Here is a 105,290-nt window from a genome sequence, read left to right on the forward strand (position 1 = left end):
TGCAATGGGAGATCAGAGCTCAAGAAAGTTTTCTAGTTTCTGTAAGTGTGGTATTGTACAGTTGAATCCACACGGGGGGGTATAAAAACTAGGGTTCTTAATCTGGGTCTATGAATCGCATAGAAGTGTCTGTGAAGCTCAGAAATTGCACGCTACGTTTTTGTCGGGGCCTCCATAGCGTTCATCAACTTTTTAAAGGGTCCAGACCCCAAAAAGTTAAAGTGCACTGGCAAAGAGAGAAAATCCGCATGTCCCTCCCTTTCTGCCCCAAGCCTGGAGTACAATACCTCCCATTTGGGGGTCTGGAGATTGGAGTGAAACTGGCCAGAATATTTCCTAATTCAGAGTTAAGAGCAGTTCAAGCTTGTTATGACATAACCTGGAGAAGATCTGGACGCCAGGAGGGGGCCCATCACGGCACAGGTTCTGGCAAAGGCGCCCAGGGTTTCGACACCTTCGCAGCGCTCCCAAGAGAGGTTGAAAAACACAACTCCTTTCTTCCTGCAACTGCGCAGGCGCTAGGACCGAAGTCCCGCCGCGCGCCTCCCGCGACGCCCCACCCCGCCCCGCCCCTGCGCGAGGCAGGACGGGAAAGCAAAGATGGAAGCATCCATTTGAACATCTCGCCTGAGTGGCTTCCCTGCACGCCTGCTTGTCGTTCGCAGTCGCGTCCGTAGCTGCTGCCCATTCTTCCTCCGGAATAGGGGAGGGAGAGGGAATGAGAAGTGGCAGCGGCCGAGGAGTCACCGTGACCGACCCCACTGCTGCCCTCGGGCCCCCTCGGCCCCCGCGCCTCCGGGGAGCAGCCGGGGCTCGCCGCGCCTGACGCGTCCCGAGTTACACAGGTGCGGGCTCGGGCCCGCAGCGTCCGGTGATTCACCACATGTCTTACGACCTCGCACCCGCCCCGAGGTTGACCTGCATCCGGTGACCGGAGGGCTGGGAGTCCAGGGGCAGGCCCTAGGCGCCCGTTTGCGCCAAGGGGTCCTCGGCCTGCGGGCTGGGCTTTCCGGGGTGCACCTCCCCGCTCCACTCCTCGTTGACTTCCTTCCTGAGCTGGACGCGGTGTCCCATGTGGGCCTCAGCTTCTCTACAGCTCCTTGCTTCTCGGACAGAATTTTCTGAGGCCCAAGGGCTTAGCTTTTTGGTTTCACCTAACCCTAAGGAGGCCGAGGAAGCGTTGCCTTTTTACGGAGACTCTACGCAAGATGCGTTTCCTGTGCATTTGGGTCTCCTCTTAAGGCAGTTTTGTGGTTACCTTTGGCAGGGTAGTTTTTGTTCCTAGTAACCAATGTTCATATCTTGATTTATCTTATTAATGTAACATAGTACTTTTATTTGTAGCTTTCTTTGTTGCTCTAATGAGTAAACGTAAAAATTTGGGGTACTTTAAAAGTATTAAAGATGTTGTTCTAATCGTACAAAAAGATATTGTACTGTTAAATTAATTCTGTAATAATGTAATTTTCTTGAAGATTTGATAGAATAACATTTTGAAATTGCACAACTGAAGTTGGACAAAGTCACAAGGTTAATGCTGGCCATCCTGTTGACTAGGAAATAGGAAGACCAGCTGAGTTTTGTTGTTTTCTTGTAAGTTTTGTAAGGCACGTTATTAGTAGTGTCCTAAGTTCAAGTGTTCTCAATTCTGAATTTTAGCAGGAGGAAATAAGTGCCACGATTGTGACATACAGTTATCTAAGGAATGTTGATTCACAGCAAAATAGCTTTGCAACTCTGCTGCATAGAAACTACAGAGGCTTTGAGATAGGGCAGCAATGAAAACTACTGATGCCAAAAAAACCTCAGATGAGAAATCTGTGTCAAATTTAATTGCATTCTTAATTGTGAGTGTTTTTCAGACGCTAAAGGTTATCTGTAGTGGTTTTCAGACGCTAAAGGTTATCTATACGTTTGTTCTGATTTCTGTGTTCAAGGATTGCAGTTTAAATGTGATGCTGCAAAACCTATTTCTAATGTAGGTGTTGTCTCAGAGACAAAACTGGCATCCACCTGATATACCACCTTATAGAATATTGGAATTTTATTAGTTGTCAATTACTGTATGTAGCAGTGTTTTGGAGGTAAAGGAGCGTTTTTCCATCTAGAGCTCATCTACATCTTTGCAGTAATGAGCTGTACTGTAATAGATTGTGTTAATTAAAAGCTAGCACTCTTAAATTTGCTATAAGCATGACTTTTCCATGGCCAGGGTTATTCATGCCTTGGTTATGGTTTCACCAAAAATTGGAATTGGTTGTAGTTATATGTTTAAGTGAATTGGCATGTCAAAACTGCTGATGACATTTGATTTGATAGTTTGTTAGGTCTTTTGTGGACTGGTCTACTAAAAGCCGTATTTCAACTTCTGATGAGTTAGAGGTAACGTGTTTTTGTTTGTTTCATTCCAATATGCCAGTGATCCTTTAGGTATGCCTTTCATGGAATCTGGAACACCCTTTGATATTATGATTACACGTACATCTATATAATATGATAGGATTAATGACTCTTTTGTTTACTTTTATGATCTTTATATTCTGGTTTTGACTCTAGAAGCTGACCAGAATGTGTTTGAATTCATGCAGAAATAATGTTGATATTTGGAACCCATGTCGAACTTCTATGAAGAAAGGGCAACAATGATTGCAGCCGGGGATTTGCAGGAATTTGTTCCTTTTGGTCGAGACCACTGCAAGCACCACCCTAATGCTTTGAACCTTCAGCTTCGCCAGCTGCAGCCAGCCTCTGAGTTATGGTCTTCTGATGGTGCTGCTGGCTTGGTGGGATCCCTTCAGGAGGTTACAATCCACGAGAAACAGAAGGTTCCATTAAGTTTCCCATTATATTTTTGAAATTAGAGTTATGTGATCTATTTATAATTTAAGGTTACTCAGATGCAACTGAGGAATGAAATAATGCTACTTGGGGGGTAGAGATTCAGATTTGGTAATTACAGTAAAAGCTAGAATAATTACATTATTGTATTATGGTGTCATAGCTGTTTAGACATGTATAACTCATGATTTCATAATGGAAGTCAAATTCAGTAGTATGGTTATGGTCTATTTTGTTTTTATTTTTTGTAAAGTTTATTTATTTATTTTGGGAGAGTGTGCCTGCCAGCGGGGTGGAGGTGGGGGTGGCAGAGGAGAGGGAGAGAAAGAGAGAGAGAGAGAGAGAGAGAGAAAGAGAAAGAGAGAGAAAGAGAATCCCAAGTGGAAATCCTGTGCTGTGCGGAGCCTGATGCTCAGTGCAGGGCTCGAACTCACAAACCATGAGATCATGACCTGAGCTGAAATCAAGAGTTGGATGCTCAACCGACTGAGCCACCAGGCTTGATTATGGTCTATTTTGAACCTCTTTCTCTTTGCTTAGTATGTGGAGACCAGATTTCATGTTATTTGATGAGTAGATGGTAGAGTTAGAAATGGTCCCTGCCGCAAAAGACCTGGGTGTTTCTTCTTTTTTTTAAATTAAGTTAAATTTAATTTAATTTAATTAGAGAGAGAGTGAGCAAGAGAGTGTGCACTTGAGTCGGGGAGAGGGGCAGAGGGAGAGAGGGAGAGAATCTTAAGCAGGCTCCATGTTCAGTGTGGAGCCTGACATGGGGCTAGATCCCATGACCCTGGGATCACAACCTGAGGCGACATCCAGGGTTGGATGCTCAGCTCACAGAGCCACCCAGGCACCCCAAAACCTGAACGTTTCTAGAGGAGGAAACAAATGCCATACAAATAGATAGTGTAGTAATTCTTAAATAGGGGAGTGAGATACAAGTGTATGTCAAAAAATCAGTCTTTCCTGCCTTCCATTTTCTTATCCCTTTGGGATAACAAAATCTCAGGGAGGGGAGGCTTATGTAGTTAGAAATCTAAACCTTTCTCACTCCCATTCATTTTGATGGGTCGGACAAGGGGAGGAAGGTGAGTGTATATGTTGTTGTGAAACTGGGAAATAAGCATTGTGTATAAATTCCACCAGTGATTCCCACGTGTACTTCACTGCTCCCTTGCATCACCCCCGTATATGCTTAATATACCTTTTTTGTGTCCTGAGTATGTCGGTTTCATTTTTGGATCTATAGATAAGGTATAAGGTTTGTTGATAAGGTGTAACATTTTTGGCAGAATAATATATTAGTATAAGGCAGTTAATAGAATTTTTGAGTACATTCTTGTTCATAAAATCCTGTAAGATTTACACACCCACTATGTTAATCGGTGGCATCAAACCTTCTAAGAGCTGGGTTTGGATTGTGTCTTACTCCAGAGAGAGAGTAAGAGACTTATATTTGGATGACCGTTTGATTTAATGTCTTGTCTACAATTGAGAAAGTGCTTTATTAACCTGTCTTACATGTATTGATTTTTAAGGAAAGCTGGCAGTTAAGGAAAGGTGTCAGCGAAATTGGAGAAGAAGTGGATTATGATGAGGAACTCTACGTGGCTGGAAATATGGTGATCTGGAGCAAAGGAAGTAAAAGCCAGGCATTAGCTGTTTATAAAGCATTTACAGTTGACAGTCCTGTTCAGCAGGTGAGTTGATTTGAATTTTAGCATTTGGTTATTTAACACTTAAATACAACAAACTTTCGTATTAAAATGTAACAGAAATGATGGGGTGCCTGGGTGGCTCAGTCGGTTAAGCGTCCAACTTCAGCTTAGGTCATGATCTCATGGTGTGTGAGTTCGAGTCCCGCTGTGCTGACAGCCCAGAGCCTGGAGCCTGCTTCATGTTCTATGTCTCCCTCTCTCTCTGCCCCTCCCCTGCTCATGCTGTCTCTCTCTGTCTCTCAAAAATAAATAAACATTAAAAAAAATTTTTTTTTTAATTTAACAGAAATGATAAAAACAGCATAACGATCCCAGCAACTGGATGTATATTTTAACATGTAGTAAAGATGATAGGAAAATAAAAATTTCATTTGTTTTCTATATCATCACCTTTTTTATGCTATCTTTTGTCAGTTTAAGGATAATCTTTAAACATTGTCCTTGATTAATTTGATTTATTGTAAGTAAAAACTTATAAGACATTCAGGATACAAAAATATTTTAACACATGATGACTATGATTGCAGAATATCGAATAAAAAAGATTGGGCTCATAGTAATACTAAAAGAGTAAGGGAAAGGAAATCCCTAGTTTGCTATCATTGTAGTTGGCTATTAAAACTAATTCTGTTCTGAAATTGGTAATTAAAAGGAAAGAATTAAACATTTGCCCTGCCTTTTTGGAAGACATGCAATTCATCTCCAATTAATGAAGGAAAACCCATATTTATAGTAGACCAGTGAATAAATAAGGGAATGGTAGAATTAGAAAATCACCATTTTTTTAAAATAAGAATTTTTTAATTTGTTTTTTAATTTACATCCAAGTTAGTTAGCACATAGTGGAACAATGATTTCAGGAGTAGATTCCTTAATGCCTTAAGACGTTTCTTTCTTTTTTTTTTAAACAATTTTTTTAATGTTTATTTTTGACAGAGAAAGAGAGACAGAGCATGAGTGGGGGTGGGGCAGAGAGAGAGGGAGACAACAGAATCTGAAGCAGGCTCCAGGCTCTGAGCTGTCAGCACAGAGCCCGACGTGGGGCTCGAACTCACAAACCGTGAGATCATGACCTGGGCCGAAGTCGGACGCTCAACCAACTGAGCCATACAGGCGCCCCAACCTTAAGACGTTTTCTAGTCCTTACCCTCAAAGATGGTTTTCAGAGGTAGGTAAAGATAGAGAAGGCTTACTTATCAATATGGGAAGGAAATAAATGGAAAAAAAACCCTGAATATATTCCTGGACAGAATCAAGATTCAAAATGAGTTTGACAGACTTGGATATAGAGTAAAACAAATGAAATAAGGCTTAGATATGGTTAGGATTAATAGAAAGGCCGGAAGCTGAATCAGAGATTGTTATAGTTGTAGAGATCCTGTTTTGAATTCAAAGAATTAATTGAATTAATTCAAATTGGAGAAGATGGCCTTTAATAGTTTCTCACATAGAAATTCTCTGAAAAAGTTTTAGTTGACTGCATGTCGCTATGAACTGTGGCCTTTGCTGGACAGACATAAAAGCAGCAAACAAATCCATTAATATTGGCTGGCCTGATCACACTTGGAACATGGGTCTACTCTTTTTTTTTTTTCTTTTTCTTTTAATTGACATCCAAATTAGTTAGCATATAGTGCAACAATGATTTCAGGAGTAGATTCCTTAATGCCCCTTACCCATTTAGCCCATCCCCCTTCCCACACCTCCTCCAGTAACCCTCTGTTTGTTCTCCATATTTAAGAGTCTCTTCTGTTTTGTCCCCTTCCGTGTTTTTATATTATTTTTGTTTCCCTTCCCTTATGTTCATCTGTTTTGTCTCTTAAAGTCCTCATGAGTGAAGTCATATGATATTTGTCTTTCTCTGACTAATTTCGTTTAGCATATTACCCTCCAGTTCCATCCACGTAGTTGCAAATCATTCTTTTTGATTGCCAAGTAATACTCCATTGTGTGTGTATATATATATATATATATATATATATATATATATACACACCACCTTTTCTTTATCCGTTCATCTGAAAATCACCATTTTTTAGCATCCAAGGTAATAACTGATTCAGACAAAGATCGTAAATGGACACTAACACTTTTGGGTAAAAGGATATGACCATGGCACCAAAGTGTTGCCCTCTGGATTGTTTGTAATGTGGAGGGACAATATATCTCTACTTTGGAGGTATCTGTTATTCTCCACCTCAACCAGATTGATTGAGTTTATCATCAATGATAGTGGGACAGAGGAGTGATACACGCCTCCAGCTGTAATGCAGCACGAGGTATGGTGATGTCAACCTACTACCTTTTCTTCTCAAATACTTAACTTGAATATCTAGACCTAATTTTTTTTTTTTTTAATTTTTTTTTTTTCAACGTTTATTTATTTTTGGGACAGAGAGAGACAGAGCATGAATGGGGGAGGGGCAGAGAGAGAGGGAGACACAGAATCGGAAACAGGCTCCAGGCTCCGAGCCATCAGCCCAGAGCCTGACGCGGGGCTCGAACTCGCGGACCGTGAGATCGTGACCTGGCTGAAGTCGGACGCTTAACCGACTGCGCCACCCAGGCGCCCCTAGACCTAATTTTCAATTATAGGAAATAATGGGGACTAGAGGATCAATTTGTAAACTATCATGAGATGAGAAGTGGGTTGGAGGTGTAGATGAAACAAGAATGGCCAAAGGTTGGTAATTATTGAAGCTGGCGGATGGGACTTATGTTACTCTGTTTACTTGATATATGTTTAAAATTTCCCATAATAGAAAATTTAAAGAAAAAACACCATGAGAAAACAATTGGGGGCACAGTCTAGATTCTGGTCTCTTTAGAAAGTCAGGGAGAAAGAAAAGAAGGTGGAGACTTGTCTAGATTAAAAGGAGACTAGGGGCGCCTGGGTGGCGCAGTCGGTTAAGCGTCCGACTTCAGCCAGGTCACGATCTCGCGGTCTGTGAGTTCGAGCCCCGCGTCGGGCTCTGGGCTGATGGCTCAGAGCCTGGAGCCTGTTTCTGATTCTGTGTCTCCCTCTCTCTCTGCCCCTCCCCCGTTCATGCTCTGTCTCTCTCTGTCCCAAAAATAAATAAACGTTGAAAAAAAAAAAAAAAATTTAAAAGGAGACTAAAGGGACATCACCAAATGCAATATTTTTTGAAACTTGTTAAATGAACTTTGAATCCTGGTTCTAGAAAATCAGCTAAAAAAGACAGTTTTGGGAAAATTTGAAAATTTGAAAAAGTTGCAAATGGAATGGATATTAAGTGATGTTCAAAAATCATTTTTTTCTTAGGATAATGGCTTTGTGGCTATATAGGAAACCATGTTTATTTATAGGAAGTGCATGATGAAGTGTTTAGGGGTAAAGTGTCATGATGTGTAATTCAAATAGTGTCCCCTCAATCCCACGTGAACACAAATGTATGTATATAAACAGATATGGCAAACTATTAATAACTTAGATTTAGGTGAGACAGATGTTCAGTGTAAAGAGAGTGATGGAAGAACATGACTTTGTCTAAATTCAGAATGGCTGTACTCAGGGTGTGGCCAAGGGTAGATGCTGGCAGGTATTGGATAGATCCGAACTTAAACTCGTATGTGAACCAAGGAATTTGTATTTTATTTTATTTTTTTTTTAATGTTTATTTATTTTTGAGACAGAGAGAGACAGAGCATGAACAGGGGAGGGGCAGAGAGAGAGGAAGACACAGAATCAGAAGCAGGCTCCAGGTTCTGAGCCATCAGCCCAGAGCCCTACGTGGGGCTCGAACTCACGGACCGTGAGATTGTGACTTGAGCTGAAGTCGGACGCTTAACCGACTGAGCCACCCAGGCGCCCCAGGAATTTGTATTTTAAACTGTATGCAGAAGGCAGCTTATCCCCTACTTTGCAAATGGAAAGTACATGATCAGTTTTGTATTTTGAGAAGTGATTAGTTTGGTGGGAGCATATAGGACTGACTGGAGAGACTGTTGCCTGGAATACTGTTTGGTGGTGGTTCAGGCGAAAGAGATCGGCGCCTGAAGGCAATGGGGAGATGGAGGCGAGAGACAAGGCTGAGGGAAATAGGTAGAGAGGGGGCAAGCGACTTCTTAGATATTAGGGGTAAAGGAGACTGAAGTATCTAGTTTTACAGCCTGGGAGGGTAGAGTTTCATAAGAGGAAGTTGAGACTGAGGTACAGTGCAGACTTTGGACATTTCAGATTGGAGTGCAGCTCTGGTGCCTGTTTTTCTCTGAACTTGTATTTGCTAAAATGTCATTAAAAACCCCTACAACTCAACAACAGCAGAGCAAGCAGTCCAATTAAAAAATGGGCACATGACTTAAGTAGACATTTCTCTAAAGATCTACAAATGGCCAATAAGCGCATGAAAAGACGCTCAACATCATTAGTTATCAGGCAAATGCAAATCAAAACCACGGTGAGATACCACTTCACACCTACTAGGATGATGATTATTAAAAAAACCAAAGATGACAAGTGTTGGTGAGGATGTTGAGAAATTGGAACGCTGTGCATTGCTGGTGGGAATGGAAAGTAACCACTGTGGAAAACAGTTTGGTGGTTCCTCCAAAAGGTAAATATAGGATTACCATACGATCTAGGAATTCCACTTGTAGGTATATCCTCAAAAGAGTTTAAAGCCGGGAGGGGAGGGGCGCCTGGGTGGCTCAGTTGTTTGTCTGACTCTTGATTTTGGTTCAGGTCATCCCGTGGTTAATGGGTTCGAGCCCTGTGTCGGATTCTGTGCTGACAGTGAAGACCCTGCTTGGGATATTCATTCTCTCTCTCTCTCTCTCTCTCTCTCTCACTCTCTCAAAATAAATAAATTAACTAAAAAGAATTGAAAGCAGGGACTCAGACCAATACTTGTATACCAATATTCATGGCAGTGCCCTTCACAGTAGCCGGGAGGTGGAACCAGTCCAGGTGTCCAAAAACAGATGAATGGATAAGCAATGTGTGCTGTATACATACAGAGGATTATTATTCAGCCTTAAAAAATGCAGGAAATTCTGATACTCCAACATGGCAAAACATTGAAAGTATGGTAAGGTAGACACAAAAGGACAAATCCTGTGTGATTCCAGTTTCATGAGGCTCTTAGAAGAGGCAAATTCATAGAGACAGAAAGTAGTATAAAGGTTACTAGGGGCAGGGAGGAGGGAGAAATGGGGAGTCAGTTTTTAATGGGTACTGTTTCTGATTGGGGTGATGAGAAAGTTCCAGAAGTAGATAGTGATGAGGTTGTACAACATTGTGAATGTGTTTAATGCCACTGAATTTGTACACTTACAGATGGTTAAAGTGGTAAATTTATATCTTACTACAATTACAAAAACATACAAAATGCCGTTAAACAATTTCAATAAGTGATTGTTAAGCATGCCAGTTGAAGTCTAATGGCTTTTCCTAGTTTGAATTTTACAAGCGAGGCCTTTAAGGAAAATGTTAATTTTTCTAAAGATTTTTTCTTTTCTTTTTTTTTTTTAATGTTTATTATTTATTCTTGAGAGAGACAGAGTGAGAGTGGGCAGGGGCGGAGAGAGGGAGACACAGAATCTGAAGCAGGCTCCAGGCTCTGAACTGTTGGCACAGAGCCTGACACAGGGCTCGAACCCACAAGCATGAGATCATGACCTGAGCTGCAGTTGGACGCTTAACCGACTGAGCCACCCAGGCGCCCCTAAAGATTTTTTCTAAAGTGAGTCTAGGACAGTCTAAGAATGATGAGATCATTATGTAAGTCTGGAGATTATAAAATAGCTTGGCAATTTTGAACTCTTATGATAACCTTTTGGCTTTGTATAGTAAGCTTTACTAATGTAATCACCTATAATAGAGGGTGGGCCATTATTGGAATTGACTTTTGCTGCAGGGCTTCTGTCCAGTAGGTTTTTGGATTTTCGTCTTCCCTTCTCTTTTCCTAAAACTTATTTGCAAACATAGTTTGTCTTTCCTTATAATATTTATCATTAATTAAGTCTAATTTTATCATCTTTTTTGTTCCCGTGGTGTATTATATTGAGCTGATGAGGAGGGACAGGTATGATGCAGGTGTCATTGCTATTAGTCAGATGCCATTAGTGAATAGGTTATCATTTAGATACAGTTTTCTCAGGTAAGCATTTTGTTTTGGTTTTAGGCATTGTGGTGTGACTTCATCATATCACAGGATAAATCTGAGAAGGCCTACAGTAAGTTTCTTTTTGAAATTTCATTTCATCTTACTCTAAATGTTTCTCTGCTTGTTTCTTTTGTTGCTGTTGTTGTTCAAAATATGTAGTCACTAATAATAGTGGTTCAACCTATGCATTTTTATATGGCACATTAAAGAATTTGTGCTGTTGGGAATTGGCAGTTTCTGATTGTTGGGATTTTTTTTTTTTTTAATGAATAAATCTTGTTGTACCCTTTTTTTTCAGGTAGTGATGAAGTAGAAAAATGCATATGTATATTGCAAAGCTCATGTATTAACATGCATAGCATAGAAGGAAAGGATTATATAGCTTCTTTACCTTTCCAGGTAAGTTGAGTGTTTCACTGTTTTTGTATTTTGTTGGAGACTATTCTTGAATTAATTGGTTGTAGAAGTATTGCTGTTCTTATATCTTGTAGTAATCAAGAATGTTATTTTTATTAATTTAAAGTAACCAAATTTTAATAGCTTTAATATTACTATTTTTCCATCCTTTGCACAAAAAAATAAATTATTTACTGAAGTAAATTGAATTATGGGTTTTTTCTCCTGAGAGATTTTTTCAGTTTAAATTTTAAAAAGAAATCATTTTGGAATATTAAAGCACATAAGCAATAGTAGTCTTTTTCCTGTTTCTCATCATCTTTTTCATACCTAGTGCTATTGTTAAAATTTTATCACATTGTCATTTTGGTACTAGTATTAGCCAGTGGCAGGGATTTCTGATTGAGCTCTTGCTTAGATTTGATTTTGTCTTGGACTTAAAAAAAAAAAAAAATGTATATATATATATATGTGTGTGTGTGTGTACACATATATATGTACACATATATACATATACGCACATATATATATATAGTTAATGATCATGTTTGGAAAAGCTTTTATTAAATTGGAAGAAAATCTAATGCTCTATAGTTTCTTAAGCACATGTTATGAAGAGTAGTTTCTTTTACTTCTGTTTTTTCCTATCCTTTTACCTGATAGGTTGCAAATGTTTGGCCCACCAAATATGGGTTGTTGTTTGAACGAAGCAGTTCTACACATGAGTTACCTCCAGGTCCACCCAGGTATTCAGCTTACTCAGTTCAGTATATTGTTCAGGCTTTTTTGATGTTTTGAGGTAAAATTTTTCACCTAAAAGTTTGGGATGATGATAATTTCCATGAGCTCTATTTCTGACTTGGCACTGAATTATTTCTGCTTTCTCCCATCCACTTCACCTCATAGTAAAATTAAACAACCACATACTATAGATAAAAAGACTCAGTTCTTAGAGCTGCCATTTTTTCATTGTGTTACTTTGGGCAGGTCATTAGAGCTTTCTTAGCTTTAGTTTCCTTAGCTGTTACAGAAGTACGATCATTTACTCTTAGGATTTATGCAAAGATTAAATGAGCTAATGTATGTAATCTTGAAATAGGACTTAGTACATATTAGGTGTGCAGTAAATGGTAGGTGCTTATTAGTGGCATCTTTACCTTGTCTCCCTAATAAATTGTGAGCTTACTGAAGGGCATGAGCATACAGTACCTGTCATAGCCTGGTACAAGTAGTGGACACTTGTATATATGTTTGTATGTAGTTTTAAATGTGTATTTTTGAGAGAGAGATGGACAGAGGATCTGAAGTAAGCTCTGTGCTAACAGCTTTAATCCTTACAGCGCAGAGCCTGACATGGGGCTTGAATCCACCAACTGTGAGATGATCATGAACTGAGCGGAAGTCGGATGCTTACCCAACTGAGCCACCCAGGCCTCCCCCCCCCACCCTTTTTTAAAAGTTTATTGACGGTTTTTAAAAAATTGCTTAAAGATTTTAATCTTGCTGTGTTTAGATAGGAGGTCTGTTTTTTTTTCTCTTCTTAAAAGTCACTCCTTAAAACAATGCCACCTTTTTATTTACTTGAAGTTTTCCTTCCCTTTTTGTTTTGTTTGTACTTCTTTGTAAGTTGGTATAAGACACTAAATTTCTTTCTTAGTTGTCAAAGACACACTGCCACTAAGAGAGGTTAAAAAAAAAAAGACCGCCTTATGCTTATTCATTACTCTGTTCTGTAATGTGATGACTGCTGTTTGGAGATATTCCCTGGGCTGTACCGATTTCCATGAGAGAGAGAGAGAGAGAGAGAGAGAGAAAGGGAGGGAGTGTGTGTGTGTGTATGCACAGAATTACCATGTATAAGAGGAGGGATTTCTAGGAATGAAATAGAAGATACTGGGAAAAGTTTAGAGGGTTGCTTTTTGAGGCGACAGGTTTCTAGTTGCTTGTGGAATCTGGATAAGGTACTTTTTTGCAGGCAAAGTGTAAAATTTGCATACAAATGGAATCATTTTGTGTTGGTGATTGATTTGTATCTGTTTATTACTAGAGAACCTTTACCCACTATGTTCAGCATGCTGCATCCACTAGATGAAATAACCCCACTTGTTTGTAAATCTGGAAGTAAGTGTATTTTTATAAGTTCTTTCATAGAGCTTTTTTTTTGAGTTTGGGGGATAGGAAATTGAAGGAACTTTATATGAAAATTGGGCTTGTTTTATAGAAATAATATAGTTTAAACATTTTTATTATGAAATTTATACTAAAGCAAGATCTTCTTGAATACCATGTTTTAACAGTTATTCTTTTATTAAAAATAGGACCTGTATGGGGCGCCTGGGTGGCTCAGTTGGTTAAGCGTCTGACTTTGGCACAGGTCATGATCTCATGTTTGTGGGTTTGAGCCTTGTGTTGGGCTCTGTGCTGACAGTTCAGAGCCTGGAGCCTGTTTCAGATTCTGTGTCTCCCTTTCTTTCTGACCCTCCCCCATTCGTGCTCTGTCTCTCTCTGTCTCAAAAATAAATAAACATTAAGAAAAAAAATAGGACCTGTAATCAATCAGGAATATTAATATACTTGCTAACCTACCTGTAGATGGCTCTGGACTCTGTTCCTCAGTAATTAATAAGTAAATAAATAATACTTTGATAAACTTAAGTTTTTTGTTGTTGTTGAGGAAAAAATTGTAGTTTATTCAGCCTGTATGTACTGTATAATTTTAGTGATTCACTTTCTCTGTGCATAATGAAATAATTTGCTGAGATGCAGAACTTTTAATACTTCTTACAGGTATTTCTAGATGCTTATTTTAATAATTTAAATGTGACCAAGTGTGATAAATAATTGTAAATAATGAGGACTTGAAAACTGAAACAATGTTTATATATGTATATTAAAAAAAATTTTTTTTAAACATTTTTCATTTATTTTCGAGAGACAGAGAGCACAAGCAGAGGAGGGGCAGAGAGAGAGGAAGGCACAGAATCTGAAGGAGGCTCCAGGCTCTGAGCTGTCAGCACGGAGCCTGACATGGGCCTCGAACTCACGAGCCGTGAGATCATGACCTGAGCTGAAGTCGGTGCTTAATTGACTGAGCCACTCAGGCACCCCAAAATGTTTATATTTTTTTTTAAATTTTTTTTTTTTTCAACGTTTATTTAATTTTTTTGGGACAGAGAGAGACAGAGCATGAACGGGCAAGGGGCAGAGAGAGAGGGAGACACAGAATCGGAAACAGGCTCCAGGCTCTGAGCCATCAGCCCAGAGCCTGACGCGGGGCTCGAACTCCCGGACCGTGAGATCGTGACCTGGCTGAAGTCGGACGCTTAACCGACTGCGCCACCCAGGCGCCCCTATATTTTTTGACCAATTTGGGACTTTATCCAAAGCACACAATATGAAATTTCATTGAAGTTTTAATCTTTATATCAGGGCTTGGCAGACTACAGCGCATGGGCTAAATCCAGCCAGTAGCTTGTTTTTGTAAGGCTTATGTTTTTATGTTTTTAAAGTTTTTATGTTTTTAAAGGGTTGTAGAAGAAAACATGCAGAAATCAGTATGGGTCCACAAAGCCTAAGCTATTTATTGTTTTTTGTTTTTTTTTTTTTTTTTTAGAGAAAAGCGTGTTAGTAATTCTATATTATATTGGTAACAGTTACAACCTAAATAAATATGTTAGAGTCTGTGACTGAATGGTGTGAAGCCATTGTTGATCATATTTTTGAATAATATTTAATGATTTCAGGAATTGCTTACTCATAATGTTAAATAGAATATAAAACTGAATACAGTATGATTCTAATTTTGTAAAAGCATAAAAAGTTGTTACATATATAGGAGAAAACATTAGGAGGAATACTCCCTAATATGTTAATAGTAGATATTTTGAGATGGTGAAATTATGAGTGGTTTTATTCATTTCTTTATGAAATACTTCTTATTTTTATAAAATAATTATTTAAAACTTAAAAAATATTTTAACTGAGAGGGAATCATTGAGGAAGCTGGCTAATAAGGTTATAGAAATCAATTCAGGCTACTATAGAAGTAAAAGCTAAACTCACTAGGAAAAACTTATTTTGCATATATACTCAGTGTGTGTATATATATATATATATATATATATATAAATTTTTTTTTTTTGCATATATACTCAGTAAATAGTAGTGTACTGTTCAACTCTGTTAGAATAGTTATTATAAAGGACAGATTTCATACAGAAGAAGAACAGTAAAGCAGTGAAACTTGGCAGAATATTTGATTGCAATTTTCAAATCAGTCAGCTGTTGAGTAGTCACAGACCTTCTACCTGTGGCTGATTTAATGGTGAGTAGGCACAGATTTTCATCATTGGATTGCATGTATGTGGAATTGAAACTGGTAACACTCTTATCTTTAATGTATTTTGAGGGAGTTGGTACCCAAAGTAAATTTATTAAAAATTCAGGGTGGTTATATAATTGTATATAATTATATACAAAATATATAATTATACGTAATAAATACATACAAATATATATTATATGTAAAATACATATAATTATAATCACGGATTTTGTGTCTTAACTGGCTTGGTTTCTCTTTAGGAGTTGCATGAAGTTTCTTCATAAAGAACTGTCTTATGAAATTCCTTGGTCATTTCTGTTTTATCTTTAAGGTCTTTTTGGTTCATCAAGAGTGCAATATGTTGTAGATCATGCAATGAAAATTGTTTTTCTCAACACTGACCCTTCCATTATAATGACCTATGACACTGTTCAAAGTTTGCATTCTGTGTGGGCTCTCCGGAGAGTCAAACCAGAGGTAAGGATAGAGGCAAGTCACTTGTTAATATGAAAGGATTTTAACACTGAGAACTTCCACATGTATTTGGAAGAATCATTTGTGAAATGGATTGAGCTTCTTAGGAAAAAAAAATATTGTGTCTTTAATAACTGGCTTCTACCCTGAATTCTCACCAGGAAATAACCCTTTTGATCTAATTATTGCCTTTTTTTTCCCCCCCTTCTCATCATTTTGACTTAAGGAAGAGAATGTTGTCTTAAAGTTCTCTGAACAGGGGGGAACCCCACAGAATGTGGCCACTAGTAGCTCCCTCACAGCACACCTCAGAAGCCTCTCCAAAGGAGATTCCCCCGTGGCTTCACCTTTCCAGAATTACTCCTCCATTCACAGTCAGAGTCGCTCGACCTCCTCACCCAGTCTCCACTCTCGTTCACCTTCTATTTCCAACATGGCAGCTCTAAGGTGGGAATTAAGTGTGGAAGTGTTTCCTTGTTTTAAACAAGATATCCCAAGAAAGAGATACTTTCTTCTCAAACTTTCTCTTAATGTTTTGAAGGATTTAAAATTTCTGTTGACAACTCTTGGGGTATTTTTTAGGGAAAATAGCTATTATCCCAGTTGTTTTACTTTTGCTAAGACATCTAGGTCTCCTGGCAGTTTTATAAAATAAGTCCTATTTAGAAGCTGCCTATTGTCATCAGATTGGTTGCCTCATTTCTTCCACTGAGTGACAGCAATTTGATGAATATTAGTTGCAAATATATGTATGTATTTTTTTGGTCTTAATTTGCATTAGCATTTTTGTTTTTGTTAATATCTATCTGGTAATAGAGGGGCATAGTTTTGTTGGTATGTACATGTCTGAATATATAGGAATGCAGTTTGGACCTTTTTTGAATAATATAAACAGTTCATTTTCTAAGACAGAAAATGAACTCAAGCTTCAGTTTTTAAAAGGATGAATTCTAACAAGAATTTTAAATCTTTAGAATATGTTAATGTGAACCATTTAATTATTCCCTTAAAAAAATGTTTTTCTGACTGGGATTAAGCCATGAATGCACTTGGTACATAGTTTTGGAAAGTATGATTGGAAACCGTGTTCTGTCAGCCTGCCTTATTAACTGTGATGCCCTCTCTCTGTTTATTTTGCAGTCGTGCTCATTCTCCTGCCTTAGGAGTGCACTCTTTTTCAGGGGTGCAGAGGTTCAACCTTTCAAGCCATAATCAGTCTCCAAAGAGACATAGTATTTCTCATTCTCCGAATAGTAATTCTAATGGCTCCTTCCTTGCACCAGAAACAGAGCCAATTGTTCCTGAACTTTGTATTGACCATTTATGGACAGAAACGATTACTAATATAAGGTTTGGAGTGTATATTTTTATATCCAAAGAAAATTGTTGATATAAGTCTTAGAAATTACTTGGTATTTTGCCTGAAGTTTCCTTTTAATTTTTTAATATAATCAGTTGTTAATATTTATAAAAATACAGAGATAAATGTAAAGGCTACATCAGTTTCAATAGAGGATATTAGTGATATTAAAGTGATTATAAAAATATTCTTTTATCATTTCCTGTTTCTTCCTTAGTAGTAATAATCTCTCAGATTTGAGGTGTTTGATGTTTTAGAGAGATTAATGATGTTTCTGTAGATTAAGAAACCTGGGATTTTATAGCACTTTTTTAAAAGTTTTCTCTTTATGTTGGTTGAGTGTCAGCTGTTGTTTTTGGGAAACACAACTCAGACCTCTGTTCTGTGTGGTCTCCTTTTATGTTCTCTTTAATCATTTATTAATTCAGCCCACTCCAGTGTGTGTGCTACTGGCTGTGGGTTCACAGGCAAATTGGTCACTGTCCCTGTTCAAAAAGAGACAGCTAAAGGATGGTGACACAGAGGCAAGTGCCTACTCTTTGGTAGGGCTTTGGGAAGATGAATAGGTATTTGCCAGGTGGGAAAGGGAAGAAGGGCACATAGGCAGGGGGATCAGAAGTTCAGAAGTATGAGTGTGTGGTATGTATAAATACTCTCGCTTTGCTTGTGCAGGAAGGAAGGGCAAGTGCTGAGAAAGGGGCGGCTTGAGAGAGAGAGAGATTACCCTTTACAGATAGTCTGTTTAATGAGGGCTGTTAAGGAGGTGCTTTATGTGTGGGTCATAAACTCAGGGGAAAGAGCAGAGCAATAAATGTGGAAGGAAGTTGTTGGCTTATAAGTGATGATTGAGGCAAGGAGGTGGATTGGAAGTTAAGGAGTGTGTGGAAGTTGGGTTCCTGGAGGGCCTGTGGATGAGCTTGCAGTTGCAGAGGTTCTGGAAGCTGGCATCATGCAGTAATCCTGTGCACATGTGTATAGGCCTCTTCCTAAGGAGAAGGTTTAAATACTCAGTATATGCTCATGAGGAGTCTCAGACTTCCAAATAGTTGATCAGGTGGTATAGAGTCAGAGGGCTAGGGACTGAAATGTTGGAAACTTAAGTTTTTGGAAGTGAAAAGAGAAAAGAGACAAAACTGCTACAGAGAGACAAAGTGGGAGAGCGCAGGTGGGAGAAGCAGCAGAGTTGTCACGGGAAATAAGAAGAGAGAGCCTTTCAGAAAGAAAGCTGCCAGTATTGTCAGGTGCTGGTGAGGTGTGGCACTAAGAGATGAGCTCAGAGAGGAGGTACCTGGATGGCAGAGAGTTCACTGGTGACCTTGGCCAGAGCCCTTGGAGAGGGATTGTGGAGTGGAATGCAGTGGAAGAAGTAAATATGGACTGGGGGAGTGAACGTTGACATACAGATTATTTTAAGGATTGCCTTTGAATGGGGATGAGGAAGCAAAAGAGGGAGTGTCAGGGTCAAGGGAGAATTTTGTTGTTGCTGAATCACATTAGAGAAAATTAGTCTTCGTGACTAAATATCTCTCTGCATATCCCTAAAATGTAAGGACATCTTACCTAACCACAGTGCCATTTTTATACCCAACCAATTAACAGTCCTTTATATGATTTAATATTCAGTCCATCCTCATGTTTCAAGATTTTTATCTTAATGTGAAAGAGTAGGCTGTAAGGAATATACCCAAAGTAGGGAAAGCATTAAAAAAATACAGGAGAGAGGAAATGATGAATGGAACGAGGAACCAGAAAGGAGCACAAGTGGAGAGATTAGGCTTTAGGGGGGGTGTTGGGGGGAGGTGGGCGGGTAGAGATGAAAGATGGGGATGGTTATCAGATACATAGGGCAGGAGATTGGGCTCAAGCCTTACAGCCGCATCTTCTCTGTGAAACAGAAGGCAAATGCATTTTCTTAGGGGTTAGGGAATGGGTATAGCTGGAGAAAGGTAAGGCTGTGAATACAATGTTGAAGTAGCTTCTCTGTTTTTGTTTCTTACAAATAAAAATTTCCTACATTTAAAAATCATTGTCTTTACATATCTATTGGCAAATTGAAAATATTGCAGATCCTTATTTTACAGAATTATGGTTTTCTGTACCACTCCAGAAAGAAATCATTGGGAATTAGAGGTATGGTTTTAAAAAGAGGGATGAAGTAGAGCCTAATCTGAGAGGAAGAAAGGATAGATAGGAGAGGTCATGTTATAAGAAGTCTGACCCCTTATACCTTACAAGGGATAGGAATTCAAGGTTGCAATGCTTAGCAGTAGATAACTTTAATAATATGGAATTTAAAAGGTCACTGATAATGATTAAATTTATTATAATTTATTCCCCAAAAAAGCTGTGGAATGGACTCAGAATCAGAGAGCTGAAAAGAATCCTAGAGATCATGAAGTTCTAATCTTAGAAGTGTTTTTTGGGTCTTCAGTGTAACTGCTTGGCCCGAGTGGTTTTAAGATTTCTTGCAGAATATTTTCATTAATAGTTACCATGATAGATTTTGGAACCAGCGTTGACAGTCACTTTATTACCATATCTACTACAGAGAGAAAAATTCACAGGCCTCAAAAGTGTTTATTACGTCTGACCTATGTGGGCAGAAGTTCTTGTGCTTTTTAGTGGAGTCCGAGCTCCAGTTACGGTAAGTGCGTAGATTTCCCATTGATTCTGTGTAAGTAAACTTAGGGCTGCTTTTTCTTCTTTTCTTGTTTTTGACTTAAGTAGCTTTACTGAAATATTTTACATACCAAAAGAATTAACATGTTTTAAGTGTACAGTTCAGAGATTTTTAGTAAACGTACAGGGCTAACGTAGCCATCACTGTAATCCAGTTTTATAACATTTCTTTTTTTTTTTTTTTTTTTTTTTTATGAAATTTATTGACAAATTGGTTTCCATACAACACCCAGTGCTCATCCCAAAAGGTGCCCTCCTCAATACCCATCACCCACCCTCCCCTCCCTCCCACCCCCCATCAACCCTCAGTTTGTTCTCAGTTTTTAACAGTCTCTTATGCTTTGGCTCTCTCCCACTCTAACCTCTTTTTTTTTTTTTTTTTTTTTTCCATTTCTGTCCCCTTAAAAATATCCCTTGTGTTTGATTTGCAGTCTGCTCACTCCCAACCTCAAATAACCACTTTATAGGCTTTCTGTCTAGTAGATCTGCCTTTTCTGGAGATTTTATAGAATCATACAAAATGTATTTTTTTTGTGGCTGACTTCTTTCACTTAGCATAATGATTTTTAGGATCTACCATGTTGTAACATGTATGAGTTCTTTATTCCTCTTGCTGTGCAGTAGTCCTTTTTGTAGATATACCACATTATGTTTATCCATTCATTGGTTGATGGACATTTGGTTTGTTTCCACTTTTTGACCATTGTGAATTATGCCCCGATGAACATTGGAGCAGAAATCTTTGTGTGGACATCTGTGATTTCTTTTTTCTTGAAAAAGGAGTGAAATTGTTGGGTTGAATAGTAAATTCATGTTAACTTTTTAAGATACTGCCAAACTGCTTTCCAAATAGGCTGTGCCCTTTTGTATTCCCACCGGCAATCTATGAGAGTTCCAGTCTCTTTATTGTGGACAACATCAGATATTGTCAGTCTCTTTGTAGCCATTCTAGTGGGTGTGAGTGTTTTTAATTTGTATTTCCCTAATGACTTATGATGTTGAGCATCTTCTCATGTGCTTATTAGCCATTCATTTATCTTCTTAGGTAAAATGTGTATTCAGATCTTTTGTCCACTTATTTACCTTTTTATTTTGAAATAATTATAAAACATAGGCAGTTGTAAAATAGTAGGGGGCGTCCTGCATACCCTGCAGTCTATTCGCCAAAGGTAACCTCTTCTATAACTATAGTACAATATCAAAACAAGGAAATTGACATTAGTACAATCCGCAGACCTTATTGTAAACCTTGTCAGTTTTACATGTACTCATTTGTGTGTGTTTGTATGATTCCATGAAGTTTTCCCACATGTTGGTTTGTGCAAACACCATAGTGAAAATACAGAGCTTTTTTATTACTTCAAAGATGTCCCTCATGCTGCTCTTTTATAGTCCCATACAGCATACCCACCCACCCCCGTCCCTGACCCCTGGTGACCACTAATCTGTTCTCCACCTCTATAATTTTGTCATTTGAAAATGTTACATAAATGGAATGATACAATATGTAACCATTAGAAATTGGCTTTTTCCAGTCATTAGAATACCTTTGAGCTTGGTGCAGCTTGTTGCACATATCAGTAGTTTGTTTCTCTTTTTATTTTAATATTTAGCTGTGTAAAGTTTCAAGAGAGTAATGATAAAACTCAGCTCATCTTTGGCTCCATCACCAACATACACGCGAAGGATGCAGCTCCAGTGGAGGTAAATGCAGGCACATTTCTTGAGAAGTTGAAAATCTTTATGTTTTATAATTGCACAGATTGGAAAATAAAATTTTTGTCTTTTTTTTTTTTTTTTTTTTTTTTTTTTTTTTTTTTGCAGAAGATAGATACCATGCTGGTCCTTGAAGGCAGCGGAAACCTGGTGCTGTACACAGGAGTGGTTCGGGTAAGTAATATAGCATTTCATCCTTTTGTAGGACAACCTCCTTGATTATTATTTTTTAATGTTCATTTGTTTAATATTTAATATGAGTTACCCCCTGGCTGTAGGATTTGGCAGAAGATTTTTCTAAGAGTTGAAAACATGGTCTCCAGTTTAGGTTGGTTCTAGTTTGGAGGCCTAGGACTCACTGCCATTAGATGGATTGGTGCTATGAACCTGGCATAGATGGGGAACCTTTAATGAGTATAGATGGATTATTAAAAAAAAAAAGTTAACCTGAAGTTTATAAAGGATGTAGTTCTGAGGGGGTGCCTGGGTAGCTCATTTGGTTAAGCGTCCGACTTCAGCTCAGGTCATGATCTTGCAGTCAGTGAGTTCGAGCCCTGCATCGGGCCCTGTGCTGACAGCTCGGAGCCTGGAGCCTGCTTCGGATTCTGTGTTTCCCTCTCTCTCTGCTCGTCCCCTGCTCATGCTCTGTCTCTCTCACTCTCAAAAATGAATAAATGTTATAAGAGACTCTTAAAAACTGAGAACAAACTAAGGGTTGATGGGGGGTGGGAGGGAGGGAAGGGTGGGTGATGGGTATTGAGGAGGGCACCTTTTGGGATGAGCACTGGGTGTTGTATGGAAACCAATTTGACAATAAATTTCATATATTGAAAGAAAAAAAATGAATAAATGTTAAAAAAAAAGAATGTAGTTTTGAAACTGATGTATGGGTAGCTTTGTTAAGTCTCAAAGTTTTTGTAAAGTTTCATTAAATGTATAATATGTTGGCCATATATATATTTTTTAACAGTTGTGACATTTACATACAGAATAATGTAAATTTCACAAATTTAAATTATGAAATTTAAACACGTGTATATAATTTGAAGAATAATGAAGTGACCCTTCATGTAACCACTACCGGGTTAAGAACTAGAATGCTGCCAGTATCTTTATAGTCTGCAGGGTGTTCCCTGCCTCCCTCTGGACAGACACCATCCAGGCTTTTGTAATAAATCAGTTCCTTATTTTTATTACTAGCTTTTTTGCAATTATCTACATGCCACTAAGGAGTAAGTTGTTTAGTTTTCCTTAAATTGGAATTTTTATATAAAGGAAATCATACCATACATGACTTCATTCTTTTGTTCAACATTATTATAATTTTTAGGTTTATCTATGTCGATGTGTAGCTGTTTACTCATTCACTGTTACATAGTAGTGCTTTGGTTTTACCAAAACTTTTACCATTTTACCGGCACTAGTATTTGTGTTACTTTGGTTGTTTCCTCTAATAATGCTTTAAAAAAAATTCTTACACACATCTCTTAACCTTCTGAGTCTATGCGTATTCATCTTGGCCATGTGGTGCCAAATTGTCATCCGAGGTTTAAGTTGTACCGGTTGTACTGGTCTACAACGTCTCCCTTTACTCCTTGCCTCCAGTGGTGTGTGAGTGTTCTGAACGCTGCTTTATATTCTTGTGAATCCGTAGTTCTGTTTGTATTTTTTCTTCTTCTTTTTTTAAATTTGTCTCCAAATTTGTGCCTTGTTACAGCTGGTTAGAATGGAAGTCTAGGTACCCTTCTTGGCCATTGCTGACAGGGATGAGAGGTGGGGCACAGTTTTTCCCATGGTGTTTGTCTGGAGTAGGTTGGTTATTGTCTAAAAGTTTTCGATCTTGTTAGGCTACTTCTTTCCTGATTCTTGGGCCAGGGAGAGCAGTATTTCTGGGGCCTGTATTTTTTTCTTTTGTCAGTTGTCTTAATGAGATTGTGGTCAGCACCAACTTCTGTGCTACCCAGAGGACAGCCTGAGAACTGAATGGTGTTACAGATCAGTGTTTAGTTCTCACATCTTTTACGGTCTCATTGTTGGTCAGTTTCACACATGGCTCACTCAGAGGCCTGCACAGGATTTCATACACATATTTAAGAAATCCTTTTCTCTGATTCTTTCCTTTCCATTTTTCCTCTCACTTCCTAGTTGGGACAGAGAGGAGTTACTGCCGTGTTATTGCAGGGTGGGGATGGAACATAGTGCCTCACCCACAATTTCTGTGGACGATGGAAGGGGAGAGGTATGCTGCCTTATTATTGTAGAATAAGGATGAAAGCCAGTGCTCCTCCCCCTTCATAGCTTTTGCACACCTTGGGGAGGTGCAGACGGGCTGCCTCTTGGCAGTGAAAGCAGCACTGTGTCCACAGTCTCTGCCCCTACAGTTCTGATGAGGAGGGGAGGAGATACCACCTAGTTATGCAGGCAGCCATGCAAGATAGGCTTGGCTCACTGTCCCTATGCTGGGGGAGGAACGCCACCTGCAGAGAGAACAGTAGAACTCTGCTCTTAGTCTCCAGACCACAGCTGCTGATAAGGAGGAGCCTGAGGGCCATGGTTTTTTTTCCTAGTGTTTTCCTGGAGTGGGGCAGGCATGGTGAAGATGTTTCTGTCTTGCTTGGTCACTGTTTTCTTGACACTTTGTCTAAAAAGAGCAAGGTTTACCTGGGGCCTCTTGGTTTGCACCTGTGGCCATTTCTGGGTTGCAGGCCACTTGAGAGCTTAAGACCTGCTTATGCAAAGAGTGAAAGAAACAAAAATGCCTAGGGAATCATCCTAGGTTTTTCCTGTTTCTTTGGCTCCTAGCCAATGTATTCCATTGTGTTAACAATTTTGTGCAGATTCTGTTGTAACTAGTGGGAGGAATAGCATGGAAGGTGCTTACTCCGTATTTTCATTAACGTGAGGTCTCATAACATTTTAAAAGTTTTCTTAAAAATGTTTATTTATTTTAAGAGAGAGAGAGCGTGAGCAGGGGAGGGGCAGAGAGGGAGAGAGAGTGAGAATCCCAAGCAGGCTCTGCACTGTCAGCTTGGAGCCCAAAGTGGGGCTCAAACCCACAAACCTCGAGATCATGACCTGAGCCAAAATCAAGAGCTATAGGCTCAACCGACTGAGCCACCTAGGCGTGCCCCCTGCCCCCATAGCTTTTTAAAAACTTTATATATACTGGTTCTCACTCTCATTTTGGTTTTTAATCCTGGAGATTTTGCTTGGGTGATGTTTATAATTTTATTAGCTTTTGAGTAGGATATTGACATATATGGATATTGTTAGAATTTCACTTAAATTCTGAATATTTCCTTTGAGGCTTGTTGGGAATTTTCAGCCTGTGTGGATGTGAATTTCTGTTGTGTTTTTCCTGAGAACCCCATGGATAGCTAAGATAAAGTTTTTTGAAGAAGAAATATTTGAGAGTTTATGAAGGAAGGCACATTATGAGCTCGAGAGCACAGTTTGGATTATGTTAGATTTAATTTCTGGAGCAACACTCAGCCCACTTTTTTAGCCCCTTGAAAGTAATTGATGTCCATTCTCTGCCTGGAGATTTAGTTAACAAGATTACTGCTTATAGTCTCTGAAAGCTTCTGTCCCTGCTGTCTCTACCACCAATATGGTAGGAAAATGCATAGTATATGGAATTTTGTACAACGTTGTGACTGTATTAGCATTCACCTTCCTTCCTGCCAGAAGGAAGTCATCAGTAATGAAGAGAAGGAATCAGACCAAGAGAAATGATACCAAGATATTTGTAGTTGGATGGTGGAATCTAATACATTACTAAAATTTTAATTCTTTTTGTTTTCTAGTCGTGTTTGGTGTGTAAAATTTGGTATGTCAAAAGAAATATATACTTGTGTGCCATAACACTTTGTTTAAGGGTATGATACCTTAAAGCCAGTATTTTTGTCCACATCTTTTCATTGCTTACAGGTGGGAAAGGTTTTCATTCCGGGGCTCCCAGCTCCTTCCCTGACCATGTCTAACACAATGCCTCGGCCCAGCACTCCACTTGACAGTGTCAGTACTCCTAAGCCTCTCAGTAAACTACTTGGATCCTTGGATGAGGTAAGTAACGAACTAGGTATCGTCAAAAATTAATAGTATTTTATTTTATTTTATTTTATTTTATTTTATTTTATTTTATTTTATTGTTTTTAATTTATTTTTAACGTTTTTATTAATTTTCAAGAGACAGGGAGTGAGCAGGGGAGGAGCAGAGAGAGAGGGAGACACAGAGTCCGAAGCAGGCTCCAGGCTCTGAGCTGTCAGCACGGATCAAACTTGCGAATTGCCAGATCATAAACGGAGCTGATGTCAGATGCTTAACTGACTGAGCTGTCAAGGTGCACCCCCCCAAATTGTGTTTTAAGGAAGTTTGGTCAGGGGCGCCTGGGTGGCTCAGTCGGTTAAGTGTCCGACTTCGGCTCGGGTCATGATCTCACAGTCTGTGAGTTTGAGCCCCGCGTCGGGCTTTGTACTGACAGCTCAGAGCCTGGAGCCTGCTTTAGATTTTATGTCTCCCCCTGTCTCTGCCCCTCCCCCACTCATGCTCTGTCTCGGTGTCTCTCAAAACTAAATAAATGTTTATTTTTTTTTAATTTTTTTTTTTTGGTTTTTAATTCATAAACTTTATATTTTTTTAATTTTTTTTATTACATGAAATTTATTGTCAAATTAGTTTCCATACAACACCCAGTGCTCCTCCCAAAAGATGCCCTCTTCAGTGCCCATCACCTACCCTCCCCTCCCTCCCACCCCCCATCAGCCCTCAGTTTGTTCTCAGTTTTTAAGAGTCTCTTATGCTTTGGCTCTCTCCCACTCTAACCTCTTTTTTTTTTTTTTTCCCCTTCCCCTCCCCCATGGGTTTCTGTTAAGTTTCTCAGGATCCACATAAGAGTGAAACCATATGGTATCTGTCTTTCTCTGTATGGCTTATTTCACTTAGCATAACACTCTCCAGTTCCATCCATTTTGCTACAAAGGGCCATATTTCATTCTTTCTCATTGCCACGTAGTATTCCATTGTGTATGTAAACCACAATTTTTCTTTATCCATTCATCAGGTGATAGACATTTAGGCTCTTTCCATCATTTGGCTATTGTTGAAAGTGCTGCTATAAACATTGGGGTACAAGTGCCCCTATGCATCAGTACTCCTGTATCCCTTGGGTAAATTCCTAGCAGTGCTACTGCTGGGTTATAGGGTAGATCTATTTACTAAATAAATGTTTAAAGAAAATAAAGAAGTTTGGTCAAAAATATTAGTTCTTCCCATGGTTTTTTTCTGTTTTAAAAATGACAGAATTGGAAGTTTAGCTAATACTTGTAGAATATATATGTTTTCAAACACAGATTGTTCAATACACATATTGACCTCCTTTGTGATGTGGAAGGTACTACAGAGATGAAAATAATACATTCTTTTTCATCTAGGAACCTCATAAATTGATTTGGGTGGAACAGACGTACTGTCTGCATGAAAAATGATAATTTAAGGTAGAGTATTGAGACGTACAAATGAGGAAGAGAGAGTAGCACAGCAGGTTTGCCGATAGGGAGTTATATCCTGATGGGTTGATGTGGCAGAACCAGAGGCTTCTATCTGAGAGGTGTGTCTGACTTGGTTTGGACCTTGAGGATAAGTAGGATATCTGTAGATGGAAAGGGGTATTTGGGGTAAAGAGGAATCATATAGGCATGGGTGTGGAGGCAGGTAAGTGCTGAACATTTTTTATGCATATGCATATTTCTTTTTTTTTTTTCATATTCATATTTCTGTCTTGTAGCATGCAAGACTCAAGTCTGTGGAATGAATGAATGCTTATAAAAGTACAAGTAGCCTGGGTGGCTCAGTCGGTTAAACATCTGACTCTTGATTTTGTGAGTTTGAGCGCCGCATTGGGCTCTGTGTTGTCAGTGCAGAGCTTGCTTTGGCTCCCTTGTCTCCCTCTGTCTCTGCCCCTCCCCCACTCTCACTCTCCCTCTCTCAAAAATAGTTTATTTTATTATTATTATTTTTTTAATGTTTATTTTTGAGAGAGAGAGAGAAGAGCCGAAGCAGGCTCTGTGCTGACAGCAGATAGCTTGATGTGGGGCTTGAACCCACGAACTGTGAGATCATGACCTTAGCCGAAGTCGGACACTTAACCGACTGAGCCACCCAGGCACCCCATAAACAGTTCATTTATAAAACAAAAACAAAAAAACAAAAACATACAAGTAGCCTGTTGGGTGGGGTAGGGTAGGGAGTGGGTAATAATAACTTGTTTTTGAGTCTATGTGCTAGGCACTGTTCTAAGTGTTTTTTATGTATAAACTCATTTAATCCCTCAGAATGGGTTTGTTGGGAAGATACTGGTCCCCATTTTACAAATGGGTACATAGAGGGATAAGAAGGTTACATGTCCAAACTCATATAGCTAGTAAATGTTAGAGCTTGATTTATACTCTTACTAACACGCTCTTAAAGGCAGAGAGGATGAAAAGGTTTTTATTCTGAATGCTGTCACCAGAAGATTTTTTGAGGTTTTGAGGATGGAATTATAAATGTTAGGATCTGTGTTTAATTTAATTTAGTTAATTAATTAATTGGATGTTTGTTTATTTTTGAGAGAGGGCGTGCACAAGAGAGTTCCGGGGGGACAGAGGATCCAAAGCGGCCTCTGTGCTGACTGCAGAGTGCCAGTGTGGGGCTCGAACTCACAAACCATGAGATCATGACCTGTGCTGAAGTTGGACGCTTAACCGACTGAGTCACCCAGGCACCCCAGGATCTGTGTTTTAGATGTTTGTCTTTGAACTGAAGATAGACCGGTGAAATTCTGAGTGTTTTCTGTGTTCATTCAGGAGGTGGGAAGAGGGTTGGAGTTATGGCAGCATATTGGAAAGGAGGAGAGTGACATAAGAGATCTGGAGAAGTGGAAATGGCAGAGTCTGTCAGAGATTGCTTTTGTGCTGTGCTGGGGAGACGTGCTGGGGAACAAGGGTCAGAGTTCTCTGAGCAAGCTAGGTGGATACCCATGCTTAACTAGAAGCCTGGAGAAAGGAGGTCTGTATTTGAGAGACATTTGGGTGCAGATGTGTAGGGGAAGTTCAAAATGAAGTGTGGTACCAGCAGTTAATTGTGTCAGTTAATGTCCAGGTCCTGGTTTTATTTTCTAAATATGTGTAGTGTGGAGCTTTTTCCCTTTAAGCCAGGACATTTGTGGAACATTCAAAAGGGAGCAGGAGAAGTGTCAGAGTTTTGTGTGATTTGGAAGAATTTTTGTCTTTTATAATGTAAAATTGTTCCCAATTTTCTTAGAATTCCATTAAGCTGTGATGGTTAGTGTCTTTGTGGTAGCCATGAGGTGACAAGATCACAGTATTACACATTGGCCAATGGCTTTCCACATCTCTGGTTGACTGTGCACCAGACTTAGATTCAGGACCAACAGAACTCAGTTTTTGTGGCAGCTGTGGGAGTAGAAGCTTGTATTTTAAATATACTTGATTGGCTGTCAGTGTTGACAAGATATTCACTTAGAGATATCCTGTAATTTGAATTATAGGGACATAGAAAGGGTCAGTAGTTAGGACTGCATGTAATGAGTAACTAAGATCAATTAAGTTTTTTGTTTGAATATCTACAATCGAGCAAGTAAATGTTCTCATATTTTCAGAACAAATATTTGTCTGTAGAGGAAATAACACTTTGTACCTGTCTTGTTTCTTTGCTTTCTCATTGTTCTCCTTTCTCTCTGGGATCTTAGATCCTCAAGTCCTCTCTGTCTTGGCTTCCCAAGTTACAGTCTACGTGTCTAGCCCTGTAAGATTGTCACAAGTGCTGCTGCCTTCTCTTCCTCTTAGCGGTGCCCTTCAGTGCACACTCAACATATCCATACTCCCTACCAAATCCTCGCTAGATACTGCAAATGCCAAGACCGGGAAGAGCAGTGTATATATAAGAGCAGTGTAAGAATTTCGGGCTACCTCCCTGTGACTCGCTTCTTTCTCTCCTTCATCTTGGCCCCTCAGGTCTGGGTTGTTTCCATAGCTCCCCAGTCCTGTTGATCAGATGTTTTGCTATTTTGCTGACTTTTTCTAGTTGCTTTGGGTGAGGATCTTTGCCAGCTGAGAGGCACTTCATCGTATCTAGAGCAGAATGATTTTAAATCATTACGCAAAATTGTTGGGTAGACCATGTGTAAAAAAAGGTTTCTTTATCTTTAATTCCTACAAAAATACTTCATATGTGTTGTATTTATGACTTTTTACAGGTTGTTCTATTCTCCCCAGTTGCAGAACTGAGGGATTCTTCCAAACTTCATGACTCTCTCTATAATGAGGATTGTACTTTCCAGCAGCTTGGAACTTACATTCATTCTATAAGAGACCCTGTCCGTAACAGAGTAACTCTGGTAAGTATATTTGTATTAAAAAGATTAGGTAGCTCTTTAAGAAATATGACTATCCCTTGTGGAGAAAAGGGAACCCTCTTGCACTTTTGGCGGGAATGCAAACTGGTGCATCCGCTCTGGAAAACAGTGTGGAGGTTACTCAAAAAATTAAAAATAGACCTAGTCTATGACCCAGCAATAGCACTGTTAGGAATTTACTCAAGGGATACAGGAGTACTGATGCATAGGGGCACTTGTACCCCAATGTTTATAGCAGCACTCTCAACAATAGCCAAATCATGGAAAGAGCCTAAATGTCCATCAACTGAGGAATGGATAAAGAAGATGTGGTTTATATATACAATGGAATACTACTTGACAATGAGAAAGAATGAAATCCTGCCATTTGCAACAGCGTGGATCAAACTGGAGAGTATTATGCTAAGTGAAATAAGTCTGTCAAAGAAAGACAGATATCATATGTTTTCACTCATATGTGGATCTTGAGAAACTTAACAGTCCATGGGGGAAGGGAAGGGGAAAAAAATAGTTACAAACGGAGGGAGGCAAACCACAAGAGACTCTTAAAGAGGGTGGATGGGGCGTGGGGGAGAGGGGAAAATGGGTGATGGGCATTGAAGAGGGCACTTGTTGGGATGAGGACTGGGTGTTGTATGTCAGCCAATTTGACAATAAATTATATTTAAAAAATTAAAAAGAAATACGACTTTCCTTTCAAATTTGTCAGAATGCAGAATTTTATCTGAAAAATGAAAGCATTTTTTATGATTTTTAAAATCTCTTGCAGTGTGTTATTTTTTGTACCTTTTTACTTTAAATTCTCAGTTTTTCTAAAGTTTCATTATTAAAAAATTATTGAAAATGGATCTTGTTCAAACAGTTGAATTTTCTATTGACTTTTGTCTTTTCATTAAAAATTAATTTGCAGTGATAGTGACTCTTAGCGTATAAAAATTAGACATTTCATTAAAACAAGAACTTTTGGAAATGTTTTTAAGTTTTTTTTTTTTTTTTTTTTTTGAGAGGTGGGGGGAGGGAGAGAGAGGGGGACAGAGGATCTGAAGCGGGCTCTGTGCTGACAGCAGCGAGCCCTATGTAATAGGGCTGAAACTCATGAACTGAGAGATTGTGACCTGAGCTGAAGTCAGAAGCTCAACCAACTGAGCCACCCAGGAGCCCTGGAAATATTTTTTAAATAAGCACATTTATAGTTTTTGAAATTTGGAAGTATTCAGTTCTGTTTGAAAAATATTTGTTTTTCTTTTTTTTCGAAAAATATTGTTTTTCATTTATTCTTTGAATTTTGTTTTGATAGGCAAACAGTCTTACAAAGCATAGCATTTTTAAGACATTCAAAGACTTAGAATGCACAAGTTCTATTTACTTGCTCCTGTTTATTTCCATTTTTCCCCTTAGGAATTGAGTAACGGCTCCATGGTTAGGATTACTATTCCTGAAATTGCCACCTCTGAATTAGGTATGTTTGAGGTCAGACCTCACTTCCATGTATTCTCAGTTTGGTGAGATTTGTAGTATTTGCTGATTTATAATAGTAATTGGGATTTAAAAAATTTTGCTGTTTTTGAAATTATGGGATTGAATTTTTCACTTTGCAGAGAAGCTGTGAAGAGCTGGGGAGCATTTTTCAGTGTCCACTCTGGGGTACACTGGTTCTTTTTCTCTTGAGATTTTTAGGTGGAAGAATGCCATGCAGTGAGATTATAATATATGGGCGTGCCTGTTGCAAGAAAATCTGAGAAACAGGGAAACCTAAGCAACTAAAATAGTTTTTGTCCTATGTGATGGCTTTTAATCATAAAATAAATCTCTCAGTTGTCACATAAATTGATAAATTAACGTAATTGCCTTAATTGAATAAGACTTAATGTTGTCAAAATACAGTCAGACATATTTTAATAAAATTGGAGTCTGCCTAAATTATTACTGAAATACAATCTGGAAAATACTAGGTGGAGAATATTTCTGAAGATAGAATAGTAAAGAAAACCTCAGGATTGAAAGGATTTGTCAATAATTGTAAGTTAAGAAAAGAATGTATAAGAAAATTCACAACATCTATTGGTTTCAAAACCTAAGTGCCAAAGCAAAGCATTGGCAGATTGTGTGTGATTTCTGGAATTTGGTAAGTAGGTTAGAATGACTTTTTCATTTTAGGAAATATCTGTCATTGGTGTGGTAAAATGATACTATGAATAGGTGTAGAGATACCTTGCTTTTCTAACAGGTATTTAGCCAGTAATTTCAAGGTTATGTGCCTTGGAAGTATAAGCGTAAACAAAGTATATAAAAACAAATAACAGATTAAATAAAATAAATGAAAACAGAGTAAAATCTTACTCTTATAGCCAAGCAGAAGTCAATAAGTTTCTGTACTTTTAAGTGTCCTCAGCTCCTCAGGCAGTATCTGGTTTACACTTACTTTGGATTCAACCATGACAAACGTGGTTATTTGGTTTTCTAACATTTATTCTGTTTGACTCTAATTTTTGCTGTATGTATACACACATAGTAAATTGATGAGAAAAAGGATATGCTGCTGAGGATGGGCCTGGTGACAATGGGAAAGGAAGAAAACGGTCCTCTTTTGATGTGAGAATGCAAAAACATTGTAGTTTGGGGGCACTTGGTACGAAAAGCAGACCCAGGTCTCTTCACAGCAGTAGTAGGACAGCAGAGCACTGTAACTGATATTTATCCAATGGTGTGGAGTCCATAAGAAAGGTAGAAATTATGTAGTATTAACTGATCTATTTAAGACAAAAACATGTAGAATGTTTATAAATTGAATGGTGTCAGAAATAATTAAAAGTTACGAAGTTTTGGTTAACAGGAATGTTAACTCATGCAGAACACTTTAACGGTAGGTAAGCATTGCTATTTGAGGTGGCATATATTGAATATTACATATTTATTGAAGTATTTAAGCAGTATTTTATATGAACTTATTCATGTAGAAATTGTGTTTTTGATAGAATGATCTTTATTGTCCAAACTAGAATATATTTTTTATTTTTATTTTTATTTATTTATTTAAAAAAAATTTTTTTTTTTTTCAACGTTTATTTATTTTTGGGACAGAGAGAGACAGAGCATGAATGGGGGAGGGGCAGAGAGAGAGGGAGAGACAGAATCGGAAACAGGCTCCAGGCTCTGAGCCATCAGCCCAGAGCCCGACGCGGGGCTCGAACTCACGGACCGCGAGATCGTGACCTGGCTGAAGTCGGACGCCTAACCGACTGCGCCACCCAGGCGCCCCCTAGAATATATTTTTTAAAAAATTTATGTATTATTTTTGAGAGAGAGAGAGAGACAGCACGAGTGAGCATGAGTGGGGGAGGGGCAGAGAGAGGGGGAGATTGAGGATCCAAAGAGAGCACTGTGCTGACAGCCGAGAGCTTGATGCAGGGCTCGAACTCATGAACCCTAAGATCATGACCTGGGCAAAATTTGGGACGCTTAACTGATTGAGCCACCAAGGTGCCCCAAACTGGAATCTTTTGAGATCAAAATGGGGAGCCATTAATAATTGCCCGGGCAGTGAATATAAATCAGTTTGTCTCAGGTAAGCTGGACTGTTGGTTTTCTATTTCTGGTCCACAATTAGCAAGCGGAAAGGTGCCCTGAGACCTCTTGGAAGTCCTGTTGAATTTAGTAGTTGTTTTAAATTTCAGATGATCGGCAAGGTAATGTTTGCTCCCTCTTGGTCTTTAGTGACAGTTCCCTTTTCAGAGTAATTGGCCCTTACACAGAAGTAGTTAGAAAACTTTCTTACTCAAAGGGAAAAAGAAATGCCCGCATGGGAAGCATACTAAAATTATTCTTTACTTTTAATAGTGCAAACATGTTTGCAAGCAATTAAGTTCATCCTGCCAAAAGAAATAGCTGTTCAGATGCTTGTCAAGTGGTACAGTGTCCACAGTGCTCCGGGAGGACCCAGTTATCACTCCGAGTGGAATTTATTTGTGACTTGTCTCATGAACATGATGGGTTATAACACAGACCGCTTAGCATGGACCCGAAACGTAAGTATACATAATTGTTTTTTTTCCCTGAGTTATTCTGTTATTACTAATGTAATTTTTGCATAATTGGTAATACAATATTTAGAGTACATAGATCAATTTACTAATAGGTATACTTTAACAAAACGGAATACTACTAACGCTTATCGTGTCTACTACATGGTAAATCAAATGTCATTTAATATCTAATGATAACATTTTACTAGTAATTATAATTATTGAGTTTTTATAACATGGTAAAGCATGTTTGACTATAATTTTTCATTTCATCTTTATAAAACGACTACAAGTTATGCTAGGATTAGTAGTAATCATCTTGGCTTTATTAATGTAGAAACTGAATCACAAAGAAATCACAGACTTGTGATTTGCTCAAAACTGGGTCTAGACTGTGTCTTCTGATTTGTGGCTTATTTTTGTTCTCTGTAGCCCAGATTGTTTTCACACACAAATTGCTTGGTCTGTGGGGCAGGTTTGATTTGAGGGCAAGTTAGAGGGCTGTAGCCCAAGTATCTATTCTCTTTCATTATGCAAAATTAGTTTCCATAGTTGGTGAAACTGATTTCTAAATTCTTTAAGTTGACCAGTTGACAATGATACATTTATATGAATTTGCTTCTCTTTTGGGGTTATCTTTCAGTTTGACTTTGAAGGATCACTTTCCCCAGTCATTGCACCCAAAAAAGCAAGGCCTTCTGAGACAGGATCTGATGATGTAAGCATTATTATTATTATTTGCTAATAAAAATTAATTTGTGGGTATTTGTACTATAGTCTGTAGAAGTGGTATTCTTATTGATTTACATTTCTCACACCTTTTGCTTTATTTTAATACTGAATAACATTTATTTTGAAGGGCAGGATATGTTCTGTTTTCTGTGGTTATTCATTTACTTTTGTCATTAATGATCATCTAAAAATTACTGAGCATGCATAATGGTCCATAATTTGAGTTTGCATTTGTAGATGTTTTACTGCTCATTAATCCTCTAATTTAGGTTCTCAGTCATATTAGATTCCATGTATTCTTAGTGGTTCAAAAAAATTTTTTTAATTGAGGTATAATGTACATAAACGAAATGCTCAGATCTTATTACAGTTTGATCAACTTTGACAAATGCGTACTCATGTAACCCACTCCCCTTTCAAAACTTAAAACATTTCCATTATTCCATAAAGTTTCCATGGGCCATTTTTAATCATTCCCTTACTCTAGAAACAACCACTGATTTGAATTCCAGTATATGCTATTTTTGCCTGTTCTAGAACTTGATATAAGTGAAATAATGTGGTACATAATCTTTGGTAAAAGATTTCTTTCATTCAGCATGGTGTTTTTGAGATTCGTTCCTGTTGTTGCAGAGCTCAGCAGTTTGTGCCTTTTTATTGCTGAATAGCATGCACATACTGTAGCTTGTTTATCTGTTCTCCTGCTGATGGGTACCTAGGCTATTTCCGTGATTTGACTATTACGAATAAAACTGCCACCAGCATTCAGTGACAAGTGTTTGTGGACACATATTTTCATTTCTTATGGATGAATACCATAGTGAAATTGTTGGGTCATTGCTGGTTCCCAAATTCATTGTCCTACGTTCCTACATTCCTACATATGAGAGTTCCTCTTGTTCTTTATCTTGGCCAACATTTGTAGTTGTCTTTTTAATTTTAACCATTTGATTGTATATAAAGTTGTTTCTCTTAGGTTTTAATTTTTGCCTTTTCTTGATGACTAATGATGTTAAACACTTCTTTTTAATTTTTTTAAAAAAATATTTATTTCTGAGAGACAGAGCATGAGTGGGGGAGGGGCAGAGAGAGAGGGGACACAGAATCTGAAGCAGGCTCCAGGCTCTTAGCTGTCAGCACAGAGCCTGACGTGGGGCTCAAACTCAACAGACCGCGAAATCATGACCTGAGCTGAAGTCGGACACTCAACTGACTGAGCCACCCAGGCGCCCCTTAAACACTTCTTTATGTGCTTATTAGTGACCACCACCTCTCTTTGCCAAGTTTCTGCTCAAATCTATTATATATTTTTAATTGGATTTTTAAAAATATTTATTGAGTTATAGAAGTTCTTTATATATTCTGGATATGAGTTATTTGTTGTGTACGTTTGGGGAATATTTTCTCTGAATTTGTGGCTTAATAATGTCTTTGGATAAGCAGATTTTAAAAAATTTTAGTTACTCATTTTATCAATTTTTTTACTTTAAAAAAATGTTTTTTCTTTAATGTTTGTTTATTTTTGAAAGAGCTTGAGTTGGGGGGTGGGGGCAGAGAGAAAGAGAGGGAGATGCAGAATCCAAGGCAGGCTCCAGGCTCCAAGCTGTCAGCACAGAGCCTGATGTGGGGCTCGAACCGCAAGCCGCAAGATCATTAACTGAGCCGAAGTCAGACGCTTAACTGAGCCACCTAGGCGCCCCTCCATGTTTTACTTTTATGGTTTGTTCTTTCTCTATCTGGTCCAAGCGTTTAGTTTTGTTTTTTGAGAGAGGGTACAAGTGTGTGAGGGGCAGAGAGAGAGAGGGAAGTGGGGCTCATCTGGGGCTTCTGCTTTTACCCAAAGCAGGGCTTGTACTCACCCAAAGTGGGACTTGAGCTCACCTGATGTGGGGCTTAAACTCGTGAACTGTTGAGATCATGACTTGAGCTGAAGTCAGATGCTTGATGACTAAACCACCCAGGTACCCTGGTTCAAGACTTTTTAAATTAGAATAACACTGTATTAAGCCTTGGAAAAGCATCAGGAAATTCTAAGACCTGAAAATAGCATAAACTATATTCTGTCAATGCTGTACAATAAATCAAAGTAGAAACCAAAACAGACTCAGTACTTGGAAAATGTAGCACAATCAGTCTGAATATAAGATTAAGTTTATTAGGTTGTAATGCTAGCCCCAGCATTTTATAAACATAGAAAAATACACTAACTGGATGTAAGTAGACTTCTCCCCTCAAAACACAGATAAGTGTAGTGGTCACTAAACTTGCCTGTCTGCACTTCCTGCCTTTCATTCTTTACTTTTTGCTTCATAGGAAATCACCTAATCACCTGATCTTTGTCAGTCTCTATATAAGTAGTGGGATTCTTCCTCCATAGTCCCTTTCCTCAAAGCGCACGACTAAATTTTTTCAAATGGGTTTTGAAGTGGCTTGTCTTAATGTCTGTTACTGGCATCTGGAAGTTGCTTAGCTTATTTTGATGTGGATCCTAATTTTTAAGTATTCTGAGTTTTTTTCAACTTAATGTAAAAATGGAACTTGAATTGTTTTAATGATGGCCTTACGAGGAGGTGTTATTTAAAAAATTAACATCTTCTTCATTTTTCTCAGGACTGGGAGTATTTACTGAATTCAGACTACCACCAGAATGTTGAGTCTCATCTTTTGAATAGATCTTTATGTTTGAATCCTTTGGAAGTTTCACAGATGAAGGATGAAGATTTTTCACAGAATCTCATTCTGGATTCCTCTACACTTCTGTTTACTCATATACCTGCGATTTTTTTTGTTCTTCACCTTGTTTACGAGGAGCTGAAGTTGAATACTCTAATGGGAGAAGGAATCCGTTCACTTGTTGGCCTTCTTGTTCAGTTGGCAAGGTAAATATTGTTTGTAGCTTAGAAAATGCCAAGAGGTCCTTAGAGGATTTGATCTCAGCCATGAATATCATAGAGGAACCTTGAAAATAAATTTCTGAAGTCTACCTTTTTGGGAAACCAGAGCTTTTTCTCTAGACCACAGAAACGTTTGAAGGTACTGGCTGTGAAAAAACCTTGTGGGCCGTTAATGGGGTTCCTCGTCTTTGTCCTAAGATTAGTGGGAGGTCACAAAAGTTATGTTAAACAGCAGATGTGATGTGCTCAGCTCTTCGTTTTGACAAGATGACTGGCTACACTGTGGTGGAAGTTCTATAATAACACCTGGCTGTTTTGTAATAATACCTACAATCAAATTGGAGATACAGTTAATACGATCGCAGTTAACATATGTAAATTGTAGGTGTTATGATTTGATAAGGAAACTTGTCCAGAATTGTCTCTAAGAACATGAATGTTGTTTGCTGGTGTGGGCTCTTTTTGCTGTGTTTTTGTTGTCCCAGTCTGTCATCATCCCTGTCTTTGAGACTCTTGTAGTGTATCCATGATAAGATTGTTTTTGGCACTGGATTCTAAAGGTCACATTTAGGTGTTGTTTCAGCCTTTGTAGCCCTTGGTGATATAGAAAGTTGAATTTTAATTGAAATGTCAACCTCTGAGTTAAGATTATAGTACATTTTCTAATTTCTCTGATCTTCCTCAAGATTCCGAGATTGTTTTCTGAGATGTGGCAGTTTTAATTGATGGTCACTTTCTCTTATGACAAATCATTACTGTCATGGGAAATTCTTTTTGTAATGAAATGATTTCCAAACCATAATCATGACTTTCTGAAATAATGTTTTATAGTGTCTTACATTTTATAAAAGGTGTTTTTTACATATATATATTATTTGATCTTTAAAACTTCTGAGTGGGAATTTCCCTACTTTTTAGAAGAAAATACTGAGGTTCATAGAGATAACTTGCCGAAGATTACAAAACTAATGAATAATAGAGGAGAAACTAGTTTTACCCCCATAAAACGTATCTAGCAAAAGGAGTTTGGGTTGCATATGTCATACTGGGCACTTTCAGGTCCAGAAATAGAATAAAAAGACTCTAGATTTGATGATCTTCTTTGTCATAAGTTTTTAAACTGAAAGGTTGAACTGGTGAATCCTAACTCTATGGGGGAAAATACTTTAATACCTTTCTTGTGATTTCTTTTTTTATATGGTGTTATTATTTTAGGGATTTAAAGTTGGAGCCTTATGTAGATCATTACTATAGAGATTACCCAACACTTGTCAGAACTACTGGACAAGTGTGCACAATTGATCAAGGTAAGTGTTTGTGCCATTAAAGTTTTTCTAAACAGTGAGTGACTTTGCTTGTATCTTTCTGGGGGAATAGCCGAAGATATATTTTTTACCATTAGTCTCTTAAGTCAGAGGTGGTATCTTTCCACTAAGTAGGTTTCAGTTTGTACTGTTTGATCTCTGACTGGTAGTAAGAGATAACATTAATTTTCGTGTGTGGGAAAAATTTTACCCATCCCTAAGTGCTAAGGAGGCTTTGCCCTAGATCTGTCCAATTAGTAGCCACCAACCATGTTATTTAAATTAATTCATACTGAAAACTCAGTTCCTCAGTTGCACTAGCCACGTTTCAGTAGCTACGTCAGACTAGTGGCTGCCATATTGGATAGTGTAAGTATAGAACATTTCCATTACCGCTCTTTTACCCTAAACCTTGAGTTATAGAGACTCAAGATTGGGGCCCACTTGTTAGAGTGGACTCCTCGGTATCTCTTGTTTTCTCACCATAAGGATTAGGGCAGAAAATTTTAGTTAGATTCTTTTTTTTTTTTTTTTTTAGTTAGATTCTTTATATGCCTTGAGTACAAGGATTTGCTAAATTTCAATGCGGGATGGGATAAAATAGTAGTCATTTAGATTCTACATATTATAATATAGTCCGTTATTTACTGTGGCAGAAAACATGAAGCATTTTGGAGAATATGGGAAAATGTTATTCTGATTGTTTCCAAGTGATAGATTCTGTTGATCAGTTTCCCTGTAGAATAAAATGGTATTTTGTCAATAAATTTCATAAAAAAAAAAAAAAAAAAAAAAAGAAATAGCATCCAAAATAGGGGTGAAGTAATATATTTTACTTAATTATTGTTTGCAAGGTTCTGTATATATCAGTCATATACATTACTATTGAAATAATTGAACCTGTAAAGATTTGGGTTGTTTATTCTGTCAGTTTCAGATTGAGTAGTATGATAACCTTCACTATAATTATTTAATGTATTTATTTGTCCTCTGTATAATTTTTGCTGTGTAGAAAGCTGCATTTAGTCAATAGCTTTAGAATTTTTATATCTTTCTACTGTATTAATTGCTTCCAGGCAATTAACTTTTTCCTCTATTTTTTTGTTGCTCCAAACATCTCTTCTTTTCACCTAGTGAAAAAAAATAATTAAAAAGAGGCAATTAAAAAAAAAAAATAAATAAAATGGTATTGTCTTCATGTAGTCTTGTGTCTTTATAAACATTTGTTTAATTTTAAAGGTCAAACAGGATTTATGCATCATCCATCATTTTTTACTTCTGAGCCACCAAGCATTTATCAGTGGGTGAGTTCTTGTCTGAAGGGTGAAGGAATGCCGCCCTATCCTTACCTCCCCGGAATCTGTGAAAGAAGTAGACTTGTAGTCTTGGTATGTATTGCCTAACTTGTTTATTTTTTTTTTTTTAAACTTAATTTTTAAAATTACACAAAAAATTTAACTTTTTCATTTTGTGTACATTTCTGTGAACTTCAGCAAATGTATAGATTCATGTAATCACCACCATAATTAGGACACAGAATAGTTTCATTACCCTGCAAAATTCCCACATGCTTTTGAGATTCATCCAAGGTGTTGCCAGTGTCAGCAGTTCATTGCATTTAATTGCTAAGTACTAGTCCATTGTGTGAATGTTTCACATGGGTTACCCATTCATCCATTGAAGATATTTGAGTTGGTTCCAGTCTTTGGCAGTTATGAATACAGCTTCAGTAAACATTCATGTCTAGGTTTTAGTGTGAACATAAATTTTCATTTCTTAAGGATAGATACCCAGGGGTGAGATCAATGATCATATAGTAGTTTTCAGCGCAGCCGTACCATTTTCCATTCTCACCATCAATTGTGAGGGTTTCATTTTCTCTACATGTCAGTGATTGGTATGGTCATGATTTTTATTTATTTTATTTTAGTTTTTTTTTGAGTTTGTGCATTTTTTTTTGAGAAATCGTGAGCGTGAGCATGCATGCGAACAGGGAAGGGGCAGAGAAAGAGAGCAAGAGAAAGGGAATCCCAAACAGGCTCCACACTGTCGGTGCAGATGCTGATGTGGGGCTCGAACTCACAAACGATGAGATCATGACCTGAGTTGAAATCCAGAGTTGGATGCTTAACTGACTGAGCTGCCCAGGCGCCCCGGTCATGATTTTTAATTTTTGCCATTCTGACAGATGTGTAGGAGTATCTCATTGTAGTTTTAATTTGTATTTCCCTGATGGCTAATGATGTTTTGAGAGTTCTAGATGGGAGGTTTTGTCAGCTATATGGATTGTAAATGTCTGGTTTGCAGCTGTCCTGTCTCATCATTTTCTTACTGTTTCTTTTGCAGAGCAAAATGTTTAATTTTGTTGCATCCAGTTTACCCAGTTTTTCTTTTATGGATAGTACTTTTGGTGTCTAAGATTTCATTGTAAAAACTTCATTGTTTGTTGAGAAGACTGTCCTTTCTGTATTGCTTTAGCACTTTTATCAAAAATTAGTTTGCCGCATTTTTGTGGGTCTGTTTCTGGGCTGTCTGTTGTAGTTTGTTGATCTGTGTTTCTGTCCACACTGTCTTGGTTACCGTAGCTGTATAGTAAGTCTTAAAATTGCTTTGTGTGATTCCTCCTTTCATTATTCTTCTTTTTCAGAATTGTTTTATTATATGCATGTATGTATGTTTCAAGTTTTTATTTAAATTCTAGTTAACATACAGTATAATACTGGTTTCAGGAGTAGAATTCAATGATTTAACACTTACATACAACACCCAGTGCTCATCATAACAAGTGCCCTCCTTAATACCCATCACCCATTTAACTCATTCCCCTGCCCACCTCCCATCCAGCATCCCTTATTCAGTTAGTTCATGTCTGAGCTCAAACCTTCAGATACAAACAAAGGACTTTGGTAAAGGTGAGTTCCTTCACGTTCCCATCCCCTTCTTGCTGGAGCAGCCTGGGTCCTTTGTGGACCTTTCCAGAGACGGGGCCTTCCCAGGCTTATTGGAGAATTTCATGCTTTTGTTTCCTCCACAGATATCACTGCACTATAAATGTCTATGTACCCTGCTCGTCTTTTCTTTTATTCCACATCCTGCTTTTCTTCATGTTGAGAAAGGCTTCAGAGCCCCCATGATTCTGAAACAGACATGCAGGAGAGTAATTCTGCTTTTTTAAAAAAAAAATGGTAGTCAAATATACATAACATATTTATATATGTATTTATATGTATTTATAATATTTTAACTATTCTTAAGTGTACAGTTAATTCAGTGGCATTAAATATATTTATAAATATTAAGAGCAGGTTTAGGGGCGCCAGGGTGGTTCAATACATAAAGCGTCTGACTCTTGATTTCAGCTCAGGTCATGATCTCACGGTTCATAAGATCGAGCTCCACATTGGAGTCCATGCTGACAGCATGGCCTATTTGGGATTCTCTCCCTCTCTCTCTCTCTCGCCTCCCCCTCCTCTCAAAATACATCCGTGAAAAAAAAACTTCTAAAATATTAAGAGCAGGTTAATTCCAGAACTTTTACATCCTTGATGCTTATGTGGAAACATTTAAGTGAAACCACCAAATATGTTGGTACTGTCCAACTCTGCTGGATGGGGGGAGACTTGATGTGTAGCTAGCCACAAAGGGGAGCCAGAGAAATAAGAATATACCAAGTTGGTCAGCCTCCAACTTAAATTATGTTAGTCAACTTGTAGATACTTGTATTACAACTTTTCTTTGTGAGATATGATGTCAGTTAGGTTCAGGACTGTGTCATTTGCAGTGCTTGTATTGGTTTAGAATATAGGGTTTTTAAGATTCTCCTGCGTTATAGTAAAATTTTAATGGAATCGTGCTGCTTTCTTTGAAAAGAAAAAAAAGCTTAGTGCAGGTGCAGATATTGGTGGTAGTAAATATTCAAATGAGAACTTTGAAGGCCAAAGTGAAGGGTGTGGGTTAGGGTTCACCTAACCAGAAACAACCCAAGTGTTTGTCAGTTTATGAATGGAGAAAGTTTGGTACATCTGTGTAATGGAATACTACTTAGCAATAAAAAGAAACCAACTACAGACGCACGCAGTAATGTGAATGAATCTCAGAGGGATGCTAAGTTGAAGAAGTAGGACACAGAAGCTTATATAATCTAAGATTCCATTTATGTGATATTGTTGAATAGGCAAAACCATAGGGAAAGAAAACAGGAGTTGTTTCCTGTGCTGGGTGTAGGAGGAGTAGATTGATTACAAAGGGTGCAGGGAGCTTTTTGGTGTGATAGAAGTGTTCCACATCATGATTGTAGTAGTGATTGTATTATTGTATGTTGTCAACCCTCAAAGCTGTACACCTAAAATAGATGAATTTTCCTCTGTGTAATTATACGTCATTCGTTTGAAAAATAATGTAAATTTTCTCCTTATGCAGAGTATTGCACTCTACATACTTGGTAATGAGAGCTCTGTTTCTGATGAATCTTCACAGTATTTATCCAGGATAACTATAGGTAAGTCAGTGTAATGTTAGACTTCCCAAAATGAATTTTTTTACCCCAAAACACAGTTTTACAAATGTTAATATCAGAATTGAGATTAAAAAATTAAAGATTTCCTAAGTGTTCTAGAGGCCATGTCTTGCCTCATTTTAGTGGTGGCCTTTTGCACTGTTCTTGTCTGTGGTTTATAGCTAATTTTCAGAGACCAGGAGTACTTCAGATCTAACAAATTTTACATTTTTTCAATGTATGTAAAAAGGACTTATTTTATTTTATTTTAATTTTATTTTTTGTCCATAATCTTAATCTTACTGTCTTCAGTATCCCCTTTGCAAAGTACGGTAACATATTCAAAGATTCCAGGAACCAGGCATAGACATCTCTGAGGACTATTATTTGGCCTACCACAGAGTATTAATTTACATTTAATGATATTATTGACATAATTGAGTTTAAGTCAGTTATTTTTATAAGTTTCTCTATTCAGGTTCTGTTTTAGTCGGTGTGAGCCTCTGTACTAAATGTACCATAAATTAAGTGGCTTAAACAACAAACTATTTCTCACAGTTCTGGAGGTAATGAAACCCAAGATCAGAGTGCCAGCGCGGTCATTTTCTGGTGAGAACACAGATTTCTGGTGTGCAGATGGCTATCAAAAAAGGACTATTTTGGCCTCAGGGAAATTATTATACTTTCCAGCCTGCCAGAGGACTGCTTACTTTTGTTTTAGGAGTTGTTTGAATTTTCATTTCCAAGTGTCTTCTGTTATATGTTCTCTTTATCAGGATAACTATCAAAATAAAATTTCCTTTTTATTGCCTTTTAGCCCCCCAGAAGTCACAAGCAGAACAAGAAGAAAACAGGTGATTTTTATTCAGATGATGCTTTTATATTAAAAATATAAAACATTATTGCATCTTACTATTCTTTTTAATATTTTTGTGTTTTATTCTCTTACAGGTTTAGTTTCAGGCATTCTACATCAGTTTCTAGTCTAGCTGAACGATTAGTCGTCTGGATGACTGATGTAGGTAAGGTAGTCTTTGTTACTTTTTATGTGTCTTTGAGATACTGGTGAGAACCCCCTGCTTTCCCTGGACACCTCCTTGTTCAGTAGGCCGTGCTTCTTCACAGCGAGCTAGAACTGGGAAGCAGGAGAAGAGAGGGACTCTCGTTCTATGAAAGGATCCTGCAGGACCAGTGTTATGGCACTTCAAGCCTCACTTCCTTTCCCTGACCATGTCATACCTTCTGTATTATAATACCTAGTATACCAGCTTTTATCTCTTGATGGGTCAGAAATGTTTATTTGCTTCACCTTAGGCCAGTTAAAGCTGTAGCTATGTGGACTGGCCTTAGAATGGAGAACTGTAATCACTACACGTACAGACTTGAAGCCGTTGTAATACTCAGATATCAGAAAGTATTTCTGGCTAATTGTAAAGTAATTGTACAAACACTTCAGGGTGTGCTTTTGAAGAATATAGGCTAGTGGTTTAGGCTCCAAGATGAGGATATAGCTGGAAAGAGGGAAAGGGAGGAAAGGAGTTCCCTGTTCTCTTTTCTCAAAGCCAGTGCTCTTAGGATTTAAATGGAGTAAAATACTAAAGACCTTTTTTTTTTTTTTGAAAATAAAGAACTAAAAATTTTAAATTATGGATATGAAGATATAAAAAATGACAATGTTATAGTATAGTCTGTTATAAAATAATGGTGTAATGAATATTACAGGATGTCTGAGTTCTTATTTAAAGACTATTCTAAACGACTTAGTTTTTCACTGTTGTTTTAAATATGCTCTCATGAAAATTACAATATTATTGTATAGTATTACAGATAAGATACCTGTGCTGAAAAATATTAGATGAGTTAGTTCGGTCCATTTGTATATCATATGATATTTAATAAAAGTGTTATTCTCGTAGAAGGGAACATTTTTACCTCAATAATTAATCAACTTCCAATATTAATAAATAATATATAATAGTATAAAATTGAGAAATTCGTTATAGGAAAAATAAATTTTAATTTACCTAAGGTCTTGAAAATTTTAAATATGAAGTATGGTATAATATAAAAGAATGCATAAAATGTGTATGTTTAGAGGTCACCTACCATTATAAGTAGAACATTGCTAGTGTACTAGAAGGCCCTTGCATGTCCATTCTGTGTGATATCTTCCTCTCACACAGCCTACTGCTGCAGGTAACCACGGCCCTACCAAGGTTTTTTATTACCTTCCCTCATTCTTTTTTCTTTTTTCTTTTTTTAAATGCTTATTTTTCAGAGAGAGAGAGAGAGAGAGAGAGAGCAAGGGAGGGGCAGAGAGAGAGGGAGACACAGCAACTGAAGCAGGCCCCAGGCCCTGAGCTGTCAGCACAAGCCTGATGTGGGGCTCGAACCCACGAACCGCGAGATCATGACCCAAGCCAGTTGTTCGCTTAACTGAGCCACCAGGCGCCCCGTTCCCTCATTACTTTCATAGTTTTATCATCTTTTTTTTTTTTTTTAAATGTGTATTTATTTTTAAGAGAGAGGGAGAGATAGAGCATGAGCAGGGGAAGGGCAGAGAGAGAGGGAGACACAGAATCTGAAGCAGGCTCTAGGCTCTGAGCCGTCAGCACAGAGCCGGATATGGGGCTCGAACTCACAAACTGTGAGATCATGACCTGAGCCGAAGTTGGATCATTAACCAACTGAGCCACCCAGGCGTCCCCATAGTTTTATCATCTTTATCTGTTGCTTAGTGTTGTAGGTCTTTGAACTTCATATAAATGAATGTAGATATAAATTATTTTTTTCACTCAATTCATCCGTATTAACTCATGTAGCAGTAGATCATTCATTTTCACTACTCTATACTCTATGGTTTTAATATATTCCAGTTTACTCTATTGATGATAGCAGTTGGGCTGTTTCCTCCCTACCCTTTTTTTGTCATAGTGAATAGCGTTGCTAATCAGTATGTTAATACTTGTGTCCTGGTGCACATGTACACAAATTTCTGTATGGCTGTTAATGGACCATAAGGGGTGGACCTATGTGTACATGCTGCGTGTTTTCCAAAGTGATTGTACCACTACCAACTGTGGATGGGAATTACTATTTTTCTACATAGTTGCCAACACTTGGTGTTGATTTACTTTAATATTTGTCTGTCAAGTGAATGAAATTATATATTTAGTAGTTTTTAATTTGAACTTTCCTGATCACTCAGGAAATAAACCATCGTTTCATATGTTTATTGACCATTTGTGTTTCTTTTTTGGGAAATGTCTTTTTGTCCTTCCTGTCTTTCCTGTTGGGTTGTTTCTCTTTTTCTGAAGGTTTTTAGTTCTTTTAAAGAGACCTTTTATACTAATCCCTGATGTTAAGACATTAGTCTGGTAGTAAGGTGAATGAAATAGATTTCTCTTTTTATTTGTCAGGATAGATATTGATTAATTTCAGACAGAGGATAATTGGGACAATAGCAGGTCTGAATGAAAAATGTTCTCCTTTCCTTTCATCACAAGGTTTCACTTTAAGAGACTTGGAAACTCTTCCCTTTGGAATCGCTCTTCCCATCAGAGATGCAATTTACCACTGTCGTGAACAGCCTGCTTCAGACTGGCCAGAAGCTGTCTGTCTCCTGATCGGACGGCAGGATCTGTCCAAACAGGCCTGCGAAGGAAACTTGCCCAAAGGGAAATCTGTGAGTATTAACACTGAAAGTTCAAAGTTCAGGTTTAGTCTCAAAATCGAAGTAGAAATCTTCATTTTTCTCTTAAGTCTTTTTCCAAGTGTATATATCAGTTTGTCTTTTATGTTTTATGCCATGGGGTTTATAATTGGGCAGATACTCTTATGTATGAATTGACATGGGAACAGAGATTTTGTGAAGGCTCTGTTTTGCCTAGACTTTGCTTTTGAGTTAGGACAAGTGCTGAGTGTATACATCCAGTACCATGACTCTTTCTCTACTTGTTGGTAGTGAAATTGGTAAGTAACTACTTTCATAGTTAATAGCCTCATTTTGAATATGTAACTATTTTCTCTTTCCTACTTTTTTTGATGTGAATTTCTCGATTTTAACCTTTGAAATAGATGTAAATACATGTTTAATCACATAAAACTGAAGCTGCAGGAAAAAGTTCTTTGAGAGCTGGGATAAGAGACACTAAAGTTGTTTAGAAGATGTCTTAGATTATCCCTCCTGAAATTCTGTCCTTTGTCAGTCTTCCAATCTGCTTTTACTCTTTTTATTATTATTATTATTATTACTATTATTATTTTTAATTATTTTTTAACTCACATCCAAGTCAGCATATGGTGCAAAAGTGATTTCAGGAGTAGATTCCTTAATGGCCCTTATCCATTTAGCCCATCCCCCTCCCACAACCCCTTCAGCAACCCTCTTTGTTCTCCATATTTAAGAGTCTCTTATATTTTGTCCCCCTCCCTGTTTCAATATTATTTTTGCTTCCCTTCCCTTACGTTCATCTATTCTGTGTCTTAAAGTCCTCATATGAGTGAAGTCATATGACATTTGTCTTTCTCTGACTAATTTCGCTTAGCATAATACCCTCTAGTTCCATCCACGTAGTTGCAAATGGCAAGATTTCATTCTTTTTGATTGCCATGTAATACTCCATTTGTGTGTGTGTGTGTGTGTGTGTGTGTGTGTGTGTGTATGTGTGTGTATCACATCTTCTTTATCCATTCATCCGTCAGTGGACATTGGGCTCTTTCCATACTTTGGCTATTGTTGATAGCGCTGCTGTAAACATTGGGGTGCATGTACCCCTTTGAAACAGCATACCTGTATCCCTTGGATAAAACCTGGTTAGTTCAGTTGCTGGGTCATAGGGTAGTTCTATTTTTAATTTTTTGAGGAACCGCCATACTATTTTCCAGAGTGGCAGCACCAGTTTGCATTCCTGCGCTTTTACTTCGTTTTTTAAAAGTTTATTTATTTATTTTTAGAGAGAAAGTGTGCGCACGTGTGCCCGCACATGGGGGAGGGGCAGAGAGAGCGGGAGAGACAAAGAATCCTAAGCAGGCTCCGTGCTGTTACTGTGGATCCCAACGTGGGGCTCAAACTCACCAACTTAACTGTGAGATCATGACCTGAGCCAAAACCGAGTTGGATGCTTAACCAGCTGAGCCACCCAGGCACCCACCCCCCCCAGTCTGCTTTTATAAAGAATGGGTTCTGAGAAGACTACCAATAGAAAATCAAATACATCATTACTCTCTAATGATCTCTCTTTTAAAATCAGTCTCTTTTAAAACTTAAAAATGGAATTTCTGGTACTTCTTTTAGAACTCTATTTAGCTTAAAAAAAAATGGTAGTATTGCATTACCCTGAGGATCAGAGAGGATTCTGGGATGGTTTTTCCACTCCAGGTGACTCTTCAACTTTGTTTATATCCCTAAGAGAATAGCACACATTTGCCTCATCACTTACTAGCTTTTGAACATATTAATCAAAATGTAACTATTTATACTCCACATTAGGTCTTAGGCTATTAATGCTTCTTCAGACCTTCTGAGTCTGTATCACAATTTGCCTGCTGGGTCTGTGACAGAAGCTGTTGCCATGGATCCCATCTCCAGCATCGTTGGCCCAGCATATCTTGCCTTTTATCTATACTTGTGTAACAGCTCTTAGTTGAATTACTATTTGTCTTGTTCTAAACAGAAAACCATTTTTTTTTTTTGCTAATAATATGATGATCCTTTTCTTTACCAAGATAAATTTTAGTATTTAGACTTGTTTTGTTACTGAGAGCAGTTTAACATCATTAGCACTAAAACCAAATGATATTGATAATCTTTGATTTGTATTTAGGTGTGATTTTAAGTAATTCTGTCTAAATTCAATTTGTTCAGTTATTTGAGACTACCTTTTATAACTCTTCTATTTTCAGTGCATTGGCTATTTGGGTCTATACTTTATAGCAAACTGACCCATTAGAATATAGTTTTTTTCAAAATTAGATATTCCATAGGAACCATAATGAATATTTATGAACTAAGTAAGAAGGATTGGTTAATCATATCTATTATTTTTTTTCCAGCTAATGTTGCTTCCACATTAAATGTCATAAAACATTAGCATTTTAAATGGAATTAATTTTTTGTTAAAGGAGTATAAAATCCTTGAGAGAAAATGAGAAGATTTCATGCTATTCATATCTAGGTTGAAGTGTGATTGAATTATCTGGATGGGGAAGGCTCATATGAAAGCACATGCTGAGCTTCTGAGAAAGAATGATAATCAAGGGATTAACCCTTCTCGCTTGTTTTGCTGCAGTCTGATTAAGAAATCCAATTAAGAAACATCCTTATAAAAAAGTGAAAATCAATTATGATCCATTTTAAAGTACTAAAGTAAGAAAGTACTGTTAACTTCCTCCAGTCTTTGGTATATACCCTTCCAGGTTGTTTTCTTCTGCTTATATTAATCAAAGATATTATTTAAGTTAGCCTGGGTTCTTCAGTAATAGTGAGTGGGTTTCTAGTAATTTGTTTCCTTTTTAGAACATTTAGGATATAGTTATATTTTTATTTATTTAGAATGTTTCTCTAATGGAGTCAGCTGACTATTGTCCTAAATCTAATGTTTTTTCCCTTAGCTCAATAAAGAATTTTCTCAAGTGAGCAATATGATTGTACTTTTAAAAAAGACTTCTAGATCTAAGTCCCAGTATACACTGGGTACCCAAACCAGCTTTGTTCTCTGTACTGATAGAGTCATAGTACATCATCCTATATATCTTTGTGTTCAGTGAGTGCATGGTCGTTGGTTTTTAAATTATTACAACCAAGTCTGTTACTCAGGTGCTCTCATCAGATGTTCCTTCAGGAACAGAAACTGAGGAGGAAGATGATGGCATGAATGACATGAATCAGGAAGTTATGTCATTAATATGGAGTGAAGATTTAAGGGTGCAGGACGTACGAAGACTTCTTCAAAGTGCGCATCCTGTCCGTGTCAATGTAGTACAGTATCCAGAACTCAGTGACCATGAGTTTATTGAGGAAAAAGAAAACAGGTAAAGGAAACATGTCATTATCTCTTGTCGGTGTTTTTTTTTTTTTTTTTTTTTTTAACGTTTATGTATTTATTTTGAGAGAGAGAGAGAAAGTGCACACATGGGGGAGAGGCAGAGAGAGAATCCCAAGCAGGGGTTGCACTGTCAGAGCAGAGCATGACGCGGGGCTCAATCCCACGAATCATGAAATCATGACCTGAGCTGAGGTCAGGAGTCAGACACTTAATGGACTAAACCACCCAGGCGCCCCTCTTGTCAATGTTTTTTTGTGCTTTAAAACCCTAAAAAGATACTTCGGAGTTAAAAGTACCATGTATTTTAAGTTTTTGTTCAAACTTGGTAAACCATAACATTTTTTCAAAGTATTTGAAACGTAAGAGTATCTGATGACATAAGTGACCCTCCTCTCGAAATATAGCTATGTGCTATTTAGAAAAGGTGACTCTAAGACCATTTTGCTTAATATAAAGTTTTTAGTGTAGTTTAAACTTATACCAGTAAGTTTTTTTTCTGTTCTGATCAGTAATACTCTCTGAAACTTCTCTGCTGCCATTCTCTAACATACATTATTTCTGTTGGTAATTGTAAGACTCAGTAGTACCCATTCTGTGACATTTCAGGGTTGTTGCCTTGGGACAATTCCACTTATATTTTAAAATTCTTTCCTGTCCTGTTAACCTGCCTTGTATCTATCCTCTGTAATTTTTCCACTATGATTTTCTGGTTCTCCTTAACTTTGCTTACTGTGGTACTGCTTTAAGGGGAAGGACCATCCACACTTAGCCTCAGGGTGCTGAAGATCTGAATTAGTCATAATCTTCCTCTCACACTTTCCTCTCCATATATACCTAGGTAATAGAGGAGATTGAGTGACAGAAGTTGTGTGAAAGCCTAGGTTGGCCACTATCCGCTGGGTATCTTTGGATGAATTACTTAACTTCTTGTTGCCTCAACTATAAGAATAGGCATAATTGTAGCATTCGTACATCACAAGGTTGCTCTGTGTGTACAGTGAGTTATTTCTACGTAGTGGTTAGAACACTGTCCAGTATGTAGTAAAGCTGAATGCAGTTAGCCATGATTATTAACTGAGTTCATTGATACAATGCTAGTTTTTTTTTTTTTTTTTTACCTTTTAATATCTCTGAAATCAGAATATGTTTTTTAGTCAATAGGTATTATAGTTTAATTGGCAATATTTTTTTAGTGCCTCATGAAATAGTGATGCGTCTTATAATCAGTGACATCTTAAATAGAAAGGATTACAGTACTGTTTCCGTTATCACAGTTTTGTGGATTATATTTAAGGTTTCTGCTAAAAACATTCTATGGGATTGCCTTGAATTTTTCTGATTCTAAATTAACGTGGGGCATTGTTCCTAAAGAATCTTAGGATAGCAAATTTTCTTCACCAAAAAATTAGAAAAGCTGTATGTGTATACAGTTAGAGAACGTGCTTATGAATAGCTTTGTCTGCAGAGAAAAAGCCTCTGAAGGGATTTTTTTGTGTCTTCAGATATAACTTGTGTTGTTTGTTTCCTGATTATAAATGCCCCTACTTCCACAATTTCTGTTTGATTTTTCTTTTTAAGGGGCTACATGGAACAGGATTTAATATAGAAACAAGAGTGGTGTATTAGTTTCAAACTAGAGCCCACTGAAGCCATTTTAACCTTGAATATAACTGATTTATAATGCTATTAATCCTATAAATCTTGGCCATCATGTAAGTGAAACTAATTATTTTTTCCCTGGAGACACTATGAAATCCACTGGCTTCCAATATAGGGAGTTTCTTTCCTTTCCTGTGTACAGGCCACAGAGGTAGCACTACTCAGGCTTTGGTGGCAGAAAGGATGGGAGGAGGATCCCAGAGATGTAGTGGATGCAGTTAGTCTGAAAGTAACAAAACGAGGAAACCCAAAACATACAACATTTTCCTTTGAGCAGGTTAGCATCAGAGTGGAATTTTACATTTCTCTTTGTGGATGTCCAGGGAGGGTTGGCTTGATTTATAGCCCATCTGGTTTTCACTCAAAGCAAATATGAAAAGAAAGGAAATGCATCTCTCTCTTAGAATTTCTAAGGGGCACAGAGTATTAAAATGAGAATAACCACGTTTGGATCACATCTTTGTTTGGATTTACTTTGATGTGATTTCATCTTACCAGCACTTCTTCTTTTGGAATACTTTCCTACAGATTACATTCCAGTTTCTTTTTGCTTAAAGGTTTTTCACATGTTGGTTTTGATTTTAATTATAGATTGCTCCAGTTGTGTCAGCGAACTATGGCCCTTCCCGTAGGACGAGGAATGTTTACCTTGTTTTCATACCATCCTGTTCCAACGGAACCACTGCCTATTCCTAAATTGAATTTGACTGGTATGTTAAATTCTGTGCTCAGCAAGAAAGGAAAATGATTAAGTATTATTTTTAGTGGCGTTGTTGAATTGTTTTAGTTAAAACCAAAGAAGTGTTCTTTCTATCCCCATTGATTTCATATATTATTAATAGCTACTCTAGTGGTTGTCAAAGCTCAAATAGCAAAGCACAGTAACATTGAGGGACGTAGCATGGAGCCTGTTACTAAGTTTTGCTTTTAATGAAACCATTTCATGATATAAAAAGGCACTTGGGAAAGTTTAGAAAGATACTGATAATGGTGAGGTTATTGAACTTTAAATAATCTTAAAGTAGAATATGTAAATGCTCAAGTACAGTAGTCTCACTTGGTAGGGTTCACTGGTGTTAACATTTTGGTATATATGGTTCTCAGTTTTTTCTATTTTATAATTTTATATGTGCTTAATTATCAGCAAATTTGAATCTGTTTTAGAAATTGTTCTAAAATTTACTGTAGAGGGAGAATCCTTTCATACCTACCAAACATAGGTGTACAATTATATTGTGTATATGTGTAGGTAGGTAGGTATTTGTATACACGTTTTTAATCAACAACTTGATTTTTTGTTTGCTCCAGAGTATTTTATTTAATGGAATATAGTTTATGTAAACAACCTGGTTTTGTTGGAAGTTACCATTTTTTTGCTATTATAAACATGTTGTCAGGAGGGTGTAATCATTTAGTTTAATTGCTTTAAAAGTGGAATTCCTAGGACAGCAAGATTTTAAGGCTTTGATATAACATATTGTTAAATTACCTTTCTGATTGGTTGTGTGGATCTTTATTTCTGTGAGATGGAAGTGTGTTCATTTCTCAATATTATGGGTTACAGTGGGTTTTATAGTGCATGCTCACCTAATGCTAGTTTGAATATGTTCTCAAGGTGCCGGTTGTGTACATTGAAATTATCATTGAAAATTCCGGAACTATAATATGTGTGGTTTCATGAGACCTCTACAAAATATATATATTATACATGCAGTAATATATATAATATATGGAAATATAATTCCACGGTGTTTTAAGTTGCACAATTTAATAAAATCCAGGGTCCCACTTAGATATGTGGAGATCTTACACATTTAGTAGCATACGGAAAATGAGAGAAGAACACATTTTCATCTTATTATATCTGTTCTGGAGCCCTAATCTTATTTAGAGATACAGCAAGCAGAATTACCTTCAGTATTTGAATTGTTCTCCCTCTTAGAGATGAAGCAGAATGGCAAAATTTGACTAATTACTGAATCTTAGAGAACAGGGTATATAGGTGTTCATTCTATTAGTCTTTCAACTGTTTGAAGGTTTTCATATAAAGAATTTGGGTTAAAAAGAAAATAATCTCATGCAAGGTTGGCAAATGTTAAAATGTATTAAATCTGGGCAGTGATGCTTGGGTGGGTGTTACAATATAAATACATGAATCCTCTTTTTTGTTTTCTGAATACATTTAATTAAATTTGTATATTCAAATTTGCATGTTCTGACATTCATCCAAACTTTTATTTAGCCATTTTGGCAAGCTCTTCCCCCCCCAAAAACCTATTATCTTGTTTTAATAGTAAGTTAATTTAGGAAAAGATACTTTCTTAGAATAAACAGCTCTTTAACTCACACTGTTACACTCTATTTGTACTTTTGTGTGTTGTTATTCTTATTGAAGAAAATTTGTTTTAGCCTTTGCCTGTCATTTTCTCTTGTGTGTAAATACTCTGTCTTATGCATATGATGAATTGTCTTAGAAAGTGAGTTTTTTCATTATTAATCTTTCTGCCTTTTGAGAAAGTAAAAGTATACTTCATGAACTTGTCACCCTGTGTGGTGCTGTCATGCACCAGCATTTGAGTTAGCTCTTAGGTACACAAAGTAAAACAAACATATTTTACTTTGTGTGTATGTATATGTATACCAACTCCAATTAAGACATTATGCATCTTGGGGCGCCTGGGTGGCGCAGTCGGTTGGGCGTCCGACTTCAGCCAGGTCGCGATCTCGCGGTCTGTGGGTTCGAGCCCCGCGTCAGGCTCTGGGCTGATGGCTCGGAGCCTGGAGCCTGTTTCAGATTCTGTGTCTCCCTCTCTCTCTGCCCCTCGCCCGTTCATGCTCTGTCTCTGTCTGTCCCAAAAATAAATAAAAACGTTGAAAAAAAAAAAATTAAAAAAAAAAAAAGACATTATGCATCTATTTGAAATTTATTTTACATAACTTCAGAACTCCTTTAAAACCATATTTTCAAACGTGTAGTGAACTGTGCAATTTTGTGCAATATTTGGAATACTTAAACATTCATCCATGGCGTGACTTAATTAATACAGAACATTAAAGATGTAAAAAGAATTTGTATTTGCCAGTACACAGTGTAGATCAAAACCAAAAGACTCAAGGAATTCTAAGAGAGCATAGCATCATGAACACTTTTTTAAATTTATTTGTTTTAATGTTTATTTATTTTTGAGAGAGAGGCAGAGGGTGAGCAGGGGAGGTGTAGAGAGAGGGAGACACAGAATCGGAAGCAGGCTCCAGGCTCTGAGCTGTCAGCACAGAGCCAGACGCAGGGCCCAAACTCACGAACTGTGAGATCATGACCTGAGCCAAAGTCATATGGATTCTTAACTGAGCCACCCAGGCGCCCCATTTTATTATTTTTTAGACCTGTTTTTTTTTTTTTAATGTTTGTTTATTTTTGAGAGAGACGGAGAGTGAGCGGAGGAGGGGCAGAGAAAGAAAGGGAGACACAGAATCCGAAACAGACTCGAGCTGTCAGCACAGAGCCCGATGCGGGGCTGACTCACAAACTGCAAGATCACGACCTGATCCGAAGTCAGATGCTTAACCAACTGAGCCATCCAGGGACCCCCTAGAACTTTTTTTTTTTCATTTATTTATTTTGAGAGAGAGAAAGAGAACGTGTATGTGTGAGCATGTTGTGAAGGGGCAGAGGGAGAGGGAGACAATCCTGAGCTGGATCTGCGTTGTCAGCGTGGAGCCCAACGTGGGCCTCAAACTCACGAACTATGAGATTGTGACCTGAGCTGAAATCAAGGGTCGGACCCTTAAGCCACCCAGGTGCCTCTTCATTTTTTTTTTTTTTTTAATAAGCTTTTTTCTGTTTGAAAGAAAAATTTCAAAGCAGTAGGTATCCTAATCAGATCTGATTAAAGTTAAATTGGCATCAGTTATCTGATTCTAGCCCCATGTATTTTAGCAAAAGGATGATGAATTATTTTGTTTTTAAAATAATTATTATTATTTTTGGGGGGTAGAGTTGACACATAATGTTACATTAGTTTCAGGTGTACAGCGTAGTGATTCAATAACTGTATGTTATCCTCACCACAAGTATAGGTACCATCTGTCACCATAGAATGTTGTTATAATACCATTGACTATATTCCCAATGCTGCACCTTTTATTTCTGTGACTTACTCATTCTATAACTGGAAGCCTGTATCTCCTTCCCACTCTCCTTCACCCATTTTGGCCATTGCCCTATTCCCCTCCTTTCTAGTAATCATCACTTTATTCTCTGTATTTATAGGTCTGATTCTGCTCTTTGTTTATTCATTTCTTTTGTTTTTTAGATTCCACATATAAGTGAGATTATATAGTATTTGTCTTTATCTATTTGACTTACTTCACTTAGCGTAATACCTTCTAGGTTCATTCATGTTGTTGTAAATGGCACGATCTCATACCTTTTAATGGCTGAGCAAAATTCCTCTGTGTGTGTGTGCGTGTGTCTTTGTGTGTGTATGTGTGTATGTGCGTGCCTACGCTACATCTTTATTCATTTGTTGATGGATGCTTGGGCTGCTTTCATATTTTGGCTATTGTACATAATACTATAGTAAGCATAGGGGTGAATGTATCTTTTCAAATTAATGCTTTTGTTTTTGAGGGGTAGTGAATACCCAGTAGTGGAATTACTGGATTAAATGGTATTTCTGTTTTTAAATTTTTGAGGAACTTCCATAGTGTTTTCCACATTTACATTCTCACTAACAATGCACAAGGGTTCCTTTTTCTCCACATCCTTGTTAACATTTGTTAATTCTTGTCTTTTTGATTCTAACCATTCTGCTAGGTGTAAAGTGATATTTCACTGTGGGTTTGATTTGCATTTCCCAGATGATTGGTGATGTTGAATGTCTTCTCATATATGTTAGCCATCTGTATGTCTTCTTTGGAAAGATGTCTATTCAGAATCTCTGCCCATTTTTAATTAGATTTTTTTTTGATGTTGACTTGTAGAAGTTGAATATTAACCCCTTATCAGATATATGATTTTCAAATATCTTCTCCCATTCAGTAGGTTGCCTTTCTGTTTTGTTGATGGTTTCCTTTGCTGTACCAAAGCATTTTATTTTGATGTCATCCCACTAGTTTATTTTTGCTTTTGTTTCCCTTGCTTTAGGTGACATAGTTAGAATAATGTTGCTTTGGCTGATATCAAAGAAATTACTGCCTATGTTCTCTTCTAGGAGTTTTTTGGTTTCACTTCTTACATTTAGATCTTTAATCCTTTGGAGTCTGTTTTTATATATGATGTAAAAAAGTGGTCCAGTTTCAGATAATGAATTATTTTAAACAAGTAGTATTCTTCCACCTTGAATCAGGTTTGACGTACATGTGTAAAAGTTTAAGTACTCACAGTAACCTAATATCATTCCAACTACTATGGGGTTAAGGGTTTCAAATGTAGAAAAGGTAATCTCGTTTTCAAAAATCTAAATTGAATAATTATGGATTTATGAATTATTACTCTCTCAATTTTAAATTCGTTTGCCTGAATAGGACGGGCCCCTCCTCGGAACACAACAGTAGACCTTAACAGTGGAAACATCGATGTGCCTCCCAACATGACAAGCTGGGCCAGCTTCCACAATGGTGTGGCTGCTGGCCTGAAGATAGCCCCTGCCTCCCAGATCGACTCAGCTTGGATTGTTTATAATAAGCCTAAGCATGCTGAGTTAGCCAATGAATATGCTGGCTTTCTCATGGCCCTGGGTCTGAATGGGCACCTTACCAAGCTGGCTACTCTCAATATCCATGACTACTTGACCAAGGTGAGACTCTCAGCTCCTGGCATTGTGCCTCATCTGGGCCACTGCAGTAGCTCCTAATCGTTCTGTTTGCTCTTCTTTATTTTTGTTCCTCTAAATCCATTGTTCTCACAGCAGGCAGAGTGATCTTTCTAAAGACTTCCCGTGTCAAAACTTTTTAAAGATTTTGCATTGCTCTTGATACACATTCCAGGAGCCTATGTGATCCCACTCGTCCAACTTTGCTTTGTATTTCTCATCCCCTTGCTCTCCACATTCCAACCATAGGGACTGGCCATTTGAGCTTCTTGGTAAACCACATTTTTTCACATCAGAGCTTGGCAAACCAAACTCTTTCTCTTGGTGTGAACTCTTCCATTTTTATGTCATAAAAATTCACGCATTTAAAGTCTACAATTCAGTGGTTTTTAGTGTATTCAAAGAATTGTATATCCATTACTGTTGTTAATTTTGGAACATGTTCATCAGTCCATAAAGGAATCTCATAGCCAATAGCAGTAACTCCATTCCCTTTTCCCTCAGGCCTCTGGCAACCACAGGTCTACTTTCTGTCTCTATGGATTTACTGATTCTGGACCTTTCATATAAATGGAATCATAAAATAGGTGGTCTTTTATGACTGGCTTCTTTGTCTTACCATAATGTTTTCAAGGTTTGTTCATGTTGTATCATGTATTAGCACTTCATTCTTTTTTATTGCTCAGTAGATACTCCATTGTATGGATATACTGTATTTATCCATTCATCAGTTAGTGGATATTTGGGTTATTTCTACTTTCTAACTGTTATGATTAGTGATGCTGTAAACACATGCATGTTTTTGTGTGGATGTATGTTTTCATTTCTCTTGGATATATTCCTAGGAGTAGAATTGCTGGGTCATGTGGTAAATGTTTGTTTAAATTTGAGGAACTACCAAACTGTTCCCAGAGTGGCTGTACCTTTTTACGATCCCACCGGCAATACATCAGGATTCTAGTTTCTCCGCATTCTTGCCAACACTTGTCTGTCTTTTTAATTGTAGTCATCCTAGTAGGTGTGAAGTAATATCTTCTTGTTTTGGTTTGCATTTCCCTGATGGCTAATGATGTTGAGCATCTTTTCATGTGTTCATACACCATTTGTAAGTCTTCTTTGGAGAAATGTCTGTTCAGATCCTTTATTTTAAAATTGGGTTGTCTTAACCAAGTTGTATTCTTTATATATTCTAGATACTAAGTTCATTAACAGATAAGTGATTTGCAAAAATTTTCTCCTATTCTGTGGGCAGACTTTTCACTTTCTGATGGTATCCTTGAAGCACAAAAGTTTTTAATTTTAATGAAGTCCAGTTCATCTACTTTTTAATTTTTTTATTAAGAATTTTTTTTAAATTTATTTTTGAGAGAGAGAGAGAGAGAGAGAGAGAGAGAGAGAGAGAGAGAGAGACAGCATGTGAGCAGGGGAGGGTCAGAGAGAGAGGGAGACACAGAATCCAAAGCAGGCTCCAGGCTCTGAGCTGTCGGCACAGAGCCCAACCCAGGGCTCGAACTCACACACTGTGAGATCATGACCTGAGCTGAAGTCAGACACCCAACCGACTGAGCCATCCAGGCGCACCTCATCTATTTTTTTAATTGCTGTGCTTTGGTATCATATTTCATTGCCTAACCCATGGTCCTGTTGCATTTATACCTGTGCTTTCTTCCAGGAGTTTTATAGTTTTAGCTCTTACATTTAGTTCTGTGATCCATTTTAGAGTTAATTTTTGTGAATGATGTAAGGAAGGGGTCCAACTTTATTCTTTTGCATGTGGTCTACAATGATCACAGCACCATTTTCTGAAAAGACTATTCATTTCTCATTGAGTTGTCATGGCATCTTGTGGTCACCTAACCGTTAATGTGAAGGTTTATTTTCTGAATCACATCAGAGCCATTTACATGTTGTTCTCTCACCTGACCTCATTTTCTCTTACTTTCTAAAGCTAATTTCCTCCCTTTCCACTACTTTTCCTGGCTAATTTGTACTAATCTTTCTGGTCCTATTGTAAATTTTACTTCTTCAGAGATTCTTAATAATTCTCCAGCTCCTCCTAATCTAAATTAGGCTTTTTAAAAATACTACTTCATATTATTTTATGCCTTCTCAGTATACTGCCTTTTAAATAATATATTTGTATATTTTAATCCAGCACTTTTTTCCTCCATTGGGGCACTAGCATTGTGAGAGAAAAGAACTACGTCTGTTTAGTTTGCTGTTGTATTGTCACTTCTCACTCTGCCTGTCAGTAAAATTGCTTACTGAAAGTACTGGCAGGCAGTACTGTATTTAAGACTACATATTTGTTTTGGTAGTGATTTACATTTCATTCTACTTTCTACCTTAGGGTCATGAAATGACAAGCATTGGACTGCTCCTTGGTGTTTCTGCTGCTAAACTGGGCACCATGGATATGTCAATTACTCGGCTTCTTAGCATTCACATTCCTGCCCTCTTACCCCCAACGTCCACAGAGCTTGATGTTCCTCATAATGTCCAGGTGGCTGCAGTGGTTGGCATTGGCCTTGTATATCAGGGGACAGCTCACAGGCACACTGCGGAAGTCCTGTTGGCTGAGATAGGTATGGTATTAATAGTGCTGTGTCTTCATAAGCAAGCATACATTTTCCACTCTGCAGGAGCCAAAGTAAAAATGATAGTAAAAATCATAAAAATTAAGGGAAAAATAGTAGCTTTTGTTAGAATGTTCTCGTGCTAATTAAAAAAAAGTAATATTTTCTGAGACTGATATTAATGTGCAGATTATTAATTTGCATGTTTATTTGGTGAGCCCATTGTTGAGGTCCAGATCATATTTAATGAGGTAACCTTTGGTCTTTTTTTTTTCTCTCAGTACCTTTTTTTTTTTTTTTAAGTTTTAGTTATTTTGAGAGAGAGAGAGCGTGCATGCATGTGCTCGCATGAGTCAGTGAGGGGCAGAGAGAGTGGGAGAGAGAATCCCAAGCAGGCTGTACACTGTCAGCGCAGAGCCTGATGTGGGGATCAAACTGACGAATCACAAGATCGTGACCTGAGCGGAAATCAAGAGCTGGATGCTTAACCAACTGAGCCACCCAGGCGCCCCTAAAAGTATAAATTTAGTATCCAGCCAAACTTTTAGGATCCATACACAGAACTTCTGGCACAGTAGGGCTCACTATTATGTAGATTCAAAATAAGTGCCTAGAAATATAACATTTAGCTTAAAAACATTAAGAAATTTTTTTTAATGTTTTTTTTGAGAGAGTGCGAGCATGCGTGCATGTGCAGGGGAGGGGCAGAGAGAGGGAGACACAGAATCTGAAGCAGACTCCAGGCTTTGAGCTGTCAGCACAGAGCCCGATGTGGGGCTCGAACTCACCAACTGCTTGATCATGACCTGAGCCTAAGTCAACCGGCTGAGCCACCCTCGTTTATTTAGCCACCCGTATTTAGCTTAAAAACATAGCATCCTTCTTGTCCATCATTATCATTTGAACATGTTTTTTACCCCCTCTAATGAGTGGATTGGAAATAGCAAAACAAAAACAAAATGCGAGAGATTAAAAATTAAAATGTTTATGAGCACCGTTCAAGAATTTTTTTCTACTTCTTGATAACTTTTTTTTTTTTTTCTTAATAAAACCCAATGTTTCACAGTGTCTGAAAGTCATTGCTTTCAAATTGGTACATGAAAAGAACCATTTTGGGCTTTATTTTGTAGTAAACTGACAATTGTGGATACCATTTGTAGTAATGTATCTTTCTGAGTGAGGTTATATTGAATTCATGGTTCTTACGCAACTTACTAGAAAGTTAATTCTAAGACTTATGATAGAATTTTAAGAGGCCAGCTTGAACTGTGTTATTTTCTTTTACAGGACGGCCCCCAGGTCCCGAAATGGAATACTGCACTGACAGAGAGTCCTACTCCTTAGCTGCTGGCTTGGCCCTGGGCATGGTTTGCTTGGGGGTAAGCCCTCTCTGTGCCTTCAGATGCTTCAGTAATAATTATCTGCATGTTGAGACAAATGATCTTGGTACTTAACTCTGAATACCACTCTGTCTTACTCTGACTTAACCTGATTCTCAGCTCTTTTTTCTTTCTGCATATTTTTCAAAGTGCTAGATTTGGAAATGGAGAGAAATTGTATTGAAAAGTGGGCTTTAAGGTTTCTATCCCCCTGGCTTAGATGTAAATGCTCATGAATGAACTAAGGGAATAAAATATCTCCAAGAATCTAGGACATAAGATGAAGTGGTAGCCCCCTCAGACAAAAAAAAAAAAAAAAAAAAAAAAAAAAAAAAAAAAAAAAAAATTGTGGAAATGTGTATATGATGGGGAGCTTTAAGAGTTTATAGTAGTTGCTAGAGATAAACCATGACCTTCGTTTGGCACCCTGGTATTCACTGGGATCTCAGAATGTTGCCACCATAGTATTTGCTTTGTGGCAATGTAGTATCACTTTGATCCATCTTTAACCACATCCATGATACATAGTGTAGAATTATCAGAAACGTTTCATTAAATGACTGTCACCTAGAATGTGGGTTCCTTAACCACTAGTACAGTGTTATACTGAAACTAAGTTATATAAGGAAAGTTCACTGTCTATTAGGTTTTTGATTCTTCACATTTGACATGTGAATTAAAGAGGCAGATGGTGCACTGGAAAAGCAGCATACTGGAAATTGGGATCTTGATTTGGTCCTGACCAGTGAGTTATGTCATTTAACTACAGTATTGTCGGTTGATTAAGCAACTCCATGGATTGTTTTATATCCTTGTTTATATCCACCCCTGCCAGTTACTAGCTATGTAGCCTTGGGCTTAATATCTTGGTGCCTCACTTTCCTCATCTATAAAATGGTAGCTATTTGGTAGAATTGTTATATTAAGTAAGCTAATCCATGTTAAACATACAGAATAGTACCTGGAACAGAGAAAGTGTTCAGTAAGTTTATTATTATAGTTATTGTTGCTGATGGGGCGCCTGGGTGGCTCAGTCAGTTGAGCATCCGACTTCGGCTCAGGTCGTGATCTCGTGGTCTGTGAGTTCGAGCCCTGCGTCGGGCTCTGTGCTGACAGCTCAGAGCCTGGAGCCTGTTTCAGATTCTGTGTCTCCCTCTCTCTCTGCCCCTTCCCCGCTCATGCTCTGTCTCTGTCTCTGTCAAAAATAAACATAAAAAAAAATTTATAGTTATTGTTGCTGAAAGAGGTCATAGGCATAGTAATGAAAGGACTCAGGTGCTCATAGTTCAAGTCTCATTTATATATCTAATAATTTCTTTTGTTAGTATCATTAACTGTGTTATAAAGCCTTTATTTTGTGAAATGAAAGTATTAAATATATTAAGTGTTATAATTCTTAATGTGAATAATTAAGAGCTTGTTTGAATATTAAGTAGTAGTTATGAGTAGTCGTTATTTTAATTAAAAAAACCCCACAAAATACACTGCTTTCAAGTTAGTTCATTCTTTTATTTGTCAATTTGATGTGTTATGGATCTTATTCCATAAGATTTCCTTTCACGTGTTTGTTATTTCCTTTTCCAGCATGGCAGTAATTTGATAGGTATGTCTGATCTCAATGTGCCTGAGCAGCTGTATCAGTACATGGTTGGAGGTCATAGGCGCTTTCAAGCAGGAATGCACAGGGAGAAGCATAAATCCCCAAGTTATCAAATCAAAGTAAGTCCATAGTAAAGCAACAGATCAAAATTTTGGAAGCTAAGAAGTGAATTTGCAAATAGTATGTTTCTTAACAACATTTGTATATCTGTTAATTTTAAGCATAAGCCGGAAGGAGAATTTATATTCAGAAGAATTTGTAATATTTCCAAACTCTTTAACATGAATATTTTTTTTGTTTTTGATAGGAAGGAGATACCATAAATGTTGATGTAACTTGTCCAGGTGCCACTCTAGCTTTGGCCATGATCTACTTAAAAACCAATAACAGGTATCGCATTCCCTGACACCACCCCTTGCCATGATAGTGTGGCTTCCTTTCTGACCTCAGTAGTAAAACCAGATTAATGAGTTTATTTTCCTTGTATAGATTAGCCTGATTTTAATTCTCTCCAGTACTACAAGTTACATAGATTTTTATCTAGAAACAATATAATCTTGGGGCAGTTTTTATTTTTATTTTTATTTAATTCCCAATTTTTATTTTTGTTTTATAGTTGATATCAGTGACAGTAAAAGATGCCCAAATTCCTTTTCATTAATTTTGCATGTTGTTTGAGGATTGGTCAAATCAGAAAAATTTAGCATTATTCTATTCTTGGTTACCATTTGTAAAACTGATTTCTGTTTATTTCAAGAACTTTGGTAATAATCACACCATCTACCTTTCCAAGCCCAATAATTAGTGCTGACACTTGAAAGTGTACGGTTGGCATTTATTCTTTTACATTTTACTTAGAAAAGGTGGGTAGGAGACATTAAACCATAGTTTAAAATTTAAGTCTTTTAATAAAGTTAAAAAATATTCTAAGATCCAAGAGAATTTTCAATGCTATAAATTTCTCCTGTTAGAAAAAGTGAATGTGTGCAGAATTAACAAAGTGGCTAAAAACAAATACTTACTCATCTGTTTGAATGAATAATGTATGTCAGTGCTTTCTTGGTACTGAAGATACGAACAAAACAAAACTAAAAATATGTGCTCATAAAGCTTATGTCATAGTGGGACAGACAGTTATACATAACAAATACTGTGTTAGAAGGTATTGAGTACTGTGGAAAACAGGGTTGTGGATGGAGTGGGGAGAAGGGTCTGAAATCCATCTTGGGATTCCCATTATTTTGCCCTCTACTTGAGCAGTAATGCTTACTGATCTCCACCACCACCAGATCTATTGCAGATTGGCTTCGAGCTCCTGACACCATGTATTTGCTGGACTTTGTGAAACCGGAATTTCTCTTGCTTAGGGTATGGTACTTTGTAGTTTGTTATTTCTGCTAACATGAGGAGTCTTTGGGGTTCTCAAGTTTAGCTTGTGACTATAGATGTTTCTACAAGGGAGACCTTTTACTGTTAATCCATCCTGTATGTAATTGGTAGTATTCTTTTGAAATTTCCCAAATGTAACTTGTAGGAGTGCCAGGAAACACAGCCATGTTGATATGTAATACTAGGAGTTGACATTTCAACTTATTACATTATTCAACAAGCAGTAAGTGTCTGGGGCTTCCTTACTGCTTTATTTTATATTCTTTATTCTTTAATTATTAAGATGCAGCATTACTATTAAGAGTATAACTAATGACTGTAACTGTTTGACATAATTGCCTACATTTTTCCCTTGATTCTTTAGTGTTTAAACATGTATGTTTTTAGCATATGAAAGCCTTTAAGTTCTATAGACAGTGCTAAGATTCTGATTTTTCTTTAATGAAGCAAGTTAAAACTTGCTTTAAAAAAAGTCCTCTAAACTTTGATAATAATCAACTCAATTTTAGTTTTTTCTGTGTTAAAATCTAAATCTTCAATTTATTTTAACGAGATTAGCCTCAGGTTGATATTATGTACTGTCTTTTTCAAAATTGCCATCAGTTGGGAACTGATTTTTACATTATTTAATATTGTCATTGTTATTTAATGTATGAACTTTGCCTACTCTGATTAGTTTTATCTGTTACATTTTTAAGACACTTGCTCGATGCCTGATTCTGTGGGATGATATTTTACCAAATTCCAAGTGGGTTGATAGCAATGTTCCTCAAGTAAGTATGTATAATAAATATTGTTAGATTGTTAATAGCATAAATTACGATTTCTTGTGGGATTTTCCAAAACCCTATAAAATAGTTTTTAGAATAAAAGCAATATTGATGATTATTTATAATATCTTTTGAAAACATAGGAACTTTTCAGTTTAAGATTGTGTGCTGACCCTAGACTGCAGCTGTGGCCCCAGATTCCAAGAAATTATGGTATTAAAAATGAAATACACCAAAGAACCCTCAAAAAGTATTTTTGACATTTTTAGCCTAATTAAGCACACATTGATTTAAGATGCTATTTTACTTTGTGGCAAGTTTAGATCTCCTATATAATAACTTGTTTTAATTACTTTATAGCATATTTATTTAATAAGCCAAATAGTTAGAAATAAGCAGACTCTTTTTTGAATTCCAAATCAGGGGTGCCTGTGTGGCTCAGTCAGTTGAAGGTCCGATTTCGGCTCAGGTCATGATCTCACAGTTTCTGAGTTTGAGCCCCACGTCAGACTCTGTGCTGACAGCTCAGAGCCTGGAGCCTGCTTCCGATTCTGTGTGTGTCTCTCTCTCTGTCGCTCCCCCACTCACGTTCTCTCTCTCTCTCTCAAAAATATTAAGTTAAAAAAAAAATTGTAAGCCAAATATTGTAAACTAAATATTGCCCTTTAATCAACTGTCCGTGTCTGATAGTCTCCGTTCCTTTTTTTTTTTTTAATTCAAAATTTTTTACTGTTTGTTTTTTGTGAGAGACAGAGCACGAGTGAGGGAGGGGTAGAGAGAGAGAGGGAGACCCAGAATCCGAAGTAGGCTTGAGGCTCTGAGCTGTCAGCACAGAGCCCGACGGGGGGCTCTAACTCATGAACTGTGGGTCAAAGTTGGATGCTTAACTGACTGAGCCATGCAGGTGCCCCGGTTTTTTTTACTTATAAAATAAATCTGTTTATCTTTGAGAACATTATAGTATTTCTTGCAGTATTTTAATAAGAAAAATTTCAAAATATGGGTTGAAAACTTTGTACAACGTCCATATCACTAGTTGGATATTACAGTTAGTATTTTACTTTATAAACTTGTTTAATCACCTATCCCATTTATCGTTTATCCAATCCATCATTTTTTGGTGAATTTCAAAGTTATTTGCAGACAGTAGTATACTTTTCCTTACATATTTCAGCATATGTATCATTAACTAGAATTCAGTATTTGTTTACATTTTCTTCCTTTTAAGATAAAATTTTATATGATGAAATCCACAGATCTCAAATATTCTAGGTTTGACTATGCATAAGCTCATGGAAACAAACCTCTGTCAAAATGACCAGAAGTGCCCTCATTCCCTGCCCCTTCAATCTATACTCACCTCCTACCCCCAAGGCAGCTAATTTTCTGACATTTTCCCAAAATAAATTAGGTTGCCTGATGTAGAACTTTGTGTTAATGGAATCACATACAGTATATATCCTTTCATATAAGACTTCTTTCAGCCTGATTTTGAGATGTTAAGTATATCAGTAGCTCATCCTTTCTATAGTTAGTAAGTGTTGCATTCTGTGAGTAGTCCTTTGTTTCTTTTTCTGTTCTCTTTTGTTGGATACCTGGGTTGGGTTCTGGTTTTAGCTATTATGAATCAAACTACTGTAAATATTCGTACACAAGATATTTTTGTGAGTTTATGGTTTAATTTCTTTTGGAATTATTGAAATATGGAGTAGATTATATATTTAGTTTGATAACTGATAAATCTTTTTTCTAGAGAGTATACCATTTTACACTTTGTCCAACAATTTATAAAAATCTAGGTGCTGTGTATCTTGTCAGTATTTGGTGGTATTCGTTTTCTTAATTTTAGGTGTGTTGATAAGTATGTGATGATATCTTATTGTTGTCTCATTTTGCATTTCCCTCCTGGCTAATAAGAATAGGACCTTTTCATTTGTTTATTGCTCCTTCATGTATCTTTTTTTTGTGAAGTGTCTTTTCATATCTTTTGCCCGTTTAAAATTTGTGATGCTGGTCTTTTTGAGCAGCTAGAATTTTTTTCTGCAAACCTTTCTTTCTTTCTTTTTTTCCCAGATTTATGTTTTCCAGATATTCCTCCCAGTCTGTGGCGGTCTATTCATTTTCTTAGTTACTTTTGATAAGCAGAAGATTAAAAATTTTTTTTTAATGTTTATTTTTGAGAGAGAGACACACAGTGTCAGCAGGGGAGGGGCAGAGATAGAGGGAGACATACAATCTGAAGCAGGCTCCAGGCTCTGAGCTGTCACCACAGGGCCTGATGTGGGGCTTGAACTCACAAATTGTGAGATCATGACCTAAGCCGAAGTTGGACGCTTAACCGACTAAGCCACCTAGGTGCCAGTATGTTATTTTTCAAATCATTTAATATTTGTAACTTGAATATTAATGTCCAGGTATTCTTGCTTTTTATTTTGACAGATTATAAGAGAAAATAGCATCTCTCTCAGTGAAATTGAATTGCCTTGCTCAGAGGATTTGAATTTGGAAACTTTATCGTAAGTCATGAAATGTGTAAATCAAACGAGCTACCCTAGCATCTCTCATAAATAAATAGAAATACACTGTGTAGGAGAATCGCTCTCCTTGATTTGAGTAATTCCGAATCCCCCGTGTTTCTAACCATCACTTATCAGATGTTCAGAGTTGATTTTTTCTTAGTTATTTGTTTAGCTCTCTCAAGTATAGAGCTCTTGCCCTCAAAAAACAATATCAGAGATTTAACTTGTACGTATTCCTTTTATCCTTTCCATTAAAAAAAAATTGGCAGTTCTCAAAAATGATCTTCTTTGCTGTGTGTGAAGCACGTAGGCAAGAGGCACACTTTATCAATCATGCTGATTGAGTAGAGGCACAATTGAGCATTCCCAGGAGAATAAAAACTAGTTTAGAGAGCAGGAATATTTATTGTTTTTACCCCAAGATAATACTTATAATGAATTTTAAAGCAAAATAAAGGTAGTATTAAATTTCTTGTAATCTGTTTTCAGGCAGGCACATGTCTACATAATTGCAGGAGCCTGCTTGTCTCTGGGTTTTCGATTTGCGGGCTCAGAAAACTTATCAGCGTTTAACTGTTTGGTAAGAAATAACTTAGTTTACTTTGTTCTGTTTTCTTTTTTAACAACGCGTTGATACACTTCTTTTAACTTTAGATTTTTTCTTTTGTTTTCCAGCATAAATTTGCAAAAGATTTTATGACATATTTGTCTGCACCTAATGCTTCTGTAGTAAGTCTTTTTTTATCATAAATGATCATTCTTCTTGGGAATTAAATTGAATTTGAAGAAAATTCACTGATAATTCAGTTACCTGTGTGTTGTCAAGTGTCTCTGCAATTTGTTTGAGTTTAGAATGGAGGATTTGAAGTTTTGGCCCATCTTTATATTTGTGTTTTGGGATATTAAGGGCAAGTATGATCCTTGAAGGATGTACATGGTATTGAATTCTTGTGAGAGCAAAAACCATATCCTTCATGGATTATTGTACCTTACGCCATCCTGTCTCGGGACTGAATATTGTTAGCTGGTTTTTAAAAAAATTAGCACTTAGTAAAAATTCAGTTTTGAGACACTGCCCCTCTAGTGACAGGAGAGAGTAAGATTTTATTCTGATCAACACCACACAGATTTATACAACCTTATGTATAATATGAGAAAACTTGAAAGTCAAAAAGTCTAAAAGTAATTAGGTAAATTTCACTGTCGTGTATCTGTACATTGTTGTACCATGGAGCTATCAAACTCATGTTCTCTAAGAATTTTTTATGAGTGAAGATTGCTCATATGTCATAGATTTAAAGAGATAAAAATATCATGTATAGTAATACCTCAGTTTCATTTGAAAAAAAGAAAAAAACCATGGGTATAGAAAAAGATTTGGGGAAAAGGCCAAAATATTTATGGCTGTTGTCATTGGGTATTAGTATTCCAAGGGATTATTATTTCCTTTTTGATACTTTATTTTTTGAATTTTCTACACCGAACTTGAATTTTATAGAGAAAATATTTGTTTTTTTGCAGATTTTTTAAACTAATAAATATCTGTAGTCTAACGATGGCCAATTTAGTTTGATAATAAAGAACTGTAACACAACAATTGTAGTATGCTGTCTTTTTGCATTTCCAGACAGGGCCGTACAACCTGGAGACCTGCCTGAGTGTGGTGCTTCTGTCTCTCGCCATGGTGATGGCTGGCTCGGGGAACCTAAAGGTTTTGCAGCTCTGTCGCTTCTTGCACATGAAAACAGGTGGTGAAATGAACTATGGCTTCCACTTAGCCCATCACATGGCCCTTGGACTTCTCTTTCTGGGAGGAGGAAGGTAAATGAATATGTATTTTTTCCTCAGTGAGAAGATCTCTCTTTTTTTTAACTTTTTTAAAAGTTTGTTTATTTTGAGAGAGATATAGCACAAGCAGGGGAGGGGCAGAGAGAGGGAGACAGAGAATCCTAAGCAGGCTCCGCACTGTCAGCTTGGAGCCCGATGAGGGGCTTGAACTCATGAAATCGTGAGATCATGACCTGAGCTGAAACCAAGAGTTGGACGCTTAACTGACTGAGCCACCCAGACGCCCTGTAATGAAAAGATCTCTTGAGCAACATCTATTGGAGTGACTTATCTTGGATTTGAAGATCCATGAAAGTTTTTGATCCTGACTAGCTGTTAGCTTATCCTGGGGTATAATTACACTTTAAAAAGGGCCCTTCGGTAGTTTAACCATCAATTTATGCCCTACTTAGTAGTGACCATGGTCACTCTACATTCTCAGAAGAGTCGGTACTCAGTTCTTCAGTGCGCCACCTCCCGTTCCCCACTGTTTAATGACTTTACCCTTCTACTGAACTGAAAGTTCAGGAACACTTCAGTCACCAAGTCCTATGAGAGTTTCTTTTTCTTAGTTTCTACCTTCCTTGCTCTCTTTCCAGCATCTGTCATTCCTGACCTCCTCATCTTTTTATAAGACTTCTCCCTGTAGACCTACCATGTAGATCAAGATAGAACTCAGAATACCTGTTTCTACCCTGCTATTCCTTTTCTGTTTATTTTTTTTTAACACTTATTTTTTATTTTTGAGACAGAGAGAGACAGAGCATGAACGGGGGAGGGTCAGAGAGAGAGGGAGACACAGAATCTAAAACAGGCTCCAGGCTCTGAGCTGTCAGCACAGAGCCCGACGCGGGGCTAGACCACGAGATCATGACCTGAGCCGAAGTCGAACGCTTAACCGACTGAGCCACCCAGGCGTCCCCCTTTTATGTTAATTATTACTTTACTTCTATCCAAAGATAATCACTATTTAGTCTTATAACACCTTAGACTGGCTTTGCCTGTTTTTGAAATGCAAAATTTTTAAATTCAAAATTTATTGGATATAGTACAGTACTATAGATGTATTTTCCTTATGGTTTTCCTAATGTTTTCTTTTCTGTAGCTTATTTTATTATAAGATTACAGCATACAGTACACATAACATATAAAATGTGTCAATCACCTGTTTATGTTATCCGTAAGGTTTCTAGTCAACAGTAGGCAGTTAGTTAAGCTTTGGGGAATTTATAAGTTATTCACGGATTTTTGACTATGTGGGGGGGTTGGTACCCCTAATCCTCACTTCGTTCAAGGATCAACTATATTTCTTTAGCTCAACATTGTGAGATTAATCCATGTTGTATGTAGCGATGGTTTATTCATGTTTCTGTGCTGTTGAATTCCATTGTATGATTATTCCACGGTTATTGATCTACTCTGCTCTTGATGGATGTGTTGTTTCTGGCTTGGGGCTGTTATGAATATTGTTTTACATGTCTTTGATTTTGTTGTATATAGATCTATGAGTAGATCTACAAGTGTATGTGTGTGCTTAACTTTGGTAGGTAATGCCGTCAGTGCTCCAAAGTGGTTGTACCATTTTATATACCCATCAGTGTTGTGTGATGTTCCAGCTCCCCATCCTTTCCAACACTTGGGTAATGTTAGTCTTTTTAATTTTAGCCATCTGGTAGTAGTTGTGGTTTTAATTTCCGTTTCTCTGAATAATGATATTTAGCCCCCTTTATATCTTTAATGGCTAACTGGAAATCTTTTGTGATGTCCAAGTCTCCTCTACTCATTTTCATATTGGGTTATATATTTATTTAAAAAATTTTATTTGTGGTAAAATACACATAACATAAAATTTATCTTCTTAACCATTTCTGAATGGGCAGTTTAGTAGTAGTCAGCGTATTCACATTGTTGTATAGCCAATCTCCAGAACTTTTTCACCTTGCAGAACTGAAGCTCTGTCCCCTTTAAACAACAGCTCCTTGTTTCCTCCTTCCCCCATATTACTATGAAAATTCTTTTTATTTTATGATTTTTGTAAACTTCTTTTTCTTCCAAAGTAAACCCCTGCATCTCTCTTGTTCTTTTTTTTTTTAACGTTTATTTTTGAGAGAGGGAGAGATAGCGCGAGAGATAGCGCGCACGCGCACACACACATGCGTGTACTACCAGGGGAGGGGCAGAGAGAGAGAGAGGGAGACAGAGCATCTTAAGTAAGCTCGAAGCAGACTCTGTGCTGACAGTGTAGAGCCCAGTGCGGGACTCAAACTCGCAAACTGTGAGATCATGATCTGAGCTGAAGTTGGATGCTTAACCGACTGAGCCACATAATAAAATATATATGTATATTATCTGCAACAGTGTTTTTTTTTTTTTTTTTGAAGTTTATTTTTGAGAGAGAGAGAGACATAGCATGATTGGGGGAGGAGCAGAGAGAGAGGGAGACACAAATCTGAAGTGGGCTTCAGGCTCTGAGCTGTTAGCACGGAGCCTCACGTGGGGCTTGAACTCTTGGACTGCGAGATCATGACCTGAGCCGAAGTCTGATGCTCAGCCAACTGAGCCATGCAGGTGCCCCAACAGTGGTTTTATATGATGCCCAGTGAACCATCTTTATTTCAAAATATTTGTAAGAAAAACTCTAGAACTTTAGATTGATCTGCCTGATTGCCATGCGGAGTTTGAGCAAGAGTAAAATAATATAAGGAAAATTTCAGAAGATTTTATGAAGACTATGTGGCCCTGATAAAAGTAAGTTTATAGTATTGATAAGAAAAAAAGCTGTTTGTAGAGGAATTGTTGTTTATACATTCATTGTAACTTCTTCTGATAACTTTTGCCTTTTTCATTTTGTTTTTCATTCTAAGGAGATGCTCAGACTTTACAGAAACAGAAAAAATAGTTTGAGAATACCCAGTTAAAAACCCTGTATTCTTAGAAGTCAAGTTTATTATTCTGTAAGTAGGTATATGTAGAACCAGAGAAGAAGTAGTGTCCTTCATTCGTGTCTTTTTCAGTGCCTATAATCTCTAGGATTGCATTAATGGTCCTTAGTATGGTGATATTTTAGGTTCAAAAACCATGCTTATTAATTCAGGTTTTGGATTTAATATTTGTGAGTTGTTGCTTTTGCTTTCAATAATAGATGGTCTTGAAATGGCTTAAAGACTAACTGAAAAGTGAGACATTCACAGCATTGACACACTTGCATTCATCAAGGCATGTTGTCAGTATGCCTTGCCATGGCACTCCACTGAACTGATTCTCAAGAAGGCCTTGGGAGTTTGCACAGTATAATTAATAACCTCTTTCACTCCGGCCTTTGTTTTGCAGGTACTCTTTGAGTACATCAAACTCTTCCATTGCTGCTCTCCTCTGTGCCCTTTACCCACACTTCCCAGCTCACAGCACTGACAACCGGTGAGTCTAGTGATTCTGTCCTCAATGTGATCTTTCCTAAGTTCTCCAAGGGGTGATTTGTGCTTTGGTTCCATGGACTCATTTCCAAACTAGTTTATTCTCTTCTTGAACTTAGTTACCTTCCTGGCTAAATCTTTTAAAAAGTTTCTCTAAATATTAGACCTAAAGATAACTTCGGATAGCTGTTGGACTGATCCATCAGTCTTCCACCATTCTTCAGTCGTTAGAACTGCTGTAAACCCCAGATGTGGGCCAAACAAAGTTAACTTTAGGGAAAAATTCATTAAGCAAAAGATAGTAGCCAACAGAAGCTGCAGATGATATGTTTTGTACTATAATTGTTTAATTCCAAGAGAGAAATTGGTCTGATTTAGTGGCACTATCCACTGTCTATATGAATTCCTTTTTTTTTTCTGTCTTTTACATGAATGCCAAGAACTTTTTTTTTTAATTTTATTTGTTTTGAGAGAGAAAGAGTGGGAACAGGGGAAGGGCAGAGAGAGAGAGAGAGAGAGAGAGAGAGAGAATCCCAAGCAGGCTCTGTGCTGTCAGTGCAGAGCCTGACTCAGCTCATTCTCATGAAATGTGAGATCATGGCCTGAGCTGAAATCAGGGGTCAGACACTTAACTGACTGGTCTGTCTAGGCATCCTGCATGCTGAGAAGTTTTGTATAAATGAAATGGAAGGGACATGAAAAGCAAAATGCAGCAAAGAATCAGAGACAAATTAGAAGTGGCATTGAGCCATAAGACCTCACACATGTAGAAAAGGTCTGATAATACAGAAGTTCTGCTTTTTAGAGCACAAAGAACCATCAGCAGCTCTTCAGTTTTCCCCAGAAGTTTCAGGCATCGCTGGTTTCCACTGGATCCAGAGGAAGGGAAGAAAATAGCTCCTTATATTCCAGAGACATCTGCAGTGACCAGTGCATTCAGCTCATCTGCTAAGAAAAGCCTCAAGAGATGGAGCATTAATTTTAGTAACTAAGCTGTCAAACTATAGCATAATGTAGTTTAAAGTGATAAATGAAAGTAAGCTGTTTTGTAAAAGCTGCCTAATCTGATGTCCAAACTCTGATGATAGGTGAAGCACAAGAATATTCTTGTTAAAATAATACAACTCTGACAAGTGGTCTCTGGTCAACTTAGGAAAGACTTTTTGAACTGTTAAAGCCAATTATTGGTTAGGGTACAACAGAGAGCCACACTCCTATATTGCTGGTCAGAGAATCATTTGGTGTAGCTATTTTGAACAAAGCAAGTTAGTGATCAGCACCAGGAACTTTTATGTAACTGATAAATATTTTTTTTCTGGCTTTGAGTTGCTTTCAATTTTTTTTTTTTTTTTTTTTTTTAATTTTTTTTTTTTAACGTTTATTTATTTTTGAGACAGAGGGAGACAGAGCATGAACGGGGGAGGGTCAGAGAGAGAGAGTGAGACACAGAATCCGAAACAGGCTCCAGGCTCTGAGCTATCAGCACAGAGCCCGACATGGGGCTCGAACTCACGGACCGCGAGATCATGACCTGAGCCGAAGTCGGCCGCTTAACCGACTGAGCCACCCAGGCGCCCCAAGTTGCTTTCAATTCTAATCAATTTATAGGAAAGGGTAGGTTTGGGTAAGAAGAGGGAGGCTATTGCTGTAACTAAAGTTTAAAAAGAAAAATTTTAAGTCTCATTTTATCCTTTTATGACATCTTAAAATGCCATCTTGAAAAATTTTTTGTGTCGAAATGCTGAAATACAAATTTTAAAGTTTAAAAATTTTTTTGGAAAACTCAGAAAAGCACACAGAAAGAAAAATATTACTGTAATCTTACCCATTAGTTTTTGGTGTCCTAGATTCCAGGTGTGTGTATGCATTTGTGTAGAGAAGTGTGTGTATGTAGAAGAGCTTTCCTTCTCCCTCTACTGTCAACCCTGAAGCCAAAAACCGAATAACTAGAAATAAGTCCCTAGGAAGGTAAAAAATGCGTGTGTGGGGCAGAAAAGGATTATTTGAGAAGTTTTATAAGGGATGAATTATTTTCACGTTAAGATAATTTTTACCTCCTTTAAAACCTCTTAACTGTGAAAATGCATGTAAGGAATTCTTGGGTCGAGGATCGTGTGTCTGTAATTTATTGTATTGTATTGTATTGTATTGTATTTTAATTTTTTAATGTTTATTTATTATTGAGAGAGAGACACAGAGTGTGAGCAGGGGAGGGGTAGAGAGAGAGAGGGAGACACAGAATCTGAAGCAGGCTCCAGGCTCCAAGCTGTCAGCACAGAGCCTGACGCAGGGCTCGAACTCACGAACTGTGAGATCATGACCTGAGCCGAAGTCAGTGGCCTAACCAACTGAGCCACTGAGGCGTCCCTGTAATTTTTTAAAGAGAATCTGTCCATTGCTTTTTAACTGAATCTTGTCGTCCTCCGTTAGGATTGCTGTCATGGGAAGATCGCAACCCCCGCTTCTGTTGTGGTTCAGGGTGTCAGCAGCAGCAGGTTGTAGAGCTCACACTGTTGTCCCCTGTTTGTTACCTCCTCCCTGTGTTTTCTGTGGATAGGTATCATCTCCAGGCTCTGCGGCACCTATATGTGCTGGCTGCAGAACCGAGGCTCCTGGTGCCTGTGGACGTGGATACAAACATGCCCTGCTATGCCCTTTTGGAAGTTACCTATAAGGTAATTCTTTCCTCCTTCCATTTATTTGTAATTTTGTTAGCACTCATACCTGTTTGCAGCTTAAATATTTCAAAAATGTTGTCCTTTAAAAGATGGCAGTGGTGAATTAACCTCTTATAAAAATTGAAGCTTCTAAAATTTGTGTACATCCTGCCAGGCCATTTGGGCTCATTTATAGTCTATGAGAGCAATATTTTAGAGGTCATCAGCTGCTCTTTTGTCCGTGGAGCCTATAGTTTGAAAACGTCCATGTTTGAAAATGCCCGTGTTCTAAAGAAGAGTTAAATTAGAACTATTCTTAGATTTGTTTGCAGGATGCTTTAAAGCCCAAGATCATGTATTTGATGAGAGATCTTTGATTTAGATGTACAGATTATATAAATAAGTCATGTGTCTATCCTTCCTTCATTCAGAATATTATTAAGTACTTTCTGTGTATCAAAACTATGCTAGGCTCTGGGGTTCAAAAATTAAACTGTTGTATTCCTTAAGGGACTTCTGTCCACTGGGTGGTCAGGCATGGGTGCAGTAAGAATAGAGTGGTAATTGGGAGTATGTGTAGAATGCAGGGGGCGTAGAGGGGAAATGCTCCATCTAGCTGTTGAGGATCGGGGAGGTCGTCGCGGTGGACACAGTGTTTGGGCTGAGATTTGCCAGCTGAGCAGGGGCACGTTTCCAGTAGCGAAGACAACGTGTACAAAAACCCAGAGGCCTCAGAAGTGCACTGCTAGCATGTGAAGTGCAAGGCTCGAAGTGGTTGGTGTAAGGTGATACAGGTCCAGCAAAGGATTGTAGACTTAGCCCTTTAAGACTTGATGTCAGAGAGCATTTTATGCCATTTGACAATCTGTGTAGAAAGTGTGGGGAAGAAGTACAGAATGATGTTTCTTCTTTGTAGCTTCCCCTAACTACATAGTGAATTGTGGCTGTTTTTACATTTGTGAAGGGTACTCAATGGTATGAACAAACCAAAGAAGAATTGATGGCCCCTACCCTTCTTCCAGAACTCCACCTTTTAAAGCAGGTAAGTGGGATGTGATTTAGGGAGATGTACACAAGGGATCAGTTCAACTAGAACAGTATAGTGTCAGAGATAGCTAAGTAAAAGCCTCTGCTTTCTCGGTGTTCTGTAGGAAATCAGAAAGCAGCCCCAGGAGGAGTTGTCAGGAGGAACAGAGAAAAGTCTTTACTTGGAGGTCTTTACTGATAGGTTAGATGGCCTCAGAACTTGGTTCACAGACATATGTGTCTGGAAATGGAGCTTGTTAACTTTTCAGTGTCTCTTTCTAGCCCCGTTGTTTTTATTTCCTCTGAGAAACATGGGTTTCATTTTTCAAACCGGCACTTTTTAGCATTGGATTGACTGTGTTCACATTTATCTTGGCAGATTAAAGTAAAAGGACCACGATACTGGGAACTGCTCATAGATTTAAGCAAGGGAACACAACACTTGAAGTAAGTATATTGAATTTCTTAGATGTATCTGTGAAGTGAATAAAGTATATGGGAAGGTAGAAATTGCAGATTCTTCACTGGAACGGTCCTTGTCACCCTTTGATCTTATTCAAGACAATATGTAGAGTATATTTTGAATAAAGTGGTTTATAACTTTGAAACACAGTTTGAATTATGAGATTCAGTTTAGAAAACAGTTACATTTATTCAATGAGAAACTTGAAGTGACATAAGTTGGTACAATAATGGAAGTGTCCGTTGTAGCAGTAATGAGAGGTAATCAGTGTAAGAAAGTAAGGCTGGCAAAAAAAAAAAAGTAAGGCTAGCATATGTGTCCGTCTACTAAAGGAACTTTATAACCATTGATGTTTGTCAGACCATATCTTTTGCATCTTTTTGTCATTCTTTTGTTGGATTGTTCTCATAAAATTAAAATCATGATAGATTGCTTTTGGGTGGAAATAGTCATATGCAAGTAGTTGCTTTAATGAACAGAGTGTTAATTTTATGCATTAAGTAGTGTGTAAGTGTTTAAATTTCCAAAAGGTTTAACAAGCCCATAAAAATTGTTATGGTTTGGTCCCAATTTATTTTTCCCTTAAAGTATATGTTAGCTGTTTCCTGTATTGTTCTTTTTAGATTTGCAGCATTTTTTTTTCTGCTGCAAACCAATCAGCAGGTACTTAGTACTTCCAGTGTCCCACTCATAGTGCTAGAGGATAAAGGGAATATGAAGAAGTGTCAGATGAAATACTGCCTTTGAAGCTCACACTTGAGCAGAGCCCCTTCTTACAAGTTCCATGAACAAGTTCCATGAACCCATACACCAAAGAAAAGTAGAACTTCATTTTGGCTTTCTCATAGGGACTGATTGAATTAGACTCAGTAAATAATCATATGCCTTACTGGAAAATAATAAAGATTCATTTCACGTGAACATGGTGTGGAGAGACACTCTGTTTCCAGCTGAGAACTGCAAATAATACCTCCTATAAAATCATTCTTGTTTTCTTTCAGATCAATCCTTTCTAAGGATGGGGTTCTATATGTTAAGCTCAGAGCGGGTCAGCTGTCCTACAAGGAAGATCCGATGGGGTGGCAAAGTTTGTTGGCCCAGACTGTTGCTAACAGGAACTCTGAAGCTCGGGCTTTCAAGGTAGTATTGATTGGCTAAAAACTCAAGGATGAGAGGGAATGATTACAAATCCCACTGTCCCACCCAAAGCATGTACTTGTGTGTTGACAGTTACGGTACCGTTTAGGCGAATCTGCTCTGTCCCGTTGCTGCAAACTGTAAAGGCTGAATGGCCGTGGGTCTGTTTGTTGTTTCATGTAGCAACCACAATACAGTGTGGGCCACCTACCCAGCGTCTAAGGATGCTTTATATTTAGCAGCAGGGACAATGTATCTTAACACTATAAAAATGTATAGTTTAATAGTTTTACTTATTAATCTTCATGTTAAGATTTGCCTAATTCATGGCAGAAATAGAGAAAATTTTTTGTAAGGTAGCACTAATTAGTTTCATTCTTAACCCCCATTCCCTGTTTGTTGCTCTAATCTTGGTGAGGATAAAGTGAGGACAGCTTTATCAATTTGCTTTATGATTCTCATAGTACTTGACTGCTAATGCAAGAGTATTTAGAATGAAAAAGTAGTTGAAGTAAGAGTGTGTGAGACAGAGTCTCACTGTGGTCAGTACATATTTTACTCTACATTCCAGAACTCAAGTAAGTTCCCCATGCTAGAAATGTGTTCCTCAGTCTAACAGTGAAATGTCTCAGCTTAACTGCAGTTTTCAGGAATTCCCCGAGCAAATGTGTTCTGCAGAAGATATATTGAGTGGCTGTTTAAAGCAGTCAGGACCCCTGGAGGGTAGTTGTGGAGGCAAAAATGTGGCTGGCGGACTGGCTGAGTGGTGGCCCGAGGACTGGATTAGCATTCTTTGTGTTCCCTCATAAGGAGATAGTGTTTATTTTAATTGAACACACATTTCATTTTGAGTCAGTTACTTATGACTGAGCCTTTATGATAGTTCCCAGGGTTTAAATAGATGTAGTTGGCATCAGCGTATTGGTTCGGCAGTATTTGATAGGTTGTCTATGAAATAGTCTTGGAGGACTTTTGGATACTGCTTAACTTAAACACTGTTGTTTATATAAATGAGAGCCCATCTTAAACACCCTAATCTAATTTGTAAAGAAAATAGGTAAGTTTACACTTGATTTTGAATTGGAAAATTACATAAAGATTGAAAGACATCTCAATTTCCTGCTTGTTGGGAATTCAGAAGTAAAATATAAACCTCAGTGGAAAATGGTAATACTTTTTAATGCTTTTATATTCCATTTTCGGTCTTGAACTGTGAGTGATTTTTTTTTTTTTTTTATGGCTAAATACACATAAAATTTGCTGTCCTAGCCCTTTTTTTGAGTGTACAGTTCAGTAGTATTCGGTCCATTCACTGTGTTGTGCAGTCTCCACCACCATCCATCTGCAGGACTCTTTGATCGTGTAAAACTGAACCTCCGTACCCATTGAACAGCAGCTCCCCGTTCCTTCTTCCTCCCAGCCCCAGGCACCAGCCATTCTGCTTTCTGTCTCTGAATTTGATTACTCTAGGATCCTCATATAAGTGGAATCATCCGGTCTTTACCTATTTGTGAGTGGCTTGAGTGGTACATAGGCTTTTGTCCTTATCTTTTCAGTAACAGTTCTTCTTTCTTTCTTTCTTTCTTTCTTTCTTTCTTTCTTTCTTTCTTTCTTTCTTTCTTTCTTTCTTTCTTTCTTTTTTTTTTTTAATATTTTATTTATTCTTGTGGGAGAGAGAGACAGAGCATGAGCGGGGATGGAGCACAGAGAGAGGGAGACACAGAATCCGAAGCAGGCTCCAGGCTCTGAGCTGTCAGCACAGAGTCCGATGCGGGGCTCGAACCCACAAACCGTGAGATCATGACCTGAGCCGAAGTCGGACGCTCAACCGACTGAGCCACCCAGGCGCCCCAGTTCTGCTTTCTTACTTGTTTTCAGTTAGTTCATGAAGAAGAGGGGAGAGCCTTTTGGGGGCAAGCTGTATAAGAAAGACTTATTTATTATTGGCCTCTAATAAATCAGTCGCTCATATTTGGCTTGTGCAGAAAAGCTTCTTGTAACTTCTTAGCAGAACAGGTTGGTGAAGCGCTAGCAAGTTTGTACAACCTTGGGCTTTATGGGAACATTGTGTGAAAACTGAGGTTGATTTCCTACAACTGCATATATTACAATTTGAGTAGTAAGGAAAATAACCTCTAATATCTCACTTATATTTGTTGCTGCTGTTTATTTTTTTCAGCCAGAAACAATTTCAGCATTCACTTCTGATCCAGCACTTCTGTCATTTGCTGAATATTTCTGCAAACCGACCGTGAACATGGGTCAGGTATGTGTCATATGTTTTGCTTATTAGACTACAATTTGCTATTATTTCTACCTGCGGACACCACCATAAACCTCTGTAACATCTGGACCTGTCTTTGAGATTGCTGATACACCTCAGGTATGTTGGATGATTTTTGCTTGGCAAATGCACATTTTTCATAGACTACAACTGTTAAATTCGATAACTGCCTACCTTGATACAAGAAACGACTTAAAGTTTTTTTTTTTTTTAATTTTCTTTTATTTAAAAAAATTTTTTATTTAACTTTTAGTTAACATGCACTGCAGTACTGGTTTCAGGAGTAGAATTCGGTGATTCGTCACTTACATAACAATACCCAGTGCTCATCACAAGTGCCCTCCTTAGTATCCATCTCCCACCCAGCCCATCTTCCACCTACCTCTCTCCATCAGCCATCAGTTTATTCTCTTTTGTTAAGAGTGTCTTGTGATTTGTTTCCGCTTTCTTCTTTTTTCTCCCTCTTCCCATATGTTCATCTGTTTTCTTTCTTAAAGTCCACATATGAGTGAAATCATATGGTATTTGTCTTTCTCGGATGGACATCTATCGCTTAGCATAATGCAGTGTAGCTCCATCCATGTCATTGCAAATGGGAAGATTTCATTCTTTTTGATGACTGAGTAATATTCCAGTGTGTGTGTGTGTGTGTGTGTGTGTGTGTGTGTGTGTGTGTGTGTGTATAAAACAAAAAAACTTCTAAGACGTTAATTTCGATAAGGTGATATTAACGTGCATTGTTGTACTGATTGCTATTTTCAGTGTTTCTTACCTTTCTCTTACTTTTATGTAATCTTATTCCTCTGTGTTTTATAACACTTTTTTCTGTTGGTCATAAAACTGTTGTTCTCTTCAGGATTCAAAGGGTGCCCAGTGGATATGTTATTTAATCCATCATTGCAGATCGCAAAGCTTGGATGTAGGAATTTGCTATCTGGGATTGGTCACCTGTTGCCTATAAGTGCGTGTAGCTTTGGGAAAATTTTTAACGCTCCAAGATGCAGTTTCCTCATTTCTAAAAGTGGGATTATGGTAGAACCTACCTTACATTGTTGATTTGAGGGTTAAATGAAATAATTTTAACCCCTTTAACGTATTGAATCTTTACTATTTACTAGATACTTTGCTCAGTACTTTATGTAATTTTCTCATTTTTCTGACTCTGGGGGTAGATACTTTATTATTCCAGGTTTACAGATGAGGAAATCCCACTCAGAGATCTCACGTGCCCAAGATCACACAGCTAGTAAGGGCTGGGCATGCACTCAGGGCCACAGGTCTCTGATGAAAGTCCGTGCCCTTCCTTAAGCCTAGCTGGATTTGGCTGTGCTGCCTCCTCCATGCCTCTTCTGCTCAGTGTTTTCTGCTGCATCTTTGTGGATGCTGGGTTTTCTTTCTGGATCTTGCTCTTGCCCGCCTAACCCAGGGCATATCTCTATGTGTCCTGTTTGCTCATTTACCCCTGCTGATCCTTCCTCTCCTCACAGCACTTACATCCATAACTGTCCTTTGGGACTTTGTTATATTTTATTGATGTTTAGTGTTGCATTCACTATGATTTATAAAGAGATAGCTGTTTTACCCTATTGACTGCAGAGCTTAAGAATTGGCCATAGTAGTTGCTATACAATCTTGAATTGATTTTGGAATATACATTGATGTGCTACAAAATGTTTCTGATTTTTCACAGAAACAGGAAATTCTGGATCTGTTTTCTTCAGTACTCTATGAATGTGTTACTCAGGAGACCCCAGAGATGTTGCCTGCATACATAGCAATGGATCAGGTATGGTCAAAAAACATATTCTAATTCTGATGAGATTTATACTGTATTTTAAGTAACATACTGAACCATGAGGTAAGGTTCCCTCTGTGTCCCATCTCTTTGGTCTCTCATTTGCTTTTAGAAATTCACAAAAAAGAAACCCTATAAAACTTGAAAACTGTATATGACAAAAAAAGCTTAGAATTTATGATAACAGGAATGCCTCTTAGTGGATTGTCTTACTCTGTGGTCCCCATTCTTCCCTTTTTTTTCTCTTCCCCTGATTAGCAGAGGAAAAGAACATTCCCTCCCTTTTCTCCCCCAGCATCATTGGGTGGTCTCTTATCTCCTTCCTGACAAAGCCTCTTCAGGGATAGGATATGCCAATGAGCAGTAAATGAACAAACAGTGCCCTAGTGATGGCAGTAATGTGAAATTATGTCTGCGTGATTAAGCTTGCAAGAGGTTATGGTATCAGTATGTAGTGATTTAGGAAACTAAATCACTTTAAAATTTTTGTGTTGTTGCTGTTTTAAAAGAGCCTGAAAGTTGTAATGTAGAAAATAATGCTTAATAGCTTCTCTAAAGGATGAGACCAATTTATTCAGTTTTGGTTATTAGTAGTACATATGACTTATGTCATGTGACTTTCAGACCCAAAATTAAGCCAGTAGGTTTTTAACTTGGCTTTAATTTATATAAGGAATCTTAAAAATACAGATCTTCAAATCCTATTCTATATCATCTACTGAATCAGAATTTCTGGGATGAGGTCCAGGTCTGTGGTTTTAAACAACTCTTTAAGTGAATATGATATGATGAGTTCACAGATAAGTATTTGGGACTCATTGTTTAAAGCCAAAGGAAATAATCTGTAATGGCAAAATAATCTCTCTTGAAAAGTGGGAAAATGATGTTTAGGCAGGGTATAATTCCCAAAAACCTGCAAATCACATTCTGTTAAGTAGCATTCTTACTTAAAAGGCACCTTCTAATATAACCAGATGGCCCAGAATGGCATTATTGTCTGGTATCCATCCACGTTTTTTAATTGGAAAGTATGATTATATGATACCCACTCTGAGACTGCTTTCTCACAACACCTCTCTATATAGCAGCCAAGTAATGAGTTGTGTTTTTCATTTGTTGGCTGGAAGTATTCCCTTTTTATGCTCTGAACCGTTATCCCTTCACAGTTGTGGACAGGTGTCTGCAGAAGAACATTCCCGCTGGTTGTAGCCATGGTGACTTTGCAGATGGGTCCCAAGAGCAGTATTATCAGTAGTATTGTGTTTGCCTTCTGAGCCCTGGGATCCCTGGCCTGATCCCAGCCAAATCGTTGTGCCCCACTTGGGTTTCCCAGAAGTGACTGACTGGCAGGAGACCTGGTGGGTTTTCATTTTTCAGAGCCATTGAGGCAAGAATGAGCTCATTTGCCACTGTTGCTTTTACCGGAAGCTATTTATGTGGGGATCGTATTGAAGAGAGTATTGAAGAGTAGATGTGTATCTGTACCCAGTGGAGGGCTCCTCTGTGGGGCAGATGGCATCAAAACATGGAATGGATTCTCCTCTGCCCTTTATTGATCTATGAGCCGTATTTAAAAAATACTCTATCGATAATACAACTCTGAGGAAGAGACAGTTAGGGCCCCTTCACTCTTTCATGAAGTGGACTGCTTTTCCTTTTGTTTCTTCAAGGCTATGAGAAGACTAGGAAGAAGAGAAATGTCTGAGACATCTGAACTTTGGCAGATAAAGTTGGTGTTAGAGTTTTTCAGCTCCAGGAGCCATCAGGAACGGCTGCAGAACCATCCTAAGCGGGGACTCTTTATGAACTCTGAGTTCCTCCCTGTTGTCAAATGCACTATTGATAATACTCTGGACCAGTGGCTACAAGGTAATAATAGCATCGTGCCCTGTGCTTTTAAGATACATTGGGACTCAGGCTTTTCTGTTGTGACATTTTCTTTTGTTGGTAAATAAGATAAATCTGAGTATAAGCTAGAATGGCTATAGATTTAATGTTTTCAGTAACGAATTGGACTCTGATTATTTACTTCAACTTCTTTAAAAATATATTTAACTCTGCTTAATACAACTATATATACACACACACACGTGCGCGTGCATGTGCATATCTGTTATACACACATATATATTGTACACACACACGTGTATGTGTGTGTGTGTATATATATATATATGTGGCATTTTAAATGTATATATATACATGTATATATATATGGTATTTAAATACCACTTGACACTTAGGAACTTGTTTTAGCTTTTCTAGCATCAGATCTTGTTTCCTTTCTAGCACCTTTATCGGCTATTTCTTAGGGGTGTAGCCTGTCACCTACTTGTGAAGCCAGTAGCTATTTTCTTCCCTTTCATGTGTCTCCACTCTGTTTAAACTGAAAACTTGATGTGTGCTTAGAGTGAATGTTTGTTTTACCAGCTCTGTGAGTCAGTCAGTGGGAACCTGGGACATCAGGTGACTGTGGTTTGGAAGTACAGACTTGTGACTGCAGGGGAATTGTAAAGTTACTCCTAATAGTGTGGAAGTAATTATGCCTCGTGTGAGACAAGTGATGAGCCTTCTGATTTATGCAAATCTGTCTGATGTGTGATAATATGTCTGAAATTGATTTTAAGTCAACTCCTTCGTCTTTTTACTCTTTTCAGTTCATTCAAATACCTTCTGATATATATCTGACAGCAACCAGTTTTGGGTAAATACTAACCCTGGTAACATAAGTAGTAACAATTCTTGATGCGTTAAAGCTGTTGGTAAGCAGTAGATTACTATCTTGACAGTTATTATATTAACCGTGCTTGAATATTATTAAAGTAAAAATTATCTACTGTAATATTAGGAAATACATTTCTGAAAAAAAAATTGTCAACCAGATTGTGAAGGATATACATGGAAAACAACTGTTTCAAACTCCAAGTGTTTGTTTAATACCTACATTGTTCTATCATTTTCTCTCTGAATTCAAAAGGTCATGTAGTTTTAAACTTTTTAAAAATCTCATTTTTGTTCTCATTTTTGGGGAAAATACAGATTATTATATAGGTTTTGATATTTTGTATTCAGTTCAGCATTTGATCATATATAGCAGACCTTTGCTCTTGATAAGAAGTATGTCTTTAATCCTTTTCAGATTGTCTGATTTGCACATTTTGTATCAGTAATGAAACTTTGGCAGTGACTAGAGCACTTTCTATAATAGTGCCCTGAATCGCTTTTTTCTTATTGCTCTTTTAGGGCATTTGGTGGTTTACAACACTGTTCTCTACCAAATTTGACTTGCCACTATGATTGCCAAAAATGTGCATTTATTTTTTAGTGGAGAACCATCACTTTATAAATTGAGGTAAAATTGATTCCAATTTTGTATTGGTTTCAATAGAATGCATTATATTAATTTCAGGTGTACAGCATAATAATCTGATATATGTATATACAGCAAAGTGACCACCATAGTAAGTCTAGTTATCATCCATCACCATACTAGTTGACCCCCTTCATCCTTTTTACCCACCTCCCAACCCCCTTCCCCTGTGATAACCACCACTCTGTTCTCTTTATATATGAGTTTTGTTTTGTTTTTTAGGTTCCACATATACATGAAATCATATGCATTTGTCCTTCTTTGACCGACTTATTTCACTTAGTGTAATACCATCATAGTCCATCCATGTTGTTGCAAATGGCAAGATTTCATTTTTTTGAATGGTGGAGTAGTATTCTATTGTGTATATATACCACATCTGTACCCATTCATCTGTTGATGGACTCTTAGGTTGTTTCCATATCTTGGCTATGGTAAATAATGCTGCAGCAAACTGAATATCTTTTTGATTTAGTGTTCTTGTTTTCTCTGGATAAATACCCAGCAGTGGGATTGCTGGATCACGTGATAGATCTATTTTTAATGTTTTGAGGAACCTCCATACTGTTTTCCATAGTGGCTGTGCCAGTTTGCATTCCCACCAACAGTACAAGAGAGTTTCCTTTTTTCCACGTTCTCTCCAACACTTATTATTTCCTGCCTTTTTGATAATAGCTATTCCAACAGGTGATATTCCAACAGGTGGGGGGGTAATACCTCATTGTGGTTTTGATTTGCATATCTCTGACAGTGAGGTTGAACATCTTTCATGAGTGTGTTAGCCATCTGTATTGTTCTTGGGAAAAAATGTCTATTTATGTCCCCTGCACATTAATTGGATTTTTTTTCTTTTCTTTTTTTTTTTTTTTGCTGTTAAGTTTTTTGAGTTTTTTCGTGTCTTTTGGGTATTAGCCCCTTATTGGATATATGATTTGCAGATATTTTTTTCCCATTTAGTAAGTTGCCTTTTCATTTTGTTGATGGTTGCCTTGGCTGTGCAGAAGTTTTTTAGTTTGAGGTAGTCCCACTTGTTTATTTTTGCTTTTGTTGCCTTTGTTTTTGGAGTCATTTCCAAAAATTCAACACCAAAGACTGATGTCAAGGATCTTACTAACCATGTTTTCTTCTAGGAGTTTTATAGTTTCAGGCCTCACATTCAGGTCTTTAATCCATTTTGAGTTAGTTTTTGTTTATAGTGTAAGATGGTACATTTTTATTCTTTTGCATGTGGCTATCCATTTTCCCCCTCACCATTTATTGAAGAGACTGTCCTTTCCTCATTGTATATGCTTGACTCCTTGTTGTAAATTAATTAACCTTATATGTGTGTGTTTATTTTTGGGCTCTCTGTTCTGTTGATCTATGTGCTTTTATGTATTTAATACCAACTATTTGATTAGTATAGTTTTGTAGTATAGTTTGAAATCTTCCTCTCCAGTTTGGATGCCTTTTATTTCTTCTTCTTGCCTAATTGCTATGGCTAGGACTTCCACTACTGTGTTGAATACAAGAGGCAAGAGTGGGCATCCTTGCCTTGTTCCTTGTTTTAAATGAAAAACGGTTACTTTCTCTGTGTTGAGTATGATGTTAACTATGGTTTTGTCATATGTGGCCTTTATTATGTTGAGGGTACATTTCTTTTATATCCACTTTGTTTAGTGTTTTTATCATAAATGGATGCTGAATTTTGTTAAATGCTTTTTTTTGTATTGAGATCACGTGATTTTTATCCTTTATTTTGTCACTGTGGTATATCACTCTAATTTGTAGATGTTGGACCATCCTTGCATTCCTGGAATAAATCCCACTTGATTGTGGTATATATGATCCTTCTAAAAGTGTTGTATTTTGTTTTTGGTGGTGGTGGTGTTTTTGAGGAACTAAAAAAGGAATTTGTTTATTGAGGGTAAAAGGATGCAAAAAATATAAAAATCAAAAGCTTATCTGGCTTTCACTGACTTCTTTCTCTGCTTGTCAAATGGGGGTTAGATTTTATTTGTATAGTTTCCGAGGGTCCTGATCTGGTCATGGAATCCTGTATACAGGGGGAAGCTGTGGGACAGATTCCTTAAGAGATCCTTTAGGAGAACTCTCATCAGGCTGCTCAGTGTTGCCTGCTTCTTTCACTTCTGCTTCATGTATACCACAAAATATTCATTGCATGCAATGGTGAGCCCAGCAGTCAGTGAAAAGAAGCCCTGGAAGCCTACTTTGCCATCTCAACACTGGTCCACATCCTTCATTATTTTGTCTACGGCCATAGGGTCTTTCTGATTTTCTAAAAATCCAGAGAACTCCTTTTCCATGAGTACTTTCAGGTCCTCCTTTGCCTTTGTCCCCAGCAAACCTGTGAAACCTGAACATCATGGTTTCCATGGCATGTTCCATTTGAGATGGCATTTTGGTGAGGTCTGTTGAAACCTTGGCCATAGGTGTGGTGGGAACCCTTTTAATGTATTGTTGACTTCAGTTGGCTAATATTTTGTTGAGGATTTTTGCATCTATATTCATTAGGAATAATTGGTCTGTAAATTTCTTGTTTTTTGTGGTGTCCTTGTCTGGTTTTGGTGTTAGCTTAATTCTGGCCTTGTAAAATGAGTTTGGAAGCATTCCCTTCTCCAGTTTTTTGGAAGAGTTTGAGAACGATATGTGTTGAATTTTGTTTGAATGTTTGGTAGAATTCACCAGGGAAGCCATCTGGTCCTGGACTTTTGCTTGTTGGGGGGTTTTAGATTACCTGTTCATACTTCTTCCTAGTAATCAGTCTATTCCGATTTTCTGTTTCTTCCTGTTTCAGTCTTAGAAGACCTATGTTTCTATGACTTTACCCTTTATCCATTTCTTCTAGGTTGTCTAATTTGTTGGCATGTCATTGTTCATAGTAGTCTCTTATGATTTTTTTTTTTTGGTGGCAGTTGTAATTTCTTTTCTCCCATCTTGCATAGGTCTGTTAAATATGCTGCTTTTTCTTTTATTCTGTGCCTACTCAATTTATATTTATTCTTATAGCCTCAATATAAGTGCCCCTTTCTCATAGGCCTTTTAAGATCACACTACTTCAGGCAGCTTTCCTGCCATCTTTCTCTCTCTCTCTCTCTCTCTCTCTCTCTCTTTTTCTCTCTCCCTTCCTCCCTCCCTCCCTCCCTCCTATACCCTATTCCTTCCTCCCTTCCCCTCTCCCTTCCTCCTCGACTTTTCTTTATATATCAAAATGTCTTTGTCTACAAGTAACAGAGGGCCTAACTCAACCTGGCTTAAACAATAAGGACACACATAAACTTACATTATTGGAAGTCCACAGGTAAGGTGGGCTAAGGGTCATCTAATGCTAGTGCTTAAGCCCCATTTCTCTGAGGTTCCATTATTTACACTCTGTGCCTTGGCTTTATCCTCAGAGTGCTTTTTCTTAGAGTAATAAAATGGCTGCTCCTTGCCTCAAGGTCATCAGCATTTTGCACAGAAGAAGAATAGCCTTCTTCTAGGAGCTTTGCCGTAACAATGAGGAAATTACTTTCCCAAAAGCCTCTAGCAGAATGTTGTCAAGCATCTCCTCATGTCTCCAGCTTGAATTGGAACTCATGCACATTCCTCAATCAGTCACTGTGGAAAAGAATGTGTCTTGCTGGAAAGCCTAGGTCTGTTGGTCCCTGAGCCAATCACCGTGTTGAGAGTAGGATTGCCTTGATTGACCTAGGCCACTGGTTCTCAAAGCGTGGTCTCTGGGGCAGCAGCAGCAGCGTGTCCTGACAACTTCGTAGAAATGTGGTTTTTCTGACCCCATCCAAGAAACTTTGGGGATGAGGCCCACTTATCTGTGTTTTAAACAGCCCTCCACGTGATTCTGATGCATCTTAGAGTTTGACAAAGTCTGACCAGTACTAATCAGGATCCGGTTCTGGAGCTGAAGTCAGTCCCCTCAAATGTTGTATCCTGGAGGGAAAGGTTGTAAAATGGATGTTTGAAGAGACAACTTCAGTGACCACTACATCTTTATAGCACTCATCCCAATTTCTCATTACACATTTGTTTGTATCATTGTGTAAACGTCACTGTCCCTTACAACCCTCCAGACTCTGTGCTGGCATGCACTCTATCTGCTTTACCACCGTAGCCTTAATGCCCAGCATAGTGTATGGTAAGTGCTTAATGAGTTCTGGATGACAAAATAATAGAAGGAAGGCACTCCTCATGCCTCTCAGTTCTGTCATCAGTTGCTTCAGTTCCATTTGTGTTTCTCTCACAGCTGGGGGTGATGTGTGTGTGCACGCCTACCTCAGTGGGCAGCCCTTTGAGGAATCTCAGCTGAGCACGCTGGCCTGTTTCCTCGTCTACCACTCGGTACCAGCGCCATGGCACCTGCCGTCTGTAGGACTAGAAGGTAATTGCAGACCTAAATCCCCTCAGTACCTGTATTACTGACTCACTTAGTTTTTAAGTTTCTTGGTAGGAGGCATTTCTAGTGAGTTATTTTCTCTAGTTAGGCTTTGGTCTTCATTCATGTTTAGGTGTTGAGAACTTTTTCTAAAAAGACCATCTGAACTTTACACATGCATAAACTTTTATTTCTATTTAGAGAAGGATGGATTCTTCTTCAAAGAGCCCCAAACACCATTATATACTAATAAATCAAAAGGATATATTATTTTTCTCTCTTAATTTTTATTAAAGTTATTTTTCTTTTTCTTTATATTTTGGGTTTTTAGTTTGGATGTTTCTTTTTAATCACATAATCTTAATTTCTAATATTATAAAGCTTTAAAATGACCGGGTACCTGGTTTTGTATGAATTTGAACGTTTTTATAATACAGTTTTAAAATATTGGCATCTCACTGTATTTTTCAGAATATGTATTCAGATACAGTTTGCCCAGTAATCTGAATCATAAAATATAATTAATTCTAAGCACCTTTATATCACTTTTAAATTTCTGCTTATTAATTGAGGATTCAAAATTGTTAACATTTTTTTAATGTTTTATTATTTTTGAAAGAGAGAGAGAAAGGGAGAGACAGAGTGTAAGGAGGGGAGGGGCAGAGAGGGAGAGGGAGACACAGAATCCAAAGTAGGCTTCAGGCTCTGAGCTGTCAGCACAGGGCCCGATGGGGGGTCTGAACTCACCAACTGTGAGATCATGACCTGAGCTGAAGTTAGCCACTTAACTTACTGAGCCACCCAGGCACCCCAAAAATTGTTTTTAAGAAGAGCAAAGAGTGCTCCATTTAATCATTTAAAATTTAATAACATAACTAGCTTATTGCTGTTTTGAAAACCTCAGATAAAAATGTACTATCTGGAGACTTCTAGTTAAAGCCATGAGAGAATTGCTTATATTGGATTTATTTTCCCACAAAAACAAATATAAAACTTTGACAGACTATATAAAATAGCTGTTTATTAAAAACATTTTTTTTTTGAAATTTATTCATTTTTGAGAGAGAGAGACAAAGTGTGAGCAGCAGAGGGGCAGAGAGAGAGGAGACACAGGATCTGAAGCAGGCTCCAGACTCTGAGCTATCAGCACGGAGCCTGATGCAGGGCTCAAACTCATGAACTGTGAGATTGTGGCCTGATCCTTAACCGACTGAGCCACCCAGGCACCCCTAAAATAGCTACTTAAAAGAACTAGTAGCAGCCATTCTGGCCAGAGTTGATTGAGGGTCCGCAGTACACGAGAGAAAGGAAGCATAATGAGGAAACCCCATATTTACTCTGGCTTTCTCTGAAAGGCATTTGCCACTTCATGGTACAAGAAGTAGAGTCCCAGCAAAAGGCAGTGGTGCTGCTGGGCAGAGGACAGAGGTTGGGTTAACAATTGCATGAGAACCTAGAACTTGAGGAGCTAAATTCCAGGTAGGAGGGAACAATGGGAACAATAATTCAAAAACTGGACACACTCTTCTCTTGAGACACTTAACCAAATCTTAACCTGCACATGCACAGGGTAAGACTTTTAAGAAATCTAGAAGAAGGCAGGAGGCTAAAAATGTGAACAGAGATTTCAGCAACAGCGTAGTGCCAAGGAGACAAAGGGTAGAGCTCCTGGGCTGCCAAGGTGAAGTGGCTCTGTAAGCATCCCAGCCATTCTGATGAAACAGCAGCAGAGCCAAGCCCTAGGAATAAAGATGAAAACTAAAACAGACAAGATCTGATGTTAGCCTCAAACAGAATGGAGATCTCTTTGCATTCTACCTGCCTAATGGAAGAAAGCATCACCTTAATCTTAGGAAGAACAAAATATGTCTTGAACCTTTAAATTTTAAATACACAGTATCTAGTGTTGAATTAAAAATTACAAGATATAACAAAAAAGGTAAGAGAAACTGACTTATATATGATCTAGATTATTGTAGTTACTAGACTTGGACTTAAAATTTAACTATGATATTATTTCCAAGAAAATAAATGAAAAGCTAGAGAACTTCACCAGAAATCTGGAATCAATAAGAAAGAGTTAAATGGAAATTCTGGAACTGAAAAGTATAACAAATTAAGAATTCAGTGGATTGATTAAGTAGTGTATCAGACACAGCAGATAAGTGAACCGGAAGGCTGGTGTGTAGAAAGTAAACAGATTAGGGGCACCTGGGTGGCTCAGTCGGTTAAGCCTCTGACTCTAGGTTTCGGCTCAGGTCATGATCTCATGGTTTGTGGGTTCAAGTCCTGCATCAGGCTCTGTGCTGCCAGTGCAGAGCCTGCTTGGGATTCTCTCTCTTCTTTTCTCTGTGCCCCTCCCTGTTCCTTCTCTCTCTCTCTCTTATTAAGTCAATAAATTTTTAAAAAAGTAAGCAGATTAAAGTACACAGAGAAAATGGATTGAAAATACAGAAAAGTGTATGAGACATGTGGAACATGGTGAAAAAGTCAAATATGCATGTAGTTGGGACCCCAGAATAAATGGAAAGAGAAGATGAGAGAGATGCAGTGTTTGTAGAGACTAAGGCAAAGGTTTTTGAAAAATGGGTAATGGACATCAACTTACAGTGGCAGGATAAATATGAAGAAGACCACACCTGGTCACAGAATAGTCAAAATACTAAAAATAGGAAAAAAATTTAAAGCATAGACTTTCATTCCCAGCCAGGATGAGATAACAGGAATCTGATTTACTCTCCTGTCTAGAACCAAAAACCTGGACAATGCATATGAAGCAATGGCTTTTGGTACATTGTACATGAGGCAATGAAGAACAGTGATCCCTGTGAGATGAGAAACAATGAAATAAGCCCTATGATTGTCCCAGCTTATAGCCTTGAGAGGTCTCAGACTGTGGGGAGAGAGCAAGAACCCAGGTGGAGCCTAGAAGCCTTCTTTTTAAAAAAAAATTTTTTTAATGTTTATTTTGAGAGAGGGAGAGAGAGCAAGCAAGCAGGGGAGGGGCAGAGAGAGAGAGAGAGAGAGAGAGAGAGAGAGAGAGAGAGAGAGAGAGAGAATCGCAAGCAGTCTTCATGCTGTCAGTGCAGTGTCCCAACACGGTTTGATTTCACAAATCATGAGATCATGACCTGGGCTGACACCAAGAGTTGCACCCTTAACCAACTGAGCCACCCAGGTGCCCCGAGCCTAGAAGACTTCTTGATTTGAGGTGACAGATCCAAGAGTACAGGAAGACCCAAAGAGCTAGAGTTTACCAGATGGAATGCCAAAGAGAGAGTGCCAGATACCTGCAGAGGGTCACCCTCAACTATCAGAAGAGTACTTACTGGTCAGCACATGCATGTGAAGAAATTATTTGAGACTGGAGGAAGAATTGTCTACATGGATTACCAGTTGTTTACACAGGTTCAGGAACAGTGCCTGTTGTCACAACTTCATAATTTAAGAGGCAATTGATTCTCAGAAGGGTTTTGCTCTAGTAATGGGAAGCCCTAGACTAAATAGACCTGATCGTATTCTGGTCCCACCTAACAAATCTTAAAAGCGTGACACAAAAGGATCAAACTGTTTTTCAAGAAATGTAATTCTAAAGCAAAGCTCAAGAATATAGAAATACAAAAATATCCAGTACCCAACAAGGTAAATTCATGATATCTGTTACACAAAGAAACAGGAAAATAGAACCTATAATCAGATGAAAAGTCAATTACAACTGACCTGGAATTGACACAGATGTTCTAATTAGCAAACAAGGACATTAGAACCGTTCTTATAAGTCTATTCTGTATTTCAGAACCTTGAGAGACATAGAAGATACAAAAGACTGTAACTGAACTTTTTGAGATGAAGAGTACATTGAATGGGTTTAATGGGCAGATCAGACATTCCATAATAATAAATTAACAAGTCTGAAGACATAGCACTAGAAACTGTCCAAAATTAAATGCAAAAGTAAAAGAAGAAAAAAAGGAAAACAAAGGAACAGAGCATTAAATATGAAGTAAGCTGTGGAACTTAAAACATCTAATTTACATGTGATTGGAGTCCCTGAAGAAGGGAGAAATTGAGGGGGTGGGGTGACAGAAAAAATATTTGAAGAAATAATGGCTGGAAATTTTCCAAATTCAGTGAATCCCAAGCATGAGAAATATGAATAAAATTACACTAAAGCACATTGTAACCAGATTGCCCAAGACTGGTGATAAAAAGCCTTAACAACAGCTAGAGGAAAAAGACATGTTACACACAGATAAAAATAAGAGTGACTGTGTGTTTCTTGTAGGAAGCAGTGTAAGTGATAACTTAGTGGAGTAAAGGACTCAGGGGAAAAAAAAAAAGTCTTATTAGAATTTTATACCCAGCAAAAATATCTTTCAAAAAAAATGACCATGAAATAAAGCCTTTTTCAGACATACAAAGGCTGAAAGAGTCCAGCAGACCCACGCTACTGGACATGTTGTCTAGTAAGTCCTTTGGGCTGAGGGAAAATAATATCAGATGGAAATAGTGGTCTACACAAAGGAATGCAGAACTTTGGAAATGGTAACTACCTGGGTAAATAGGCAAGATTTATTTCTTTTAACAATACTTTTTTAAAGACAACAGAATAAAAATAATAACAATGTACTATGGGGTTTATAAAGCATGAAAAATATGACAACAGTAGCTCAAAGGCTGGGAAGGGAGAAATGGACGTACTGTTGGAAGACCCATATACTGATGGGTGAAGTGGTATAATCTCACTTGAAGGTAATCTTTGATAATTTAAAGGTGTATGCTGTAAGTCACAAAGCAATTACTGAAGTAAGAAAACAGAGTCAGAACTTACTGCAACAAAGGAGCTATAATGGAATCATAAAAAAAAACATAGAAAATACTCCATCCAGAAGAGGACGATGGGGAACAGAGAGCAGATGGAGCAAATAGAAAACAAATAGCAAGATGATATGTTTAAACTTAACCATTTCAGTATCACATTAAATGTAAATGGTCTGTTCGATTCCATAGTGTATCAGTATTTTGGGGTTGTTTCATATCTTCCTGTATGTTTTTATTCTCTGTGCATGGGTTTTAGCAAGGTCTGGGGAACACCATAGAGTAACAATTAAATAGGAAATTTGTCTTAATTACTGTTGAGGTTTATTAAACACATTTAATTCAGCTGATTGCAGAGGCCAATCAATAAAAGGAAATACTTAGGATAAGTACTTTCTCATATCCTGTGTAGCGGAACTCTTTCTTGTGTTAGTCATGCCTTTAATCAGAATGCCTCTTGATCATATCGTGAGACTTTTCTCTGTCCATCTTCATGAGATCTTGTGATCCTGTTCCCTCTGCTGTCTGCATGTCTGCTAGGATGCTTGCTGTGGCCTAGAGGCATAGGGATCATATATATGTATGTTGTGGGGCTAGGAGAAGAGTACTGGACAGTTGCATTTGGTGGGGTAGAGGCAGAAAGGAAGAGGATGCTTAATAGGATTTTTAGGTAATACACTTCCTAATTCCTTTAGAACAGTGGTTCTTAACCTTGGCTGTGCATCAGAATCACCTGGGCAGCTTTCAAACCTCCAGGTGTCTAGGCTGTATTCCACTTCTGAATGACGTTGGGATCTCTGTGGGGCCAAGGTTGAGAACCATTGCTTCTTAGAGGTTGAGGCATTAAATTAAACTTCTCTGTGACTCCTTTTAAGCCTGTGTTCTTTTTTCAGGTACGTATTGAAGACGTTGATTATGGTAGTTGAAAGTAAATAAGCACATTTATTAATTATATTTAAGTGATATATAATTAAATAATAGTAATAGTTTCAGATGTAGCTACAGGTCACTTTCTGAAGTACAGGATGGATAAATTCAAACTTACATCAAATTATATTTTGATATGGGAAATTCAGAACTTAGTGTCTTTGGGGAATTATTTTCAAAGGGAAGAATGTCAGCTTTAAATGTGATTGTGTCTGAAGCTTCCTCAAAAGGGTGTACAGCTGAATTTATTTAGAGATGTGACTTTCCCCCCATTTCCATTTCTTTAGGGAGCACAAGCTTTGCTGAACTCCTCTTCAAGTTTCAACATCTGAAAATGCCAGTGCGAGCTTTGCTAAGATTGGCTCCTTTGCTTCTTGGAAATCCACAGCCAATGGTTATGTGATTGCGTCTGGTGGTAAACCTACCCTGAAACGTGACTTCTGCAAACACGACCAAACAATGTAGTTGATGAAATGTTTATAAGTTTTATAATATAACTAGGGGGAATTGAGCTGCACAAACCTCAGTGTATTTTAATATCCAAGTGTTTTCAGTGTTCCAGAGGCTCTGTTGCTGTTGGCATTAACATTATATGATATATAAAAGTGAGTTAAAGTTTACTTTTGTAAATAAAGTTTTTTGGTTTGTTTTCCTAACTCTTGATGCTTACTTTAGTTTGGGGTTTCAGAGAATAAAAGAGCAGTGGGGGCTGGAGTGGCTATTCGTTTAGTTTTTTTTTTTTTTCAAAAAATTTTTTGATGTTTGTATTTATTTTAAAAATTTTTTTTTTTCAACGTTTTTATTTATTATTGGGACAGAGAGAGACAGAGCATGAACGGGGGAGGGGCAGAGAGAGAGGGAGACACAGAATCGGAAACAGGCTCCAGGCTCTGAGCCATCAGCCCAGAGCCCGACGCGGGGCTCGAACTCACAGACCGCGAGATCGTGACCTGGCTGAAGTCGGACGCTTAACCGACTGTGCCACCCAGGCGCCCCTATGTTTGTATTTATTTTTGAGACAGAGAGAGACCGAGCATGAGCAGGGGAGGGGCAGAGAGAGAGGGAGACAAGGAATCTGAAGCAGTCTCCAGGCTCTGAGCTGTCAGCACAGAGTCTGACATGGGGCTCAAACTCACAGACTGTGAGATCATGACCTGAGCTGAAGTCGGACGCTTAACTGACTGAGCCACCCAGGCGCCCCTAGAGTGGCTATTAGTTTTTCAAGTCTTTCACCTGTGGCAATTCAGGTGACGTGACTGTGCTCAAAAATGCAAGGTTTTAAAAGAAGCTCTGTCATCAAGTTTTACTCTGTGCAGCAAGGACATGGTTTTTAGCATCTCCTAAGATGTCACAGTTTTCCTGTCTAAAATTAGTTTGTACTTGGTGTGACAGTGCCAGGCATCCTCACAGTATGAACAGTCACCTTGTACAGGAGGACATTTCTGCCCTAATGAAGAACTGCCCAACACGAAGCCTGCTCTGAATAGAGAAAATATGAAATTCCCACTATTGAGAGGCCTTCAGAAATTATATTTAGAAATAAAAGTCCGTTTCCACCCAGCATTTGGAGAATGTACATCTGTATCAAGAGTTGCTGGACTAAGCAATGATGAAAGATATTCACATAAAGCTGCCTCCAGCTTCAGGTTTCCAATACAGGAAGAAGAAAACTCCCTGCTGTCCGGATTCTGACATGTGCCCTCTGCTTCCTGAATGGCCATTGGGACCACACTGGCAAGATCCATTCAGTGATTTCACATTTCCACATCCTGAATTTTGCTCTTCAGCTTTAAATGTAAAGATTAAAGTAAATAGAAATGTTTTCATTGAGATTTTGGCAAAAACCCATGTGGCATTTGCTTCTGCATTTACAAGGCACGTATCTAGAAGCAGACTAATTCCCTCTATAGACTCTCAATATTTCATCTGCAACGCTTGCCCAAGGACTTGCTCCTGCGTGTACAATATAGACGAGATGTGACTGACTAGGAGGGTGGAATGTGCTTCCCCTTCACATTTAGCTACTTTTTCTTTTTTCTTTTCTTAAACATTTTATTTTTTTAAGCAACCTCTATGCTCCATGTGGGGTACGAACTCACAGACCCCTAGATCAAGAGTCACATGCTCCACCAAGTGAGCCAGCCTTAGCTGGTTTTTCTTATAATTAAAAGACAAAAAAATTAAAATGGTAGATTATAGAAATTCCATTTGAATCAACATTTAAAGAACTCAGTATCTGAGCGACTGTTGCCACCTTTATTCTCAATTGTTTATAATTTGTATGCTTTTCTCTGATTGAAGAATTACTTGAGAGGCATTTATTTGCACACTATGGATTCTCCTATATGAGGGGAACAGACATTAGAATGTTGTCAACAAAAACAAAAACCGGGCTTTCTCAGAGAAAGAGAATCAAAGATTGTAGATCGCCTGGGAACAGCATTGTCTTGATAGTTCGGGACTAATAGGTGGGAGGGAGCAGAGAACGTATTCTCGGCAGTCTTCTCTTGAGCAGGCATGCTAGGATCATCTAAGAAATGGATTCTATGTATATATGGGTTCTCGAAAAATGTGGAGAGTAGCTCTCACCATCCAGAATATTTCAGCCTCCTCCGAGTTAAGTCAAGGGAAGAGCTAGAGAAATGCATTGGGCTCCTAAGGGTTTTGGCCCAGGAATGGCACATGTCAATTCCAATTACGGCTTGTTGGTAGGAAGTAGTCAAATCCATCTGCCTCGTGTGACTGCTCTTCTGGATGTCCATGAAGGGGACGAGAACCAGATGCTGGTGAGTACTAGTTACTTAATATCTGTCACAGTATGGTTCCTAACTTACTCATAATTCCCCACATTCATTTTTTTCTATTCACACAAATATAAATGCTTCCATAATTAGACATAATTAAAGAAACAGTAGTTACGGACATGCGTGCACACACACATGCACACACACCGATTATCATCTCCCTGATGGGTGCTGACATCTGTGCTTCTCCCTTGAGTGTCTTGTGAAGAAGTGAAGGCACGAACTTGTGGGCAGCTCTGAGGCATGGATGCCAGGCCCTAGCAGGAGCGTCCATTGGGTTCAGCCCTCCAGAGCCTAATCTTACTGGAGTAAGGCCACTTTCTCACCCTTTGTCCAGAAACCAGCTGACTTCATAGCTTACAGGGATCCTGGCTCACAGGATCTTCTGACATCCCAGAGGAAGCCAGAAGAAGCTGGCCTCATCTCTCAGCTTGATAATCAGCGTACAGACCCACTTGGTGGGAGGCCAGTGTGCCTGCTGGGCAGATAGGCCAGAGCTTGGAAGCTGGGATTCTGAATAGAAGCCAGAGTGTGTGGCGCCAAGGCAGGAATTGTCAGAGGAATGGACGTGTTGATTCTGATGAAAGCCATGTCAAAGCTCAATCTGAGGGACAGGAGAAGGCCAATGTCAGGAGAGGATGCTGGGAGCTGGGTGAAGTTGGAAGGCCATGGGTCAACTTGAGATCCAATGCAGAAGACTTTGTTGCCTCCTGCATACAGGGCTGGAAGCTTGTCTTCTGGGTTCCTCTGTCTTCATAGCACATTTTATAGAAAATTAGCTGTATTGAAGCTCTCTCCAAATGAGCTATGGAGGACAGGACAGGATTAGGTCACCTCTGTATCCCGAGCTATCTGCAGTTTTCAACCAGCAGTGAAAGGAAGCAGAGGGGAAGTTGGAGGGGCGGCTACTAAAAGGGTTTACCCAGGCTAGAGGCCTCTGTTAGCACTTAGCAGCACCCTGTAGATACCCATGTGGTTTACAGAACTTCCCAGGTGACTGTCTTTTCCTGCTTCCAAGGGCCAGGCAGGTTTCCCCCACTCAGAAATACATTGCTCGCTTCTCATTAGTCACAAGCTGTGGGAAAGTCTTTTTTGCTAAAGTGAAAGAAAAGCCTCTAAAACCATATTGTTAATTCTTGTCTGTGGGTAAGGACGGACTTGCCTGTTCGCCATCCTCTTGCTTTGCGCCATCTTATGTCCTTGAATGAAAGGGCTGCTGGGATGGGGAGTAGGGGTTGTTCAGAGGGCAGGACCTTCAATCTATAGGCAGTTACATAAAATGTCAACATTGGAAGATCTCTCGGGTGGCCTCTGGTCCTGCCCCTCTTTCTAGAGCTGAGACCCCTGAGGCTCAGGGAGGGAGGTGGCTGGCCCAAGGCTGCACTGCTCCCCATCACAACCCTAACAAGCCTGGGCTTTCAGATCACACTGCTTCTAACCCCTGAACCTGGTTCATTACTGCCTTTTTTCATAGCCTAGTACATGCTGAGAAAGAGGCAGACTAAACATGAGTTAGAAGGACATTGCACCAGGCAGTTTGTGGACCCTTCTTTTTTCTCTGCATCTTTCAAAGAACAGAGGCCTTTGTAATTTCTTGGAATTAGATTGAGTTAGTCTACGTGTTGCTTTCTTGCTCATATAACAACCATTTAAATTTGAAATTTCTCTTTCAGCTGAAAATATTTCTTCCTATTCTGTGGCACATTATAATATGAAATGGGAAATTTAGAAACAATTTATATTCAGTTCAATAAAATCAGTGAATGCCTATAAATAACTGCACGTTCATAATTTCCTCCTGCGTTTACTCCAATACTGAGGTGTGAAATCTGTTGCCTTGTCTCTGTAGTTAATGGATCCATCTCTAGTCTTACATTCAGGTATGCTGCGTTGTGGGGCTGTAGTCCATGGGCTTCCAGAACCTAGACGTGCTAGATCATGATCTGGGGAATCCCATCACTGGGGAGACATCATAGGCGTTTGGAATCTAGTTAGGGTTACTCGTGGTTTTTCATTTGTCTTGTGTTCACATTTGTCCCTATTTTTCATTTAAGCAAGAATATTTTGTTCACTGTGTGCCATTCCAGAGACCAAGAAGATAGTCTCATCAACTGGAAATGTGGGTAAGTGTCCACAACTCTTCAACAATGAAAGAATCATTAGCAAACCCATTGTAATTAGCCTCTCTAGCTGCAGACTCCCTGTGCGGTAAGATCTAGAGGAGATGAGCACCAACCCCCACTTGAAATTTCTGCAGATCCCCAGAGGGCAGGGGGGCATGGGTGCTGTCTTGTGTCATCTTGCTCCAAACTCCCTCTCTGCTCTAATTTGTGGGTCATCTCACTGTGCCCTCTGTGTGGACTGATGTCAGTTCAGCATCTCACCACCTCCTCTTTGCTCAGCCTCCAGCTGTTTCCACGTGGGGCCAGGTAAGCGGGTGCCACCGTGAGGAGCCAGGATGCCCACGTGAGGCCTGGAGGAGGAAGAGGCGGCAAAGCCCTTAGTCTTCTGCACTTGTCACAGGCAGACATGAGGGCAGATGGTGACATCTGCTGTGACAGGGGCCCCCACCCCTGAGTTTCTGGAGTTTTGCAGGGGCTTCTCAGTCCTCTGCTCCCCAAACCCTCTGCTTCCCTTTGTCAACACCTTTTCTTCTTAGTTCCTGAGCAAACCCTGTGCTGCTATGTGGGACACAGTGACCTAGGTGTGAACTCAGCCCCATCCCTGAGTCCCATAAAAACCACTCACTACCACTTGGTCTCCCCTGGTTTTGCTCATGGAATTTCCAGCCTCTTGGCTATCTCCCAGTGGTGTTCACTTTCCTTTTCCATTACCAAACCCTCAGTGTGCTCGGAAACCCCAAGATTTTGTGGCAATCCTATGATCCATGCACCAACTCATCTGGATGGTACCCATTTTGGGTCACAGTGTCAGTGACACCCCCCCCCCCCCCCCCGGAGGGGCCTTGAGTTTCTCCCTAACACACTGAGGGGACTAACGGAAGAATGTATGGTCTTTCAGCTGAGTAACTGACATGATTTGTGTTGACCAAGTTTTGCGCCAAACTTCCTGGTACTGAGTCACTTAGATGCATGAGTCAGGAGAGAAACCACCTCTTAGCCCAACTATTTCTACCTTGGCCTTCTGGAGCTGCAAGGACTGGGTGTCACAGACAGTAAGTACTGTGATTATTTGTGACTGGATAGTTCCAGAGGACTCAAGAAGAAAGAAGAAAATGCTTTTCTTAGCAAACGCTTCTTTTCTTTTTTCTTTTTATTTATTTTTTTATTAAAAAAAAATTTTTTTTAACGTTTATTTACTTTTGAGACAGAGAGAGACAGAGCATGAACGGGGGAGGGTCAGAGAGAGAGGGAGACACAGAATCGGAAACAGGCTCCAGGCTCTGAGCTGTCAGCACAGATCCCGACACGGGGCTCGAACTCACGAACCGTGAGATCATGACCTGAGCCGAAATCGGATGCTTAACTGACTGAGCCACCCAGGCGCCCCGCAAATGCTTCTTTTCTTAGCAAGAAGAAAATGCTAAGCGCTCGTGGGGTAGAGAGGGTTGAACAGCCACCATATTACTTCCTGAAAGGAGTTAGCTTCTTATGGCTTGACTGTGAAGTTCCTGGGAACCTTGTAGTTATCAGAAATTTCATGGCAAAATCAGTCATTTCCATGGGAAAAAGACAGTAAAGAGGTAGATGGTTTCTGGTAATTGTAATTACTATCTAATAATTAGATTTCCTATCTAAAGTAGCTATACATATCTATGTATCAATATATGTGTCTGTTTATCTACCTACCTGCCTACCTACCTACCTACCCACCCATCGAGAGGACTGTAAAATCTGTGAACATCACTGAGCAAATCGATCTGCAGTGGACCAGCCAAGGCCTGTGGAGTGCCTGTAATGCTGGGCACTGACCCCCAGTTCCTGCCCCTCATCCCCATCCCAAGTATCCTTCTTAGTGTCTGAAGGGTTTTGCACCTGAGTGTTCCTTCCCGTGGTATCAAGATCACAATCCCTACTCTCATTTGAGGGCGTTTGCATGGTGGACCCCTGCCCCTCACCTTATTGTTAGCACCTCTGAATGATTTAAGGATAATCTCAGAGAGCTGGGTTTTGCTTTGCGAATCAATCTGAAAATCTTTTTCTTCAGATTTATTAATTCAGATTTATTAATACAAATAATTTGATCTCAGTTGAGCCTCATTTTTTATATTTCTACTGTACTTCTTCTATTTATCGTGTATCATTATTTGATCTGTTTTGTTTGCTCTCTTAAAATTTGTCATATTCATTAATGTGGCATTCAGGATGGCTTCTGTTTTGTGAATACATTTAACTCTAATATCTTCATAGGACTCCCTCTTTTTTTTTTTTTTTACCTCGGCTTCCACTGCCTTGTTTCTGGCCTCAATGGCACCCTGGGACCTCCCCACCTCTCCCCCAGGCCGCTGTTCATGAGCCCACTCCCTTCTCTCCCTTATCTCATTTTGAAAGTTGGGTTATTTCTATAATGTCAGAGTGTATGATGGCATAGAACTCCCCCCTCTTACTCCCACTCTTGTTTCAGCCTTAGATCCACACATCAATGCCCTCTGTGCCTCTGCTGGTCTGCTCTCTGGAGTTCCCTACCATCTCTTCATTGGGTAAGGCTGTTTTCTAGCAGATTGTCAGGAAGGGCTCCAAGGACAACTGTCCCCAAGATGCTGATTGTCTACAACGGCCTCGCTGCATCCTCTCTCCCAATGTGTTTCTCCCCTTCCTGTCTCCTCCTCTTTTCCTCACCATCTTCTAGCGGTTTCTTTGGCCTCTTACTTCACTTCCTCCTCAGTGGTCCAGGTCTCTTCCCGGACTTTCTGTCCCTTCTCCCTCTGCCTGGCCTCAGTCTCTGCAGAGGCTCCTTCTCTGGCATCTTGACTCTTTTGGTCTCCCCTCCATGTTACTACTGTACCCTTCCAGGTTATCCAGGGGTCAGGGCCTTTGCTGGCTGACACCCACTGGAAGGTTGGGGGGTCACTGTGCTATTCAGGATGCGGTGGTCCTGGCTCTCCCTGCACCCTCTTTCCTGCAGGTCTGAGGAAAGCTGGAGGCCCGATGCTATCCCTGTGTAGCTCCCAGAGGCTGCGAAGGAGGCAGCAGCTTGGTGTCGGGGCAGGGGGAGGCAGGGGTTGGGCAGGAGCTACAAGGAAAGAAAGCGAGATCGGAGTGGAAGAGGCAAACTCTCGAGTGAGGAAGTTCTCATCAGCTCACCACAAGGTGCATGTTGGAAAGGGGCTCGGGCAAAATCAACTGCCACCCTCATTGCTCTTACAAGTGACCAGACCGAAGAGCAGCCCCAGTACACATTATTTGTCTCCTTTTTATTGTGGCAGTCATTCTTTGGCATATTGAGGTTCTGACATATATAATAGTTGTTTGTCCTCAAGGAAAAAGCCTGTGGATGAATTAAACTTTATCCTAAACTTGGTTTATCACAAAGCACACTTGACCTTCTTTCTCGTAGGATGAGAATAGGCTCCATCACATCCTGCAAAGAGGGGAGGGGGGAGCTCAGTTCACAAGATTATTCTAGTATAGCCGTGTCCCCAGGCAAAGGATTCCTGATGCATTTCAACCGAAGATCTCCCCTGACTTCAAGTAAACCCAAATATAAAAACTAAATTTAAACTAAAGAAAACATATTCTAAAGAGTGGATGCTAGTCAAGTGATTGTTTTCTATAAATGTGTCATCTATGGTGTACTTCCTCACAGTTCTGTGGGCTTGTTCCCCACCCTCCCCCTCCCCCCCCAGCGATTTTATTTCTGCAGAGACCAGGAGCCCTGGGAACTCCTTCTGTCCATGACACGGTGAGACCCTGACATATCCTTCAGGGACCCAGCTACTAGGCTTGCTTCATGTGGGAGCAAAACAAATACCACTTTTGATCACATGCTGGAAATAATCTGTCTTTCCTCCCAAGAGCCACCAGGGTAACAGCCCCTTTTCCAGAAAGGATGACTTCAGTGTCTTCCATTTATTTATGTTTAAAAATGTTCAACTCAGATCGAAAACCCTGCAGAAGTTTTCATTACTTAGATCAGCATTTCCAGGAGCTTTCCAAAAAATTTTTTTGATATGCAAATTTGGATCTTGTGTT

General features: G+C 38.3%; 1 protein-coding gene and 1 pseudogene across 2 annotated transcripts; one reads left to right on the forward strand and one right to left on the reverse strand.

Annotated features, from left to right (window-relative positions):
• Nucleotides 1-593: 593 nt before the first annotated feature.
• ANAPC1 (anaphase promoting complex subunit 1) lies at nucleotides 594-96,990 on the forward strand. Of its 2 annotated transcripts, XM_030311142.1 has the most exons (48): nucleotides 594-845; nucleotides 2,589-2,825; nucleotides 4,377-4,538; nucleotides 10,700-10,751; nucleotides 10,980-11,080; nucleotides 11,741-11,823; nucleotides 13,125-13,198; nucleotides 15,733-15,878; nucleotides 16,102-16,322; nucleotides 17,016-17,225; nucleotides 19,784-19,879; nucleotides 21,528-21,618; nucleotides 21,739-21,804; nucleotides 25,561-25,695; nucleotides 29,889-30,029; nucleotides 31,446-31,506; nucleotides 33,885-34,072; nucleotides 34,713-34,787; nucleotides 37,412-37,680; nucleotides 38,911-39,002; nucleotides 40,239-40,387; nucleotides 43,419-43,497; nucleotides 44,312-44,348; nucleotides 44,446-44,516; nucleotides 47,001-47,179; nucleotides 50,312-50,526; nucleotides 52,791-52,909; nucleotides 57,726-57,997; nucleotides 60,363-60,597; nucleotides 61,876-61,967; nucleotides 63,552-63,686; nucleotides 63,875-63,957; nucleotides 64,857-64,935; nucleotides 65,655-65,729; nucleotides 68,166-68,242; nucleotides 68,735-68,825; nucleotides 68,921-68,974; nucleotides 69,873-70,066; nucleotides 73,403-73,489; nucleotides 76,043-76,160; nucleotides 77,107-77,184; nucleotides 77,548-77,615; nucleotides 78,633-78,771; nucleotides 80,948-81,034; nucleotides 82,743-82,838; nucleotides 84,518-84,716; nucleotides 90,461-90,595; nucleotides 96,622-96,990. In XM_030311142.1, exons 2-48 carry the CDS (start codon nucleotides 2,613-2,615, stop codon nucleotides 96,735-96,737), a joined length of 5,835 nt encoding a protein of 1,944 aa, XP_030167002.1. In that variant the 5' UTR covers nucleotides 594-845; nucleotides 2,589-2,612; the 3' UTR covers nucleotides 96,738-96,990. The 2 variants fall into 2 exon arrangements, with proteins under 2 accessions (XP_030167002.1, XP_030167004.1); XM_030311144.1 differs by lacking the exon at nucleotides 594-845 and having other exon boundaries at nucleotides 934-2,825.
• LOC115509811 lies at nucleotides 88,203-88,617 on the reverse strand (annotated as a pseudogene).
• Nucleotides 96,991-105,290: the final 8,300 nt, after the last annotated feature.

This window comes from Lynx canadensis, chromosome A3, assembly GCF_007474595.2.
Source record: "Lynx canadensis isolate LIC74 chromosome A3, mLynCan4.pri.v2, whole genome shotgun sequence".
Classification (NCBI taxonomy): domain Eukaryota; kingdom Metazoa; phylum Chordata; class Mammalia; order Carnivora; family Felidae; genus Lynx; species Lynx canadensis.

What these genes read in the sequence shown, in the direction of transcription:
- ANAPC1 (XM_030311142.1), top strand. Translation starts at nt 2,613, where the DNA reads ATGTCGAACTTCTATGAAGAAAGGGCAACAATGATTGCAGCCGGGGAT. An exon ending in TAGCTTCTTTACCTTTCCAG is followed by an intron (nt 11,081 to 11,740) that starts GTAAGTTGAGTG and finishes TTTACCTGATAG; the next exon opens with GTTGCAAATGTTTGGCCCAC. An exon ending in TGTACACAGGAGTGGTTCGG is followed by an intron (nt 21,805 to 25,560) that starts GTAAGTAATATA and finishes CATTGCTTACAG; the next exon opens with GTGGGAAAGGTTTTCATTCC.